Here is a 144,179-nt window from a genome sequence, read left to right as displayed (position 1 = left end):
GCTGTTTATGTACAGCGGAGCACTGCGGCATTGCCTTTTAGGCGAAATGAGCACCGCCCGCTAAGTCATTTACAGAATGTCAGATTTTTTGCTGTTATACCATGACTCGGTAAGAGCCTTCTCACAACCAATTATGAATCATGTTATTGCCTCAAATGTAGTGATGAATGTGTAAAAATTGCTACTGTTTTTTCACAACTATTGGTGTACAATTAGCAGTTAGCATTTTGCAGGCGCTCTGGTGCCACCAAGCACAGAATTCAGTACCTTTTTCCAAATCCAAAAATAGCATTAAATGCTCTAAAAACCACCTTGCACACAATTCGCCGATTTTTTTTTTACAGCTTCCCATATACTGTAAATGATTCCAAAGAAGTGCGTCCACAAATGATAAAATACAACAGATATCAGTGCAGGTCTAGGATAAATATTTTGTAATAATGGCCTATCTGTGCAAGTTAAATGTCGCTTATTAGGTCTGGTTTGACAGCACAGCTGTCTGGATGACATTTATCTAATTTTTTTTTAAAACTGCATTAAATGGGTTTTGGCTTGGCTCCACCCAGGGGAGTATTACCCTCCGACCTCATGCTATCAGCTGGCGATGTATCAATGCGCCTTCCAGGAAGTGAGTCCACATAACGGCCAAAAACGGAAAAATACATTTAACTAAGCCGTTTGTCACATTCGGTTATTATGCATTTGTTCTACACAGAAGTCAGTATTTACAGCTACTTTCCCCCCATCACTGGCATAGCAAGTAGGGCAGCCTTTGATGTGATAAACAACATTTGTTCATATAATGCATCCATTTGTGACTCTCTGTGTTTACGTTTGCTGGGAAAATTAAAGCCTGATCTATGGGCTTTGCCAGTGCTTGTTTCTCTTTTTATCCCTGCTTTCTTTTCTCACCCCCACTTCCCCCTCTGTCCTTCGGCAACCTCTCTCCCCTCTCCCTCTATTCATCCTCTCTCTCCGTCCAGCTCTGCTCCCCCATCTTTTCTGTTTCTTCTGTCTCTCTCAGTCACTCGCTCTCTCCTCTCTCCCTCTTTTCATCCTCTCTCTCCGTCCAACTCTGCTCCCCCATCTTTTCTGTTTCTTCTGTCTCTCTCAGTCACTCGCCCTCTCCTCTCCCCTTTCTTCTCTGCACTCTCCTCTTCTGTTAATCCGTCTTTGCGCCTCTGTTTGCTCAGAGCTCAAATCTCCCTGTCACTCACGCGAAAGTCTTCATTAGTCATTTCATGCTCCTGATTAATTAGAGTCAGCGGGAAGGCGATGTTCCCCCCACCCACATACAAGCCGCTTCCACAAACAGCAGGGCGGGGGGGGCACTGCCTGTCTCCGATTTATTAATGAGACCCGACTTGGGAGACATTTCCTTTGATAGACGTGAAGCTGAGACATTCCGGCCGCAGAGAGTGCAGGTCAGAGCAAGGAACCATAGTGGAGATTCTAACGAGGTGCGTCAAGAGGGCAGCATGACGTCATCTGCCAAAGAGACCGAGGCAGCTTAGCCAGGAGTAGGATGAGTCCACAGGAGGAGCACTGGAGAAAAATACCAGAAACAACTTGTCCCTGAGAAAGTAAGGGTACTCTTCTCGAGACACCCCTCTTCTAGAAGGCAGAGACGCATCCAGGCCAGAGGGAGGGAAGGTAGGGGTAGAGAAATAGAACTGAGATTCAGAGAGCTGTCTCCGTCATATGAGTGGAATCAGTCGTGAGAAACAATACAAACACATCTGTGAGGACTGGTCTGGGGGCGGGGTCAGGGGTATCCATTAGTTACTGGGACTCAATCCAACTGGAAGCTGGAATGTACCAAGAGTGGTTGGGTGGGGGGGGTGTTGGCGGGCAGGACGCAAAAAAATTAAATAAAACACACGTACCTTGAGACGCGACACAACGTCCTCCTCCATCAGTCGTCTCTCTTCCGCGGGACCCAGCCAACTCCCCTAACGAATCCTGACGTTGCTCTCACCAGCATGAGAGCAGCACTAGGATTGGTTGGAGCCACCTTACTCGGCGCTTTCAAGAACACTGGAGGCCTGCGCTTTCTCTAACCCAGTTAGAGAAGTTTTAAGTGCACATGTCTGGCTGGCCGTCGCAAGATGTCAAGCCAAAGATACATGCACATTTTAAAGCGCGCAGCTCCCTGCTGCCACTCGGCGGCACTGGCCCGCCCCGTCCTGTCAAGTTAGGACAGGTCAGTTGCTGTAAAATAAAATGGTAAGAAATAAGCTTTATTACCATTTTATTTTTCAGCTGTGCCTGGGGCTTTTCCATGTGGGGTGACGGTCATCCGGTCAAACAGAGGAGCCGCCACTGCTCAATCATGTCGATTGAAGATGTTTACCACTGTCGTCCTGGCGTCCGGGTACTATTGTTGCCCTAAATTGAAAACCAAAGTCACCCCTTCAGCACTTGAGTTTCAAGGTAGCAATGGCAGTGCAGCCCAAGGCTCCTTCTGGGAGGTAAAGTAGGCTGGAAACTCAAAACTCAGTAACACACATAATAACATTTAATAGATCGTTGTCCAGTCAGTTCTTTTACTTTAACACCTTCAGCGCGGCGCGAATTTTCGCGCTGTGCTGAAGATTCTAATGAGCCAACGGGCTCATGACGGAACGGTTCCGTCATGAGCACAGCTCAACCGACGCTCATGACGGAACCGTTCCGTCATGAGCATCGAAGGGGTTAAAAAAGGAACATTTACTTTATAGCACTCACAAGGAATATCCCAAGTCTACAGGCTTAGTCAATGACTTTCTGCAAATTGTAGAGTCATTAACAGAACATTTCTCAGCTCAGAGACAATTAATTAATCAAATTTAAAAATACTTGTGTGCATCAGCAATATCACTCTCTCCCAAGAACAAAGCTTCTAGCCAGACACAATTTGGTCCTAGTAGGAAAGTGCCTCTTTTTGAGTGGTTAGCCCCCACTTTTTGCCTGAAGCCTAATGGGATTTCGAACTGTAAGTGCACTGGGTCTCTGCTAACCAGGTTCCCAGTGCCAGATCTATTTCCCCAAAACTATACCACGATTGGCACAACTTCAGTTACCCTGTAAGTCCTTAGTAAATAGTACCCCTGGTACCTAGGACACGTGTACTCAGGAGGGTTCTCAGGGGCTGCAGCACTGAGTGTGCCAACCCAGTGCCCCCTTGACTTCAGATTCCATTGACCAAAAGAAGACAAAGGAAGAAGATATGCTGCTCAACCAGGAACTGAGCCCTGTTGCAGAAGAAACCACACCAAACCCTGCCAACAGGGAAAGGGCTCGACAGCTGTGGTTCCTACCTGAAACCTGTGCAGCCTCCAAAAAACCCCTGAGCCCTGCCAGCCTTTGTCAATTGCCTAGGACCTTCCTTTGAATAGTTTTATGGAAACAACAGTGGTCCCATGCTTATGTAATACAACACACCAAATAAATATAGACGAAATCGCTTCTATATTTTCAGAAGGACATGTCCAGCCGGACAGAGGTCTTCCAGGTTTACTTAATAAACACAATTCTTCAAAGAATAAAATGTCAGGAATACCTTCCACAATGCCCCTGTGTGGTGCACAAGCCTGTGCCCGACACTAACGGGGTGAACACAGGTGAAGATAATAGGAAAGGTTCAAGGCAAAACAAACGTTTTTCTGTTTTCATATAAATTTGTACAGAAAATATCAAGCTGCACCATTACATAAAATCAAACAATCAGATTTGTATCGGGTGCATGAGCAAGTCGACGGCGTTTCGGTTTCATCAAGAAATCATAGAAACCATCATCAGGACAATTAAATACTTTGCCTTTACATTAAACCTCAATTTTGCCTACGAGAAGAAGATAAAAATACTTTAGAAACAGAATACACACAAGAATAAGTGAAGTGACTCTTTGTGCGCAGTGCACATGCTGATTCGTCAGGGAGTGATATTATTCGTAACCTGGTTGTTGAAGCAGTGACATAAATCAAAAGTTCATGGCATGCGTCCTAGGTTGCTATAATGTGCCTATGGGCCATCAGTGATTGAAAAGGAAAATTGATCGTAGTGCCAGTGGACTAAAATCGTGGTAAAATTGTGTAACTAGCACTTGCCGACAAGTGGGGCTATCTCAGAATGATGGGCGCTTCGCACTCCTTACCGAGGCAGAGCGCGTGTGGGCTCAGAAACTAATTAATGTCAAGATGCCCGGACCAGTCACCCTGCAAAACGAAAGACGTATATTAAAGCAGGCCAGTGGTTTGGGACTGCCCGGCGGGCGGAAAAAGAAAAATAACAGCAATCTTACCAAAATGGAGCGTCTGGTAATGCCGGTTTACACGATCGTAAACGGGCGACGCCAGGACAAGCCTGAGAGAAAATAAGGTCTATTACAACCGGAACAAAGGACTATAGCCAGAATAACATCCAGGTCGCGGAGTTACACTTACCGATAGCTTCGGTCAAGAATTGTATCCCTGGCGTGCTCGTGCCTTGAGAACCAGGAAGTAAAGAAGGGGGTAGGAAGCGCTGTGATTGGAGCAGTGCGTCGGAGTGGAGGACATAAAAATAAAAGAAGGACTAAGTTCCAGGCGCCATATTGAAGTGAAACCTTATGTGAATACCATGCAGAGTGACATTGAAGTGTCGAGTCATTTCAGGAGTTATGGATTCATTACAGGAGAAAATTGTAATTAAACATCCATTTCTGAATAACATGAAAAGGGAAACATATCAAGAAATTACGGATTTCATGAAACAATAATAATTGAACACTCGTTTTTGAGCAGCATGAAGAGGGGATAGAGTCAGTTCAGATTAGTGACGTCCAGTCCTCTTGCAGGTTTAGCCCGGAATTCAGGCTATCGGTCTTCAGTATCCACTTTAATTCCTCCTTGTTGAGCAACCGGCTCAGGTCGCCACCTCTGGGTGGAACAATAATCTGTGCGATGACAGTCCAGCGGATATCATTCTCAGTGTGTCCCTTGTCCACAAAGTGTTCAACCAAGGGAGCGTTAGGGGTTCTGCACCGAATGCGGCTGCGGTGCTGGGAAATCCGTAGTTTGATCTTTTGTTTAGTCTGACCAACATAGATACAATCACAAGGGCATAAAATCGCATATACAAGATTACAGCTGTTACAATTAGTAAAAGTGCATAAATCATTTTTTACATCCCTATACAAAAACTCTTTTCCTTCTATTGTATATTCACAGACTACGCAAGAGCCACATTTAAAGTGACCCCTTACGGGTGGTAATGACCAATGGTCATGCAGTGTGACATTCTTCACAGGTGTAGCAGGTAACGCTGCCCTCACTAACTGGTCCTTCAAGCTTTTATTCTTCTTGAAGGCAAAGAGAGGGATTTCCCAGTCAAGGGGGCCCGAATTCAAAATGTGCCAGTTTTTCCTGATGCACTGCGTTACCCGATGAGAAATGGTAGAGAAAGTGGTTACACAAACTGTTTTCACATCAGTAGTTCTCTGTTTAGGTTCTAAAAGGGTGTCTCGAGGACAATACCAGGCCCTTTTCATAGAGTTTTTAACCAGGCGTTTAGGATACCCTCTAAACCTGAGTTTCTCCGATAAAGTGTTTGCCTCTAGAAAATGGTCCTCTTTCTTGTAACAGTTCCTTCTGAGCCTTAGGAACTGTGAGTAGGGAAGGCTGTCCCTAAGAGCTCTAGGATGACAGCTCCTGTAGCTGAGCAGAGTATTCCTCTCTGTGGGTTTACGAAATAGGGATGTGTATAAAGCCCCTTCCTGATGTTGGATGTTCAAATCCAGGAAAGGGATACAGTTTTTATCAGAGGTTAAGTTAAATGTGAGCCCATTGCAATTATTGTTGAGCCAGTGCGTTAGTCCTGAAAGATCTTCAACGGACCCACCCCAGATTAACAAAATGTCATCTATATAACGTTTCCAGAGTAGTAACCCCTGATGGAATGGGTTACTACTCGGGAGGATAATGTGAGTTTCCAACCAATCCATATATAGAATTGCCAGAGTCGGTGCAAAGATGGCTCCCATGGAGCAGCCCCGTACCTGCTGGTAATAATCTGAGTCATAGAGAAAAAAGTTCTGAGTCAAACAAATTTCAAGAAGCTGGATAATGAATAAGGTGGGGACCCTATGAGGACGTGCCCTGTTATCCAGAATACTTTTCATTACAAATAATGAGTCTTTTTGGGGGATATTTGTATACAGAGACTCTACGTCCAATGTACATAGAGTCTCGTGTATAGGATCAAAGGGGTAGTTCTCAATCAAGCTGATTACATGCATACTATCCCTAACATAGCAAACAGTAGTGGGCACAAAATCCTTCAAAAAATAGTTCACATAATGGCCCAGTGGTTCCAGGACCGACCCGCATCCAGAGAGAATTGGCCTCCCTGGAGGGTTGTCAACCCTTTTGTGGATCTTGGGTAGTGTGTACAGGACAGGGGTTCTGGGATTAGAGATGTTGAGGAAATCGTACTCATGCTTACTTATAATACCATTCTCCAGTCCCTCCATGGTGATGGTTTTAATAAGCTTTTGAATATCCTTAGTGGGGTTACAGGGCAGTCTAGCATAATGATCAGTGTTGGAAATCTGCCTGTGAAGCTCATTCCTGTAGTTACCAATATCTTGGAGGACTATTCCACCCCCTTTGTCCGCAGATTTAATAATCAGGTTTTCATTATTCTTGAGAGAATTGATCGCTCCTCTCTCTTCAAGGGAAATATTGTATGGAATGAAGATATGGGATTTTTCTATCTTGCATATTTCCTTCAGAATAACCTTTTCAAAAGTTACAATCTCTTTCGGGATCATGTTTGCAGTAGGAGAGAATGTAGAGGGGGGTCGGAATGGTGTAGTAACACTCTTAGTTTCAGACGGGTTAAGCTCAAAATATGAGCGTAGTCTTAACTTTCTGAAAAAACCAAATAATTCAGACTGGAGGTTCAAGAAATTAGGATAGATAGTGGGAACGAAAGACAGCCCCTTACTAAGAATGGATAGTTCAGGTGGGGTAAGAGTATGATTGGAAATGTTAAAAATGGGTACAGTATCTAAATTCGTATTATTTATTACCACTGGTAAAATTTCTGTCTGGTCTGGCGTTCTCCTGGTGGATTCTGCCATCGTTTCTGCTGCTTGACTCTCCCTCTCTTCTGGGGTTCTGGATTGCCCCGGGATAAAAAAGGAATTTGATGGCGTGTTGGTCCGCTGCCCCCCTCACCCGGATCCGAACTGTCGGATGAGTCAGCTGAGGAGTCAGTGAAACCAACTACAGTGTTTCTGTTATTGAAACGTCCCCAGGGTCTGGGTGTTGGTTGATTATGTTGAAAATTACGGTTTGTATAAAAATCTTTGTTCAGATAAGGGTATGCTCGTTCAGGGGTGAAGAATTTGATGTCTTTTTTTACTTTATTAGTTTTTTTATTTTGCTCTATACGATGGAATTCAGAGACCGTCTTATCAATTTTCTCTAGCAAGGCCTTAGTGTCTTTGATTTCTTTATCATCAACTATTTGTTTCTCCAAATCCTTGATGATAATCTCGAGCTTCTTGAGCTCCTCGCCTGCAATTTCTATGCCCAAGACCAACCAGTGCTTAGAGCAGGTGGTACCTATACTGCTAAAGCCTGTTATATATTTAGGGTTGTCAGTAAAAACTCCCGGGATATTTCTGACTTGAAGGCCAAGCGGTATAGTATTAGATTTGAGATATTGAGTTAGCATCAAAGTCATCAACTCCAACCTGACATGTTTCTTTCTTTGCTTCTCTAGCTCAGCAGAGACATTAGTACTATTTGTAGTGGTGTTTTCTTCCTGATCGGAAAACAAGGAGGGACCTGCACAGATTTTGTTAATATATTCCAATGAATATAGAGGGGCTGTGTCAGACATCACAAGGAAATTTAGAAAGGAGAAGTGAAAAACAGTCTAATCCGTTTGTGTACAGGTAAGAAAGCTAATGACCACTTAGGAGAAGTGGGAGGAAGGGAAAAAGCCCTTGCAATCAATCGATTGCGCACAATACAATTTTAAACAACAAGGGACCCCAATCAAGTCAAACAGGGACCTCGGGGAACAGTTTTATGGAAACAACAGTGGTCCCATGCTTATGTAATACAACACACCAAATAAATATAGACGAAATCGCTTCTATATTTTCAGAAGGACATGTCCAGCCGGACAGAGGTCTTCCAGGTTTACTTAATAAACACAATTCTTCAAAGAATAAAATGTCAGGAATACCTTCCACAATGCCCCTGTGTGGTGCACAAGCCTGTGCCCGACACTAACGGGGTGAACACAGGTGAAGATAATAGGAAAGGTTCAAGGCAAAACAAACGTTTTTCTGTTTTCATATAAATTTGTACAGAAAATATCAAGCTGCACCATTACATAAAATCAAACAATCAGATTTGTATCGGGTGCATGAGCAAGTCGACGGCGTTTCGGTTTCATCAAGAAATCATAGAAACCATCATCAGGACAATTAAATACTTTGCCTTTACATTAAACCTCAATTTTGCCTACGAGAAGAAGATAAAAATACTTTAGAAACAGAATACACACAAGAATAAGTGAAGTGACTCTTTGTGCGCAGTGCACATGCTGATTCGTCAGGGAGTGATATTATTCGTAACCTGGTTGTTGAAGCAGTGACATAAATCAAAAGTTCATGGCATGCGTCCTAGGTTGCTATAATGTGCCTATGGGCCATCAGTGATTGAAAAGGAAAATTGATCGTAGTGCCAGTGGACTAAAATCGTGGTAAAATTGTGTAACTAGCACTTGCCGACAAGTGGGGCTATCTCAGAATGATGGGCGCCTCGCACTCCTTACCGAGGCAGAGCGCGTGTGGGCTCAGAAACTAATTAATGTCAAGATGCCCGGACCAGTCACCCTGCAAAACGAAAGACGTATATTAAAGCAGGCCAGTGGTTTGGGACTGCCCGGCGGGCGGAAAAAGAAAAATAACAGCAATCTTACCAAAATGGAGCGTCTGGTAATGCCGGTTTACACGATCGTAAACGGGCGACGCCAGGACAAGCCTGAGAGAAAATAAGGTCTATTACAACCGGAACAAAGGACTATAGCCAGAATAACATCCAGGTCGCGGAGTTACACTTACCGATAGCTTCGGTCAAGAATTGTATCCCTGGCGTGCTCGTGCCTTGAGAACCAGGAAGTAAAGAAGGGGGTAGGAAGCGCTGTGATTGGAGCAGTGCGTCGGAGTGGAGGACATAAAAATAAAAGAAGGACTAAGTTCCAGGCGCCATATTGAAGTGAAACCTTATGTGAATACCATGCAGAGTGACATTGAAGTGTCGAGTCATTTCAGGAGTTATGGATTCATTACAGGAGAAAATTGTAATTAAACATCCATTTCTGAATAACATGAAAAGGGAAACATATCAAGAAATTACGGATTTCATGAAACAATAATAATTGAACACTCGTTTTTGAGCAGCATGAAGAGGGGATAGAGTCAGTTCAGATTAGTGACGTCCAGTCCTCTTGCAGGTTTAGCCCGGAATTCAGGCTATCGGTCTTCAGTATCCACTTTAATTCCTCCTTGTTGAGCAACCGGCTCAGGTCGCCACCTCTGGGTGGAACAATAATCTGTGCGATGACAGTCCAGCGGATATCATTCTCAGTGTGTCCCTTGTCCACAAAGTGTTCAACCAAGGGAGCGTTAGGGGTTCTGCACCGAATGCGGCTGCGGTGCTGGGAAATCCGTAGTTTGATCTTTTGTTTAGTCTGACCAACATAGATACAATCACAAGGGCATAAAATCGCATATACAAGATTACAGCTGTTACAATTAGTAAAAGTGCATAAATCATTTTTTACATCCCTATACAAAAACTCTTTTCCTTCTATTGTATATTCACAGACTACGCAAGAGCCACATTTAAAGTGACCCCTTACGGGTGGTAATGACCAATGGTCATGCAGTGTGACATTCTTCACAGGTGTAGCAGGTAACGCTGCCCTCACTAACTGGTCCTTCAAGCTTTTATTCTTCTTGAAGGCAAAGAGAGGGATTTCCCAGTCAAGGGGGCCCGAATTCAAAATGTGCCAGTTTTTCCTGATGCACTGCGTTACCCGATGAGAAATGGTAGAGAAAGTGGTTACACAAACTGTTTTCACATCAGTAGTTCTCTGTTTAGGTTCTAAAAGGGTGTCTCGAGGACAATACCAGGCCCTTTTCATAGAGTTTTTAACCAGGCGTTTAGGATACCCTCTAAACCTGAGTTTCTCCGATAAAGTGTTTGCCTCTAGAAAATAGTCCTCTTTCTTGTAACAGTTCCTTCTGAGCCTTAGGAACTGTGAGTAGGGAAGGCTGTCCCTAAGAGCTCTAGGATGACAGCTCCTGTAGCTGAGCAGAGTATTCCTCTCTGTGGGTTTACGAAATAGGGATGTGTATAAAGCCCCTTCCTGATGTTGGATGTTCAAATCCAGGAAAGGGATACAGTTTTTATCAGAGGTTAAGGTAAATGTGAGCCCATTGCAATTATTGTTGAGCCAGTGCGTTAGTCCTGAAAGATCTTCAACGGACCCACCCCAGATTAACAAAATGTCATCTATATAACGTTTCCAGAGTAGTAACCCCTGATGGAATGGGTTACTACTCGGGAGGATAATGTGAGTTTCCAACCAATCCATATATAGAATTGCCAGAGTCGGTGCAAAGATGGCTCCCATGGAGCAGCCCCGTACCTGCTGGTAATAATCTGAGTCATAGAGAAAAAAGTTCTGAGTCAAACAAATTTCAAGAAGCTGGATAATGAATAAGGTGGGGACCCTATGAGGACGTGCCCTGTTATCCAGAATACTTTTCATTACAAATAATGAGTCTTTTTGGGGGATATTTGTATACAGAGACTCTACGTCCAATGTACATAGAGTCTCGTGTATAGGATCAAAGGGGTAGTTCTCAATCAAGCTGATTACATGCATACTATCCCTAACATAGCAAACAGTAGTGGGCACAAAATCCTTCAAAAAATAGTTCACATAATGGCCCAGTGGTTCCAGGACCGACCCGCATCCAGAGAGAATTGGCCTCCCTGGAGGGTTGTCAACCCTTTTGTGGATCTTGGGTAGTGTGTACAGGACAGGGGTTCTGGGATTAGAGATGTTGAGGAAATCGTACTCATGCTTACTTATAATACCATTCTCCAGTCCCTCCATGGTGATGGTTTTAATAAGCTTTTGAATATCCTTAGTGGGGTTACAGGGCAGTCTAGCATAATGATCAGTGTTGGAAATCTGCCTGTGAAGCTCATTCCTGTAGTTACCAATATCTTGGAGGACTATTCCACCCCCTTTGTCCGCAGATTTAATAATCAGGTTTTCATTATTCTTGAGAGAATTTATCGCTCCTCTCTCTTCAAGGGAAATATTGTATGGAATGAAGATATGGGATTTTTCTATCTTGCATATTTCCTTCAGAATAACCTTTTCAAAAGTTACAATCTCTTTCGGGATCATGTTTGCAGTAGGAGAGAATGTAGAGGGGGGTCGGAATGGTGTAGTAACACTCTTAGTTTCAGACGGGTTAAGCTCAAAATATGAGCGTAGTCTTAACTTCTGGGGTTCTGGAAAGAAAGAAACATGTCAGGTTGGAGTTGATGACTTTGATGCTAACTCAATATCTCAAATCTAATACTATACCGCTTGGCCTTCAAGTCAGAAATATCCCGGGAGTTTTTACTGACAACCCTAAATATATAACAGGCTTTAGCAGTATAGGTACCACCTGCTCTAAGCACTGGTTGGTCTTGGGCATAGAAATTGCAGGCGAGGAGCTCAAGAAGCTCGAGATTATCATCAAGGATTTGGAGAAACAAATAGTTGATGATAAAGAAATCAAAGACACTAAGGCCTTGCTAGAGAAAATTGATAAGACGGTCTCTGAATTCCATCGTATAGAGCAAAATAAAAAAACTAATAAAGTAAAAAAAGACATCAAATTCTTCACCCCTGAACGAGCATACCCTTATCTGAACAAAGATTTTTATACAAACCGTAATTTTCAACATAATCAACCAACACCCAGACCCTGGGGACGTTTCAATAACAGAAACACTGTAGTTGGTTTCACTGACTCCTCAGCTGACTCATCCGACAGTTCGGATCCGGGTGAGGGGGGCAGCGGACCAACACGCCATCAAATTCCTTTTTTATCCCGGGGCAATCCAGAACCCCAGAAGAGAGGGAGAGTCAAGCAGCAGAAACAATGGCAGAATCCACCAGGAGAACGCCAGACCAGACAGAAATTTTACCAGTGGTAATAAATAATACGAATTTAGATACTGTACCCATTTGAAACATTTCCAATCATACTCTTACCCCACCTGAACTATCCATTCTTAGTAAGGGGCTGTCTTTCGTTCCCACTATCTATCCTAATTTCTTGAACCTTCAGTCTGAATTATTTGGTTTTTTCAGAAAGTTAAGACTACGCTCATATTTTGAGCTTAACCCGTCTGAAACTAAGAGTGTTACTACACCATTCCGACCCCCCTCTACATTCTCTCCTACTGCAAACATGATCCCGAAAGAGATTGTAACTTTTGAAAAGGTTATTCTGAAGGAAATATGCAAGATAGAAAAATCCCATATCTTCATTCCATACAATATTTCCCTTGAAGAGAGAGGAGCGATCAATTCTCTCAAGAATAATGAAAACCTGATTATTAAATCTGCGGACAAAGGGGGTGGAATAGTCCTCCAAGATATTGGTAACTACAGGAATGAGCTTCACAGGCAGATTTCCAACACTGATCATTATGCTAGACTGCCCTGTAACCCCACTAAGGATATTCAAAAGCTTATTAAAACCATCACCATGGAGGGACTGGAGAATGGTATTATAAGTAAGCATGAGTACGATTTCCTCAACATCTCTAATCCCAGAACCCCTGTCCTGTACACACTACCCAAGATCCACAAAAGGGTTGACAACCCTCCAGGGAGGCCAATTCTCTCTGGATGCGGGTCGGTCCTGGAACCACTGGGCCATTATGTGAACTATTTTTTGAAGGATTTTGTGCCGACTACTGTTTGCTATGTTAGGGATAGTATGCATGTAATCAGCTTGATTGAGAACTACCCCTTTGATCCTATACACGAGACTCTATGTACATTGGACGTAGAGTCTCTGTATACAAATATCCCCCAAAAAGACTCATTATTTGTAATGAAAAGTATTCTGGATAACAGGGCACGTCCTCATAGGGTCCCCACCTTATTCATTATCCAGCTTCTTGAAATTTGTTTGACTCAGAACTTTTTTCTCTATGACTCAGATTATTACCAGCAGGTACGGGGCTGCTCCATGGGAGCCATCTTTGCACCGACTCTGGCAATTCTATATATGGATTGGTTGGAAACTCACATTATCCTCCCGAGTAGTAACCCATTCCATCAGGGGTTACTACTCTGGAAACGTTATATAGATGACATTTTGTTAATCTGGGGTGGGTCCGTTGAAGATCTTTCAGGACTAAAGCACTGGCTCAACAATAATTGCAATGGGCTCACATTTACCTTAACCTCTGATAAAAACTGTATCCCTTTCCTGGATTTGAACATCCAACATCAGGAAGGGGCTTTATACACATCCCTATTTCGTAAACCCACAGAGAGGAATACTCTGCTCAGCTACAGGAGCTGTCATCCTAGAGCTCTTAGGGACAGCCTTCCCTACTCACAGTTCCTAAGGCTCAGAAGGAACTGTTACAAGAAAGAGGACTATTTTCTAGAGGCAAACACTTTATCGGAGAAACTCAGGTTTAGAGGGTATCCTAAACGCCTGGTTAAAAACTCTATGAAAAGGGCCTGGTATTGTCCTCGAGACACCCTTTTAGAACCTAAACAGAGAACTACTGATGTGAAAACAGTTTGTGTAACCACTTTCTCTACCATTTCTCATCGGGTAACGCAGTGCATCAGGAAAAACTGGCACATTTTGAATTCGGGCCCCCTTGACTGGGAAATCCCTCTCTTTGCCTTCAAGAAGAATAAAAGCTTGAAGGACCAGTTAGTGAGGGCAGCGTTACCTGCTACACCTGTGAAGAATGTCACACTGCATGACCATTGGTCATTACCACCCGTAAGGGGTCACTTTAAATGTGGCTCTTGCGTAGTCTGTGAATATACAATAGAAGGAAAAGAGTTTTTGTATAGGGATGTAAAAAATGATTTATGCACTTTTACTAATTGTAACAGCTGTAATCTTGTATATGCGATTTTATGCCCTTGTGATTGTATCTATGTTGGTCAGACTAAACAAAAGATCAAACTACGGATTTCCCAGCACCGCAGCCGCATTCGGTGCAGAACCCCTAACGCTCCCTTGGTTGAACACTTTGTGGACAAGGGACACACTGAGAATGATATCCGCTGGACTGTCATCGCACAGATTATTGTTCCACCCAGAGGTGGCGACCTGAGCCGGTTGCTCAACAAGGAGGAATTAAAGTGGATACTGAAGACCGATAGCCTGAATTCCGGGCTAAACCTGCAAGAGGACTGGACGTCACTAATCTGAACTGACTCTATCCCCTCTTCATGCTGCTCAAAAACGAGTGTTCAATTATTATTGTTTCATGAAATCCGTAATTTCTTGATATGTTTCCCTTTTCATGTTATTCAGAAATGGATGTTTAATTACAATTTTCTCCTGTAATGAATCCATAACTCCTGAAATGACTCGACACTTCAATGTCACTCTGCATGGTATTCACATAAGGTTTCACTTCAATATGGCGCCTGGAACTTAGTCCTTCTTTTATTTTTATGTCCTCCACTCCGACGCACTGCTCCAATCACAGCGCTTCCTACCCCCTTCTTTACTTCCTGGTTCTCAAGGCACGAGCACGCCAGGGATACAATTCTTGACCGAAGCTATCGGTAAGTGTAACTCCGCGACCTGGATGTTATTCTGGCTATAGTCCTTTGTTCCGGTTGTAATAGACCTTATTTTCTCTCAGGCTTGTCCTGGCGTCGCCCGTTTACGATCGTGTAAACCGGCATTACCAGACGCTCCATTTTGGTAAGATTGCTGTTATTTTTCTTTTTCCGCCCGCCGGGCAGTCCCAAACCACTGGCCTGCTTTAATATACGTCTTTCGTTTTGCAGGGTGACTGGTCCGGGCATCTTGACATTAATTAGTTTCTGAGCCCACACGCGCTCTGCCTCGGTAAGGAGTGCGAGGCGCCCATCATTCTGAGATAGCCCCACTTGTCGGCAAGTGCTAGTTACACAATTTTACCACGATTTTAGTCCACTGGCACTACGATCAATTTTCCTTTTCAATCACTGATGGCCCATAGGCACATTATAGCAACCTAGGACGCATGCCATGAACTTTTGATTTATGTCACTGCTTCAACAACCAGGTTACGAATAATATCACTCCCTGACGAATCAGCATGTGCACTGCGCACAAAGAGTCACTTCACTTATTCTTGTGTGTATTCTGTTTCTAAAGTATTTTTATCTTCTTCTCGTAGGCAAAATTGAGGTTTAATGTAAAGGCAAAGTATTTAATTGTCCTGATGATGGTTTCTATGATTTCTTGATGAAACCGAAACGCCGTCGACTTGCTCATGCACCCGATACAAATCTGATTGTTTGATTTTATGTAATGGTGCAGCTTGATATTTTCTGTACAAATTTATATGAAAACAGAAAAACGTTTGTTTTGCCTTGAACCTTTCCTATTATCTTCACCTGTGTTCACCCCGTTAGTGTCGGGCACAGGCTTGTGCACCACACAGGGGCATTGTGGAAGGTATTCCTGACATTTTATTCTTTGAAGAATTGTGTTTATTAAGTAAACCTGGAAGACCTCTGTCCGGCTGGACATGTCCTTCTGAAAATATAGAAGCGATTTCGTCTATATTTATTTGGTGTGTTGTATTACATAAGCATGGGACCACTGTTGTTTCCATAAAACTGTTCCCCGAGGTCCCTGTTTGACTTGATTGGGGTCCCTTGTTGTTTAAAATTCTTCCTTTGAATAGTGGCACCAGTCCCTGGCACGTCACAGGTAAAAAAACGCCAAGAGGTGAAGACCGGCACGGACTGCGTTGACGCAATTCAACTTGTCAACCAAATGTTGCAGCTGTCAAGGCTTGTTGGTCACTAGTCCGGTAACCAACCCTTTCCACACATCCACCATCCAGAGGGATCCTAAGTTCCTGCAACCGATGCTGGAAACAGCCCCGCTCCTGTGAGCTTGTACCGGCTTACTTGGGAGTCAACTGCGTGAAAGCAGGAACTTGGGCTCGACCGCCCGACCACAATGGACTGCCCTCACTGCACCTGTAGCTGAACGCCGCTGGTGAAGAACAAATTCTGCATCCACTGACCTCCGACACCTCTTATCCAGGTAACGCAGAACTGCCTGCTGTGCCCGAGCCCTGGAGCTTCCAAAACTCTGACTCCCGTGGAGTAGACCTTGCCATGAACTATGGGTGACCGTTGTCCCCAAAAACTCTGTGGCGGAGTGTTGCTTCCATCGACCGTGACGGTAACTATGTTGGCAGTACTCCAGTATCTAACCCTATGTTTTTCTACCCCTTGACCACGATGGTCGCTGCCTGACGGTAGCAACTGCTGTTGCTTAAAACCCATAAGCATTTGTGTCTGGAACTGCATTTGGTTAAAAATCCACATATAAAAGCAGTTATTAACAGTTGAATGAAGTAGATATATGGATACAACTTTATTTTTTGCAAATTAGTCTCAGATTTATTCTTAAGTGTGTGTCTCATTTGTTGCCTTTGTGTGTGACAACAAATGCTTAGCACAACCCTCTGACAAGCCTAACTGCTCACAAAAAATCAAAAGAGGGAAGCGTAGAGGTTGAGATAGAATCACCCTCCTGGACAGTTCATCAAAACATATGGATTCTATCAATGTGTGGAGGTGCAATATATTTATAAGGATTTTTACGGAAATTTTTAATTAAAGTGAAGTGATAGGCTCTCTCTTAAAGATGAAAAGATGAGAGCACATGTGCTTGTTTAAAATACCCCTCACACACTAAAAAAATCCGTTAGTGTCATGCTTCATCATAGGGGTCTTCCCGTCCCTATAACGGGGCGGGGCGTGCTACGACCAGACGGACTACGCGGGAGCACTATAAATGTGACAGAGCTATGTGTAGGTGTACGGACGGGAGGAATGACAGGCTATTCGCTCAAGCCGGTAACTAGACCGCGCTAACCACCCTCCTCCTACCAGCTCATGGGGCACTGAGAAAACTACCGAAAAAGACCAATGGTCATCGTTTTTTGGCATTTATTTTTTGATGCCTTGCCTCACCTGGGCCAGCTCATGCCCTGAGGCACAAATATCCAGCTTATTTTTGCCGGTATATTTGTAGGACAGTAGGCCTATTATTTTAGAACTGAGCTATTTACAGTAGGGATCACGATTTGGTCCTGATGAGTAGGCAGTAGGGGACTGCCTATGAAACATGTCGACTTGGTAGTCAGTAGTTGCTCTACCTACATCCCCTGTTTTAACATTCCCAGCCAGAGACTCCAATAAAGTGTATTTGTTCTACTAGCCAGGGAATTTTTAATTTTTGTATTTTTTGCACTCACTAGTTAGATCCCTACACTCCACTTTTCATCACTACACCTACACATAGCTCTGTCACATTTATAGTGCTCCCGCGTAGTCCGTCTGGTCGTAGCACGCCCCGCCCCGTTATAGGGACGGGAAGACCCCTATGATGAAGCATGACACTAACGGATTTTTTTAGTGTGTGAGGGGTATTTTAAACAAGCACATGTGCTCTCATCTTTTCATCTTTAAGAGAGAGCCTATCACTTCACTTTAATTAAAAATTTCCGTAAAAATCCTTATAAATATATTGCACCTCCACACATTGATAGAATCCATATGTTTTGATAAGCCTAACTGCTCGCCCACACTGCCACAAAAAGAGCATTAGAAGTGTCGGCTTTTACCTCCGCACACCTATTCGGGATCCACTGGATTCTCTGCACAGTATACTTCATTTTAGTACACTATATAGAGAGCAAGCTTCCTACAGTCCTGCTTAAAATGGATTGCCTAGCAACATGCGATCTGCCACGCTGGAGGAGCCTCCAGCATCTTAGGCCGCCCAGGCAACTTTATCAAGCTGTCATCAAACTCTTCGGGCACCTGTATTGTCTTTGTGGAGAGATTTAGGGTTTAGAAAATATTTCAGTCTATGACGGAGACTTGTGTAAGATGCTATAGTTCTTTCTGTGTTTGCCCTGGTACCTTGCGGGTGTACCTGATGCCTTGGGGACCTCTGGGGTGTCTTAGTGAGTGCAGGATACGGCCCAAAGGGGCGCGTGAAGGCCACTAACACTTCAGAGGGCCTTACTTGGTAGTGCATACTGTGCTAGAGATTTTGTAAGGCTGTCCACTTCAGACCGCTACAATTTTAAAAAATGCTGTCAATTATAGGATTTTATGACAGTGCCGGGCAGGTACTGGGCTGGTACAGCTCCTGTGCTCTGCCATGAAGATGTAAATGCCACATATCCAAAGCTTAATGAAAACATGATATCTCCGTTCCAAGGGACTACTTTTGTACTGAGAGTTCAGCATAATGTTACTGTTGGTGGACTTCAGGCATCAACACTAACTTCCAGGGGCTTTCTGACCCCCACACTTAGTTGATCTTTATTCTTTGCCCTTTCTGCACAACTAGGCTTTCATTTTATAGACAGATTCTTCCAGCATATTTTTCCACAACAAGGTTAGACTTTTCCCTCAAGACAGAAATGTTGTTTCCCATACTGTCTGTAAACAGACAGTATGGGAAACATTTAAGGCCTCCACTAGAGGCCTGTTGAGTGCCCTGCTGATAAGGAGGAATAAACTGATGAAGGAGAAGAGGGAAGAACGCCTCCTGAAACTTAAATTAAAGGAACAGGAGCTTCAGAGAGCGTCAATAGATCAGTCAGAGACTAGACTCATTCTACAAAAAGAATTAGACACCCTACGGGCAGAGTATCAAGCAGCGCTCGATAAAGTTTTAAAAGACAGATGGGACGCTAGCAAGCTCCAGAATTTTTCGTATGGGGAGAAATGTGGTCGTCTTTTGGCGTGGAAAGCTCGAACAGATAAATCCAGGAACCAGATCGACAGCCTATCCCGGGCTAGCACAGGGGAAATCACATATGATGATGATCTCATTAGAGAAGAAGCCAAAACCTACCATGCAATCCCTATATAGAACTAATTCATCCCAGAGTAGACAGCAGGCGGAAAACTGGTTAGGTAAGGTACAGCTTCCTGAACTGTCAGAGGCAGATAGATCATCCCTCAGCTCTGAGATTAGGGAAGGAGAGGTGAGGGCTCAAATCTCGAAGATGGTCAAAGGTAAAGCGGCAGGCCCCGATGGGGTTCCTGTGGAGCTATATAGGATAGTTATAGACCAAATAGCTTCAGATTTAACGTTACTATTTAATGGAATCTTAATACGGGTGGAGCAGGCTCCAAAGTCATGGGCAGAGGCCACAGTCACCTTAATATTGAAGCAAAATAAAGATCCAGTTAAGATACAGTGCTACAGACCGATTTCCTTATGAAATGTGGACTACAAGATCTTTGCGGGGGTACTAGCGATGAGATTAGCTAAGGTAGTCAAATCTATCGTTCATTGCGATCAGAGGGGCTTTATCCCGGATAGGCAACTTAACAAACTAACTTTTCAAGTTATTGCTGCAATAGACGTTGCTATAGAGAAAAAGCTGCCCCTGACTATTGTAGCAGTCGATGCCGCCAAGGCATTCGACCAGGTAGAATGGGAATATCTATGGACGGCCTTGGCTAACTTTGGCCTCCCAAACAATTTTATAACAGCTATTAAATCCCTATATTGTGCACCGTTAGTTAAAATCTTAGTAAATGGATCCCTTACAGATCAGATATCTATTGCCCGTGGAACGCGGCAGGGCTGCCCCCTATCGCCCCTTCTGTTTAATTTATATATCGAACCTTTTGTGTGCTTGCTCGGGTCGGACTCTCTAATTAAACCATTCAAGATTGCCGATTTAGAATTAAAATTTGCGCTATATGCGGATGACTTGTTGATGTATACCTCGAATCCCGAAGAAGCTCTGCCTAAGCTAATACACTCAGCAGAAAGCTTTGGAGAGATTTCTGGGTATACAATCAACAAGGACAAAACAGAGATTATGGAATGGAACCAGGAGGCAGGGACGGCGGGATGTAAGACAAGAATGAGGTATCTGGGATCTCATTTAGTCAAAAAGATCGTGGATATTCCAAAAATCAATCTGGACAGAGTTACTAAAGATATCAGTGCCCTACTCCACCGATGGTCATCTCTTCCTCTAAATATTTCCGGGAGGGTAAACTTACTTAAGATGATCATCCTTCCAAAGATCACATTTTTATTTAATTCTATACCCTTATCCTTTCCCTTACCAATAATTAGAAAGTTACAAGGGAAACTGGGATCCTTCATCTGGAACTCAAGAGCTTCACGGATTACCTGGAAAAAGCTCAAAAGAAGCCTAAAAACAGGAGGGCTGGCTCTCCCTGACTTATCTGTATATTGCCATGCGTTCCATTTTAAACACTTTAGATTAATGGCTGGTAAAACTGACCAATCATCTTTGGGGGTATTATTTTTAACGCTATTGCAGGACATACCACAGGGACAAGACTCTTTTCTCTTCAAGTTTGGAGACCCAAAAAAAAAAAAAAAAAGTTAGGCTCAAGATTGTGGGGACAGCTCTAAGAAACTGGGCATTTGTTAGGAAAAAGCTTAATATCCCTTACTACGCAGCACAGGCCCGATATGGGACTCTCCAGGGATACCAGCTTGTCTTGATGACCAACTGTCCCGACCATTAAAGTTAGCAGGTTTGGAATGTTGGGGGGACCTACAGGAAGGTGCACAGCTCTTAAGCTGGGATGTGCTCTCTAACTTGACTGAGGGGGACACTCACCAGGTTTAAATACTACCAGTTATCTGGATGGTGGTCAACTAGAACTGTGGGCAATAAAATTCCAAACCCCAAATTTGACGCAGTGATAAGAAGTGGAAGGCGGAAGAGTCAAGTTGCATATGGTATTCAGCTATGCTCGAAGGTGAGGATGTGACGGAACCTGAGCTACGAAAACTTTGGAATAATGTCTTAATTATGGCCAGTGGAAATTTTAGAGACTTGTGGTTTGACTCCTTTACCATCCTACAATCAGTAGTCAAACCTGCGACGCTAAAAAGAAATCACTTGTATACCATGTACAGGGTTTATATAACTCCAAAGAAACTGGCGAAATTCACCAACCTAGAGTACTAGTGCCCGAGATGTAGTTACCCCGAAGCGGATGATGTCCACAAGTTCGCTGATTGTCCTGAACTAAAAGACTATTGGAGAAAGATTAGCGATTTTCTGGAAGAGGTCCTTTCAGTGCCCTTGGCGATAACCACAACTACTATAATGTCGGGGCTATGTGTGGGTTACAATGTACATGATCCCCCTACAGAATTTGTCTTTTATGTTATCCTCCTTGCAAGGCGCGAAATCTGTACAGCTTGGAAGGACTCAACCCCCCACTTTCCCGAACTGTTTACGGCAGATTATTTTTACCAGTAAATCTGACATGGCATGTGATTCTACAAGTTTGGTTAAAGTTTGGGCGGCCCTAGAGGCATGGCAACTCGGATGATTGGTTTTCCAATGATTTATCTGGGGCCTTGCTGGTTCCCTTGACTCCAAAGTAGCACGGGGCGCTTAAAAGACTGTGAAATGGAGTATTGATGGGAAAGCAGTGGCTACTTGAGGGATCAGGCTTACCACCTCGCTATTGGCTGATTATAACAAGGGCCGGATCAGGACGACCTATTTGCGTTGAGGTTTCCAGTCTCCCATCAAGACTTCCAATAATGGTATATGAGGATTACCAAAAAAATAAAAATAAATAAAAGACAGAAATGTTAAGTTAGGCTAGGCAGGGGTTAATTTGTAAAAATATAAAAGTGCCAGGTCCCTACTCAGGAGGCAGCTTGCGCCAGCCCATTTCTCCTGTTAGCGACATCTAAAACAAAACCAACTACTAACCATTAAAGTGGGAAGAGGATGTGGTGTAAGGGGCAGAGCTGACGACTTCGGAGCTGGGGAATCAGGTTCTAGTCTCAGCGTTGGCTCAACATGCTGTGATTCTGGGCAAATCACTTAATCTTTCCGTGTCTTCCATAAAATAATGTGTCCTTAACTGGTGCTCATGAAAAGTGCTGGTGTTGATGATTAAGTGCCAGTGCTCATCAACGGAAACCACTGGCTTAAAGTAAGCACTGAGGTTGGGTGGGGCTGGGTTAGGCAAAGTTAAGGGTTTAATAAAACGCAAAACATTCACCCAAGCTGGATATCTTTGCGCTGCCGCAGCAAAGGCAAACAAAGCTCCTAAATCCCCTTCCAGATAGAGAAATGACTATGCTCCAAGGAGAGGAAGAGATGCACCTTCTCTAGGAATGGTTAAGATCCGAGGGCCATGTCATCAAGGACGGCGATAACATTATCGCCACTTTGGCGGCAGGAAACTGCCGCTAAAGCGGCTATAAGGGGCTTGATAATATGGCCTTGTGAATTCCCATAGAAGCCCAGGTTCCTGGGCTTCTATGGGAATTTATAAGGGCATGTTATCAAGCCCCTTATCGCCGCTTTAGCGGCAAGCAGCGATAATGTTATCGCTGTTCTTGATAATATGGCCCCAAGTCTGTTGCACAGCTGCTTCATTGCCAGTCATCTGGGCTGATGACCATAAGTCAGGGTGTCTTCTGGGGATGCAATCCAGCAGCCCCTCCCTCCAGCAAGAAGTTCCTCCTCTCTCCAGGCGATCTACAGTACTCCTAGCCGGGGTCTTGACATGGTTGTATCTTCTGAGAAGGACGTCAGCCATTGAAGATGCTAGCTCTGGATTTCAGGTAATTCCCGCCCTCATTGCAATGCAGGTGCTCGCAGCGACAATACTGGCTCATCAACCTGGCTTCCTATCAGTTCCAGAGAACCAGCTTTAGAACTGGTTTCAGCAGTTCCTGGTGTGTCTATTAGCCCCACATTGGCCAGGCTAAAAGTTTTGTCACTCAGAGTCCTGTAGCAAGAAGGGGTGAAGAGGCACGGAAGAAGGAGGGGCCTTCCCATTCATCTAACACATGAAGCTGACTTGAGTAACACCTCTGGGAAAGAATGAAACAGAAAGAGGGCAGGGAATGTCCTTACAACACAAGGGGGCGCCTGTCCAGCTGTGACTGCTGCAGGTAAGAGCGGTGGGGTGGTGGGGGTAGTTGGTGGGGGGATTTTGAGGTGACGACCACGAGGGAAAATTAATTATTTATTTAATTTTCCCTGTGGAAACCCCCCCAGACGGCCCCACCTCCCCTACCTGCAGAGGCCGCAGCTGCGCCTGTCTCTTTCCTTTCACTGGAGCATGGACCACTTCAAAGGCCCGTGAGATGTATAAGAGGGAGAGGTGTGGCGCCGCGGCCAGGGCGACTGACTCCGGAATCTGGGGATCACGGTTCGATCCCCGGCTCCGGCGGCAGGTTAGCCCAGCACCATGTGACTCTGGGCAATAGCTTGCTTAATCTTCCCGACGGCCCCCAGCGCCTAGAGACCCTAACGGGTGATTGTGCGCTTTACAAATGCGGATTATTATTATTATTATTATTATTATATTATAACATATATAAAACACACCCACTGAACTAGCCTACCAAAGGTGCACCAAGCTCCACCATACACGGTTCTGGACGTTATTACTTGCTATCTGACCAGTAGCAAATGATTTGACCCCAGCGCCCCTCTCCAGCCAAGAGGGGCGCTGCAATCTGCAAGACTCTGCTGTTTGTCAGACAATGGTTGACACAGATAATGTCTGACATGAATATCATGCCTCAAACTTAGCTTCAAAAACTTCATCTGATTGGAGATTTTCTATTACTAACTACAATGGGTCAATATTTTCGGAAATTATGTTACAGCACAATGTTTATGTCAATCCACAATATTCTAATGTCATCCCAAGAGACGGCCTATATCTGTGTTATCAGTGACAGTTCAGTTGTGGCCCAACATATTGATGTTACCTTAGTGCCAAGAAGCTAACTGTGTGCTTTAAAAATAACATACCTTAGACCCTGTGATTTATAAGTCCAAAAAGACCACAAAGTTGAACATTTCTGGAGGCCAACGGTCTATGCGGAATGTATAATCACTCCTCCTGGAACTCCGGCAATATGAAAACAGGGCTCTCATTCCCAGTGTATTTACAGTTTTTACAAAGTTTGGAATCTACTCCATCCTGCTCTTTACATCACTATAAGCCTGATTACGGGATACATTATTTATCGTGTGTTGTAAATAACACCTATTGCATGTCTATGGGCAATATAATTCGGATTTTAGTGTTTAATGCAATAAAATCCATATGATACAGTAAATACCGTATGTTTTCCCCTATTTTATATCAGCAGGTTTGACATGCCAAAATGTAACAAAGGTTTAGTTTTTTAACGTATCCAATAATGATCAGATGCGTTAAATACCCTCAACTCGTAATTCAGACCCATGCGAAAACAGAAGTTTTTTGCAATATTACGACAAACTCGTAATCAGGCCCTATATCTCATTTTCCATGCAAGAAAAATGGTAAACTTCTTCTTTCGTAATTTGGGTCTAGCTAATTGCCCCTTGAGCACAGCCTTCTTTTTTCTACCTTTGTTGTATGTTTTGTGGCCTGCTTTTACTTCATATTTTACTCATCTACTACCTGATTCCTCCTCTCAGTGCTACTTGCCTCTCTTACAGTACTCCTTTCCCCTTTTCTATCCACCTCCTTTCCCCCTCCTGCCTCTATCTTCCACTATATATCTCTTCATTTATCACCTTATCTGAATATAGCTCTTCTTTAGCAGGATCGACCTCCACAGTTATCTGCTTTTACATCACCCCCACTCACGTATATACTATCCCTTTTTATTAGCGTTCTTGCTGTTTTTTATTGTGTTTTTGTAAAAGCTATATTTTTGTCTGCATGTTCCCCTGTGTACTTCTATTTTTTTTTTTTTTTTTACTTTTCACTTGCAACATAGTTTTTTTTTATCTGTACAGCTCTCTGACGCCCTTGGGCTATGTTCGTGCTGTAGAAAGCTGCAACAATAAATAAATAACACTAAACATCAGTGAGAGAGGTATTCTTCATTGATAGGAAAGTGGTGAAAAAAAGTCACCTTGAAAGTTTCCAGCTGCAAAAATGATGTTCACGTTTTATGTCTGGGATGTATCCTCAGTTAATCCCTGTTACTGTAAAAGCCAATTCAGATTTAAAGTGGAGTCCACCCACTGACAGTGTAAATAAAAGAGCTAGGCATACCACAATATCAGCTTTTTTAAGCCATCTATATAGTGGGGTTTCCCATCCAATCCAGCTTGTGAGGAGGTGACCAATTGATGCCCAGTATCCAAGTCAGAAGCAATTATATGCAGTTTCATCTTTGGCTTCTAGCTGAGTCACAGAACTTCTAGAAAAAAAGAAAAAGCCTTTCCACATCCAACTATCTTTTGGAAAAATATTGAAGACATTTTGCGATTTCTTCTTCGGACTCCCTTCTGGCTTTAATCCTTCCATTGTAACTTCTTTATGTTATACAAATGTATAGCCAGAAGTCCATTTTTTTCAACATTTGACTCAGCAAATTCCAGTAAATGTATTGCACGTCCTGGTTTTTACATCCAGTCGACCAAGCACATCCGGAGATGGGTCTTCATGCATACTGGACAGGATTAGTTAGTAGCATTCACAGAAAGCAATTTAAGTAACATGGATGTCCTGTCTCAAAGTTGCATTTACAATTTCCCGCTCAAATAGCAATCTTGGTACCCAAGTGCCACATTGTCATCAATCGTCTATGTTGATGAGTGCTGTCAATAAAGTCATTCTGTGAACCACTTTTCCAACAAAATTGTAGTCCTACTTCTTTGTCTGTTGTATGTCCCCATACCTCTGGGTAATATTCTGCACCATATATAAATGCAATTACAATACAATACAATACAATATAAATAAGAAAATAGAGTTTAGTCTTTTTCCTCATTTATTTTACAAAATTCCAATCCACTGTGAGTGGAAACTAGTGGAGGCTCCTCTGCTAAGGCGGAGGAGCGTCGCCCCACTGCTTTGAAGCAGTGAAAGAAAGGAAAAATAAAATGATAATAACGTAAATTTATTATCATTTTATTTTGTCCTGCTGCAGCAGCTTTGCGTGACGTGGGAGCACCCTCCTAAGTGAGCAATGACTGTCGGGCCGGTCAAACAGTCATGGGCAGTTCGCATTACAGCTTGCGTGGAGAACATGCCCAGGCCTCAAGTTCCTTGCTGATGGCCGAACCACGGCGCTCAGACCAATCACAACGCTGATTTGCAGCAGTGGGATTGGTATTGGGAGCCTGGGTGCTTACCAATCACAAGGCTGCATTGCAGCATTGTGATTGGTCAGGGGAGCCTGGCTGCCTGCTTCTTGTTCAATTCTCAGCGTGAGGAGAGAAGACGGAGAGACACGGCAGTAAGGTATGTTTTTTTCTTTTTTTTAATAACCCCTTACCCTGCCAACCCCCGACCTAAAACCCTACACCTCCTAATAAACAGTGCTTTGGAAAGTTTCTTTTTTGTTTATTGTAGTCACGAACGCCCAGGATCTGGCAATCATTGAGCCTCCTCCTCCAATTAATGTAATTGGTTACTAGAACCGACCCGGTCATCGAGGAGAAGTTGTGGATTCCTGGTTGGATTGCAATGTCTAATGCCTCATTGACTCCACCCTTTTACAAGGCTTTTTTTTAGGTGTCACCTACAGCACACATGCGCTGTCAACAAGAGGTATTGTTCTGAAAAAAATAATCTTGAGAGAGGCTTAAAGCCCTCCCATTACTTACCATTGGTTGAGTCCCACATCACTCTTGTTTCTTTACTCACCATTGGCTGGCCACTCCTCCTCCCCTCCGGCTTCCTCCTTGCTTTGCCGGTGCCGTGGAGCAGAAACGAAGCTTCCTGTGGCCAATGTCCTTCCACTGGACACAAGCTCCTGCAGGTACTCTCGTCTTATTGCGAACACATAGGGAGTTCAATTGTTCGCTGAGTATTTGTAGCCCTCCCTCTTTGTGTGAAGAGTCCTCAGGGTGCACCCCATAATTCCAGTAAAGCAGCCTTTCTGTCCAGGGCCATCTGGTAGACATGCATGTCCTACCCATCCAGGAGTGCACCTTCCCCCTGGACTGCTGTGTGCAACATCTACGTTTGCAGTGTGCTCTTTCGAGGCATTCCTTTGCCTGCTATGTGCTTGTTGCTACCCTCAGCATCGCATTCCCTCCCAAAACGATTCCTACACTTCCCCCACTCTGCCCGTAGCGTTTCATCCATTTCTTTCTCTCCCTTGGTGCTTCACTATTCTGTCTGAGAGTTCTCTCTCACTTGTGTTGCTTGTCTCCGCCTCTGTCAAATCTACCCCATTTCTTATTCCCTCCTTCTTTCCTTCACTGTTATTTCTATTTCCCTGACCACTCTATTTTCTCTCTTATTAAGGCACGTAAAAATAAAGTGATGCTCTATCTTCAGCCCTTCTGTTTCTCCATTTTCTCTATCTTCTCCACTCTCATCGCCCTTCCTCACCCCCCTAATCTGTCATTCCATTATCACTGCCTGTGTTTTTTCAATCTGTTTCTCCGGTTCTTCTGTGCTCCACTTTTAAAGATCACGTGCACAATGCTGTACAGACAAGGCACTAGGTTGCAAGAGAGGGGGTTCCAACAAGAGAAGGGCAGTTGTATAGGGCTTAGGAGTGGAATACTTCTTGTCCCTCCGTCTTTCCTCTATAATATCTTGTTTTCTTGTCCCTCTCCTTTACCCCTGTCCTACTCCCCAGCTCCCCGTGGTGTCACCAACACCCCCTCCCACCTTCCAATGTCTTCCCCACCCGCTTCTCCCTCATGTTGCTTCCTCCCCCTCAATCCCCCACGCTGTTTTTAAAAAATGTTTATCACCTTGTCAGTGATTTAACCACGCCTTCCACCCGCTCCCCATGGTTTCACCCAATCCCCTCACCCTATGATGACTTACCCACTCTCCTCCCTCGTGTTGCTTCAATCCCTTCCCAACCGCCCCACACCATTTTTTATATGTCGACCAGCAGTGGAGGCTGCAGCGCAATATGCTTTAAGTATGATAAAAAAAATTGCTATGACGCGGTCAATGCTGGTTGCTTCATTGACCTTTTAAAAAAAATTACTTTAAGCCATATTGCACAGCGGCTCGCGCTGCTGTGCAATATGTAAAAAAAAAAAAAAAACATTGGAAAAGCCAATAGATTATGCATAGGTGGGACATATTGGCTTTTCCAATGCTTGTTTTCCTTAACGCCAAGACGCAGTTGCATTTGTGCACTTTATAAATGTGTATCCTATCCTATCCTATCCTAATGCATACAAACAATAGGGTTGGCTTTTTGTTAGGCCTGAAAGGGATTGACGCAAGATCTTAATAATATAGAGAAAGGCCCCTCTTCCCTTCTTGGTGTCAAAAAATTGTAGAATAGACAAAAGAACTTCAATGAACTAAGACAAATTAATTGACTTTGAAATCACATATTTTTTTAATTCATCAGAAAGTTAAACTCAGATAACGACAGATACGATCATTCTGTTAGGCATCATTTGGACTATGACGGATATTGAAACTTAAAATGGAAATCAATGAAACATTCTTGCGATTAGAGACAAATCTCAGACACTTTGGGCAAAGAAAATCTGCTTATGCATGAAAATGAAATCAAAGTTGTCTCTCAGCCTGAACATTAATTATTTTGATAAAGACACATCTGACAATGTAGTGTCAATCCACTAAAATTAAAAGGAGGGCAAGTGATAGCTCTATTGGAGATGGTTTTACACTCCGAATGGAAAATTGTGGAGGAGCTATGTATGAAGAGGGAGACTCAGGACTTTCTTTGCCTTTCAGTGTTCTACAAGGTAATATCAGTTCATTGTGTGCACAGTCATGCAATCTCATGTTTAAATGTTGGCGCATTTCGACCTATTTGTTTTTAATCGGTCTTCTTGTCAGGAAGCCTCCCAGTCACTGGCAAATATTTGTGTCCCCCTCTCCCTTTTTCAGCAAACTCAGCAGGCAGAAGCGCAATCATTTGAAAAGTTACTTATTTTCAAGAAAGCGTATGGTGTAGCATATTCACCAAGATTTTGAAAAGCATAACAGTACAAGAACACCACACAAATACACGGTGTGGCGGCCATTTTGAATAAAGCTTGAAATCTCACGAGAAGATGAAAACTCATGAGAAGTTGAACATTCAGCTGCCATCTTGGGTCAATTTAGTGTAAATATTAACAGCACTCAAACTGCCTTTGCAGTGTATTTTAGAGTGTTTTAATAAGCAGTTGGGCAGCAGTTATCTGAACCTTGCAGGATCCTGCTTGCAGTAGAAACGCAAAGCAGGTGAAAGATTCCTGAGCCTAGCCGGTAAGACTTTTTCAAATTCCTGTATGAGACTTGAGGAGTTGAGTTTGGGAACTTTGATTTGGATATTTTGCACCTACTAGCTAGTATTTGATATATTCACAAAACTAGCAGTATTTGGCAAATGTTTTTACAATTTCGGATTGAATTTTAAATTTTGATTTACAAATGCATTTCTTTTGGAACCTTTTGATACAGATCTAATAATGCAAAAGATTTCATAAGGGTTTCATTGAACTCACGAATAGACGGATTCAATTTCCTGATGAAAGAAATAGACATTCCTTTATTTGAAGAGAAAAATTCTTATCTCTAGGGAAATGTAATATAAAGATCCGTTTAAAGATAATAGACTAATTAAAAGACATCTTAGAGGAAGATCCTTCCCGTTGTTGGTAGCAACTTAACTAAGCAGGTAAAAATGTGATTTCTGACAATAAAACTAAGAACATGTTTGTAAATACCAATTGAATGCTAATTGCTGATGTGTTTTATTTCCAGTAGAATGTAAATTTTAGGAGCTACAAGAGAACACGTTGTACTAATATAGGTCATAATAATCATCTGTAAAATCTGAATGCTACTGTTTTGAATTGGCATTCTATAGCTATCTGGAACTCCAGGGGGGGCCCTCAGCAAAAACCCTAGCCTGAATGCTCCTGATTAAGTTTGGAGGGGTGCCCCTCTATGTACTTTGCAGAGGGTTCCCCCCAAGTTTCGTTATGCCATTGGACTCCCAGGTTATTCCAACTATTCATTTCAGATTTCCGTACCCACCTCACAGTCACAACCCTTCCCCACTTTTGGCCACTCAACATCTCTGGTGATTACATTTGCAGAGTTGGTGCTTCTAAAAGGTGGACCCTCCCCGCAGTCTCCCCCGAGGTGAGATTTCCTAAGAAAGTAGTATCTGACACAGGAACAACTGTATTCTCCTATGTAAGGATGAGGTGGGAGCAAGTTGGTGTACCCTACCACTTCTCCACCACATACCACCTGCAAACCATGGGTTGGTGGAAAGGGTAATCAAGACTTTAAAAGCATGATAGGAACTCTGACACAGAACCTCCTGCTATGTCCTCTGCTCTCTCAAGACAAATCAAGCAAAAGGGGGTAACCTCTTTGAGCTCCTGTGCAGAGTCAACTTTGGGCAGAGAGGGCCAGTCAGTGGGAGTACTCCCAGGAGTTGGCAGACCACATTTTATGCCTCTGGAAGCTGATGGCTAAACTCAAGAAAAAGCTAAAAAAAAAGACACATCAGGATAGATAAGAGCTGCTGAATGGGTGATATTACTTGAAAGTAACTCTGTCTTGGTACCAAAAGAGTCTGGAGGTTTTGGTGCTCAAGCCAATTTGCCCTCAAGATTTGGAAAACAAATAGGGTTGTAGTGATGGAAAAGATTTCTGATTTCACCTACCTAGATAATATCGGTGCCAATTGAAAACCCACAAGGGTGTTGCATATGGACTGGCTGCTAGAAGAGGCCGAGGAGTGTGAGTCACCTCTCTGATCTGTCGCACAGTGATGGAAAAGATGGCTTGCTTAGTAGTTGGTATTAAGTTTGCTCCTGACCTGGCTCCTGGACAACAGATGGTGTTCAGAGAGGTGTTGGGATGGTTTGCCCACCTCTTGTCACTCATACTAAGTTGACTCCAGTAAGTGTTCCTGACATTTACACTTCGGATAGTTTGCTCATGGAAAACAAATTATACAGAATGTCAGAGCAGGCTCAAGGGTGCATCAAGGCAGAGGTGGCTAAGATACTGGTCCTGGTAGAGATTGAGTGCTACCCTTGTGCATGGTCTGGTCCAGCAGAACTAATTCAGAAACATTGGTCAATGGAACCTGTGCTTTTGTGTGGAGTGCTGGGCATTCCACAAGATCATGAAGATGGCTGCCCATCCAATCCATGCACTCTCAAGCCGGTGTATCAATTGAGAGCATTCAAGCACCTCCGTACGTTTGAACTGACTAGTGGCTACTGAGAGCTCTTGCTGCCACTTGGTGTAAAGGAGTAGACTGCATTTTCTAACCTAGTGGCACTGTCCGTTCAGGTTTATGCCCTTTGGGTTGAAGAATAATACTCCGACTTTTCAGCACCACGTCAGCTGTGTTCTATCATGCCTGGACAAGCTATGCGTGAAATATTCGGATGAAATCGACTAACTTCAGCAGGTCATATGAAGACCTTTTGAAGTGGATCTTGGTGATGACGAGGCATGTATCCACAATGGCCATTAAAGCTACATATTGCAAGGTAGGTTAGTCCTCAGTGGTCTGTCTCGGACATCAGGTAGACAATGGGACATTTCACCCTTTGGAAGCAAAAGTACAAGTCGTACTTGGAGGTTCCAACTGCTCAAACTCAGGTGAGAGCTTTTCAACACCTCATTGGCTATCACAGTAACTTTGTGGGCCACAGTGGAACTGCAGTTGCTCCTCTAGCAGCACTAGCATTCAAGATGAAACCCAGGAAGATGACCTGGACTGAGGAGAGTCAGAAGAGCTTCGATAACCTGAAGACACAGTTATGAAATGCACCAATTTTGAAGAACCTGACTAGAATAAACCTTTAATTTTTCAGACTGTTATTTCTGAAAAGGGAGTTGGGACAGTCATACCCAGCTCAATGAGAATTGCAGGGGAACTGTGGATGCCTTAATCAGCTGCTGGTTGATGCCTAGCAACTGAACTGTGCTACCACTGGAAAAGAGTGCCTTGCCATAGAGTGGGCGGACTGCCATAGTTTCAGGACTTACTTGTTTGGTAGCAAGATTCTTGGTTCAGATGGATCAAAAACTGCTCAATTGATTGATAGCTATCAAGGGTAAGACCCGGAGTTGCTCCTGTCATCAATTTCTAGCTGTATTTGACTTCACTATGAAGCACAAGGCAGTGTAAACACAGCAATGTAGATAGGTTTTCCCAGCAGTTTTCTCAATAGTGGGGTAAGTCTCAAGACATTTGAATCTGTCTGGGCCAGCTATTGGGATGGAAAAAAGACCCTCCATAAGGCAAGGAATAGCGTACACCCCTGCCTTGAGTTCACCATAGCAAAATGTAGATGTTTGAATCACACCTCGGAACACATGACAGTCAAGAATGTGTGCTAGAGGCCATTGTAATATGGATTGAGACCCCAAGCAGACCTGTGTGCTTTGGAGTGGCATGAGAAGTCAGAGCAAGGCTGTGTGGTCTGTAGTCTAATACACAAATAGAGTAAACCAATAGTCCCCAAGGAACTGGGTATAATCAATGAAATAAGACAAGTGTGCCTTGACGAATCATTCATCTATAACTTGATTTTTCGTACTATCACATGTGTGAACAAAATATTCATCAATCAGTGAATTTCTCAGGAATTTATATTTTTTTATATATGTTTGATTCAATCAGTTTTATGAAAACACAGTGAAATAAACACATTCATTATATCATGTACGGCAACAATTTTACTACTAACTCAGTATATGTAATACACAGTAGTAGCAAACACCTTTTGTTTGGAAACTAGAGTATGGGCAGTGCATAAAATCAACCATGCATTGAATTTAATTAGTTATTAACAATAATTTCATTGTGTATCAACAGACATAAATGAAAACAAAAAGGTGTAATTGCGTCGACGTTTCGGTCTCTTTAACAGCCTACAAGATCCACGAGACCATCTTCAGGATGGTAACGTTGCACCATGAATCTAATGCAATAAAAACAATCATAATAAACATTTAGAAAATCCCTGAGTTCAACAGTATCATCTGCTCATAACTCAATTTGATAATTGAGTTAAATTCACCCTATGTGCACAACACATGCAACAAATGTGCCTAACTCAAAACCACACCAAACTGCAAATATTAATGTGCGTGGACATACACAACCATGCCACTAATCATAACAAATCCGCCAGTAACGAATAGTGACCAAAACCATACCACCATATAGCAGTGGATCTTACTTGATGGAAAATCACTAAGATATATCTTGATAGTCTGGAACCTTTTTCCAAAAATCTATAATCGACAACAAGCCTGTAAGACTACCAGACTAATAATCAGAATACATGCAAATGCTCTAGCACAAATGGGGACCTTCTTTTACCTTTTACATAAATTTCTTCCAAATCTAGAAACCAAAAACATGTAATTATACACTATGACACACTTATTGAGTCACACATGCTTCAATATCACTTCGTCTTTGATGACATGGTACTTACTGTTAAGCCGAATGGGTTATTCAAAAGTTTTGGCCTAAAAACGAAATACCAAAAATACCGTTTACACACTACTACAACAAATTTAGGAATAGACTCAAAATAGACTTTCTCAAGCGCCGACTCTCTTGCAAAAGAACTGGAATCAATCCGTTCTCCACTCGACTAACAGAACGAGTGCGGGCGCTACATACATGTTGACCTATAACTTCCGCTACGTATTACGTCAAGAACCGTGTCGGCCATCTTGGGTATACTGTTCTCATTCAACCTCTTCATCAGGTGAAAAGCTACGTATTACGTTAAAAACGTGTCGGCCATCTTCGGTGTATTGATCTCAATTAACCTCTCCATCAGGTAAACACGAAACGCAAATGAATCAAAGGACCCTGCGTATCCAATGATACACACTTAACGCAGGAGCAATGCCCATTCATCAAACCCAGAAGTTGTTAAACAAGGGAACAAATAGGATATATATTAAATATATATTCCTAGCAGATGTCAATAACTATGTTATGCATTATGAATGCGATACAAATCGTAGTCATAAAACCGGTGTATAAGTTCAGTGGAACAAACCACGGCATGTGTATACATATAGCATCCTATATATGAAACTGAAGATGGTATATGAGGGTTATATTACTAGATGCAGATCCTCAAATTCAATTCTACAAAGTTGCCAACGTGTGCAATTCAACAAACACATGTAATCCATTTTCCATAGTTTTAGCTGACTAAATCCATCTGTTCTTCTTGAGTGTGAGCAGACGATCGACATTCTGCTGTCTCTTTGAACTCTTGATTCCAAGGACAAACCATTTCATATCTGAGGGAGTATGTGAGTTCTTTAAATAATGCTCAACCAGTGGTACAGTTGAAAGTTTACAGCAAATACGTGATTGATGCTGCATAATTCGTTTCTTCACCTCTTGTTTGGTTTTCCCAATGTAAAATAAGGAACACAGGCATTGTATACAATAAATGACATTTTTGGACAAACAATTAGAATGATGTCGCAGAATCCATTCTTTTTCATTTAGAGTACATGATTTTACCACTGTTGTGGTTGCACAAGCTGCACAATGTCCACATGGATAATGCTAAGGTATATCAAAGCGCACAACCCTGTTAAAACAACGTTCAGAGCAATGAAACGATTCTAAGGTATATCAAAGCGCACAACCCTGTTAAAACAACGTCTAAGGTATATCAAAGCACACAACCCTGTTAAAACAACGTCTAAGGTATATCAAAGCGCACAACCCTGTTAAAACAATGGATAATGCCCCACTACAGGTATTAAGCCCCACATATTTTGTAAAGTAACCGGAGCAGGTTCATTGTAGGCTCTTACCAAATGATCTCTCACATTTCAGACCCTTTTAAAAGCAAACCGAGGTTGCTTTAATTGTGGTTCCATTTTTGTATAAGGTGCCAATTTTTTAACACAATCTTTTTGATAGTATTGGACTCAGTTCCAAATGTTTCATTACAGGTGATCAAATTACATTACTTTTCCTGCTGATTTTTCACTTGTAATAAAGCCTGGCGATCATAATACCAGGCCCATTTCATCGAGCGTTTCACCAATCTATAAGGGTAGTTTTTCATCACCAACTTAGATTGTAAAACTTTAGCCTCTTTGAAATAATTCTCTTTTCTTGTGCAGTTGGATGGTGGCTTGTGTATTTCAACATCGTATTCCTCGCTGTAGGTTTTGTGTAAAGGCTCACAGATAATTGACCATCATCATTCCAAATTGTTAAATCAAGGAAACTGATTGACTGTTTATTGCATTCAATCGTAAATTGCAGATGTGTATCCTGCTCATTTATCTAAGAGTGAAACTCATGTAGTTTAGTTAGAGTGCCTTCCCATATTAAACATACATCGTTGATGTATCTCAGATATTTCTTTATATGGGAATGAAAGGGATTATTGTTGTAAATCACTTTCTCTTCAATAGAAGCAACAAACAGATTCACTATGTCAGGTGCAAACATTTCCTCTGTAGGGGCACACCTTGTGCACCCTCCTTACCGAGTGTGATTATAATCAGCTCACTGAGCTGTAGTATGCTGAAAGTGGTAGATACAAGTTATAGTTGCTAAGCAGACAGTTATACCTTACTGTGCCAGAGAGACTCACCTACTTGCCCCTAAACAGGTTTGCTATTTTCAAGCAAATGGGACCTTTATCCATCGATGTGAGACATAGATATTGTAGATGTGCACCTTTTTGCACATGTAAAGGATGTGGGTATGGAGCAAATGTAATGCATGTGGCCATAGTCACACTGAAGTCATTTTATATTGGCTACATCTACGTGGTAGCAAGGACTGGCGGTTGAAGAGAGCCCAGGCATTATATGTCAATTGCAGAGTGCTCTTCTGGGACATTCTAGGAATACTTTGTTGTGGATCAGACTTTTGGGTATGGAAGAGAGGAGGTAGGAGGGTCCTTCGAAGACTGGTTGTTAACCCCAGCCCTCACCTGCCCTGTTATTTATGAGAATGGCTACCCATACCAGGTTCACAGGCAGTTAACTGGGATAATATCCCTTCTTTTGGTATCATTTTTGGGGGGTTTCCATTCTTGAAGATTCCCAGCTCCACCCCACATATTTCCTAACACCTTGTGACAAAGGCCTTGATTGGACCCACCACAATGGAATAAGCAAAAGGTCCAGAACTGCCCAGAACCATTTTCAGAGCTTACTGTTGGAAAACAAAACTACTGTTTGCAACTTTAGAATAAAGATGAGAAAGAAACTTCCAACCAGTATGTGAAGATTTGTTTAGCAGAATCTAGAGTCTCCACTAGGCCTGGGCGGAGCTCACGGAGTTTAACTCCACGGAGATCTCTGGGGTTACTGAAAAACCCGACCAAATTCCGTGGAGTTCCGTGAGCGGGCAGTGTTTTGCTTGGCTACCCCTAACGGGATCCCCTTGGATGCTGAAGGTCGTTGGGGCCGAGAACACATTTTGTTGCCACTAGTAAGTCCCCCACAGCAGAAATGCTGAGATCTCATCGGAGGCCCCACCCCTTTCTCAACCACTCTGAAAACGCCCCTCCTGAGGCACTATTGTTTGGGGTATAATGTCCCCCTGGTTGCTGAGGGTTGTTTGGGGCCAAGAACCCCCTATAGGACCACCTCCTTACTCCATCACTCTGCAAACACACCTCCTGGCACACTACTGGTTGTGGGATGAAGTCTAGGGGTAAATGTGCCATAAAGTCTGCTCTCCTGGTGGTTGGGAGTAGTTTGGCCGAACTCCAGATTCTAAGTAGAGTCCAGTGTGGTAAAACTCTGCAAACTCCTCCAGCAGAGCATAGTTTACCTTTAACCCCTAGTCTCCACATCAATGGCAACAAGAAACATTCTGTGTTCTAGGGTTGGCGTATTCCCCAGCAAATCACTTAGCAAAGTTCAGAACTGGGAACTTGTGACCTATGAGCAAAACTACTTGACCCACCCTCAAGGGAGAGAGTTGACCAACTGCTCAGGAAAGCTATTGAATGTAACTTTGCAAAAGGAGGATGCTGCTCCGAATAAGAAGGGCAGTGAATGGATATAACATGGAAGGAGCCAAAGAAACCTTTTGTACACTGGGTAGGACCTGCACCACCCTGTAATTGTGAGTACTAAGAGTCCCCAAAGTTACTCTGCAGACTCTGTACTCCAATGGAGAAATACTACTGAGGAACTCAGGTCCATATAAGCTTTACAACAGCACCTGAGCATCACGAAGTAACAAGGCACTAAGGTCAATCTCAACCCAGCCTACAAAATATACATCTGAGTGCCAGAGAAGAACCTCATTGACATAGAGGCCTGCATCAGGATCTCACTACTCGCAAGGCTTGGACACCTAGCCTGTTTTGATAGTAAGCTTTGTTTATGGGCCAGAGGACAATCCCCAAGTTACAAGATCCAATAAAGTATGAGCACTGAGACTACTCTGCAGGCTCCTCGAGTGGTGCACTGTGCAAGAGCTGTAGATGCCAATCTCTGTGGTGAGGTCCCTGCTTCCTGTGCCAAAACAAAGTGGGAGCAACTACAATCAAACTGATATATACAGGCAAGGAAAGATGGCCATGACTGATCTATGAACTAACCAGCTACCATTAAAGATCTTCCCAAATTGTCACATTCCACTTGATGAGAACCCCAGAAAGTAATTGGGAGTTTTCGTCACAAGGAGTGTCATACAAGGTTATTCCATGACAGTGACCTCGGCAATGACCCATATTATCGTCAAAGGATGTTAGTAAATCCCTTTCAATTATTGCTTCTGAAACCATTAAATGCAGTATTATGTTTTGTGTGAAGTACATTTCCAAAAGGTTAGCATTGACTGAACAATGAGTTGTTGATCTTGTATTGGTTTGCCTTTGCTGAGTTTTTATTACCCAAAACCACACCACCTTCCTGAGTAACCATAGACTACTTGACTTCACAGCTCTGAAGGTCAAATGCTAAAGGGTGTACTTGGTGCTCTGTTTTTGTCCTAATATGATGATTAAGCTCCGGGTCACCAGGAGTGATAGTGTACGATTGGCAAAATATGAGCCCTGTGACCTCTGTCTATCCCGGTACTCTTGGTAAAGCTCCCACAGCACTACACACATCATCCACGCAGAATGTCATTTCAATGACCTACATCGGCTTATCTTGTAGTTCGCCAGTCAGAATGCACCACCATGAAGGTGTCAAAATCACAAGTTTTCTGTGATGTAATCACAGATGAATTCATCACAAAAAATAAAGAAGCCTATCTTTGGAATAAAACAACAAACGTTCAGCCTACAAAGACCGGTAATAGCAGCTAGCAGTCACTAATCTCCTTTAACAGCTATCTGTAACTGATTTCAGTGAACTGGTTAAGCAAGCAACCCATCTAGATCTCCAATAAAACCTGCACTGGCAAAAAATGTTCACGATTCCTCCTAACCTCATGTGCTGGACAAATACGAAGGAACATACTGGACAGGACCCTTTCCCTCATTACAAGATCTCCTACATTTTACCAGCCATGAAAAACCTAGATCCATCTAATCCTGACAATTGCTACCAATCTCAAATGGTCCCTTCTTAGGAAAATGTATCACCAACTTTGTTGAGTAAAACAATTTACTCTTAGACCAACAATCTGGATACATCCCAGGAAGCGGCACACAATCAGAACTGATATCTAGGTGGGAAGACCTGAAAATAATAGTGGAAAATGATGGCGGGCATCTCTACCACTGGAGTCTTTCACACCGTTGACCATCATACACTTTTATTAAGACTAGAAAACCGTGGCATATGGGAAAACCTCATAAATTGCATTCCCTACTACCACAAATACAAAGCCTGGTATGAATACCACAATTTAGGTCAGCTCCTTCTACCCTGCATTGTGTCATCCCACAAAGGTAAATCATCACTCCTCTCCATTTAAACCTTTACCAGATCTGAGCTGCTTACTCAACTTCACATGCTAAAATAATGCACATGGTACACAGATTATCTTTAAAAAAGTGAAATTCGCATGATTTAGACACACCTAGACTACCTCTATGTGCACTAGATATAAGAATGATGACCAATCATTTTTAACTCATCTGTGCCAAAACTGAGATCATGAATTTTGAAAAATATACTCACTACGAATCTACAGCTGTTCCAGTGACTTCAAGAAAGGTAAAAAAAATCCTGAGAGGGACCATGGCTGTTGATCTATCACAGATCCTACATGTTAATTAAGTCATAAGAGTAGCATTCTAAATTATGCAAAAACTGCAACGCATCTTCCCCAGAGTACTTGTCATACTTCACAGATTTTCGTTATTGGTCTGCAGGTGTGCCATGAAGCTAATCCTATTCATCGCCAGAGAAAGACATTGATTTCTAACAAAAATTTAAAAAGTCCATACAAAGGGGGAAAGGGAAATAGGAAGAGTGAAAAAATACTGATGCAACCCTTGTCGCATTTCCTTTGGAATGTGCTCATGATAATATGCAATTAAACCATACCAGATCAGACAAAGTAGGAGTGGGCAGAACTCGCGGAGTTTCATTCTGGGGAATTCCGTGGAGTTATATGAAAACTCTGTGAGATTCCGTGGAGTTCCTCGAATGGGCTGAATTAGGCTTGCAGCGCTGCTTACACTGATTTTTAGCACCTGGAGCTCATTCCATGCTGAAATATCAACAGCAATGACACCCCACACAGTGCCAGATTTTCTACTCGAACTGCAGCTTTCTGACCACAAACCGTGACTGCCTGTGACTGGCTGCTTTGGAAAAATCTCACTGGGTACCCTCCTAGTAACTGAAAATCGTGCTAGGGGACACCAAATCTCGCACTGTCCAATTTACGATTGGCGAGCCGTGACCAAGAAAAAACCCTGTCACAAGGCAATTGGCAGAATTTGGCTGGAACTCAACGTTACATGCGTAACGAGGCGGGAACAAGGAGTGGCCAAAAATCTGCCAAATCCACCAGCAGAACGGAATGTATTGCCTACCGCAACAACGAACCTTGTAACATTCAACTCATAAGCAATCCTTTGATCAAAAAACCTCAAGTAGCAAGTAGCAACCTAACGTAGCCCATTCTCCTCTGAAACTAAGTGAAATGTTCTCACTGGAAATATAAGAAAACAATGGTTATTATTTGTTCTCTTGCAAATCCCTGCGTTGTTGTATTTGCATATGATTGTTATGAACATACTACAAAGTTCAATGCACATAAGTTCATCATGAGTTCCAGTCCAGAAAAAAAATGATGGTATGTACAATGTCAACGACCAAACAGGAGAGACACAAAATCCAAAGTCAGATTTTGGGGAAAAAACAATAAACATGATAGAAAATAGAGTGCACACAAAATAGGTTCTAATATACAAGGCCTTGAAAATGCTAATAATCGTGAAAATGATCTGGGTACCAAGATTGTGCAACAAAAAAAAGGAAATCAAAAGTTCCAATGGACACTCCCGCAGCAAGACTCTGGCTCCACAATGATCTCCGAACCGTCAAACACGGACTGCTTTGGACAGCGCTGAGACTCTGACTTCACTCTCCTTAATTCAAGCTGACCGCCCTATCAGAAATCCCACCTCCCGCAAGATTCAAGTTGGTATGGCTTTGCTAACAGCGTTCACTGCTGCGCACACCAACTTTCATCCAGACCTTAATATTCTTATCTCTAGCTCTCCAATTGTGGTAAGCATTTCAAAAACACAATATGGACTTGTTTTTACTGGTAATTCAACAATTATTAATATCACTATATCGTGTAATCATTACAGTACTTTTAGAAACCACAGGGCATTCTACCACTTGAGATGTCTCAGTAAATTGGGGAAATTGGCCCGTAACCAGAACCCCCATTTTCTTACTACAAACACTACAATGGTCCTAAATTGTAGCAAGATTGCTACCAAACATCTATTCAGGGGAACCCATACCACCTGTGCTCCATGAATTACACTGGTTACCACAGCAGGTGGTGACTCACTATTAAACAGCTGTTGCATCATCAAATGATGAAGCCAACAGCAAACAGTCACCGGTGGCAAGAAAGCACCCATAAAAACAATGGAGTGACTACATAGGTGTATGACATAAAAGAGTTTCGACCAGCTCAAGTGGAAGGTGATTGTCATTGTTGCACATCATCAAGGAGAAACCAGGACAACTGGGAAAGGTCCAACACTTCCTCAAGCCAAAGAAGGAGAAGGTGCTCACCACCTCAGATTTCTTGTGGACTGGGAATAGCAAAATGCAAAGTTTGAAGACTAGAGTAGTGAATGTGGAGGAGGTGATGTGCATGATGTGATGCTCTGAAGTGACGGTCATTTTGTGGGCTGTAAAGGGAAATACATTAGGCATATACGTCACCGGTTGGCACAGATACACACTGTAAAAGGTGCCATGAGATATCATTGGGCATGAGTTTAATGTAAACACAAACCACTAATAGAGGGTCCTAGGGCATCTTTTACGACCACATGGACACAGCCCCCAACAGAATACTTAGCAAGCAACAAATGCCCATGGGTCTAAAATGAAAAAAACTTTGTGCTTTAGTATGACATGAGCCTACAAGATAAACCTAGCGTGAAAATCTATAAAGTGTGAATACTACAGCAAGATATCCCTTGGTACTAAAGGATACCCATTAGTAGCTGTCAGGTACCGCCCTATTCATCATTTGGGCTTCCTCATACCATGTGACTTGTAAGTTCACCTATAAGGACTAGATGTATTTGTCCCATATCTTAGTGTGAACAAGATTGGATGAGAACCAGGTATGAATTAATTTGTAGCTACTGATTTGCAGTGCCAGAAAAATGAGTGTGGTTAAAATTGGAGAAAATGAGAGGAATTGACAAGTTTAATGATGTCCCTCATTTGTCCAAAATGTAAAAACAGTGCAAGAAATAGCAGTTTTAACAAATATCTGCTACTAGAAGTTATGTGGTCAACATGTTTTAGCAAACTAGTGGACACTAATGTCCTCTGCCTTCGTCAGGACCTTGAGAAATATTTCTGCTACTGCAAAAGGTGAACAAATAATAAAGACAATTAATCAAGAACCATATCACCTGGACTCCTAGGTGTTGCTGGTTTCACCTCCTGTCAGTGAATCACTTGTAGGAGATGATGTAGATTACATGTCATGAAAAAGAAAAAAAGACAAAAATACTGTTGGTATCATTGTAAAGTAACATATGGACATAGCTTAAATGTTACCAAGTCAGTGTCATTCACACAACAGTGGACAACCCCATGTACTCACAACAGGGTACATCGTCTTGCTTACCTATTGAGCAGGAAGGTTTAGCCTCACCTCACCTGGCTGTGGCTCAGGCAAATGGAGCACCGCTCTAGAAAACAGAAAGGATGCATGGACTTCACAAATATCTATACACCTGCTTCCTGTGCCTAGTATGTGCATATCAACAGATTCAACCATGTCCGATTTCCACCATATAGTATCCCAACCAACTAGTAATCTAGACCACTGGTTGGTTGACGCTCCTATATAAAATCCTTGTTAGTAAAAATTGGCTGTAAGAAAGTGATATTAAAGGCTATAGCTCAACTCTTTTAGTCAGTGTTGCTGCACTCTCTAGCCAGCTGTATCAGACCACTGTTACTATCTACAGAGTAACCCCCAATCTTATTTTGACGGAAAGTATTAGTGTAGCCTCCTTTATGAAATGACGGTATTCAGATCACGCGGAATATAGAATTTGTATGATTCAATACTATATGCCGCCATTATAGTGCAACATGGAAAGTCCACTAGTCAACTACCTGTGTAAATGTAAATGTATTGCGACTTATATAGCGCACGTATCACCCGAAGGTATCAAGGCGCTTGCTTAGGGAACCCGTCCTGGTATTCCCCTGTGAGATATCCCGGCAGGGTATCCACAAGGTGAAAGCCAGGCATCCCGCCACGAGGGGCCGTAGTGGAGATTAAGCAAGCTATTGCCCAGAGTCGCAGAGTGTGACCCCGTGAGTTGAGTAGGCACCAGAGCGAGAATTGTCGAGTCTGTGGAATTTTTGAGCCCGAGACCCACCGAGGCGGGGAATCGAACCCTGGTCCACGGCCGATCTCAGCTTCCGGGTCTGCCGCCTCTAACCACTGAGCCACGCTTCTCCACCTGTGCAGTAAATTAGTCAAAGATTACTAGTTAGTTGGGATACTTTATGGTGGAAATCAGACATGGTTGAATCTGAGCCGCAGCCAGGTGAGGTGAGGCTAAACTTTCCTGCTCAATAGGTAAGCAGGACGATGTACCCTGTTGTGAGTACATGGGGACGTCCACTGTTGTGTGAATGACACTGATTTGGTAACATTTAAGCTATGTCCATATGTTACTTTACAATGATACCGACAGTATTTTTGTCTTTTTGTTTTTTTTCATGACATGTAATCCACATCATCTCCTACAAGTGATTCACTGACAGGAGGTGAAACCAGCAACACCTAGGAGTCCAGGTGATATGGTTCTTGATCAATTGTCTTGGGAAACATCCTTTACCACGCAACTTTTACCACGCAGTGCCTTTACAACACAGGTTTTACAATGAAAACCATTACAACGCATTGCACTGGGGGGTGCTCTAGGATAGGGAATAGTTTTAATTTACTATCCAACACCTTCCCTACTATCCACGGGGACTGGAGTTGGAATAGTAAATTAAACTATTCACTATCTAGCACCCCCCCAAAGCAATGCGTTGTAATGGCTTGCGTTGTAAAACTTGCGTTGTAACAGCATGCGTGGTAAAAGCATGCGTTGTAACAACGTACATCCATTGTCTTTAATATTTGTTCACCTTTTGCAGTAGCAGAAATATTTCTCATGGTCCTCACGAAGGCAGAGGACACTAGTGTCCACTAGTTTGCTGAAACATGTTGACCACATAACTTCTAGTAGCAGATATTTGTTTAAACTGCTATTTGTTGCACTGTTTTTAAATTTTGGACAAATGAGGGACATCATTAAACTTGTCAATTCCTCTCATTTTCTCCAATTTTAACCACACACATTTTTCTTATTTTTTCTTGCACTGCAAATCAGTAGCTACAAATTAATTCATACCCGGTTCTCATCCAATCTTGTTCACGCTAAGATATGGGACATATACATCTAGTCCTTATAGGTGAACTTACAAGTCACATGGTATGAGGAAGCCCAAATGATGAATAGGGCGGTACCGGACATCTACTGATGGGTATCCTTTAGTACCAAGGGGTATCTTGCTGTAGCATTCACACTTTATAGATTTTCACGCTAGGTTTATCTTGTAGGCACATGTCATACTAAAGCACAAAGTGTTTTCATTTTAGACCCATGGGCATTTGTCATGAGTTTAATGGCCAATGCATGTAGACCAACAGCAACCCACCTTGGTTGATGACACTTCTGGAAGGACAGGGTTGAAGGATACACAGGAAGTACATTGTTGGATTGAGGGGTTATGTCAGTCCACTGGCATCCAAGCATCCATGTGACTGGGAATAATTAAAAACAACATGCATGCACTTTATTACGCAGATTTTGCAATGCGCAACTGCAACAGACACGTGAGCATGAGCTGGGAGCTGCAGAACAAAGTGTCGCAAGGTAGTGCTGATATATGAATAATAACAGTGTATAGGGAACAGCAGTGTCATTTCACATTGACATGGACACAATATCCCACAATGACATGTCATCAAGTGCTTTCAGCCCACATGCTTCTTACAAATTGTCATGCCCTGTTCAAGAAAGCGTATCCCATGGGTGTGATCAGAGTAGGATGTGAATTTGAATGTACAATAATGAAATGTTGGCATATCTACAATACAGACGCGCATCACCACCAGCAGATGAATCGCCCTAGGAGGAGCCATACAAAGCTGAAGCCTCCTCAACCTTAGGCAGGTCTGCGTCAGCCACCGCTGCGTCTGCGCAGTCGACCACACCACTTATCTTCATTGCAGAAGAATGTGTTGCTATGATTCACCTTGCACTGTTAGCCTTTTCGCCAAAGTCATATTCTTTTTCAATTAACCCCTGCAGGGATGATTCTGCCTTTCATCTTCCCAAGGCCTATTAAATCAGAACTGTTGCATTTGCTTAGAAAAAAAAAACCCTATTTTTTAAGGACTATGGGACAATTCATTTTGAGGTGTGCGCCCTATCAAATGTTGCTTCCAAGAAGCCCATTTTGGCAGTCAAAACCTTGACAACATTGTTTCCAATGTCGGTTAGAGCATCCTGCAGAGTTAATCCCAGTGTGTTCTGCAGAGACTACTGGCTCCCAGGCCCTCAGGGGGATCTGACCCTCTGGGGTCAGTGCAAGAAACTGTGAGGCCTATGAAATGATACAAGTAGTAGAGGCAGCTGGAAGGACAGACTTCCAAATGGAGAGAGCAGGTGAATGACATGTAGAGAGTGGCAGCCATCAACGGTGGCACAGAAATAATAGTGTGTTGTGGTGTGTTTGCTAACATGATGGATGGGGTGGCAGAACGTATGAGTGACAGATCACGCTACAGTTTATTTGACATTGTGATTGATGGAAAGACATGTAGGCATGCAGACAGGGAGATCATTATATGGCTGGGAGTATATTAATCCAATTATAAAGTAGTGATTTGAGAGACTACCGACCACCCCCCTCAGAGTGCCCATAATGTAAAGAGGGAAACAGAAAAAAGCTGAAATCATGCGGAGAAAGGAGGGCGGTGTACATTAAATAAACAGAGCATCCAAACCAAATATCGTTAAAACAAGTCATCTCTCAAGACTGGTCATCCACAGGTCTGCTGGCTTTGGAATAGGCAGAAAAGGCTCAAAAAATGGGGAGGGACAAGATATTCTATTAATTGCCAAACTTTAGATAAGTTCCCAATTTTCCTCTTCTAGAAGTTTGCAGTTTCTCAGTTTCCTTCCCCCTTCGCGCATGTGAAGCTTTTCTCCACCTGGTGAGATAATTTTCAAAACATTAAGAGTTCGTGTTCGCTCTAATTAAACTCAGCCAAGCTGCAAAATCCATGTCATTTTTTTTCTCTGCAAGTTTACCGTCTCCGGAGCTTTTCAGTGCACATCGGGCAGGATGTCGCTCCATGAAATCCGGAGAGACAGATATTGTGGAAAAGGTGGCTTTAATGAGACAGGTGCAACTTTAACCTGTACAAACCCTGGTGTTTAGCCGTACACAGTATACAAAATCGGCCTCACTATACATTGTGAAAATGATCTGCCCACCTCCTGTAAATAAACCCTTAAATGCCCATGCCTCTCATACCTCTCCAATCTGTGCTCACTCAAAACTTCATCCGTCCAAAATGTTCAGTGTCACCCAAACACTTGTCTTCCTGCAAACTTTCTGCTTGCCCCCTCCCCTTCTCCTCTGCATCTCTCCAACCCTGTCTTGACCAGACCAGACCACTCTTCTGTGATATAATTTACATACTGTTGAAACTACCCGCCTCACTCCATTTTGACCTGCTCATCAGCTACAAAAATCGTATCCACCATTACCACACGACCAAACTCACCTTACCTGCCTCATGAAAGACGGGGAAAGGAAACAAAGGGGACCCCCAAATACCAGTCTCAAAAAGGGGCCATATAGCCCCTTGAGCCCAGGGCGGGCGGAAGGGAAAATATCCCTAACCCCTGACCAAAGTGCTATCCTTTCTCCAACTACGCTAAAAGTCCTTAAACTTCTACACTAATCTAATAGGCCCCACCCCCTGCTACCTCAAACAATCCTTGTCTCCCCGGCTGCCAGGCCGCTCCACCCACCCGAAAAACCCATGAGAGCAAGCTAACGCCCACCCCCAAGGGCCCATTGGGCAGGACAACGCTCACGAAATCCTGAGAGACACATGTAAGTGTGGAAAAGGCAGCTTTAATGAGGCAGGTGCAACTTTAACTTGTACAAACCCTGGCCTATAGCCCTACAGACTGTACAAAATGGGCCTCAGTATACATTGTAACAACTATCTGTTCACCTGCCCCTCCTCTAAATAAACCTTAAAATGACCATACCACTCATACCACTCCAATCTCTGCTCACTCAAAACTTCACCCTTCCAAAATGTTGTGTCACCCAAACACTTGTCTTCTTGCAAACTTTCTGCTTGCCCCCCTCCTCCTTCTCTGCATCTCTCCACCCCTGCCTTGACCAGACCACTCTTGTGTGAAATCATTTACATACGGTTGAAACTACCAGCCTAACTCCATTTTGACCTGCTCATCAGCTACAAAAATCGTATCCACCATTACCACACGACCAAACCCACCTTACAGAACAACCTGCCTCATGAAAGACGGGGAAAGGAAACAAAGAGGACCCCCAGATGCCAATCTCAAAAAGGGGCCATATAGCCCCTTGAGCCCAGGGAGGGCGGGCGGGAAAATCTCCCTAGCCACTGACCAACGTGGTATCTTTCCTCCGTCTACACTAACAGTCCTTAGACTTCTACACTAATCTAATAGGCCCCACCCCCTGCTATCTCAACCAATACTTGTCTCCCTGGCTGCTGGGCCACACCACCGACCCGAAAATCCCACGGGAGCAAGCTACTCCCCCACCCCCGCCTCCCAAGGCCCTATCGGGCAGGACGGTACTCAATAAAATCCCAAAAAACAGATATACGTGTGGAAAAGGCTGCTTTAATGAGACAGGTGCAACTTTAATTTGTTAATTTGTACAAACCCTGGCATCTAGCCATACACACTATACAAAATCGGCCTCACTATATGTTGTAACAACTATCCATCCAGCTGCCCTAATCCCTAAATAAACCTTTAAATGCCCATGCCACTAATACCTCTCCAATCTCTGCTCACTCTAAACTTCACAGGTCCAAAATGTTCAGTGTCAACCAAACATTCAAACACTTCTCTTCCTGTGGTCTTTCAGCTTGCCCCTCCACGGCATCTCTCCAACGGTGTGTTAACCTGACCAATCTCCCGTGAAATAACTTACAAGCTATTGAATTAACCCACCATCAGAAAAACCTCTTGAGTGTTTTTCTGCCTCCCCGCCCCCTTAGCAACTTAGTCTGGGTCCTTCAGCAAATTAGACAAAACCATCCTCAACTGAAGTAAATACAAATCCATGCCAAAAGCTGACAAATGTACCCCATCATATCTGAAAAATTGCACTTCCTCAAACCTGATACCATCATGCTCGACTACATACACCCCTTCCCCTCTGCAGAATCTCTTTAAGTCTCAGTTTCATTTTTTTCTGGCCCTGTCAATTTCCTCAGGCTTCCTAGTGCCCCTCCAACTTCTCGGCATGAAAGCCGTCCACAGCAATGTCATCCCTTCCCACATCCTCTTAATCTCACGCAGGTCCTCCATAACACATTGAGTAAGGGCTAAGACCTTCGTCTACACCAAATCATTTTCGCCCATGGGCAAGACTACTACATCCGGGCAATGAAAGATCTTCCTTCACATCATTGAAACCCAATTTTTTGCCACAAAGAATCAGCGTGATGTTCTGCCCACTTCACAAAGGAATGCCCACAAATCCAAGCCTCAATATGTTCCCGGTATGGCCTAGCAATGCAACCTATTAGAAACAGAGAATACACATTATGTAGAATCCCTACAATGCAAGACCCCATTTCATATAATGTTTGTAAAATTCTGATTTTCACCTCCCCGCACTTTGAATCTCATGTCCCTACCATCCTCGCGTCTTAGCCTTGAGTGCCATTCAAAATTTAAAGGATTGAGTGCCAAAGTCTCCTTCTGGTAGCCCCATGTTAGGTAGTACCTTCCTCAACACTCCCAAAACCTGTGACAGCAGCGCTCTATCCCCTGATTATGCTGGAAAACTGCACCCACCGGTGAACCCCTTCCTGTGTATGTTTGCCACCACTGCAAAGGGCAAACAAATTGGTCCGGGTAGTGCTTAAGACTCACCCATTTCCCTCTACCTTTTTTGATCTGTGTTTGACTGAGGCATCCACACCCTATTTCATCCTGCAGCACACATAAACGCTCCCCTTGTACACCCTCATTCTTCTTTGTCCTGATCACTTCTTCTCGAAAGGACCTAAAAACAGCCAAACCATTGCCACAGAAAACAACCTGCTCTCCCTTTCCCCATGACAAACCTGTGGAAACACCCCCAACAACTGCTTGAGTAACCGCAATGCCACTGGCCTTCACACCTTTTCTCACAGACCCCGTTCCCTAGACCAGCCTTTAAATAATCTCTTTCCCAATCTCTCCCTCCGGGGGCTCATACCACCAGTACAGGTTGCCTAAAAAAAGCCAATCCTGCCAGCTTACACGCAATTTACACTGACAACAAACCTTTCTTCATGAGAATCATAATGAACTTCATCCCATCTGCTCTGTGCAACTTATCTCCATCATCCCGTCTCCTCCTATAAAAGTCCACATTTGTAAAGCGCACAATCACCCGTAAGGGTCTCTAGGCGCTGGGGAGCCGTCGGGAAGATTAAGCGAGCTATTGCCCAGAGTCACATGGTGCTGGGCTGACCTGCCGCCGGAGCCGGGGATCGAACCGTGGTCCCCAGATTCCAGCGTCAGTCGCCCTGGCCGCGGCGCCACACCTCTTCCACTATGAGCACCCGCCTCTCTGAATTCTCTCCAGGCCTGACTGTACGTGTGCCATGTTGATTCTGACAAGGAAACCGAGGAACACTTGAACTCCACCCTCCTCCAAGACCCCCCCAATGCCATGACCGACTCCGCAGCCAGGGAATTCCACCGCTGGGTTTCCCGCTGCGCCGTCAAGCTGGCACCTCTCTGCCGCACTGCCAAAGAACGCCCGCTTAAGGCCACCTGGTTCACCACTGAACTCCAAGAAGCCAGACGCACCTGCAGACGTTTGGAGAAAACCTGGCAGGAGCAGAAGACCACAGGAGCATGGAAAAACCACAAAAGCACCCTGAAGGACTACCACCAGTGTATAAGGGACACCGAAAAAACCTTCATCAAATACAAAGTCAAGACCAACGCATCCAACATCAAGGAACTGTTCAATGTCATTCAGCAGTTCGGAAAACCCACCTGCGAAGCCACGGACATCACACCCTCCCAGGAACTCTGCGACAAACTCAGTTCCGACTTCCACCTGAAGATTAAGGCCCTCTACGACAACTTCAGCGAGCCAGCAGAAGACAGCACCACACCTCCCACCACCGCCGAGAAGCCGACCATAACCTCCTGGGCCCCCGCATCCGTCAAGCTCATCTCCTCAACTATGAAGATAAACCACTCAGGAGTTCCCACAGACCCCCCCACATCCTCCACAGGGCCGCCGCTGTCTTTGCACCAGAACTAGGACGGACTATCAACTCCTCCCTCATATTCGGCATCTGCCCAAACGACTGGAAGTGTGCGGAGGTGAAACCCCTCCTCAAGAAACCAACGGCCGACCCAACTGACCTGAAGAACTACCGGCCCATCTCCCTCCTCCCCTTCACAGCCAAAGTCACCAACAGACTCGTGAACGCCCAGCTGACCACCTTCATTGAAGAAAACTCCATCCTAGGCGCATCCCAGTCTGGCTTCTAGAGTAACCACAGCACCGAGACCGCCCTCCTTGCCGCCACTGATGATATCCGCATGCTGCTAGACCAGAGACACATCGCATCCCTCATCCTCCTAGACATCTTTGCAGCATTCAACACGGTCTCACATCGCACGCTAGCCGCCAGACTCCTCAGCTCAGGGATCCACCCTCAACTGGATCCAATCCTTCCTCTCCGGCAGAACCCAAAGAATCAGACTCCCCCCGTCCTCTTTGATCCCACTGACATCATCTTCGGAGTACCCAAAGGATCTTCACTAAGCCCGACGCTCTTCAACATGTATATGGCCCCCATCACCGCCATCGTCTGACAGCACAGGCTTAACATTGTATCCTATGCCGACTACACCTAGCTCATCCTCTCCCTCACCAAGAACCCAGAAGACACCAGGCTCTGCTTCCAGGAAGGAATGAGAAATGTAGCAGCCTGGAGGAAGGACAGCTACCTAAAACTCAACTCTGAGAAGACCGAAGTCCTCATCCTCAGAGCCTGCTACTCCGCCAGGGACAGCACCTAGTGGCCCTCAGCCCTTGGGAGCCCACCCACCCTGACAGACCACGCTCAGAACCTCGGCATAATCCTCGACTCCTCCCTCTCCTTGAACCGCCAGATCAACACCCGTCGCATCCACTAGTTTCAACTGCCTCCGCATCCTCTGTAGGACCTTCGAATGGATCCCCCCCACTGCAGAAAGACCGTCATCCACGCACTAATAACCAGCAGACTAGACTACGGCAATGCCCTCTACGCCGGAATCAACAAAACTCTTCTACACAAACTCCAAACCATCCAGAATGCCACAGCCAGGCTCGTCCTAGGGACACAGCATCACAAACATATGACCCAACAGCTACGAAGCCTCTACTGGCTCCCCGTCGAGAAGAGGGTCACCTTCAAACTCCTTACCCACATCTACAAATCCCTCAACAACATCGGACCCAAATACCTCAACAACAGAGTATGTTGCCACATACCCAAGAGGAACCTCCGCTTCGCCGACATCACCCTGGCAGAGGTCCTCCGCATCCGCAGAAACGGAACCGGTGGGGGAGCTATCTCCTACATCGCAGCCAGGACCTGGGCAAGCTCCCGGTCAACATCAAATGCTCCACAACCCTTCACACGTTCAGGAAGGACCTCAATACCTGGCTTTTCGACTGACCCGGATCTGCTCTCCCCACCCCCCCACCCCAGTGCCTTGAGACCCTCACGGGTGAGTAGCGCGCTCTATAAATCACTGATTGATTGATTGATTGATTGAGCCTTAACCAAATCCATCACCCTCTCTCTCCAACGGTCCACAGGGGGGAACATCCTTTACAACGCAACTTTTACAACGCACTACCATTACGACGCAACTTTTACAACGCAAGTTATTACAACGCATTGCGCTGGGGGCGCTCTAGGATAGGGAATAGTTTAATTACTATCCAACACCTTCCCTACTATCCACGGGGACTGGAGTTGGAATAGTAAATTAAACTATTCACTATCCAGCGCCCCCCCACGCAAGTCGTTGTAACGACTTGCGTTGTAAAACCTGCGTCGACCTGCGTCGTAATGGCCTTGCGTTCTAAAAGCATGCGTTTAAACGTCATACATCCGTCCACAGGTGCCCTGGCATCTATGTCTTCTCCACATCGGTACCAAGTGGAATCCCATGGAATCTCTGCCACTTAGAATGAGGGAGAGCATCGACAATGCTGTTGTCAGGCCCTCCTATGTGGCATGTCCTCAAAACAATATTCAGGCACAGACATTCCAAGACAAAAACTCTTGAGAACTTGCAAATCTCTTGCCAACTGCCTGTTAACATTCTGCACCACCAGAAAATTATCCACGGAAAATAACTTTTTTGTTGAAAAACGTGTGACCCCATACATAAACAGTGACCACCAAAGGAAAGCATTCTAGAGAGGCCCCCATTCTTCCAATGCTCCGGCCATGCCTCTGTGCACCAGTGCCCTTGCCCGAACACACCCAAACCAGAGATGCCTGTGGCATCAGAAAACATCTTCAATGATCACTCTGCTTCCTCTCCCATCCCCTCCATTGAGACACCATTGATTTCCATCAAAAAGGTTTGCCATACCCTCAAATTGTTCTTCACTCCTGCCCTCATCTGGATTCTATGATGGGGGAGCGAAGTCCCTGACAATGCCAAACCCAATCTGCAACGGAAAGTCCGCCCTGCTTTGACCACGGTACAAGCAAAACTATGGTGACCTAACAACACCTGAATATCTCTTACCTTTGCCTTGGCCTAGGTTGGCATCCCAATCAACAAGCCCAACAATGTCTCCTTTTTGCCCTCAGGCAATCTCACTTCCATTCTCAAGGAATCCAACTCGACACCCAAAAAAGTCACACCACCCACTCAAAAAACCCAGGGAAGCAGGCTAACACCCACCCCACCAAACCCCCCAATGACAACTTCATGAAAGGTTTCTCTGTGCAAGTTTACCTTTTGAAGAGCTTTTTCATGGTCACTGGCTTTTACAGAAGAAAAGTTATTACCTGTTTTCTGTGAAGCATATCTTATGCAGAACCATTTTTGTTGGGAATAATCAATAAACAGCTTTAAACACTATTTGTATGTTTGGTAGTATGTAAAAAGAGCATTTAGCTGTTAGGATGAGAACTCTCACTCAACTGGAGGTGACGTGTTACAGCCCCTTAACGACTATCTAAAGTTCATGTGCCTTCATCAGGACTTGAGATAAACTGTCACTCTGCTTTCATAACAAAATCAGATACTAGCCATACAATCAACTCAATGATTTACGGGGTAAATTATTCTTGTCCTCAGTTTTTCCCTATGGCACCGATGTATATAGGCATATTCCATTCTCAAAGCATCAGTCCCAATCATTGTTTACAGAGCTGATATGTTCTGAAAACCATCTCCAGAGATGTGTTGGCGAGAGGCGTATTCGGGAGTCGTAGCCCACACAAGGTACCTTGTGGTCCTTGTGTGAGGAGGGTGCCCTAGGATGGAGCACCGCACCTTCGGGTGAGTGAGGGTTCTCGTCCTAACAGCTAACTGCTCTTTTTACATGCTACCAAACGTACAAATAGTGTGTAAGACTGTCCTTTTGGGTGCAGTACGTTTTTGGTAGGATAAAATGCTCCTTTAGAGACCCTATGTGTAGCAAGATAATAATCAATAGACCACATTCAGCACCGGCTGAACTGCCTAACACACACATATATCCTCTGGGCATGCGCACTATTTGAGAAAACACACAAGCAAGCGCCTTGAGGCCAGGGGAGTAGCCTTCATTGGTGCAGCAGGTGCAGTGGCACCAAGGTCCAGAGGAGTCAAGAGCCAACTGAAACCTGACTAATGTATTTTCTAATTCAAACAGACTGTGGACACCTTCTGAAGCACATGGAAAGCCATCTGTGGACTACCCAATGCACTGCGATACCACCAAAATGGTTGGATGGCACTACATATTAAACAAAAAATTCAATGACCATAAATGCAGCTAAAGTGCGAATGAGCCATAGGGAAAAACTTCACAGATTTTGCAAAGTTAGCATTTTCCATGAACCTTTCTGAAGTTGCAAAATATCTTAGCACACATCTCCCAAAAAGTTCACTGTGCTCCTTTCGTTTGTGCCAGATATCCGTAAAGTCTGTACCCACGGCACAGTTTTGTGCAAAAGGATGGGGAATGATGCAGGCCTATAGAAGTCAGCCAGTGAAATACCTTGGGGCAGATTTACAAGAAACTGATGCATCTGTAGAGATGCGTCATTATCCCTCCGCCAGTCTGCGATACCCTTGCGTCACCATGAATGGACCACATTAACAATGCAGCGCACTACGGCGCAAGGATTGACAGATGTTTCAGAAAAACGTATGCATCCGTTGGCCCAGAAGTCACACATTGCTGGAGTCGTGTCGCAAGCATGACGCAAGTCTAGCAATCCATGTTGAGGCCTATACTTATTGTACTGCGTCACTCTTTACGCCTGATTCAAGCAGGCGTAAGGGTTTGACGCAGTGGCACCCTAGAATTGGCGTAGTGAAATCTTGTTGATTTCACTGCGTCACTTTTATGAGGCTTTCTTGCAAGGGAACGCTCACCTTGCATACATTATACCTGACACAGGTATAATGTGACGCAGGGCTTTACAACTCCCTAGATGCGTCACGCTGTAAATTGGCTGCATTTTTTACCTGGCGGCTGCATTACAAAAGTGACACAAGGGTGGCGCTCAAGTGACGCATGGGGCTTGTAAATCTGCCTCTTTATTTCCTCCTGGACTGCATCTAACTGTGCAGGTAAGAGCGCTGGGGCAATGGTGCCGGGTTGGGTGGGGCATACGACAGGCGACCACTAGGGAAAATTAAATAAATAATTAATTTTCCCTCATCGTCACCTGTCAAAATTCTACCCCCATTCCCAAACCGGCCCCACCGCTCTTACTCGCCTGGGCCGCAACTGCTTATGATAAAAAAAATGAGGATTGCGAAATTACAAACAGTAAAGGAAAACGAAATGGAAAAGAAATATAAAATAAAAATAGTAAAAGAGTCTCATCTAATCATATTAATGGGTCCTAAAAACAGAAACTAAATGTTTATTAGTTACCACTAGTAATCCTCTGTGAATAGCATAAATTAATTTTACCACCCAATATACACATCCTGCCGAACAATATTAAACTTGCAAATATTCTGCTCTAAATTGAATGCAGTCTTGCTTGATTCCTTTAAGCACTGGTTTAAGACAACGCACAATTAATAACATACTCTGCTCGGTATGCCCAAATTTAAACGTGATTGTTGCTTCGGTTTTTCTAATATTTTGAGTCAGAATCATAGTTTTGAAGTGCCAATGTCTTAGATGTAATATTTGCAGGCAAATATACTCGCTACTCAGGCTACACACTCTACATATGGTTTAATCATCACTTTATGATCGGAACGATTTAGTAAATTCAATCATTCCAATAAGCTGAAGTCTGAATTTCATAAAGCCTAGGTGAACATGTGGGTCTCAGTGCCTCAGTGAACAAATACTATTTATCTCACCCTATAAATAGCCTGGGCAGGGCCGTTTCTAGGATTTTTGGGCCCCAGGCCGAGAGGGAATGTGGGAGGCCCCTCTAATTTGGAAAGTGATACATTCAGGGCTCCAGAAGCTGCATTGTGCAGACCCCTCCTGGGCCGCAGCTCCTCCTCTCAGCCACCTACAAGCACCTCTTTTAGAGCTAACTTTGAGCTGAAGGTGTGAGAATTGTGGGGCATATTACCAAGGGTGGCGATAGGCAATTATCGCCGGTTTGGCGGCTGTTTTCGGCCGCTAAGCGGCGATAATTCTATCGCTATATTAGCAAGCTGTTGCTAACTGATGTTAGCGACAGCTTTTAGGCGATAGCGAGCGGTTTGGGGCCCGCTTTGCATGTCAGCGATATTTATCGCTAATGACATGCAAAGTGGGCATACCCAACCTGTTAGCGACTGAAAGCAGTCGCTAACGTCGCTATCGCCTATTAGCAAGAAAGGCGTAGCGATGGAAATATTCCCGCTATCGCTAAAATCCAACGCCTGCTCAGACCAGTTTTTAGCCATGTTATCCAATGGGAGGTGGATAACATGGCTAAGAGCATGTTGTCGCTAATGTGTGAATATCGCTGTATTCTCAGCGATATTCACGCATTTCGCCTGATTTTTATCGCTTTTGAGATAAACCTTGCTAATAGCAAGTTATCTCAGCGATAAAAACGGGTGATGCGCGGCGATAAAAATATTGCCGCTAACCCTACTTAGCGATAAATATCGCTATTTGTTGGTAATATGCCCCTGTGTGTCCACGTGTAACGTAACTGGTGCTCATGTAATACCTTCATTTCGAGTTTGCGACATATAAATCTACAAAATAAAAAAAAATTGCTTGGGGGCTGAGAGTTAAAACTGTGGGGATGCTAAAGTGCTGACAATGGGCCTCCAGCAGTGTCTTTGAATGGGCAGCGTGCAGGAGGCCTAATTGCAGGACAAACCTGCAATAAGCGTCTCCTTGCAACTGGTACAAGAGGAAGTGCCTCCCTCCCCTATTCCTCCCCCTACCATCCATGAGAGTCCAAGGGAGGGGGGCCCTGCTGTAAGCTCAATTTCAAAGAGACGCCTTTCTTTCAATTGGATCGGCAGGGGCACAAGAGGATCTGTGGTGTGTTGCACTGGTGCAAGGCCCCATGCTGGTGGGCTGAGTGCAAGGCCCTGGGCAGATGTTCACTCTGCCCATGTCTAGCGCCTGCCCTGAGCCTGGGGTTCAGAATTTACCAGGTGCAACAAAAGTTATGTTACATTACGTTGCGTTACTTTACGTTATGTTATTTGTCAAAAGGTAGTCGGGATCCAAACATGGCGGCAGCCGCAATCTTTCCTGGATTCTCGTTCAGCAATAGCACCACTTTGCAAATCACTTTCAATGTTAAGTGAATGAAGAAATCACCTAGGAAATTTGAGTGGAGAGTGGCAGATCATTGTTGATCTCGACTCCTAGACTTTTCACTGTTTTGACGGGGAATGGGATTGCATTCATGTCTGAGAGCCAATAGGAGTCAAGTCAGAACAGCCGTTTATGACATTAATTTAATTGTTTTCTACATTTAAATTTAAGAATGGATACTTAATGTCCATACATTCCCATATGAATTTTGTCTATTGCTGAAATGTTGGCAAGATGTTCCACAAGTAACAGCTGCTAAAGGGGAGAAGTGGTGAGGCGGGTTGAGGGAGTGGGGGGAGGGGGGATTAAAAAAAATAAAAGGGAAAAAACATCCGTTTAGGACAATAATTTCATTGTTTTCTAAATTCAAATTTAAGAATGGGTACTTAATGTCCATACATTCCCATATGAATTTTGTCTATTGCTGAAATGTTGGCAAGATGTTCCACAAGTAACGGCTGCTGAAGGGGAGAAGTGGTGAGGCGGGTTGAGGGAGTGGGGGATTAAAAAAAAATAAAAGGGAAAAAACAACCGTTTAGGACAATAATTTCATTGTTTTCTAAATTAAAATTTAAGAATGGATACTTAATGTCCATACATTCCCATATGAATTTTGTCTATTGCTGAAATTTTGGCAAGATGTTCCACAAGTAACGGCTGCTACCGGGCAGAAGTGGTGAGGCGGGTTGAAGGAGTGGGTGGGGGGGGGGCAGGGGTGAGGGGGGATTTAAAAAGAATAAAAGGGAAAAAAAATCACTTACCTTTCCGGTGACTGATTTTCCTCCATACTAGTCCTCTTCAGTTGACAAAACAGGAAGCACCCAGGCTCCTGACTACCCTGACCAATCGCAATGCGATCCTACACCAGCATTGTGATTGGTATGAGCGCCGTGGTTTGACACTCAGAGATGGTCTGAGAGGCTGGATAAGTTCTCCACCAGGCTGCACAACACAGCCTGGTGCAGAATAGAGCAAGTGCACATGATGGATATATTTTTTATTTTTTTTATTTATGGTTTGGCCGGCCAAACCGTCACTTGCCTTTAGGAGAGTGCCACCACTCCTCCCCCTGCTCTGCGGAAAGCGCAGTCCCGCCCCGCTCGCACCTTTACATTGGCAATAGTGAAAAATAAAAGGATAATAACATTGTTATTATCATTTTATTTTTCCTGTGGGGCGATGCTCCTCCCCCTTGGCGGAGGAGCCTCCCCTGTGTCCCACAACATTTAGGTGGATCAATATATTTGTGTCATCTGCATACATGTATAAGTTTATTCCTTAATTTTGGAGGAGTGTAGGTAAAGGCACATGTAGATGTTAAATAGGTGATGTCGTAAAGTTGAAACTTACGGAATCCCAAATTTAAGACGGACTTCTGTGGTGCTAAAAGAAGTCAGGCTGACATGTTGAAAGTAACTAAACCAAGTCAATGCAGTACCAGAAATTCCCACAGCCCTTAATTGGCCGTGACATATAGAGTGGTCAACCGTGTCAAAAGCTGCAGACAGGTCCAGGAAGATTAGAGCATTTATGCTGCCTTCATCAGTCTCCATTCCTAAGTCGTCAACTGTGGCTACAAGTACCAATTCCACGCTGTGGGCATGGTTGAATGAAGCCAGTTTGGATGTGCCCTAACAAATTTGTTGGGAAACGTGATTACTTAGCTGACTCCTTACATGATTTTCCAAAACTTTCTGAGCAGCTGTCAGTAAAGATATGAGTAAAACATTTTTCACCTCTGTACAATCCAGGTCAGATTTTTAAAAATGGGTTGAACATATACATTTTGAACTAAGAAGGTACAATGCCTTGAGCTTGTAGAGAGAGAAGGGTATCATTCTTAAATAAGTTTAGAATGGCAATTGGACACGGGTCAGAATAGGAGCCAGATTTAATTTTATTTAAAAATTTACGGAGGCCATACATGATTATATGATTATAGATTGAAGTGGTGGCATACTTAAAATGATGCCCTAAATCTGGTCATACAACCCTGCTGTATGAGGATTCAAACTTTCGTCCGGAAAAGGCTAGTGGATCGCATTGCTCAGCAAATCAACAGAATGCTCCGGGCAGCCTTTTATGTATGCCCCCTCAACTAAGACCACAATGACACACAGCCAGGGATCGGCTTTAGCGCTGGAGGCACCCAGTGCAACAAACTTTTTTGATGCCCCCCCCCACCCCACCATGACCTCCTTCTCCACAAATTTCCTCACTACCTCTCTCCAACAGTACTCCTCAACTCTTCATAACCCCTCTGTGACATAAATTCTATTTTTTATAGCGCTACTCATAGTTCACTCACCCTCAGTTCTGTGATCTACATGGTATACTTTCTATGCAGCAGAAACATTAACACTCTGCACTACTTTATGATGAGTAAAAACTGCCACTAGACAAAACTGGATACCTCTTCTGCAGGAATATTATCACCAGAGTTATCTTGACATTTTTATTATTGCCTGAAAAGTGCTGGATACTCAAGGAACTCTGCAGCAAGTGCTTTTTAACCCAGAAGTTATTTTTAAACACAGCGCCCACCTGAGGTTAGTGCTGGATGCGGCTGCTTTGATTGCACTACCCAAAATCTGGCCCTGCACAAAGCTTTCACTTCACCCTGGGGCAACCTCACAGTAACTCTCATATGAAAGAAATATTTCATAGACACACCATGGGCTAATTGAACTCATCGAAATAGAAGCAATTTGTTGTTTAGAGTGTAGTAGTGCTCTGCTCCCAGGATTACAGACACATATACCAGTAGCGGCTTGCACAAGTACGATTGGTGAGCGTGTTGGGGGGTTTGGAAGTTGACAGACGACTGGATAGTTAATATTAAATAAATAAATAAAAGCACTTACTTTGCGCTCAACACGTCAGAGATGTGGCTAGTTCAAAGTAAGCAACACAACTAAACAACTGCCAATACTGCTAAACCACTTGTATTCTCATTAGTAGGTGAACATATTGAGAGTCCAACAACATGTGCCTTAGACTTCCTATTCTGTCTAGAATGAATCTTCTTCTTTTTCTTTTATTTTTTACATACCAAAAATTAAACAATATACCACACATTGCATTTAAATATACATTATACTTCAAAACATCATCTTATTTTTTACAAAATCTTCATTTTTCAAAATTATAACATTCTTCATAACCATCATCACTTCATACTTTCATTTTCTTTCATTCCACACTCAAAAATAAAAGAAAAAGATTAATTCTAGACAGAATAAGAAGTCTAAGGTACATGTAGTTGTATTCTCAATATGTTCACCTACTAATGAGAATGGGGAACGTCGTTTACAACGCGGTGTTTACACCGCACAACCATTACCACGCTGCCATTACAACGCAAGTCGTTACTACGACTTGCGCTGGATGGCGCTGTTGGTTAAGGAATATTGTAATTTTATATTCCAACACCTTCCCTACTGTTACGTGGGCTGGTGTTGGAATAGAAAATTATAATAATCCTCAATCCGCGCCCTCCAACGCAAGTCGTTGTAACAACTTGCGTTGTAAAATCCGCGATGTAAAGTACCGCAATCAAAATGATCGCGTTGTACTATCATACATCCAATGAGAATACAAGTGGGTTAGAAGTATTGGCAGTTGTTTAGTTTTGTTGCTTAAGAGAGGCTTGGCCTTGCTGCTGAGAGTCCGAAACCAGTGGTGTTATTTAGTTCAAAGTAAGAGCAGGTCGCTTTAAAAATGATGCCAAAATCCCTGATTGATTACTCACTATGATAGAAAATGACCATTAAAAAACACAATTGGCCTAAATACCTTGCTTTTTTCATGAAAGGCCTCAAGGTCTAATAATGACACTTCAAATATGTGCTTACTCTCCAATTAATGTTTATATTGGCTGTGTATCACATTATGCGCTTTAAAATTATTTGTGTCTTTGTATATATTGCTAAAATGAATGTGTTAGAATGCACTTTAGAATAATCCCTTGTGATTCATGAAAATCTTACTGCATATTGAGGTATATACTGATTGCAAAATGAGTTCCTACACTCATAACCTATTGGTGCTATTTACCAAACACTGAATAGGGGATTATCCAAAGATTATCGTGCATTGACCAATAATGACGCAATCGTTTTTGTGAAGCACAAGTGCTGTATGTCATAATTGATCTCTTAGGCAACTTTCTATATAAAACATATGCATCTGAGCCCCGGTTCCGGAGGTTTCCAGTGGCGGCTGGTATGTAACGGTATACACCTGTTACAACGCATTTTTTACTCCGCACTACCACTACAACGCGACCATTACTCCGCATACTATTACAACGCATTGCGCTGGGGGGCGCTCTAGGATAGGGAATAAGTTTAATTTTCTATCCAACACCTTCCCTAGTGTCCACGGGGACTGGAGTTGGAATAGAAAATTATACTTACCACTATCCAGCACCTCTAAGCGCTATGCGTTGTAACGGTATTCGTTGTAAATACCGCGTTGTAATGGTATGCGGAGTAAAAGTATGCGTTGTAACGTCATACATCCGTATGTAACAGGGCGGGCGGGTAGTGAGGGGGGAGTTGGAGGGATTGAAAAAAAAGAAACACTTACCTGTGTGCCGCCTCTGCCTCTCGGTCCTCTTCGCCTGCTTCTGGGACTCCGGCGCAGGATGCAGGAAGCACCCGGCTCCCAGGACCCCCATACCCAATCACAACGATGCAATGCAGCATAGTGATTGGTCTGAGCGCTGTGGATCGGCGCTCAGCCAGGGAATGGCAGCATGGGCATGTTCTCCATTCAGGCTGTAATGCAGCCTGGGTGGAGAACATGCAAAGTACGCATAACGGTTTGGCAGGCCCAAGAGGGCATGATCACTTGGAGTGGGCAAACTATTCCTCCCCTGCCCTGCTCTGTGAGCAGAGCAGCCCCGCCCCTACCCAGCTGAACAAGGACTGAAAAATACAATGATAATGACAATTAGTTATTATCATTTTACTTTTTGACCTGCTCAAAGTGGTGACGCTACTCCGCCGTAGCGAAGGAGCCGCCCCATGAGGCTTCCCCTTACAACCCCAGCTGTTCAAGTGTCATTAGTGAGCTCCCTTATTATCTTGAAAATTGTTTCTGGGGGTTATTGATATTGGTAATATATCAGCTTGGCTATTTTAAATGAATATTCTATCAAATGTTTTTTTAAATAGGGTTTTTTCTTTTTCTCATATTTACATCTCCATTTGTGTTCAACGTCTCTTAATTTTGATTTGGCAAGTTTGAGCTCATTTTTGATCCATGAGACTGTGTGTATTCATTACTTTGTGCCTACATAGGAGCTCTCTTGTCTATACTTTGAGAGATTCATACATTATAAGAAGAGCAGTGCTTTATTAAATTAAAGAGAGGTATATTTAGTTTCTGCACTCTTGGAAGTCGAGTACTATCTACAGTGTCTTCTCCCCTGCCAAGGTGAAGGAGCGTCGCCCCACTGCTCACGGAGCAGTGTAAACAAAAAAATAAAATGATAATACTAAAGTTATTATCATTTTTTTCTTCATATGGTCAGGCTTTAGAAGCACTCAGTCCCCCTGAGCCAATCACAATGCTGCAATGCAGCATTGTGATTGGTCTGAGCGCTGTGGGAGCTCCCATTCCCTGGCAGTGTGCCGCACCACAGCGCTCAGACCAATCACAATGCTGCATTGCAGCATTGTGATTGGCTCAGGGGGACTGAGTGCTTCTAAATCACAACACTGCATTGCAGTGTTATGTTGTTTTAAAATAATTTATAGAGTGCACATACACCAATTGGTTTCTTCACGTTGTGTCTAGGACGGGTCAGAGTCCTTCTAAGTTATTCGTAAGCCTGAGTGAACAGCTATATCTTAAGGAGTCTCCTGAATTTCGGGAGGATGGTACAGGATCTAATTTCAAGGGGAAGGGTGTTTTAGAGTCGAGCAGCCAGCACCGCTAATCTGCAGCCTCCTAGTCGCTTCAGTTTGTAGGATGGTGTGACCAAAGGTTCATGTGGGCTGAGCACTGGTTATGGGTTTGTATATGTCTCGGAATGAGACTGGAGACAAATGTTGGGCTGGTGCCATGCAAGGATTTAACAAGCATTTACAATGCAATGGTTTCGCCTTTGGAAAAGTTAGAGTTATTGGCATTGTATATGCCAAAATTTGTATTTATGTTTTTGTTTCGAAAACAGATAAGTAAATGGCATTGTCATTTACATTGCCATTACCTTTTTTTGCAGTCACTTGGCACTCTCTAGCACTCCCTAGTACTCTTTATGCACTCTGCATTTCATATGCACTCCCTGTGCACTCTGCACTCCCTATGCAGCACTCTGTATGCACTCTGTACTCTATATGCACCCTGCACGCTCCACTTCCTATGCACTCCCTATGCACTCTGCACTTTTTATGCAGCACTCTGTATGCACTGTGCACTTTTTATGCACTCCACACTTCCTATGCACTCTGCACTCCCTATGCACTCTGCACTTATCATGCACTCCCTATGCACTCCCTATGCACTCTGCACTCCCTATGCAGCACTTTGCATAGAGAGTGCAGAGTGCCTAAAGAGTGCAGAGTGCACTCCCTATGCACTCTGCACTGTCTATGCACTCTGCACTCCCTATGCACTCCCTATGCACTCAGCACTCCCTATGCACTCTGCACTCCCTATGCACTCTGTATGCATTCTGCATTACCTATGCACTGTGCACTGTCTATGCACTGTGCACTCTGCACTTCTTATGCACTCTGCACTTCTTATGCACTCTGCACTCCCTATGCACTCTCTGCATTCCTTATGCACTCTGCACTTCCTATGCACTCTGCACTCTCTATACACTCTGCACTCCCTATGTACTCTCTCTGCACTTTGCACTGTCTATGCACTCTCTATGCACTTTGCACTCCTTATGCACTCTGCACTCTCTCTGCACTCTTTATACATTCTGCACTTTTTATGCACTCTCTCTGCACTCTCTATGCACTCTGCACTCCTTATGCACTCTGCACTGTGTATGCACTCCCTATGCACTCTGCATTCCCTATGCACTCTGCACTTTGTATACATTCCCTATGCACTTTGTATGCACTCTTTATGCACTCTCTCTGGACTCTGCATTCCCTATGTACTCTGCACTGCCTATGCACTTTGCACCCTCTATGCACTCTGCACGCACTCTGCACGCACTCTGCACTCTATGCACTCTGCACTCCCCCTGCTCTATGCACTCCCTACTCTGCACTCCCTTTGTTAAAGTTTGAGCTTTTGATAAATGGTGTTTTGTATCTTCATTGAATTATGTGTAAAACGTTGATGTGTTTTACTTTACACAGAAATCTGGAGTGCATTTATAATGCAATTATTTGCAGAGAGAGGGAAGGGATGAAAGAGGCCAGGAGTAAGAAAGCTCAAAAGGAAGCGAGTGCAGGATAGAGAGGGAGGGCAGGAGGGAAGGAATAGACGCAGGAGAGAGGGAGGGCATAAAGGAGTGTGAGGGCATGAGGGAAGGTAGGAAAGTGTGAGAAAGGCAGAAAGGAGAGGGCGGCAGGTAAGAGAGGGAGGGCGGAAAGGAGAAGGAGGGCTAGAGGAGGAGAGAGAGGGAGAGTGGGCAGGAGAGGGTAAAGAAAGCACACGGGCAACAGAGGGTGGGCAGAAGAGGGTAGGGAGAGCACGTGGACAACGGAGGGTGGGCAGGAGATGGAGGGGAGAGCACATGGACAACGAAGGGTGGGCAGGAGAGGGTAAAGAAAGCACACTGGCAACAGGGTGGGCAGAAGAGGGCAGGGAGAGCACAAGGACAACGGAGGGTGGGCAGGGGAGGGTAAAGAAAGCACACTGGCAACAGAGGGTAAGGAGAGCACATGGACAACGGAGGGTGGGCAGGAGATGGAGGGGAGAGCACATGGGCAACGAAGGGTGGGCAGGAGAGGGTAAAGAAAGCACACTGGCAACAGGGTGGGCAGAAGAGGGCAGGGAGAGCACAAGGACAACGGAGGGTGGGCAGGGGAGGGTAAAGAAAGCACACTGGCAACAGAGGGTGGGCAGGAGAGGGTAAGGAGAGCACATCGACAACGAAGGGTGGGCAGGAGAGGGTGAGGAGAGCACATGGAAAATGAAGAGTGGGCAGGAGAGGGTAAAGAAAGCACACTGGCAACAGGGTGGGCAGAAGAGGGCAGGGAGAGCACAAGGACAACGGGGGGTGGGCAGGGGAGGGTAAAGAAAGCACACTGGCAACAGAGGGTGGGCAGGAGAGGGTAAGGAGAGCACATGGACAACGAAGGGTGGGCAGGAGAGGGTAAAGAAAGCACACTGGCAACAGAGGGTTGGCATGAGAGGGTAGGGAGAGCACATGGACAACGGAGGGTGGGCAGGAGAGGGTAAAGAAAGCACACAGGCAACAGAGGGTTGGCATGAGAGGGCGGGGAGAGCACACGGAAAATGGAGGGTGGGCAGGAGAGGGTAGGGAGAGCACAGGTCAACAGAGGGTGGGCAGGAGAGGGTATGGAGAGCACATGGACAATGGAGGGTGGGCAGGAGAGGGTAAAGAAAGCACACGGGCAATAGAGGGTGGTCAGGAGAGAGTGGGGAGAGCACACGGACATCGGAGGGTGGGCAGGAGAGGGTAAAAAAAGCACACGTCAACAGAGGGTGGGCAGGAGAGGGTGGGGAGAGCACACGGACATCGGAGGGTGGGCAGGAGAGGGTAAAGAAAGCACACGGGCAATAGAGGGTGGGCAGGAGAGGGTGGGGAGAGCACACGGACATCGGAGGGTGGGCAGGAGAGGGTAAAGAAAGCACACGGGCAATAGAGGGTGGGCAGAGCACACGTCAACAAAGGGTAGGCAGGAGAGGGTATGGAGAGCACATGGACAATGGAGGGTGGGCAGGAGAGGGTAGGGAGAGCACACTGACAACGAAGGATGGGTAGGAGATGCTGGGTCAAGCAAAATGACAAAGGATGAAAGGCAGGAACAGAATGAGTGAGAAACACAGAGGGGGAGAAGTACACAAGGGAGCCAGCTGGAGGAAACACGCACTCGCATAAAGTGGTGCTTAAATTAAAAGAAAAAAGTACCACCTGAAATAGTGAGCCGTGGATGGACAGCAGTGCGTCCATAACGCTAAAGAAGAAAAAAAAAAAAGAAATAAAGTAGAGGGAGGAAAACCTACCGAAGCTAAGAATTCCAAGCAAGCAAAGGAGAGTGACAATGAACCGAAGTAGAAATGGGCGGGCGCTAAGTCCACTGTAAAGTACCAAAACGTCTGGCAACAGACAGAGGTGAGACATAATAAAAATAAAATGATGTACACAGTGGGCTTTGGATCCAGTCAGAGGAGTATTGGTCACTCACCTCCTGGTACAGGACAGCGAGGGGGGGGGAGGGCGGGAACGGGGCACAGGACAGCGAGGGGGGAGGGCGGGAACGGGGCACAGGACAGCGAGGGGGGGAGGGCGGGAACGGGGCACAGGACAGCGAGGGGGGGGGGCGGGAACAGCACACGGTGTTCAATTATTCTCCTGGCAATGTGATTACTGCCAAAAGAGTCCACTTCAACATAAGAAATTCAAGGCATAGTGCATTTAATCAAAAGTTTGCTAATCCTCCTAATAGCACCATGCCCTGCTCCCAATTAGATAAAAGCCATACAGAAGAAACCATTTAAACCTTTGCGTTTTCAGTGGCAATGTAAACCGAGTGCATTCCAGATGATTTCTTGTTAACTGCAGTCAAATAGTAAGCCTAAACTTGCTCTAAATAGTATGGCAACCACGTGCTTGGGCGATACAAGTCTGAATGCAACCCCCTGGGCACCAAAAACAAACAAGCAACGGAGAGTGAAAGGGGAGGGGGGGCGGAACGGACAGCGGGAGGGGGCGGGAACGGGGCACAGGACAGCGAGGGGGGGGAGGGCGGGAACGGGGCACAGGACAGCGAGGGGGGGGGGGGGGGCCACGTCAACCGTGCTGAAGGCCAACGTTCACAACCAGAAAAACACACCCTAGTAAAACCATATGTTGAAAACCAGTCCGGTCTCAGAGTCCATTTCCGTTTAATGAGGTATGAAAGGAACCCGGTCCTCTCCAGATGTTTTCCGGCAGTACATCAATAACAACCTGGCCAGGGGAGGATGTAAAGCAACACACAAAAAACCCATGACAAGGGAAGCACAAACCACGTCACAGGAACATTTGACCCGGCTTTGGTGACGAAAGAAACGATTATTTTCTAAACTGGTTACAAAGCGGACACGCTCACACCTTCCTGTGCCTAAAACACATATTTAAGGAGGCTAGCAGCCCTTTTAGCAAGTTTAAATCACTTTGCAACAGTGATGGGCAGAATTGTGGGAGACAGCACAGAAAACATCACAACCTCAGTGCCCACAATTATACATAATCCTACAAGTAACTGGTGCTGACCGTCAAGAAATGTGGTGAGACGACTCGAGCTGGCATAGGGAGTCCAACTTGTGAGGAGTTCTGCTCTGGACACCGTCTGCGGCCGCTCGGAGAACACAGGCGTCCGGGGGCCCTGGCTGGCGAAACCGAAACTGTAGCCGCGGGCGGTGGTGAGCGCTGCTGCCGTGACGCAAGTCACGCAAGGTGGAGGAAAGTAGCGGTTCGGGCCGGTGGGCTCCCCCTATGGTGCCGAAGAAACGCATGCAATTCAGGGCAGATGCTGGTCCCGGCTGAGGAGGCTGCGGCTCGGTGTGTGGGCGCAGAGAGACTCGCATGGAGCCGGTGGGAACCCTGAGCGCGACTACACAGTAAGCGGTAAGGTCGTGTGTGCAACAAGGAGTCCGTAGGCCCCCCATCAAGTTTTTGAACTGCCGGTTGCGTGGGGCATCGGACGCGGCAGGAGTGAGAGCGGTCAGGGTGTCGGGAGCGGCAGGGGTGAGGAGACTTCTGGCGCGTACACCAGTGAACAGCAGGGCTGAGCGGCGCTTACCGGAGTGCGGCACAAGCAGTGCTGGGGGGGCCGCTCTCTTATCCCGGGACCGCCTATGGGCATTGAGATGCGCTGCAGGGCTGAGCGGCGCTTACCGGAGTGCGGCACAAGCAGTGCTGGGGGGGCCGCTCTCTTATCCCGGGACCGCCTATGGGCATTGAGATGCGCTGCCGTTTTTGAATCTCCTCGAGAAGAGGCGTGATTGCGGCGGTATTCAGAGGAGCGTCTTTCCGGGTCCGATTTCGTTTGTCAATATACACTTTACAGACAGAGAAAGACAGGCTCACGGAGAGCGGGAGGGGGACAGCGGGAGGAGGGACACAGAGTAAGGCAGGACAGCAGCAAGCACGGCCCGGCCGGACCAGATTCGGGGGAGTTCCCGGCTTTCGGCTGACGTCGCGTGACGTCGGCAAAAGCCAAAGAATCTCGGGAACGCCCCCGAATCTGGTCCGGCATTGACGGACAGGCCCCTCGTCCAATGGCTAGGCTCCATTTATGGAGCCAGCCAATAAATGACGAGGGCCGACCCAAACCCCACTACAGTTCTCATCAGGTTTTCGCCTGCGCGAAAAAGCTGCGCAGAGCGCAGCTTTCGCCAGGCAAAACCTAAAAAGGAGGCAACCGAATTTGAAGGCACAGCGTTATAGTATTGGTAACCAGTGTAGCTTCCTCATAAGAGGGGAGACATGTTGCTATCTGGACTGATGGAAGATCAGTCTGGCAGCCTGGTTCTGCACAAGTTGCAGTCTTTTAATTAGATATGACGGTAGGCCAAAGTTCAAGGAGGTGGCATAGTCTATGTGGGACATGACCATGGCTAGAACAGCCTGCAATAGCTCTTCCCTAGTGAGAAGTCTGCTGATTTTCCTTATCTTCCACAACTGAAAGAAACAGGTAGAGACTACCGATCCAATCTGGGATTTCATAGCAAGGTCACAATGGATTGTGACCCCGAGACTCTTAGCTGAGGGGGATGGGGTTGGGGGCAGAGCCCAACTTAGCTGGCCAGAAGTGTGAGCTCCACGGATTCTGAACGCCCTGTGTCAGAGCTGTGATTGACTGTGGGAGCCTGGGTCCTTCCCGGTACCCGTAAGAGACTTACTCAACGTGGGAGAGACGCAGCGATGGAGAGACACGGCGAGATCAGGTAAGGGATTTTTTGTTTTTCATTCAAACCACCGTTCCCCTGTTCCCCCACCCTGTAGCTTACCAGCCTCCACTGACTATCTAAGATTTTCCAATAGTGCATCAGTTGTTCCTCTGCTGTACTGTTATTAACTTCTTTCATAGAAATGATGAATGTAATAATGCAATGATCAGTCCACAAGTTAAGCTCATTTGTAAGGTTAACAATAGCATCTGGCAGGAAATTGGGCTTTAAGTTGTGAAGGATGTGAGTACTTCACAAGTATTAGGTCCACAATTGTCTCATTACGGGGGACCAAGTTCCCCTTTGTACAACTTGACCCTCTCAGAGTAGCAAAGCAGAACAGCTCAAGGCCTACTCAGGGGAGGTGGTGTGCGCTAGAAATCCCAATTCGAAGGCATACAACAAAGGCACTCAATAAATTGTTAATTCAGTGCCTTTTCTTAAAAAAGGAAAGGTACTTTTATAACACACACATACTGCTAAGTACTATACATTAAATTACAAATATGTACATCTAATATCACATTTCACCCTTAGTGTTTCCCGAACCCCATAATCACAACACTCCCTTCCGACATACACCAGATGCAACATCAACTTATAAGAGGTGCCCTTATATATATATATATATATATATATATATATATATATATATATATATATATATATATCAACCCTACTGACTTTCTCGGTGTCTTGCCACAGTAATAAATGACCATGGGCCAGAAGTAGGTAGGCCAATACCGGTCGGTAACGGCCGAATTTACCGATTTTCAGCCGTTACCGACCGCTATTGGGCATTCAGGATGTAGGGGACCCGAAAACATCCGAATCGGTAAATTTACTGAATCGGTAAAGATACCGAATCGGAAACCTTACCGAATCAGAAAAATACGGAATCGGAAAAAATACCGATTCTGTAAAGTTTCCGAATCGGTAAATTTACCGATTCGGAAAAAATACCGAATCGGAAAATATACCAATTCGGACACATTACCGAATCGGTAAATTTACTGAATCGGAAAATAAGAAATGGTAAAATGAGTTTATGAGATGTAGGAAACCTCTTAAATACCGATTTTGCATGAAATTCGGTATTTAAGAGTCAGTATTTACCATGGATTCAAATCAGGTGGTAAACAGGTGCATGGTATAAAAAAGGCCCCAAAATGCAACATTTTCACCAGAATGGCGGCATTCTATGTCATTGCGAGGCGGATACGGCTACAGGCAGAAGGAGAGAGGGTCTGGAGGAGGGAGGAGCAGGTGTACAGGCAGAGGATCACTCTATTCCAGCTTACTGAGCCTGAGATCCTCCAAAGGTGCAGGCTGGCTCCCCAAACTATCCTGGACCTAATCAGGGACCTTCACCCACTATTGGAACATCCAACCACAAGGGCACATGCCATCCCACCCCATGTGCAGGTGCTGTGCAGCCTACACCTGCTTGCTTCTGGGAGTTACCAGAGTGTGGTTGCTGTGGGCGGTGGGGTGTCCCAGAGCTGCCTGTCACGTTTCTTTAAAAAATTCCTTGATGCCATGTTGCAGAGAATGCATTCGTACATCAGCTTCCCTGCAACGCATGCAGAACTGCTAAGGACAAAGACAGACTTTTATCAGATGGCGCATTTCCCAAACATAATTGGATGTATTGATGGTACCCACATACCAATATGCCCACCTGCTGCCACAGAGTACATTTATCGGAACCGGAAGTCCACCCACACCATAAATGTACAGGTGATCGGTGATTCCAAGTACATGATCACTGACCAAGTAGCCAAATTCCCCGGGAGTACCCACGACTCCTACATCTTCCAAAACAGTGGGATCTACACACGCCTGACAGCGGGGGAATTTGGAGAAGGATACTTGCTAGGTAACACACTGTGTGAAACTCCCTTGGGGAGACTCTGACAACCTACCTGCTGATGCCGCAACGCTGCCATAGCGAGGAGCATTTCCTTGGGGTCGCGGGGACACCTGGTGAGAAGCCGCCACCGCCGAGAGTCATCTGCATACAATCCACACGCGCCGCCGCTCCGGGACTTCAATTCCTGGCAGCCTACGCGGCGGCGCGCTTTCCACCGACGCGAGGGCGCCAGGAGGCGCACAAAAGCGCCGGAGACACCGGCGGAGCGGGGGAGACTCTGACAACCTACCTGCTGACGCCGCAACGCTGCCATAGCGAGGAGCATTTCCTTGGGGTCGCGGGGACACCTGGTGAGAAGCCGCCACCGCCGAGAGTCATCTGCATACAATCCACACGCGCCGCCGCTCCTGGACTTCAATTCCCGGCAGCCTACGCGGCGGCGCGCTTTCCACCGACGCGAGGGCGCCAGGAGGCGCACAAAAGCGCCGGAGACACCGGCGGAGCGGGGGAGACTCTTGTTGTATAGCTCCTATATATCATTATATCGTGTTAAGTTAGCATAGGTACATTTGAGATTTAAACGCCATTTTTCCTTTCTTGCAACTTCTGCACACGACCCTTAATTGTTGACTTAGCTTTCAACCTAGTGGTTTGCCGTGGTGTATGTGAGAATAATATGTTATTGCTCTGATATCAGTTTTGTTTGTTAAACCATGTCTGCACGGAGAGTGCTGAAGTTTCAGGAGCAACACGATATGGAATTGTTATGAGGTCTGATCTCCACGCCTTCATAGTCATAACACAAGTGCAGCCTTTGCCAACTTGGGCTTGAGGCGGGATTGATATTGCTTTGCACGAGAATTGTTAACACACTTGATGCGGTGCACATGCAGAGAGAGCTGGTGTATGCTGATGTGATTCCTTCATGCTAGGACACTAAGGTATGGGCCCGCCCTAAAACAACCCAAAGAGACCTTCTTAGCTAATAATATAATATATGTGTTAGGGAGGGTGAGATATAAGTGTTGTTAACTCTTATTCATTACAGCATGTTAACATGCTGTCACCATTCGCTTTTTATGTCTTAGTAACTATGCTGATAATTTTGATACTGATAATAAGTATACTTGTATTATCTAAGATACTGCGCCTGAGAAGACGGCATTAGTAAATAAATATTTCAAATGCACATGTGTCTTCTTTACTCCATGTTCTGGTTTGTAATGATAATATAACGAAAGAGTGTTCATGAGTCCCACGTACCCTGAGGTACTGTAAGTTCATGTTCTGGTTTGTCTAAACATTGGGAGTTTGATATGTCCAATGAGACACTGTAGCTAGCTCGGTAAGGGGTGAGTTGGTTGCTAAGGTAAGTTTTGGGACACCCTAATTTGCCGAGGTTCCACTCCTCTGTGCACAGTTCTGTGTGAGTACAGAAACCCTGCAACATGGCGCCCAACGGTTTCGGTGGTCTTATATCATGACACTCGAGTAGTTTATCGTTCATGCCTTAACCCCTTCACATCCGTTTCCGGAAAACGGGGTGTCGGTGAAACCTACCTATTTTTTGAAATAGGTCTTTATTCAAGCTTGATTCTTTCTTAAACGGTTTCTTTGAATTACTACCCAGTTGTGCTACAAAGTATTCTTTGTGTTTTCTTGTTTCCAGTGTTGTCATGGCGGCGGTGGCTATTGCGCAGCATAGTCGCGTAGCGGTACGCAATCATCTTCAGACGTACCAAGTCCCAGTAGATGGGATGGCTGTCATTTTCGTGGTATGTGCAGATCCGGCGTTTCCTTACGAGTTGTTTTACTCTTGGGTTACGTTTCCGGCTGTGGACGCTAATTCTGGTTTGTTCCACTCCTACACCGCCTCGGATGTCCCGGCTGAATATACGCCGTACAGGGCATTGGAAATACCTATTGATCATTGGCAGCATCGTGTTTGGTTTGATGGCGCCCTCCCCCACTCTTTGTCCGCTGCGAGGTTAGGTCCACTCTCAATTCCAGGTACAAATTGGCCTGCGTTGGGTGGCTTTACCCCGCACCCGAATCACGGGGCTTGTACCCTAGCAGAAATACGCAGGCTACATGTTGTTTCCATTTCCGTGATTCGTGCCTTAGTGCAATACATCGGTCGACATCTTCCTGGTGGTCCCCAGGGGGGTGCGGCCGCTCCCATGGAACGAGGCGGAATGCGTCTCAATCCAGTGATGGTTAATTCGGTTTTTGGTGCGCGTCCAGTTGACAACGATGACTTCCCATTCTGGCTAGCAGAGAAGTTTGATCAACTGGAGGCGGTTTTTCCGAATTCTACTCCTGCTGATAAACATAGAATGTTAACGATTACTCTACCGAAGGATATAACTCCTGAACTTGCTGACTGTGAAAGCTGGGGAAAAACGTTTGCGGCAGTTTATACGAGGTGCTTCGGCACCCCGTCTATGAATGCCCTGCCTGAAATCATTAGACGTGTTCAGAATGATCACGGTCCAGAGGCAGCGGTTGAATTGGGTATGCGCCTGTGTGGTTCATTTGAGATTGTAAGTGATCTCATTCTCTCCAATGTTAAAGGAGATGCAGTTAACTTTCAGGTGTCGAATGCTTTGGCTGCTCTGCCCGATGCCGACAAACCCCGCCAGTTAGCAAAGATTGTGGTGGCCGCTTATAAGACAATTGGCCGCACAAGTAGAGGTCTGAAATATTTTCCAGTAAAGGATAAAAAACAACCTCAGGGACAATCTGCAGTGACAGATGTCCAGCCCAAGTCCAAAAAACAGAATTGGCCTAAGAAACAGACACAGGGGAAGCAGACTAGGCAAACTCAGGATTCTGTTCCTGCAATACAAGCTCCTGCGCCGGCAGAAAGAGTTTATGATTTGCGCGATCGCGCGATGATTAAATCACCTGATCGTTTTCAGGGTTCTGATCAACGCTCTCCTCGTTCCTTTCAGGAAACATCGGCCCAGAAGACCGGTGGTGGAGGAGGGGGTGGACGTGGACGTAGTGGCCAGCAAGGACGTGGTCAGTCCCGCCAGACAGACGGCGCAGTGAAGCAGGAGGATTCTACGCCTAAGCGTCCGCAGTTTGCGAAGAAGAAAGTCGCGGCCTTAACAGCGCATAGATATGCCACAGATAGTGAGAACGCGGCTTCGGAATCTGACGTGGGCTCTGACCTTGCTGGACAGCGCGGCGGAGATTACCATAGTCAGAGAGGCGCTCCGTCCACTACTGAGGGTGACAGCGACTGAAGTTTTTGTTGTTATAGAAACAGCCGATACGAGATTGGCTCCCCCTGAAAGACTTTTTGAAATTGTCCTGTTAATTGAAGGTGACATACAGCGTACTGTCAGAGGGGTATTTTGGGAGAACCTTTCGTCTACGTACGACATTTTGCTTTCCGAGGCTGACTGGCCCCCACCTTTTGTGCTCGCAGCGCCGCGAGGGGAGGAGGTAATCCTTCCCAGTTTCGCGCACACTGTCTCAACTGAGCATGCGCAGCATTTTGCAGAAGAGTGGGCTCGGGCTCTCGCGCCGGCTCTGTACCGTAACCAATGTGGTTGGGACAAATTGTCCCCATGCCACGAAATTCCTTTGCGGTCTGAGCCGCAGCCTCAGCCTCAATATCCCATACGGCGTGAAGCTAAAGCGGCCGTCGCAGAAATCCTTGAACAATTGGAATATCAAGGAGTTATTGAAACGTGTGTGTCACCAATGAATAATCCCCTTTTTACTGTGACCAAACCTGACGGATCATATCGTTTGGTATTGGATTACCGGCATTTGAACTCGCATTGCCGTAACTGTGCAGTACAGAATACTCACGGCTCTGCCCTAGTGGATAGTCTAGTGCGTAAGCGTTTCAAGACAACGCTTGACATTTCCAATGGTTTTTATGCCCACAGACTGGATGGCTTTAGCTCCCAATGGACAAGTTTTACGTCCGCTGGGGTGCAAAAATGCTTCAGGCGACTCCCAATGGGCTACAAAAATAGTCCTGGGGTCTTCACCTCCAGAATAGTCAAACTATTGGAGGGAATCGATCCGGATGCATGTTCTTATGTGGATGATATTTATCTCACAGACGACGAAATTTGGATGCATCTGTGTCGAGTGAATTCCATAATTTGTACCTTTGCAGACATGGGATACAAATTTAATTTTGCAAAATCGCACATTGCAGAACACACAGTGTTGTTTTTGGGCTATGAGCTCAACAATGAAGGTAGAGGTTTGGCTCCTCACTTCTTGGAGAAGTGCGCACAATTACGCGCTCCAACAACTCTGAAAAAATTACAGTCTTTACTGGGCTTTTTGAATTTCGGCAGAACTTACATTCCGGATTATGCCCAGCGTATCAAGCCTCTGTATGCTTTGATACAACCAACTTTCTCAAAATCATGCTGGCTGCCTGAGCATTCAGCCATTTTGCAATCCTTGCAGGCTGATCTGCTCGCTTCTAAATATTTACTGACTCGTGATAACCACACCAACCTGGTAATAAGAATAATTCCTGGGACGGTGGGTTTCACATACCTCACTTTTAATGAAGGTGACACAGTACCTATTGCTTACAAGTCACACTTGTACACTTCGGCTGAGATGCGGTTTCCCACAGTAGAAAAGGTTTTAACTGCTGTACAGATGGCTATTCTAAAGGAACGAGCACTGTCTCAGGGGAAACGCATGCTGGTGGTAACACCCTGTCCTCACTTGGAGGCAGTCACGAAAGCCAGTGTACCGAATTCGAAAGCTTTGCACCCTCGGTGGATTCAGTGGGCTGCGTCATTGTCATCCACGGATGTCATGTTTATTTTTGACGCTTCCTTACGGTCGCAGGAGTACTTGCAGTATGAATTTGTTCATCCCGCTCCTCTGGCTATGCGACCTTTGGAGGACTTCCATTGCATCATTTACACTGATGGGTCGGCGCAGGTTGCGCATGGCTCTAAACATGCCTACGTTTCCGCATGCGCCATTGTGGTCGGTGCTATGTTGAATGATGAGTTCGTTTCCAGGGAAGTGCACACGTTGCCCCTGGGCGATTGCACCGCACAATTGGCAGAGCTTCGTGCTCTCTTACTAGCTTTGGAGTACGCAGATCCAAGTGTTACTACTCTAATTGTAAGTGATTCTTACTACTGTGTCCAGTCTTACAATGAAAACTTGTTCTTTTGGATTCAAAATGATTTTCATGATTCCAAGGGTAGCACAATAAAACATAAAATGATCTGGGTTCGAGTGGCAGAGCTTAAGGCTATGTTGCCACTCCTTTATGTGATTCATACTCTCGGTCATCAGCGCGTAGGAGTTCACGCTGTTGGCAACTCGCTTGCTGATGAAGCAGCGAAATCGGCAGTATCTACATACTTAGTTGCAGCAGTTACTAGGTCTAAAACCAAGATTGATAGCGACATCTTGGCAGCGATTGCTGCCTCTGAGAAGGGAAGTAAACATCCTGCGGGATTCCCTTCGAAGTATAAATACCACTTAAGTCCCGAAAAGGTTCCTTTTGTGACAATTCCTGATGTTGGGGAACGGCTGATTCCCAACTCGGATCGCAGAACAGACTTGATTACAGCGGCTCATGAAGGTGTGGCGTCTGCGCATGCGGGCGTCTCAGCCACTGTAACGCAACTACAACAACGTTTCTGGTGGCGGGGACTGTACAAACAGACGCGTGATTATGTCCTTCTTTGTGACATATGCCAGCAGATTAAACCTTCAACTGCTACGCGTCCGCCACAGACTCAGTTGTACATTTCTAATAAACCACTAGGCTGTGTTTATTTAGATCACTGCGGTCCTTTTTCATCTGATACTGCGTATAAGTACATCTTAGTAGCAGTTGACTCATGCACACGCTTTGTGTGGGTATGGCCACATCGCAGCGCTGATTCACGGACTGTCATTAGAGATTTGCGTATCTTTATAGGGATTTTTGCCTGTGGTACCTTCCATTCGGATCAGGGTCCGGCTTTCGCCTCTAAGGCGTATAAGGATGCCATGACTTCGATGGGGGTCCAAGTCAAGTTTTCGTCACCCTACAGACCTGAGGGTAATAGTGTAGTTGAACGAATGAACCGTGATTTAAAGCAATCTTTGACAGCCCGAGTTATAGGCACTGGCAGAAACTGGCTGGCTCACCTCTATGGCGTGCAGCGTGCTCTTAATAATCTCCCTAGAAGGTCTCTGGGTGGGCGGACCCCATACGAAATGCTCTTTGGCATCAAGATGTACGTCCCTGACCTTGACGGTCTAGACTCTGTGGTTCGCGCCACTTCCTTTGACGCAGATGAACATTGCAATGTTTTACAGAATCTACAAAAGACCAGAGACAGTCTTGCAAAGGAACATTTGCCCTCCACATCGGATGATGCGTTGCAGATCCCGGTAGTTGGCTGGCTACCCCAAGTTGGAGAACTGGTTCGAGAGAAGATCGACAACAAGAAAGAGTTTGGTCCCTCCTATCGAGCTCCAGTCCCAGTGCTTGGAGTGAAGGGCACAAGAACAGTCATTTTACCACCACTTCCAGGTCGTAAGGAAAACAGGTTTATTTCTATTGACAATTTCAAGATACACAGAGTGGCCGATTCTTCTTAGCATGACACCAGCTGTTTCCTGTCCTTCCATTGTGAGAAATTCAATTATGCCCACTGCTTCTAATAATGAACCTGAGGTGGCCATCGAATTACCTGCTGTTTCCAGTCCATTATTAAATAATCTACCCGGAACTAACATTGATGAGACAGACTATACATACCCCACTGATTTGTCCATGCCTGACCTGCAAGCTCGTTTAGCCACGGAATCCAGATTTTCATTTGACTCTGCTTCCCTTGCCTCGAAAAAACCCTCTCAAATTGCGGTATATGCTAGCCTGTTTAAAAAAATTTTTTTGATTCCTCCTTGGATATACATTTGGCTGGTCCTTTTTTCGGTTTACCTTTTTATGTCAATTGGTTTTGTGTTTTATTTTTTTCGGATTATGAATGGTCACTATGTCGAGGAGAGAACTTGCATTACTCATTTAAATGGAACATTGGCCCCACTTTCCTCTTCACATTCTACACACAGATTAAAAAGAGACTTGACTTTGGTTAACATCACAGCATGGCCTGTTCTGGATGGAATCGCGTGGGATGCAGTTCGTTTTCAGATTCATGGCCCAACGGAAGTCGTTAATGTTCCTAATGTACTAAGAGTTAATATGGGGGATGTGGTGAAACAAAACATTCGTTCTGATGATTGGGATGTTAATGCTGTGGAAAGTTTGTTTTCTGATTTGAAGTACTATGCTGCTTTTGATGCTGAGGATTTATATTTAGAATCTGCTAATTATGGTGAATTGTTCTGTTACCAACATTATGGCAATCACTTCTTACACAAAACATCTTCCCGAAGGGATGCTGTTAATTTTACTCAGTGGGAACATTGCCCAGCTCCTACACAAGGGAGTTCAGAAACGTTTCTTAAAAAGTATACTTATTTCACTGACTTTAACCAGTCCAATCCCGAGTCCTTTTATTTTAAATTTCACAAACAGCCACTGTCCAAGGTTAGACTTACCGATACAAAATTGTTGTACTCGAAGGCCTTCCTAGATCAATTAGTTACTGGGGGCTATGAGTTATGGAAGGAAACAATAGACCTTAAATCGGTTTGGGGTTCAAGGGCCTGGCAGGTACGAGGCACTGAGGCTTTGCACCGTGCATGTCTCATCCCGAATCATATGTTGTTTTTAAATGAAACCATTTCCCAGACCACATGCTTTGGATTGGCTACATCTAAAAGGTTAAACACCCCGTCTTTCCCGGAGTTGGAGGAATATGAGGATTGGAGTAATTTTACTCGATTGTCCATTAAAGATATACAGGCTCTGCTTCTTAATTCCTCCTTTAACATTTCCAGTATGAATCCCAAAGGTTGGCTGCTTTGGCACCGTAGTGCTGATTCTTGCCAAAAAAGATTTTTAAATATAACTGACGGTTTTAAGACTGTTAGATCTGATCCCCGGTTTGATTTGAGTCATACTGTCACCTCTTACTCTGTGGGCAAGTTGTGTCAAGCTTGGCTGAAACATTCAACTTTACCTGCGGTTAAGTATCACCTTTCCAAACTGAATGCAGAAGTGGATTTGAATGATTTCATTAAGGGCCCAGCTAGTGGCAGGTCGAAACGGTGGTTATATGGGGTTTACAATGAAATATGGAAACTCTCACAGATTGAGGCTGCTTCACGCCTTAGGGCTATTGATCAGGCGAATCTTGAGAAAGTGCTTGCAGTTGTTGACAATAGCATTAACGTGCTTTCCTCTAGAATTTACACATTAGATAATATTGTGTCGTCTATTGTTGATATTGTGCATGATGAAGTGTCAGTATTATACCATGGTCAAAATCAATTACGGTCAATCATGCAGTTTGCATGGACACTTCAGACTCTGAAAATGGGTAAAGTTCCCTGGGGATACATGAACGTTTCCTCTTTATTTTCACCGTTTAATTTGACAGACAAACAACGCTTGCTTTCAATGCGTGATGCTTCCTTTTCTATGCTCCATATTGAAAGATTGGAGTCTTTACCTTTTTCTGTGGCAGAAGCCACTACTGCTACGTGGCTTATCCACGGTTTAATAACACTGCCTTTTGCTTTATATAAGTTTTCAAATTGTATGAAATATGTGCCAATAGGTCGTTTTGAACCATTAGGTAGCGGTTTTCTTCATGAGGTCTGGTCACTCCCATACACATACAGATGTTTCAAGGATGAACAAGAAGTTTATCTAACAGGGGATGAGTGTACTGAGACGCCAGATCATTCTTTAATGTGCAGACACATACAGTTACACGGTTCATGTAACAAGGACCGTCCGAATATGGCTTGCGTTTTACAGGGCACGCCAGTTCCTGCTATCATCCCCACGTTTAAATTGTTAGAAAATGGTAGTTATTTAATGCTCAATAATGAAAACTGTTGTGGTTTAATTAAAGGTATAGCTTTCATAGTGACGGTTAGTGAGCGAGTTATTTGCTGCAGAAATGTTCTTTATCCTCCCACACGTGAACATAGGGAGTCTTCCATTTGGCCACAGATACCGACCTTGGGAGCAGAATTCAGCGGCATGGCTAGAATAAGAGCTCTATTGTCCCAGAAAGAGGTGGCCTTGAGCTCGGCCCGTGAAACTTTCGTGCTTCACATTGCTAACACCCGTACGGAGGTTCAGGCTCTTTTAAACACTGATTTGCCTTTGCATTTCGGAGCCATGGTCCGTTCTATCTTTAACGCATCCTCCACAACGGGCCTAGCGCATTTTTTTAAAGTTGTTAGCGGTGGTCTCGTGACTTCCTTTGAGAAGATTTTTGGAGTCATCCCTGCCTTCTTCCATTCTATTTTTTCGTCCTTATTTGGAGGGTTCCCGTTTTTACTTGCATTAGCGGCTGGCGCATTGGTGGTTTTCTGCCTTTTTAAATATGGATGCCCTTCCTGTGCAAGACCACGCACAGCTGCTACTGACGCGGTTTCGCAACCGCATGCTTGATTATTATGGCACACTGCCGTTGGCGACTCTAAGCACGGCGTTTGGATTATCTTTTCGGTTCTCCTATTTCACCTGTGTCCAGCCTGTATTTCGCTGCCTGACCTGTGATTTCCTTTGGGCCATTGATTTGTGTCTCTGCGGACCAATATCTTCTGACGTCGATTTTGATCAACTGATGAGTCCTATCATTGCTCACGAGTTGGTTTGTTCTGACGAAAGGATTATGGCCTTGGCGGTGGCACATGGACTATTGGGTCCCTGGGATGTGTTGTCGGCAGCGCAAAATTTCTTGGAACAAAGTTTTCTTGAAAACCCACCGAGTTGTCCTCTGATGGTTATAGAGGATCCGGTGCTGGAAGATCACGTATGTTCCTTTCATCTTTTAAATTGGATGGCTGAACTGTTTTCGGATGAGGACAGTGACTTCCTCCTGGAGGCTGTTGCAGCTTACTTTTCATATACAGTCTTATCATAGACACTGCCTCAATTTGACATGCTGATTGATAGCATTTCCTTGATTTTATTGACTTTTAGTCAAGACATTTTTTTTTTTTTCTCTTGCCTATTGGCTTGAGCCACATTATACTTGTGGGCTATTTTTTAGCATTAGTTTTTATAATTGAATTTTTATTCATGCTCGTTTATAATTGGATTCTGCTCTCATGTGATGGCACTTCTGTTATCTTATTTAGTCCGTTCTCGGATCATGGGGGGGTGTTGTATAGCTCCTATATATCATTATATCGTGTTAAGTTAGCATAGGTACATTTGAGATTTAAACGCCATTTTTCCTTTCTTGCAACTTCTGCACACGACCCTTAATTGTTGACTTAGCTTTCAACCTAGTGGTTTGCCGTGGTGTATGTGAGAATAATATGTTATTGCTCTGATATCAGTTTTGTTTGTTAAACCATGTCTGCACGGAGAGTGCTGAAGTTTCAGGAGCAACACGATATGGAATTGTTATGAGGTCTGATCTCCACGCCTTCATAGTCATAACACAAGTGCAGCCTTTGCCAACTTGGGCTTGAGGCGGGATTGATATTGCTTTGCACGAGAATTGTTAACACACTTGATGCGGTGCACATGCAGAGAGAGCTGGTGTATGCTGATGTGATTCCTTCATGCTAGGACACTAAGGTATGGGCCCGCCCTAAAACAACCCAAAGAGACCTTCTTAGCTAATAATATAATATATGTGTTAGGGAGGGTGAGATATAAGTGTTGTTAACTCTTATTCATTACAGCATGTTAACATGCTGTCACCATTCACTTTTTATGTCTTAGTAACTATGCTGATAATTTTGATACTGATAATAAGTATACTTGTATTATCTAAGATACTGCGCCTGAGAAGACGGCATTAGTAAATAAATATTTCAAATGCACATGTGTCTTCTTTACTCCATGTTCTGGTTTGTAATGATAATATAACGAAAGAGTGTTCATGAGTCCCACGTACCCTGAGGTACTGTAAGTTCATGTTCTGGTTTGTCTAAACATTGGGAGTTTGATATGTCCAATGAGACACTGTAGCTAGCTCGGTAAGGGGTGAGTTGGTTGCTAAGGTAAGTTTTGGGACACCCTAATTTGCCGAGGTTCCACTCCTCTGTGCACAGTTCTGTGTGAGTACAGAAACCCTGCAACACTCTGACAACCTACCTGCTGACGCCGCAACGCTGCCATAGCGAGGAGCATTTCCTTGGGGTCGCGGGGACACCTGGTGAGAAGCCGCCACCGCCGAGAGTCATCTGCATACAATCCACACGCGCCGCCGCTCCGGGACTTCAATTCCCGGCAGCCTACGCGGCGGCGCGCTTTCCACCGACGCGAGGGCGCCAGGAGGCGCACAAAAGCGCCGGAGACACCCGCTTCGCGGGACGCGAGCGGGACGCCCGGACGAAGCCCGGACAAAGGGCGGGCCGTCTGAGGCCGTCCGAGGTTGGCCACGGTTGGGTTGGGCCAGGGACTTTGCCTCTAGCTTCTACTCGTCTTCATTGCATAAGGCAGACTAGGCTTACCAAGCATCAGGTAATCATTAACCCCATTACTTGTGTCTACATATTTTTGTCTCAAGTGCATTTCTGCTGCCAAATGCCTGCAAAAAAGCAACCCACAGTCCCTAATACAATGGAGAACTATCTTGTACAAGTTGTGACAAAAATTAATACCGACAGAAGGACCTCACTGGGATTAGAATCACCTTTACAATCACCATTGGTAGATATTGAGAATGAGGACTCATTCGCCTTGCTAAATAATAGCCTCCTGGGTGGGGCACATGCCTCTCTCCAGGATTCAAATTGCATTCAGCCTAGTGGCATGGTAGCTAATATTGAAGAAAATAGTGACACTGACGCACCGACTGTGCTTTCCGTAAACAGCGAGTCTACCATTTCTACCGCTCCCCCCATCCCCGCACCTAGGGTTTCTGGGGGCAAAAGGAAAGCCATTCAAAAGAGAGGAGGCCTAAGGTCATCTAAAAACAAAGCTGCGTCGCCACCAAGGAAATCTACCGATGATGAGGAGGAGGACTTGACTGGGGAAACTTACGTGACTCTTTCCGACGATTTATTACAAAAACTTTGCTGTCTGATGGATACAAAAATCAAAGGGATGGTAAAACCCCTGATTAGTAAAATCGATAAACTAACTGCTGAGGTAAGCAAACTGGAAGGTCTATTGGGAAAAACTCTGGGGGAGGTGAGAAAACTACCAGAAGTCATTACAACATGTGTCCAGCCTTTGATGAGTGAAATTCAATCTAACCACTCCAATGGACCGACTCCTGTTGTTGCACCAAATCCCCGTTGCCTTTAATGGCAAATCTATCTGATAGGCCCCCCGGAGATGTATCATCTGCCTTACCTCATGGGGAACCAAATACCATGAAAGGATCATCAGAGCTCGTCGTTGAAGCCTCACCATTAGTTCTTGTTCTTGCTAATGTACCTAAATTAGCCCCCGGTGATGCTGAGTCAACTGCGTCATTATTAAATAAATCGTTATCATGGCTAACCAATAACATGGCCATAACACCCTGGGGCAAGGAGCAACTAGCGGAAGAACTGGTGAATGCAAGAAGGGTCGAGTGGATTGGGAACAGGGCAAAAAAATTCAAGGGGGATTGTGTTGTACTTAACTTCTCTGACCCCGAGGTCCTGCCAAGTATTTTGCCCAATCTCCACCCGCCTCAGAAAAGATTTACCCCTATTGTCCCTTTGACTTTAGATTTCTTTTATCCCAGGAAAGGTAGAGGTCCTAATTGCAGCACTCTTAGAACAAAATGGAACGTTGTAACCAAGAGGGGCAGCAAGAACTCTGATCTTGCTGAGTGGGGTCTAGGAGTGGAAAATAGATTTGCTGCACTTTCCAACCTAGACGCTTGTGATTGACTACCATCCACTTCTACCACCTTGTTGCAAGTTCCCACGGCTGCAAGCCTTACAGTGGTTTCGAGTTGTCCTATACTTTTACAAGATGTGACAGATACTATTGTACCTAGAGCTGGTGTAGCTATTGTAAATACTAATGGAACTGGTAATGTTGATCTACTGTTAACAGGGTCGGCTCATTGCACTTGTTCTACAATATCAAACGCCACTGGGAATTTATTGTCTTGGAACATTGCGGGGCTTTGTTCCAAAATGGATTGCAGTGTATGGTCTGGTTTTGTCAGCCAATACGATGTCTGCATTTTCCAAGAAACTTGGGCTGTAGACCCTGTATTCGCGCTTGGTTACTTGAATTTTTACCTTCCGGCCACCAAGGGTCCAAAAGGGCGACCGATGGGGGGACTCACTATATGGGTGCGCCAGGCTCTCATGGTTGATGTGAGAAACATTGAGCTTTACCAAAAAGATATTCAGCTCATTCGATTAAAGGGTAACTCATCTACCTCCATGGACATCTATAATATATATGCCAGAGGGGGAAATGTAAGAAAATCTGAGGTCCTTTTGTCTTTGTACAATTTATTAGAAACTCACTCATCAGGGAATAATATATTAATAGCTGGCGACCTAAATCGCACTTTTGAACCTCTAGATATTGGTGATGTACAACTGGGCATGGAAGAAGACACGCTATGGGATATTCCCGCTCTCAGTACAGTTCCAATAACACGCTGGACTGAGGATATTCTTGGCCTTAACGCTATGTGTCTTGAACATGGGTTAAGGGCCTTGAACGGTCGGACAAAGTCTGACAGAGTACCAGCTATGACTTTTAACAATGGAAGAAATAAGAGCCGTATTGACTACGTTATATGTAGTATGTCCTTATGGCCAAAGGTCATTGATATGGTTGTGTTGGAAAGGTTAGAGAGCGATCATAACCCCTTATGTGTCCTTCATAATTGGTGGATGTCTGATGCCATTTTAAGTACCTGTGCTGAACCCCTTCCGCCATTGACTATACCCACAAATGATATGCGCAGGCTGAGGTGGACCAGTGTTAAAACTGACCCGCTGGCTTTGGAAAAAATAAATATGGCAACTGATAAGGCCACAGTGGCCCATGAGGGTGTGGTTGGGTTACCCGCTACCCAAAATATGATTACTCAGGTCCACAATGACCTTTTCAAAGAAATAAAATGCCATTTTTTAAAACCGACTAATAATAAAAAGCCTGGGAACCATAGGCCAGCCAAATGGTATAACCAAGATTGCAAGGGGGCCAGGGCCCGCTTATGGGCCGCGATTAAGAATAAAAATAAGGAGGCCATCAGGACAGCTAGGATACAATATAAATCTTCCATAGCTAAGGCAAAAAAAGATTGGGACGAAGCCCACTGGAATCTGTTACAGAGTGCCAGTGATCAAAACCATTCCAGGTTATTTTGGCACATAGTCAAATGGGGTCATGACAGGATTGAAGACGCCACCACAAATAATGTCCCCCAGGACGCCTGGGTTAAATTTTTTAGCGAACAATATGCTTCGAGTGACCTGTCTACGGATAGCGTATGTCAACCCTTTTCCATGACAGAAGCTGACACCTTTACTCAGCACGAAATATTGATGGCACTTAAAACTGTCCATCATGGTCGTGCCCCTGGCATTGACGGTGTACCCGCAGACGTTTTTTTAAACGATACTGCAAGGTGGTCTAAATATATTCATCTGTTAATCAATCACATTGCCAGAGGTGCAGATATTCCTGTAACATGGAGGGGTGCTGTTATCATCCCGATATACAAGAAAGGTGATCGTGCTCTGCCTAGTAATTACCGCCCAATTAGTTTGATCGACACTGTTCAAAAAATAGTGGGGCGAGTAATTGTTAATAGGCTGCTTGATTGGGTTGAGGATAATAACATCCTATCCCCCTTTCAGGCTGGCTTTCGCAGGGCAACCAGCACTGTGGACCAAGTCTTCCATCTTCAGCTGATTCAGTGGAGGACCGTGGTGCTAGGTGGAGGCAGCCTGTATGCAGCATTTGTTGACTTGCGGGCTGCCTTCGACCTGGTACCGAGGTCAAAACTGTGGGAAGTTCTTGTGACACTTGGGGTCCCCGGGGAATTGTTGTCCTTAATCATGCGGTTGCATGAGGGCAATTATGCCAAAATTCGCTGGGGCGGGTATGGTAATGACACCGCTGAATTCCCAGTTGAGCGTGGGGTTAGACAGGGTTGTTCAATGGCGCCCACTTTGTTCACCCTTTTTATTAATGGTGTGGTTTCTTCTATGCAGTCTCAGGCAGTGGATGCTCCCTTCCTTGCAGGTGAAAAAGTTCCAATTTTAATGTTCGCCGATGATACCTTAATTTTATCAAAAACACCAGATGGGTTGCAAAAAGCATTGGCAATATTTGATGATTTCTGTGTAGCCCATGGATTGGAGGTAAACGGGTCCAAGACAAAACTCATGGCCTTCAATCCTCACAGAAATTTTAAGCCTAATATCTCGTTGAGTGGTCGCACCCTGGAGGTTGTAAAATCCTTTACCTATCTAGGGATCCACATTTCCAACGATAATAGGTGGCGGTCACACCTTAACATTGCTACACTAAGGCACAAGCAATTAGCTGGCACAATCATCAAAGAGCAAAGGAAATCGCTCACTAAGCCCATCAAACCACCTCTGATAATCTATGAGGCAAAAGCAATAGGGTCTGCCTTGTATGGTGCGGAATTATGGGGGTACGAAAACCTTCAGGAGCTCCAAACCTCTGAAAACAAATTCTATAGGAATTTGATAGGCGTCCCTCAGAGCAGTCCACAATTGCCTCTACGAAATGAATTAGGTAGGAGAGCAATTTCTGATAAGGCCAAACTACGCCCGATTTTATACTGGCGTAGGCTTTGGACCACGCCAGAGCTCTCCCACTATGCGAATGGGTTTAAAGATGTTGTCACAAGTGACTGCTACAACAAAATTAAATGGTTTAAATCATTGAAGATTGCCTTGTTTGACATAGGACTTAATGCTCTATGGGCTGACCCAGCTGGGGCCTCATTCCCTTCCAAGTCCACCATAAAAAGCATTTACTGGGAACATGTTGTTAATAAGAGTATGCTTAGTTTAAATAGTGGGTCTATGACCACTAGCTACTTAGAGACCAAGTTATACCCAATTTATGAAATGTATTGGGATTACATATTAAAGCCCATGGACAGGAAACTGCTTTTCCAACTAAGGGTAGGCTCTCTTCCTCTATCTAACCTAACATCTAAATGGAAAGCAGGAGGTGTGTCAATTTGCCCTGTTTGTGGGGTAGGTAATGAGACTCTTGGTCATTTTCTGTTCTCCTGCTCAAGGTACTCCACTCCTAGGCGAGTTTGGTTGGCTCCAATGTGCAGGAACCTAGGTACAAAAAATAGCATGGTAGCATTGCGGATTTTAAGAACTACATCTGCTAACTGGATTATAATTGCTACTGCAAAGTACCTGGGGTGGGCTTGGATTATAAGACAGAGAACGATTAGAGGATAATAACATATTGTGTCGTTCATAGGAACTGTTAGATACATGTCTATTCTCTGTAATAATTCATGATAAATTCAGAGACTGCTAGGCTATAGTCTATTCTCTGAAAAAATTGATTATTTGGTCAGTGACTGCTAGACTTGTATCTATTTTTTATTCCATTGTAATATATTTAATTTTAACGCATCATCGGTCTGAAACTCTATGATATATTTTTACAAATTGTTATTTGTGATTACTATTCTGGCACTTTTTTATATCAAACCTGCTTGTGACATTTTTTTTTTATCATGTACTGCGTTTTTAAATACTAATCTGTGTGCTTAAGTCTAATATGACGTTGTAAATTTAATTGTTTTTTAATATATGTATGTTTGTCTGCTTTTATGAGTAATACTCGAAATAAAGCACTTTTGAATTGAATTGAATTGAATTGAAACTCCCTTGAAACGTATTACAGGTGGATGTGTGTGTGTGCATGTGAGTAATGTTTTTTTCTCTTGCCATTAGGGGACAGTGCATATGCCCTCCGGTCCTTCATCCTCACTCCCTACCTCAACCCTACAACACCAAGTCAGAGGAGCTATAACAGGGCACACAAGACAACCCGTAACATTGTGGAGCGCACCTTTGGCATGTGGAAGAGCAGGTTTCGCTGCCTCCGCAAGAGTGGAGGTGCCCGCCAGTACACACCAATCATCTGCTGCAAGATGATTGCAGCCTGTGCTATGCTGCACAACCTTGCGGTCAAGAAGGGCACAGCAGTGGAACTCTCAGATTACGAGGACCATGATGATGAGGAAGCAGTGCCTGAACAACACGCATCTGGAGTTGCAACACCTACTGATGGCAGACACAGGCGGGATGAGATCACACGCAACTACTTTTAAGTGAGTTAAGATACACAGACAGGTGGAGTATGCACCAAATGTAGTTTAATTTGGTAAAGAGGTAGATTTTCAAAGCACAACTGTGCAACAAAAAGTATTTAACAGCAATGATGTAAGTCCTGGTTCACGTCACCATGAACTTTAAAAAGTAATTTCCTTCCTCGCTTCCCTGTAACACCTGTAGGTTGCTCACCCTGCTCACGGTCTTGCTGGCCTGTGGCCTCAGCGTGGCACCTGCTCCTTCTTGTTTCAGGGCCAAGGGTGCTTCCTATGCTGCTCCTGCTGGTGCTCTCCTCACTGACAGGCACATCCAGAGCAGCTGTATGTGCAGTTTGGGCATTTAACAGCGCCTCAAGAGCACTGGTCATCCTGCCCATGCCCCTAGTGACCTCATTGGTGTTTTGGGTCATGGCCTCCTGCAGGTTACTGCTTCTCCTGCATGACAGTGATGTGGCAGTGGCTAGCCGGTTGTTGGCTTTAGTTAGTCCATGACCACGTTGCCTTTCTCTGCGCGTGCCTCGAAATCAGTGTCTAGTTTGGTGCATAGCAGCTGCACCGAGTTGCCAATAACGCGCATCCCTGCTGCCATCTCTTTGTTGACTTGTACCAGCTCACTGATGCCCTTTCCTATTTCCCCAATGTTGCTGTTCAGGGACCTCATTTGCCGTTGGCATGCCTGGATGGCTCTTCGCTGCATTCTCTGTATCCTCACCATGCTCCCCTCAAGACCACGGAACACACTTGGACCCTCAACTGGTGCATCTGCTGGCCTCTCTTGGACTCTGCGGCGTCTTGCACCACTATGGACCACCCCTGCACTGGAGTGCCTTGTACCAGTGCTGACATCTGCAGGCAAGTTGTGTGTGTCGTCGCCCTCACTGTCAGCTGCTGCAGACTCCATTCCTATGAGTGGGGCCACTACATGCCTCCTGCTGGGTTGTGATGCAGGTGTGGACTCATGCTGTGATGCTGGCATTTCTGGGGATGACAGCAACAGAGGGGATTGTGATCTGACAGGGGACGCCAGGAAGTCTTGAGGCATCTCTGTGTCTTGTGCAGGAGGATGGCTACTTGATGCACCTGTGTCCTGTGGTACGGTGTGGGTAGTTGGACCTGCTTCCTGACTGTCCTCCCTTTCAGGTGGTGTGTCTTCAGTCTCCTGCGAGTGCCTGCGAGACGTTTCACCTGTGGACATATGAGCATACATTAGCTAAGCGCTACTATCTCACAGTCACTACAATTAAATGTGTATCACATTGGCTATATTCTCAATGCAGTCATTTACTTAACTAGTTGGTTGTTGTGCTGTATGACATGTTATTACATCTCTTGACTACATATCGCATCATGAATTGGCCCTGAATAGTGCTAGCAGTACTGGACTGGGGTTCACTGGGCCACAGGGGGTACAGGAAAGGATGATGGTATGGGGGGGTATGCTGTGCATGTCTCTTACCTTTTTTTGTTGCAGCTCTGGCTGAGCTATCTACTTCTCCCAGTCCGCAGATGCTGTCCGGTTCGATGGTTGAGGCCACCATCTCCTCCAGGTCAGTAAGGGGGGGTGCTGGGTTCTTGCCTCCACCAGTTTTGGATGCCTGCTTGTGATGTTCAGCCATTTTCTTGTTGGTTTGGCTCCTGAGGTCATAAAATCTTTTTTTCAGGTCCTCTGTGTCTCTGGTGGTTACCCCAACTGCATTTACTTTGTCCAAAATGTCCAGCCAGATTTTTCTTTTGGCAGATTCTGCCACAGTGAGGGACTGCCTGCCAAACAGTTTGTGGTGCACCTTCACCACCTCCTCCACAAGGACCTGCAACTCCATGCTGCTGAATTTGAGTTTCCTCTTCCTCTCAGGCTGCTCTTTTTCCTTGCTGCTTGCCATTTTACACTTTTAAAAGTGCACCAAACCCTTTCTGCTGCTCAGTGACTCGGCTCTGCTCCAACTGCCTTTCCAGGAGCTTCTAATTAGTTGCAGCTGCCTGTGTAGCCACTTCCTGGGAGGGAGGGGGAGGGTGGTAGCACCTGATTGGCTGCCTGCCTAAGTTTCACTTTTGTTTGCTTTCCGATTCTGTATTTACCGAATCGGTAAAATCGGTTTACCTACATCTGGGCCCATATGTTATATTTCACCATCATAACACAATTAAAATCAATAGGGACAATAATCATATTCAAAAGCAATCATAGGTTTTGCAGTGCTCATAATTAAAACTGTAAATGAAGCATGTTCATGTAAAACAACCATCACCGTGTGTGTAAGATCAGCTGCGGCCCGTACAGGTAAGAGCGGTGGAGCCAGGGGAAGGGGTATTTTAACAGACTACGACGAGGGAAAAATATGTATTTATTTACCTTTCACTCGTCGACTCACCCCACAACCCGGACCCTCTGCCCCAATGCTCTTACCTGCACGGGCCGCAGCTGTGTAAGAATCTTTCTTTACCGTCAGCAGGCCACAATATACGGCCATAGGACGAGCCACCAAGGGCTACTAGGAAGGCCTCAGCTCGTCCTCTAGCTGGCATCATTGCCTGATCCCTTTGAACCAAAATTTCAAAGTCGAGCACCTCCTGTGTTGGCTACAGAGGTCTGGCCCTCCTCCTTTATAATAGTGGACCTGGGCTGCCCCAGCCCATGTGTAGTTTGAAAAGCTTGTTATCAGATTCAGAATCCCCCCACCCCCTCTACTCCGTCCTCTCCCAAGAAGAGTCAATCACTAATCTTTTCTCATTTTGTGTATGAATGGCTTTGTGTCCTCTGCTGGGGAGAAGAGTATTTAAGCTGGCCTAGTACTGGGATAGGGTCAAAGGCCTGGAATCTGTTTATGAGCTGAATCTGTATAATGTTATAAATTCTGAAGTCCCATAAGATATGAATCTATGGTATTTAGAACTGCAAATTCAAATTTGCGTGCATGTTTTTCCCCAGTTTGATACCTTGTTAGACCCTTTAGGGCAAAGTAGAGCAAAACTTTACTTTACAGCAGATTTCACTTATAGGTATAATACATTGAAAGCACCACTGATTTTCCTGTAAGCACTACAGGCCTACACTATGAACGGCCACTCCCATTATAAGGCCTACCCCAGGTCATCAACAATCCTTACAGAGTTTTCAAATGCAGAGCCCGCACAAGTGCACTCATGTGTGTGCATACCTGGTCACGTGTAGCCAGCCCAGTGCCTATTACCCTAGCTGCACAGTAATGTCTTCGGGCCAGATGTAGGTATCCAAATACCGGTCAGTAACGGCCGAAAATACAGATTTTCGGCCGTTAACAACCGGTATTTGGATACTGAGATTTAGGGCATCTCAAAATACAGATTCGGTAATTTTACCGAATCGGTATAATTACCGAATCTGTATTTTGAGATGTAGGTGGCACTGTAAACAGTGCCACAGGGCTTTAAGGAGTTGTTATTTACCACCAACTATTAGTTGGTGGTAAATAACGAATACCTGTGTTTATGCAAATCTGTGCATGTACACCTGTGCCATGTGGCACACATACATGCCCTTAGGGCATTTATGTGTGCCACATGGCACACAAGCACTAATCAGGGGTGCAACAGGGTGTCAAAGTGACACCCTGACACCCTTGAATTGTTCGGTATTTACCAAATTGGTAATTACCGATTCGGTGAAAAATACCGAATTATTACCTACATCAGATTTACCGATTCTAAAATGCAGAATCGGTAAAATTCGGTATTTTAGAATCTGTAAAAAAGATTTACCTACATCTAGCCCTTTATCTTGAAAGGCAGACATTGGCGATTAACATGCGCATTCGATTACTGCGACCTTACTGTGAGTGAGCTTCAGGAAGTGAGACTCGCTCACAGTAGATGTCATAAAAATGGTTACATTTGAGAAATGTTAAGGGGAAGTAAATGGGCGGACCAATTTGCTACACACCTAAATAGCAACCAACTAGCAACTGTTAAATTCTGAGGAGTCGACTGTCTTGGAAGAAAAATGCACATTTTTCTTCCTTTGATTGAACTGAAGCTTCAAGAGAGACTCTTAGCAAACACAAGATCTGTATAAAGTAAAACCAAATAAACCTTTGAAAATAACACATCGATCAAAGGTTTAGCTATAAGACCACAATGCCATTTACTGAAGATTTACAAACCGTTGCCATTTGCAAAGGTTTTGTTAATTATAAACGGTATGTGTGGATGTCAGACGGCTAAGTAAAGTTAGAATTAAGCATAACTCCTAGGTAGAAGAAATTGTTTTAAACTTGTAGTTTCCTGCTCCTCATAAACCAGTAAATCTAAACACTTATACATTTTGTTAACAAATGAAATACTTGTTCTTTTGTTCAAACTGCCAGTTAAGTAGTTTTCCTTGCTATAGGATGACAAACTATTCAGCTGACCTTGCAAGCCAAATGAAGTCAAACCCATCCAAATTTGCCAAATCATCAGCAAACATTAAATTTGTCAAATTAAAATCACCTAATTTAGTCAGAAAAGAGTTTACTTTGCTCAAATGTGAGGTAGGTCTGCAAAAGATAATTACAATTAATTAGGAGCACGAACTACTGCTGTCAGCACTAATTATCTAACTGTGCTGACCATCTTGTCTCTTGCAGATACTAACTCAAGTATTTGTATGCGCTCTTCGTAGTACCTTGAGCAACGGTGCACCCGTTCCCATCATGTTAATTTGTATCTAGAGTGACTTAAGGTTAGATCTAGTCAATTAGTTGAGGGACATGTAGATATATCACAACAAATTTGTTTCCAGAAGTTTTCAATACTAAGAAACAAACTTGAAATTACATTTCCAATACATTTGTATTAATATTATTGACATATTTCTGTGCATATCTGAAAATGTATTCATTACTCGTCGATCACGTTGTTCATGATTCTTAGCACACCTCATGAGTGATGTAATATGTGAGGTCATAAGCAGTGCATTGCAAGGGCGCAAGTTATATTTAACTCAGCTAACTGTAACAGCTGAATTCTTCTGGTTTTGTACCCCTAACTATAACATCCCTTTAACCTATTTGCTAATGATAACGTCCCTGTAACCTTTGGTTCTTTCAGTGAATTTCTAAGGTCTTTTAAATGCTAATTCCTAACTATAATGTCCTTGTAACCTTTGTCTTGTTCAGTGAATTTCTGTGTTGTCCTAAATAGTAATCGTGCTTGTGGAGTGGTGGACAAAGGGGGCTGGGCTCAGCTCGCAGGAATCATGCTGTGTAGGACTTACAGGTGGTACCAGAAGGGCTTCTTGGCATCCAAAGTCCATCAGGAGTAAAGTGGACTTCATGCCCCAACCAGTAGTGCACCACGAGCTGCGTTTGCAGACGGGTGGGGAAGGGGGCGTGGTCTCAAACGACCCCCTGGCAATCCCACTGTGTGGAACTTACTGGAATTAACAGGGGCGGTAGTTGGTCTCCAAAGAAGCCCTTGGGGGCCACCTACCCCTCCTATTAGCTCCAGTAAGTCCCACACAGTGGGATTGCTGGGAACTGGTAGGAGGTGATGCCTCTTTTCTCCAACACTCTGCAAGCGCGCCTCCTGGTGCACTACTAGTAGGGAGAAGGAGTCCACTTGGCTATTGAGGGTTCTTTGGGGCCAACTATCCCTCTTCTTAACTCTAGTAAGAACCCATCCAGATAGACTGCTGAGAGGTCATCAAAGGCCCGCCACCTTTCTTCACCACTCTGCTCGTTGGGGGAAGAAGTCCAATTTAGTCTGGAGGCCCTCAGGAGTTAAGGGGGCGTCATCCCCCCACTAGCAGTGCACTGAAAAGACCCTTTGCAGAGTGGTGGAGAAAGGGGGAATGGCCTTGGACCACCTCTCAGCAATCTCACAGTGTGGGGCTTACTGGAGGTAACAGGAGGTCTTGTTGGCCCCTAGGAACCCTTAGCAGACAAGGGGACTTCATCCCCCAAACATGAGCGTGCCAGGAGGCACATTTGCAGAGTAGTAAAGAAAAGGGGCAGGGCCTCCAAAGAGTTACCAGCTTTTTAAAATTATTCTTTTTTAGGAAGGGGGGTCGCCAGTAGGATATACATACGTATATATATATATATATAACATTCACAAGATCCCTCGTCCGCTCACAGCACTTGTTTTCCACTGCTTCAGCGACGAAATGAACCACAAACCACTGGAAATGCAGGCAAATTCAATTCTTCATTCTTGTTTCCTAGTTACGCGTTTGGGGCACCACTTGCCCTTGGTCACACAAACAGAAAGCTAAAACGCAATTTTTTTTATGTGAAATACAAACACCACGTGATTGGTCACCATACATAGACATGGAAAAAATACCAAAGAATACATATACTATTGCAATTGTGTATCCACTGTGGAAAAAGAGTCTTTCTTTCTTTTTAATATATATATACACAACAGCAAAAAGTTAATTTTTATCAGCTGATGATTTTGTTTTTTTCTTTAATTCTCTCTCTTTTCCCATCCTGGTCCTTTTTACTTTTCATTTATTGCCATGACCAAATGTGGATGCATGTTGTGGTCCATAGTTGTTTCTAGATTAGTTGAACGGTGATAGATCCATAATATATTGCAGTCTTCCCGTATAAATACATTGGGTGAAAATTCATTTATTCTTACAAGATATCTGGAGATCTAAATATAATACAAATATGTCAGTAAAAACATATAAATATATTTAAATTATGTATTCAAGTAATTTCAAACTGTGCAAAATAATGCTTTTGCCCCATTGATTCAGAGCTCCCTTGTAATTTTTACTACCTGCTTAAATGCATGATATTCACTATTCTGTCCATAAATCTCTACTCCACCGTTTCATTCAATTTGTTATGTAATGGCCCCGCAACATCCTGCTTAGTAAATTCCACTTATTTACATGATCACACCTCAGTGTCTATTAAAGTGCGATAATTATTAAAGTGCTAGTGCAAATGTGTTATATTTTTACCTTAATTAAAAACTTATTATCTAGTTTAAAAAAAGATGTTTACATTATACAGGTCATAAGTAATAAAGCACACCCGGTTGCGAATCAAATCCACACCTGTCTGTACCCTCTTACTGAGAGACGACTGGTTCACAAAAGTTTCATAATTCTTATATACCCAGGTGCGTAAATTGATTAAATTAAAGATTCATCATCGTTATCTCATAAAGAACACAGAAGAGATGGATCAACTACAGGAAGTTATATAGATTCTCAGTATTATTTAAGCCATGAGGGTACTTGGTATCAAGTTCCAAATTCATTTTTGATTCCAATTGCCTGAGGGTTTTCTCACTGTCACCTCCACGTCTAAGTTTCGGTACGGCATCTGCTACAAAATAACTTAAACAATTAAAGTCATTATTGTGCGTATGTTTAAAGTGGCGAGCTCCCGGATATGAGGGGTCACTGTTTACAATGGCACGTAAATGCTGCAATATCCTGATGTGCACCTGCAACTTAGTGCTGCCCACATATTGGAGTCCACAGGTGCACGTCAGGATGTAGACAGCATATTCTGTTCTACATGAGAAATGTCCTTTAATGTCTATTTCTTCAGGGCACAATAGTGAAATATAATGTGTGGTATTTTTACCAAACTTACAGGACCTGCAGCTGTTGCATTTTGTAAAGCCATTCTTAGGTTGCAACCACGTTCTGGCTGCTGCTAATTCAGGACAAGTTTTCCCTATCTGAGTGCGCATGGAAATTCCCTTTCTGTAGGTGACCGTGGGCTGGGGTGGTAATCTTGTGGATAAAACACCATCGGTTAAAATAATTGGCCACTGACGCTTTATGATAGCTCGCACTTTTCTCTCTTGTTTGCTGAAGGCAGTGATCAATCTCGGGGCAGACTCATCACTACTAATCTTTTCTGAGTTGTTACAAAGTAGTGATTCCCTACTTCTTTCATTGGTTTTTCTTAAAGCAGCCTTAAGCATCTTTTCAATGTACCCCCTTAGTCTGAATCTATGATATGCCTCCTTCGTGTATTTGTTCAGATCTTCATTAGTGTTACATATCCTTTTTAGACATAAAAATTCCCCATATGGAATGTTGTCAATCATATGTTTAGGATGGGCACCGCTAGCGTGCAAAGTTAGATTGCCAGCAGTGTCCTTTCTGCATAGGGTAGTACATAATTTGTCTTCCTTTCTGTACACCCTAACATCCAAAAAGTCAATACTGCTATCGCTAATGTTGGAGGTGAATTTAAGATTGGCAGTATTTGTGTTGATCTGTTTGATAAAATCAGTTGCACTGGATAGATTGCCATGCCATACAATAAAAACATCATCAATATATCTGAGCCAATGTAAAACATGTTCATTAAAAGCGGTAGCATGTGTCACCTTGAGGACCCGCTCCTCCCACCAGCCAACATGCAAGCATGCTTAGCTGGGGGAGAAGCAAGCCCCCATAGCAACACCACGTTTTTGCAAATAAATATCATTGCCAAATAAAAAATAATTATTGTGCAAGCACCATGAAATCAGACCTAAAAGCATCTTATTATGCTGGTAAAATTCAATAGGTATAAAAAACCAAGAAGTACTGTATGGCCTTCAGACCCATGGAATACTCAATGCTAGTGTAAAGGGATTCGATGTCGAGAGAAATAAACAATAGATCATCTGACCAGTTAATCCCTTCGACTTTCTTTAAAAAGTCACCTGTATCCTTCACATAACTAGGCAACTCCTTAACAAAATCTTGAAGAAAGAAGTCCACATATTGTGTGATGGTTTCCCCTACCCTGTTAATGGCCGATCTAATGGGCCTGCCAGGGACGGGTGTGGTCTTTTTATGTATTTTAGGGATGAAATATCATTTTGCAATATCTGGATGTTCTATATTCATACATTTGAATTCTTCCATTGAAATCACCCTTTTCTCTTCCAAGCCATCAACTCCTTTTTTAGATTTTGTCTGGCCATATCATATCTAGTGTGTGTTGTTTTTTCATAGCATTCCACATCTTGTAAATGTCTGTTAGCTTCCACAATATAATCCTTTTGGGGCCAGATAGCCATATTTCCTCCTTTGTCTAATTTTGTTACAATAATTTCATATTTGGTGCTCAATTTTTTAATCAACTTGGGATATTCAATCTCTTTCTTGCTTTTATACTGCTTTTTATGTTTAGTACGATGGTACAATTTATTAATATCCTCAGTAACAACCTCATGGTAAATGTCTAGTGCGTCCTTTGGCATGATGGGTATAAATTTGGACTTAGATTTAAAAGGACTGATACCCGCTCCCAGCTGCGTGATATTTTAAGCCCGAAGTCCTTCCTGTGTAGAACATAGCTCTATTGCCTCATTAGTATTCATGTCACTTTCCTTATTCATGTGTTGGATGTCACGCAACAGTATTGCATCTGAGGCGTCCAATCTTTTAGTTGTCCCACTTCCCCTCGTTACACTTTCCTCATTAGTATTTCCCATCTCTTTCAGCCCCTCTTTGATAGCAAAAAACTTTTTTAACTTAAGTTTTCTGATAAAATAAAAAACATTCACTCTGGTTTGGGAGTAGTTAAAATCGATTACCGGGCAAAAAGAAAGTCCCAAGCTGAGTAATTGCTCCTCCGCCTGCGACAATGTAAAGTTGGAGAGGTTAATGATGGTGTTATCCATGTTCTTTATTTTTTCCGCCAATATGGTTTTTTCACTGGTCCTCTTTCTTTTTTTGCGCCGTTCCCTTCTCCTGATGTTTTTCCTTGCTCTGCTCTGTTTTGCTGATTCCGAGGCCTCAAGGTTTGTCGTCGGTCGAATGCTAAAAAATCCACCTCCTCTCCCAAACTTAAGGCTTTCTTTTTCTGCCCGGTAATTTCAATACTGGCTATGCTGTCGCTCTCCGATGACATCCCACTTGTTACAGAGTCACTGTCCACTTCCAGGTTTCCTGCCATCACTTCTCTTGATGGTTGTGGCAGATTTGCGCCATTGGCGCCATGAGTGCTCCTTTCCAGTCTGGCTTTTTTCGCAGTTTCGTATTTGCGGGCAATAGTAAAGATGCAACCTTCTTCGTAGTCGCACTTATCCCTTACGAATTTCTGCGCCTTGCGAAGCTTAATTTTTTGTTCCTGTTTCGCCAGTCTGTCCTCGATGTCTTGTTTGGTTTTGGTGATGAAATCACTTGGTTCTAGTTTACTTAAGGATTCATTAATATGCGCAATCTCTTCAAGCAGGGCTTGCCGGTCTATCTCTGCATATTTCACCAGAATATGCACTAGATTCATCGACGCAGCCAAATTGCTTTCACCCCATTATCGTAACATACTAGGATTAGGCCTCTCAAAACTTGGGGCTAATAGAATTCTTAAGCCCCTTGGAATGCGGCCAACCTCCATATATTTTAACAGCGATTTGTGCTCCCACCACTTTGTGGTTTCCGATTTCATGCATTTCTCTAATCTTTTTAATACGTTTTTGCATCCCTTTCATTGTTAGGCTCTGTACTTCTCGCACCTTCATATATATATATATATATATATATATGTATATATCCTACTTGCGGCTGTCAGTGGGTAGTTATAGTGTATATAGATATATATATATATATATATATATATATAGCACACCCTAAACACCCCACAGACATAACAGTGTTCCTACGCTCCTATCCCATATAAAAAATGTGACGCTTATATCAGCTGCTGTCTGGAAAGTCTCGGGGTGATCCATCAAGCGGGGGCCGAGAAAAAGGGTGGGTCCTAAAACGCATTTTACCCCATAATAATTCCCATAGAGATTTTGAACACAACTGCATTTCGAATGTTGAACGGAATTACACCTAATTTGGCAGAAAGCTAGCTCTTGGTCCAGAATGCGTGCTTTTTGTGATTTGGTGTAAATCTGTTCAGTAGTTTTTGAGACATTAAAAGAAAAAAAAATGTTTATTTAGGGACACGGACTTTACGCGGATCCATCTGCTGTGGGTCAGCGGGTCCACGCGCCAAAGCAGGGTTCTGATTGGGTGGCCGCACCATCACAGAAAAGTTGTGACAACCATTTATATGTCTGCCAATGCTCTTGGGGGCTGGAAAGATGGTTGAATATTAAGTGAAGTGGTCAGGTGAACGCTTTCCTGACATCCTGTATAGGTTAAAAATGAGGGGCAAGCATGTGTGCTGGGTTGTAAATATGAAAACAACTTTTTTTGCCACTTGCGAGATCTGCGAACCCATCACAATGTTCCGTGCGGCCTCCCTGTGTAAATCTGCGAAGCTTACTGTGAAATTACATGGGGTCGCCGCATTGGGTGTCGTAGAGGATTCGCAGCATCCCAGAAAAACCCAACCACATTAGGCTTCTTTGAAGGAAGCATGAACAGAGTTAAAGAAATATTGACCATTTAGAAGTAGTATAACAAAAAAGAAAGATGAAAGGAATCCTTTGATAAAGCAGCATAAGTAACAGCACATGGTGAGGGGTAGCTGTTTTACCTGCTTGTTCACTTGTCCACTGAGGGAGGAGGGGTTTGCAGGAGTTGTGACTGGAGATTTGGAATGAAAACAGATGTTGCCAGAGATCAAAATATAACTGGAAGAACAGCAAAGAGCTTTTACAGCTATATTAAATAGGTTGTAGTATATTTAGATAAAACATTGTGATTGTATGTAAGCTGAAAGAAAGTGTGTACCTTATAGAGAATATACTAGAAGGGGCCATATAAGGGAGCTTAGATGAGAACATTAACTAAAATACAGTGAGCAGGAAAGGAGAAAGAGAAATTGGTATACTAAAAATATAGTAATTTAATAAGCCAGTATGAATGAATGTGTTTGAAATAGTTTTTTGTGTTTGCTTACAACATGTCATTTAATAGCATGTAATTTGTACATGCTCACACAGTGAGGCAGGCACTTACATATCCAGTTACACTTCCACAAAAGCACTTATGAACCCACCAATCATATTGCCAGACAGTGACTGCAACACCCAGTCCCACAAGCATAAATCCATTCAGACACCCAATTACTCACCTATGTGCCCAAGTGTGAATACTAGTTTGCCATTACAGCCTGGTAAGACATGCGCAGAATGCAATCTGCACCACAAGAAGATTTTGATAAGGACTACTTCAGCACTCTTGAATAGGGAGAACTCTGATTGTAGTTCACCTCAGAAAAAAGGCCTCAAAGGATAGTGGGTTTCAGAAGGAGGGAGAGGGGTGGAGAAATTAGTGGGTAAAGTCTCCAGAGGAGAGAGGGGTCACCCATAGACAGACCTCTCTATTGGATATGCTACATAAAGTATTGTCTCCTCTCAAACCCAGCCCCCTGAGGACCTCAAGGACAGACAGGCTGGGTGGGACCTGAGGCCACTGCTGGGTAACATGGGTGCAGATGAGAGAAAAGGTGATGTTAAGAGTGCCTTGGAGGAGAAAAAGGTCTTGCTAGCTGGTGTTTTAAGGAGGCGCACTTGAAGGCCAAATAGCTGTTAGAGTCTAGCAAAAAAGGTGTGAGCACCACTACTGTGTCCAGTGCAGAAAGGTTCATAGATTCAAAGACTTGGTGTCTCACCTTAAGGAGGAATTTGATATAAACAGGTTATATCTGGCATAAGAAGTACTGTAGTAGTACAGCAGATCTCTTAGGAGGATTGTAAAGCTGCCTTTGAAGTCATATTTGTGGTGATGGAATAGACAACATACTGGATTTATAGAAGGGGAAGAGGTTGAGGTATCCTACTATATAGGAGGTCCTTGTCAGTAAGTATGAATTAACACCAGAGGAGTGCAGGCTCAAATTCAGTGTTAGCCAGAAACTTTGTGACTACTACTGGGAGGATTTTGTACGGTAGTTTTGAAATGTTTGTTAAAAGTACTGTTGTTGTTTTGTAGGAAGAAGGTTCTAACGGTTTTATACCTTTTCTGGTTTTTTTCAAACAGGACTGAGAAGAAACAACTTGACGAACCTTTTCTCCTGACACTTATTAGAGCTATTTTATTTTGTTTTATCTGATACAGATCAAGGGCCTCCCCATAATCTCTTTTGATTGTAGCAGACGGATACTGAAACGCTCATATATTTCTTCAGATCTACTTCTAACCACTTTTGCAAACTGTCCACTTGTAGGCAACTTTTCTTCCATCATGCAACTTCCATGTGAAAGAACATCTACATCATTATAGTACACATTATTGTGTTTATGATATAATGTAGCTTTCTTCACCTTATTTACATCCACTAGTGCTTGCCAGATTTTGTTGTTTTTTTGTGGGTACACCATTCACTAGAATAAAATGTGGTTCTTCCAAATCTGTCTCTACACCCACAGTTTCAATATAGTGTTTCACATCTAAAGGAAAATACACAACTGTACCTTTAAGTCCTTTCAGAATCCCAGTGGATGATGCCTTTAAATGTTAGAGTGTGCTGGCTTGACTGATACTGGCCAGCCAGTATTGGTCAGGGGATATAATACTAAAGTATTAGCATATGCCAATGACATAGCATTTGTAACTCCTGACCCACAGGGGGCAATTACACAGGTAGAAGTACTGGCTAAGGAATTCGACAGACAGTCAGGATACCTCCTAAATACTGATAAAAACCAAGATTGTCTGCACTAAGAATATTATGCCTTAGGATCCTCTCAGAACCAAAGTGGCCACATATCTTGGGATTGATATAACTGATAATGTGGGCACTATTTGCGTAATGAACATCGTTCTTCTGATAGATAAAATCAATACAGATTTAAAAAGAGTTGATAAGCTGAACCTTTCAATAATTGGCAGGTGTAATGCACTCAAAATGACAATGTTCCCAAAAGTACTCTATTTATTCCGTTGTATCCCATTTGAGCTACAACCTGTCTTTTTTTAAAAACTTGATGGACTATTTTAAAATGTTATATGGCAGTTCCAGAAAATTAGACGGTCACTCAAATTCCTAACCCTCCCCCAGGAGCGAGGGGATTGCGCGGTTCCAAATCTGCTCTATGACTATTGGGTTACAATGTTACAGCAGATGGCCATCTTGTTTATGCCAGACAAGGGGGATGAGAGACACATAGGAATACAAGAACCAGAAGCCCCACCTACTACATATGAACTAATTATTACAAGAACAGCACTGGCATATTGTTATGGCAGTTGGAGGCCAGCTACTACAAGAAGACACAATTTAAGCCCCTCAGAGCAGCATGGAATGTATGGCATAAAACTGGTAGGCTGTTGAAGATACCTAGGCTTCACAAATACATACCCCTTAGGTGCTCACCAATCTTTTCGGCACCTCTTTATGATGGGATAGGGAAACATTGGGAGAAATCTGGTATAAATAAAAAAGGGGATTTTGGCTGTACAGAGGGTATGATCTCTTTTGCTGAGGTACAAGAGCGTTATGATATTGATGCTCGGTCCCATTTTAAGTATGTCCAAATTAAAGAAACCATCAGACAGGTCATACCAGAAATAATATCTATAGATAAGATTCCTCTGCTAGAAGCCATCCTTTATGAACACTCCCGGATAAAGTATATATATAATATATTCATAAAAGCTGCTCCTGACGACTTAGCAAAGACACAATCTAACTGGGCTAGTAAGTTAGGCGATAATGACGCAGATTTATGTATGTAAATTGCTCTATCCAAAAAGATACTTCTATTGGCCAATTTGAAGGCTCAACACTATAAAATGGTTTCCAATCTGTATTTCTCGCCGGCTAAGTTATTCGGTTGGGGGAAAAGAGAAAATTACCATTGTCCGAGATGTGGGAAAGGCCCAGCAGATTTGACCATATGTTCTATGATTGTGGTAAACTAGATCCCTTAAAGAAGGGGATCGAAAAATTTCTGAAAAAAGTACTAGGACAAGGAGTGATGATTGCGCCAACTATGATGATAATAGGTTATGATGAGAAAGCTCATCTAGAACAGGCACATGTATATTTTAGTTTCATCTCGGTGGCAGTAGCCCGATTTTTGATTGCTACAAAGTGGAAGGACTCAGACCCTCTTTTATATTGTGCCTGGTTTGCCCGTATGCATCATATTTGCAATCTGGAGATGGTACTATACAACTGTAAGGGGCGGAGATCTAAGAAATGAGGCAGAAAGATCTGGGCCGCTATGCTTAACTAGCCCCTCTAACAAGAAGCTAGGCCCACCATGTTGTTTTTCACTGCTCTTTGGTGTAGCTAGCAGCATAAAAGTAGTCAATGTCTATAATATGGCAGGAAATCTGCACATCTTGTAATAACCTGTACATTTGCTGACTCTATTTAGTATGAGATATGTATATATCTGAAATAACTTTAGGTGATGTGATTGTTTCCTCTTTAGACGGACCCGGCACACTATATAATGTCATTTACAGATCAATGCTCTTTTTTCCCTTTTAAAGTATATGTTATGGCTCTATCTGTTAGGTCTGTTAGAAATACCATGTTATATATATTTCACTTTGTACATTACTATTTATACCTTTTCTTTTTTTTTTCTTTTTCAACTTTTTACGATTTTAGTTACACTGTGCTTACTGAGATGTACTGTAAACCACTGTTTTATCTGGGATAAATAAGAAGTATTTATTTTTTAAATGTTAGAGTGTGCTTCTCTCAGAAAGTAAAGTAAGTAATTCCATGGATATTCTGCACAGCTCAGGCTTAGAAAACCAAGCTAGTGTTCCTAAAGTTCACAATATGTACTTAAGCTCAACATGACTACGATACCAGTACTCATTCGTCCCAATATTTGCAGAGGTAAAGTAAATAGGCAGCAGCACTGCAAGTACATGGTGGGGTCCTACTGTATAGATTTATTCCTGGCAAATAATACAAATACTACTACACTCCCATTTATTTATAATTAGGTGCATGTCTACACCTTCCTTGTACCTCTTCACCTATTTTCCCTCTACATTTCTAGGAATCATCTCTTCATCAAATCTCCTGTAAATATTTTGCAATATCATATGGATGAATAGGACTATGTGTTGCAGACTTAAATGACACTAATTGCCAATTTGTGTAAAATAAAGTAAGGATTGAGTGCCATATGACAAAAAGATATGGGGTAGACTTATCTACCATGCAAATTTGGATTACAAGGATAAAGTGGTTCCATATTATATCACATGTGCTATGAACTGTTAAATGTTAAAATTATGATGAAAATTATTTGTAAATAAAATCAAAAGTGAGAATGTTGTAACACAACTGATTTAGTAGATTTGCCTATTCAAATATGGCCACCGTTTTCAATGCCTTGTGTAAAGACAAAAGTAGTATTGTCTCCATTGTTGATTTCTGTTTACACTGAGCACTGAGTTCAAAGGTATAAAAACATAGAAATACAATATGGCATTAGATTGTGAACAAGGTTGCTGTGAAACCGAAGCACGTTGATTGTTTCCTTGCACGCTGAAATAATTTAGAATTACTAACGCTGCTGGTATACAGGGGACATGTGTGATAATTTGCGTGAAGGAGTTGAACAGGCTGGTGTGACGGCACCCCTGATGCTCTGGATGCACGCCTGAATTCGCCATTGATGGAAGGATATTACCTACTGGTGGTGCCAGTAGATAGTTATAGGTAGGACCAAGTTTCCATAGGAAGAACATTTTTTTTTTTGCTCATAACTTTGGCGTTGTTTGATGAATCTTCATGAAATTTTACAAACAAATTCTTTGTTCATATCAGCTCCTATGTTGAAAGTTTGGGGGTGATTCGTCAAGGGGGGGGCTGAGAAAAAAGGGGGGTCCCAAAACGTGTTTTCTCCATGTTAATTTCCATAGGAAACTTTAGACAAGGCTAGAGGTCGAACGGGTGAACGGAATTACCCCATTTTGGCAGGGAGAAGGGTCTTGGTATAGAAAGCACGCTTTTGTTTATTTGGTGAAAATCCGTTCAGTAGTTTTGGAGAAATATCGAAATTTACAGATATCGATATTCTCAAAATTCTGCCATCTGATTGGCTGAGGCGTTACGAGCACAAGCTTGCTGCTTATTGGCTGTGAGCTTTGCGAGCGGTTGCAACTAGGAAGTGTTGGCAGCCAGTTTGTGATTCCGTTGAAGCGAGTAAGGGGGAAAAAGGGTGAAAAAGTAGGAAAGAAGAGGGTAGGAACACTGTAATGTCTGTGGGGTGTTTAGGGTGTGCTATACAGGGAGTGTGAAGTAAAGTATTTACCCCTACAAGTGTGAAAGAACTGTTTTGCCCAGAGTGAGATGGTGCTGAGGTGAGGTGCCGGTACACTTAGGGATGAAAGCGTGCACCTAAACTGTGAGCTGAGTGCTGTATACTGATGTGCTGAAGTATTTACCCCTAGTGGTGTAAAAGTGCTGTTTTGCCCAGAGTGAGATGGTGCTGAGGTGAGGTGCCGGTACACTTAGGGATGAAAGGGTGCGCCTAAACCGTGAACTGAGTGCAGTAAACTGATGTGCTCTGGGCGCTGTAGCATACTGGCCGCTGTAAGATAGCTGTGCAGGAGGTGTTAGTATGCGTTTAGACTATAGTGGGAGTGGGAAGCAAACTACTCACTGGTACCGGTCTGAAGACTCGGGATAAAACCATCAGCCTAAGCCGTGAGATGATTGCTGTAAAGTGATGTGCTGTGGGCGCTGTAAGATACTGGCCACTGTAGCATACCTGTGTAAGTAGTGTTAGTATGCGTTTATACTATACAGGGAGTGGGAAGCGAACTACTCACCTCTACTTTCTGAAGATTCAAATGCAGTGTTTTAGCAAGCAGGAATAAAGAAATAATCGTGAAGAATATAATGCAGAATGTTGCAATGCCACAGAAGAGAAATGGTGACATCAGGTGTGTCTAAGAAAGTGGCTGTGTGTAATAAAGCAATGGAGTCTGCAGGTTAAATAAAAAGTGTCTTTATTTAAGAGCCATAAATGGATCCCCTGGTGCAAGAACTAAGGCATTCAACTGAGGCAAACTCCAACAGCTTCTGCTGTATTCAAATGTATGCTCCTGCATCAGTGAATTCAACATTACATGTTACAGTTCCATGTGACATAAACATGTGACATAAACAATACCTATTAGACTTGAATGACTCAAAATTCTATCATGAAACTAAAGGTAGGATACGATTACCACATTTATCCTTTAGGAAAACAAACAGAAAAATGTGCAAAATGTACTCATCAAACGTCTTAGGTACCCTGGTACTCCTTTTTTGTAACACAAAATTATTAACAGTAGAACAGTCAGCAAACTCTTGTACAGTAGATTCAATCTGGTGCGTGTCAGAATTGGTAATAGTTCTACCCACATCGGAAATTTGAGGAAGAACACAAAATTGCGCCTCTGAGAAGTACATTTCGTAGCCTTCTCGTCAAACCATACATTATTGTCTTCAGCTCTTTAAAAAAAAACTTTGTGTGCAGAGAGCTAAGGCACCGAACTCCAACCTCTTCTATTGTATTCAAACTGAAGCTCCTGCATCAGTGAATTCCACATTACATGTTACAGTTCCATGTGACATAAACAGTAGCTATTAGACATGCATGACTAAATTCTATAATGAAAATAAAGGTAGGATACGATTACCACGCTGTGCCAACCAGTTCCTAGACAATGTTGTGTTTTTTTATCTTGATCGCCAGCTCTTGAGCAGAGGCTGAGGATTAGTAAATTTGTGCGAAAGGGCTTTGTGGATAACAGGCAGGCAGAAAGACGTGTGCACAAAGAATAGACATGGTTTCAAAATGGATGTCGGGTTTAGGCTAATTTAGCAAGTAAATAGCGTATTTGCATAGGCCATACATCACCCATCCCTGGTTAGACTGGAGACGTAAGGGGCAATAATGAAAACAGAGTTCAAATGCCTGAGCATACTTAGAAAGTTATTATATGAAAATAGTTCAATTGAAGTGTATTAAGAAATTTAAAGGAAAAAGTAAAAAAAAATGGAAAAAATCAATCCAAGAATAACGTGAATTTCTTACAAGTCTTGGAGATTGCAGTCCGGAAGTTCTTCAGCGGCTTGAGATGCGTAATGTTCCAAGAGGTCATTGTTGCCATCGTATGAGAAAAGCGAAGCGATCCAATTCATCTCCTCAAAGGGACAGTAATGTTGGAGCGGCAATTTGAATTGGCAGGCAATCTGCGATGTTGTCAAAGGTCGCATGTTGCAGGAGATCTTTCGCGGCTGCGCCGAAATCCCATTCCTCCACAATACCTTTTTGCGTTGCATCCGCCATATCTCCACTGCCTGAACAATCAAGTTAATGGTTTTCAAGATACTCCATTACCTGCTGGATATCAGGAGGGATTGTTGGGATGTTGGCAAGGCATAGATCCATTCGCCAGTCGAATGGGCAAGTTTTGCAATAAAAAGATGGTTGCACGCAGATTGCATATGTGTAAATAAATGTCATTTTGTAGCTGGCTCCGATAATAGAGGTAGGCAGCCGAAAAGTTGTTAAATTTTTTGCCAGTATTGATGTAGCTTCGCGCAGAGGCGTATTTTGTCGGACATGGTTGTTGCCACAGGGAGCGCAGCCATTTTGTACAAGCAATAATAGTAGTAGGATGGCCGCAAAGAGAGCGAGGATTATGGGCACTGTTCCTGGTATTTCGTAGATCATCGCATAAATTACGTCTGGTATTATACCAAAAACACTTTGAAAGACTGTGAGAAGGCCGGAGGAGACCGTGTTAAGAAAGTGTACCAGACCTTAAGTGTGAGATGTGTTGCAAATTGTGTAACAATTCACAAAATGTAATGGGAGGTTTGTATTTAAAAGGGACTGTATTTTACTTGAAGTTTGTGATATCTGAAATCAATAACTTTCTTTTGCAGAAGTGAGGGACACTTCTGTTCTGAACAAAAGCACTTTCAGTTTGGTTAGTGTAATGAAATCTGTTTTCAAAGTAGGTATTGAAGGTCAAGTGAAGGTTTGGGAGTTGTTTTGTGTGGGTGGGAATAGGCATTGACACAGAAAGTTCCTCGATTTGAAACAGTAAGGACATACGGTATGTCAGCTCACATTCTGTAGGAGTGCATGTTATTGAGAAGCAGATAACTGCCTTTAGAAAGCTGTGTGAATGTTGGTCTGATTTTGGGAGTTGGCATGCTTTTAAGAAAGCACACAAGATTGGTGGCTGTAAGCTTAGAAGCGTCATGCAGTTGAACATTCTTGGATAGTAATGAATGACTGCCATTGTGGTCTCACTTTTCACCTGTGAGAAAAAGTTCTTTATCCTCTTTAAGACAGCAATATGTAAATGGGACAAACCATTGCTCGTGAATAAACGTGCTACCTTGTGTACAACATGACAAACAACATGTACATCTAGCAGACACAACAACACTACATACTGTGGGAACCGTGGCTAGCCATGTACACAAACCAAACATGGCATGGCACCTCTTCCACACAATGTAGAATGCGGGAAGAGATGGGAGCAAAGTATGTGCAAAGGTGGCAAGTGATTCTCAATTATAAAAGTATACAATGCAAATTGTTGAGGGGATGTGCCGGACAGACTTGAGTATGCAGAGCACAGACATGTACATGTGAACATACACTGATGGTCTATTGAGTGAAATAGACATTGGACGCAACCATGATAGTACAGTCAGTAGGGAAGATTACGAAAGCATAGCGCGTACGTGCCCCCTCACCCTCAAATCTTTAGTGTAGTGGGCTGTCTCGGCGTATGCAAGGCTAGCGTAGGGGTATGAATAAAAGGCACATTTCCGTGGGTGTGGTTTTTTTCATGAATGGCGAACGTGTCTGCCAGGTATGTGCAGCTTACACCACCACAAGGTTGACCCCGTGAGCGAAGGTGGCTGCGTGAATGATGCTCTCAGCCAGCTGGTACTCAGAAACCGTCATGGCCGCTGCAACGCACATATGCCCCACAGTTCATCTTTCGCTAACGCATTATGTGAAAGAGGGCCCACCACGTGCCTGCGGAAGCTCCGGGGCCGAGGTCTGCGAGCTCGGGAGGCTCCTGAGATCAACACTGGCTACCGCGACACAGGCACACAGCGCCCAGCCTGAGGCCCAGCACCGTGGAGTGCTCTGTATACTACTAACACAGTAGTCCAACAGGTACCATCAGTGGAACAGTGTCTCGATCCCACAATGGATATTAGAACTGCATCTGAGAGTGGAGATGAAGGTACTCCCTTCGACCAGGTGCAACCAACTCTAGGTCCCAACAGTGGAACGGTGTCTTGATCTCACAATGGACGATGTCCGATATTACCTGATGCTTGGTTTTCATAGAACTCCCTCTGTTGAGGTGCATCAGACTCTGTGCTTCCGTAGCTAACTGTTGCACATGATTATTGGGCTTGATTGACTGTAGTCGCTGGACTACACCGTGGTACAGCAGGTCCGAACAGTGAAACGGGGTCTTTATTCTATGATTGAGGATGTCAGAAGTTGAAGTCTGTGATAATTTCTGTGTACCCCTTTTGACCAGGTGCAACCAACTGTAGGTCCCAACAGTGGAACGGTGTCTTGATCCCACAATGGACGATGTCGGATATCACCTGCTGCTTGCTTTTCACAGAACTCCCTCCGTTGAGGTGCATCAGACTCTGTGCTTCTGTAGCTAACTGCTGAACATGATTATTGTGCTTGGTTGACACCAGTCGGTGCATTACACCGCAGTACAGCAGATCAGAACAGTGAAACGGGGTCTTGATTCTATGATTGAGGATGTCAGAAGTTAAAGGGCATGATCATTTCTGTGTACCCCCTCCCATCAGGTGCAAACAACTCCCTGATTCCAAATCCAATGGCACGTGTCTGTGAGGCGTTAATGACCACTGACTCTGGCCTACACTGCGGTCAGCAGGGCTCACAATTCAGATTGAGTTGTGATTGTTTAATTAGAGAATCCAGTACACAAGTAACTACAACGTCTATTGAAATATACACAATATCCTTTTAGTATACTTGGTTGAAGATTCTTTTTTTTTTTTATTATAGGTTTAGTACAATGACCACATTCTCCTTGGCAGTGGAAAAGTACACTGAATAACAATCTACACTGTGGATAGCAGAGATCGTAATTTGAATTGTTTTGATTTATTTATTGCAGATTTTTCTGTAATTTATGTTGTTGTATTTTGTGAAGAGGAAGTGAGAAAAAGTATTCATGGATTTCTGTGTGACTACTGCCTTCAATTTACACTGCAGACAGCAGTGTTTACAATTCAGATCGAGTCGCTATTGTAGATGACGCAGTCCTACAGGCAAAAGACATTGCTCCAGTGCGCTCTGTCCGCACCACGTATAAATATTATTGCAGGCTCCGCACACGCTTTTTGTTGCTTCTTGTATGACAAATTGGGCAGCTCAAGTCCACGTTAGGTGGCTGTGGGCCCTTGCTGACCGCTCTCTCTGGCCTTCACTGTAGACAGCAGTGTTCACAATTCAGATCGAGTCGCTATTGCAGATGATGCAGTGTTGATGGCAACAGACATTACTCCTAGTACGGTCCGCCCGCAGCATGCATCATCGCTGGCTGTGCACATGCTGAATGCTTTTGATGTGGCTATCTGAGTGCACTACAACTGATGGACCCTTTATGATACAATATTTTTGTGTATTATTTCAGATCTGTTGCCTGTGTCTCAGTATACCACAAGTTGTGGTACTTTTACGATATAATTTTTTCTGTATTATTTCACATCTACTGTGCGTACCTTACTGCAGCATAAACTATTGACCCTTTTATTATTGAATCTCTGTGTGTGATCCAATGATTACTATTGTAGTTGATGCTAGCAGCAATTATTCCCTGAGGGCTGGTTTACACTTACCCCGCATGCATCCAGAACAGACGTCACTGGATATTTATTTATTTATTTATTTATTTTTTGCATTTGTAATGCGCACAGATACCCACAAAGGGTTTCCCGGCGCCGTGGCTAAGAGAGCAAAAAACAGAAAGCAACTGCTGTCAACAGATCAACAACCATTTATTAAACAATTATTTATTAAACAGCCAGGTTTTAACTTGTTTCTTAAAACTGACGAAGTTCACCTCTTTGCGCAAGGCTAAAGGGAGGGAGTTCCAAAGAACTGGTCCCAGGTGGGAAAAGGATTTACCTCCCATTCGGGCCAGTTTGAATCTGGGAACCATGAAAGTTGCTCCATTTGAGGAACGGAGATTCCGTACAGGAACATGGGGCCTAACCAATTTCTGCAGATACCGTGGTGCGGTTCCTGCTCTGATCTTGAACATGTAGGTCAAGGCCTTGAACCGGACCCGGCTCTCAACTTTCAACCAGTGTAGGTCTCTAAGGTGTTTCGAGATCCTTGCTGTCCTAGGAATCTTACACAACAGCCTGGCTGCGGAGTTCTGGACCAGTTGTAGCCGCCTGGTTACGGCTAAATTGGAGCCCAGATATAGAATGTTACCGTAGTCAAGCCTAGATGTTATTAGCGCATTGACTACGGTCTTCTGGGTATCCACAGGCAGCATCCAGATAATCTTCCGCAGCCATTTAATGATCGTGAAACAAGTACCAGCCACTTTATTAGCCTGCTGTTTCATCGATAAAGAATCATCGATACACACCCCATAGTTTCTAACCTGAGTAGCCGGGCTAGGGAAAGCGCCCAAAGATGGCGGCCAATGCCTATCCTGCCACAGATCACGATTTTTTCCCAGGAGAAGAATCTCCGTCTTCTCCCCGTTAAGCTTCAGCTGGTTTGTTGACATCCAGCTGAAGACCTCCTGAAGACCAAGTTTCAGAACTGAGGGGGATGAAGACTCTGAGTTGGTAAGGGAAAAAATAATCTGCGAGTCGTCCGCGTAGGTCATAAGTTCAAGACCTACCCGCTCTGCTAGATCAGCGAGGGGGCGGAGATATAGGTTGAAAAATAACAGACTTAAAATTGAGCCCTGGGGGACGCCATGGGGTGACAGAAAGATGTACGACTGGGTGTATGAGGACGAGATCTGAAACGTCCGGTTGCTCAAATAGGATCTAATCCAGTCCAATGCGGTCCCTCCGACACCATCCCCACTCAGCCTGACAAGCAGTCTGTTGTGCGAGATGGTGTCGAAAGCCGCGCTCAGATCAAGCAGGACGAGAGCCACCGTATGTCCGTCGTCCAAAAGTCCCCTGATTTTCTCCGTGACTCCCAGGAGGGCAGATTCGGTGGAATGGCCTGCCCTGAACCCCGACTGGGAATAATGGAGCAAGTTGTTGTTCTCCGTGTACGATGAAAGCACGCCATGGATGTGCTTCTCCAAGATTTTTGAGAAGGCCGGCAGCAAAGATATTGGGCGATAGTTTGCAAGGACCTCTGGATCAGCAGATGGCTTCTTCAACAGAGGGCTGACCATAGCGTGCTTCCAGGATGCCGGGACAGTTGCCAGACGGATGGAAGCATTAAGTGTCTCGGCAATAGTTCCTAAAGCACCGTCATCCAGTTGGCACAGAATGTTAATAGGGAGGGGATCACACGGAGAGCCTGATTTAATAGAGGTAGCCAAGGATTTTAAGGTGCCCACGGAAATATATGGCCAGGAATCCAGCCGATTTCCTAATGAGCTTTCTAAAGGAAGAACTTCCCTATCCTCCCTCACCGGGGGGTTAATATTTGCAAGAATGGTGTCGATCTTTTCCACAAAGTACGTGGCAAGATCTTGGCATTTTTGAGGGGTAAGGGGGTGAGCAACCGCCGTAGAGTTTGCTCCGGCTAAGTCTTTCACTGTATTGAAGAGGGTCCGTGCTTTATTGGCAGCCATATTAATGGTCTCAGTTACGTAAAAGGCCTTAGCTCTGGAACAGGCCGTATGATAGAGGTTTCTGGCCTTACGGTACAGTTCCTTTGATTGAGGATCATAGTACTTGCGCCACTTCCTCTCAAGTCCCTTACACTTGGTTTTTTCTAGTTTCAGTTCTTCCGTATACCAGGGAGCCGGGGGCCGATGGACATTCCCTCGACACCTGGTAACGGGCAGGCAGGTGTCCACTGCTCTCTCTAGCCAAGTGTGGGCTTCCAGCGCATTTCTCTCCATATCATCACCCAAAACTGGGGGAGATACCTGTAGTGCATTCTGCAATTCGGTCAAATCTATCTTTTTCCAGTTTCTCATGAAAATTGCGGGCCGGGGCGGAACCTAGCATCTCAGGTTGTGTAAGCGTAATGCTAAAGAGCGTTAGGAAATGGTCCGACCAACAGATAGGGTCGGTTTTTAACCATTTCAGCTCCTGTGTATTGGAGATAATGGGGTCCAACAGGTGTCCAGCTTTATGCGTAGGGTCCTCATTTCTCAGGGACATATTCAAGGTATTAAAATCCTCCAAAAGGTTGGAAGCGATACAATTGGATTTATCCTCAAAATGGAGATTTAAGTCTCCCAATATGGTCAAGTTTTGGGCATTCAAGAAATAAGGTGAAATAAAGTTAACCAAATTTGCAGCCCATACACTGCCGTTACCCGGGGGGCGGTAAATTAAGAAGCCAGAAAACATAAAATTGGGATTCAAAGATATTTTAAAAAATGCGGCTTCGCATCCAGGGATATTAACCATTTCAAAGTCACAGTTAAAATCCCTGTCAAAGATCACAGCGATACCCCCACCAACCTGTCTTTCTCTGTCTACTCTAACAATAGCATAGTTAGAGGGCAGGGCGGCGGCTACATCAGGACCTGAACCGTCGTGCAACCAGGTCTCTGTTAAAAATACCGCACAAGGTTTTTCTTCCATTAGGAGGTGGTGGATGTCTGCTTTGTGTTGGGGCAGTGATCTGCAATTCACAGTATAAAAAGTGAAGGTGCGGGAGTTTAAAACAGAGGTTAGAGTAGGTGACCTAGGCTTATATGGGACCGTGGTAATAAAAAGGAGTCAAGTGCACGTGCCCGTACCCACTTCCACTATCTATCTGTGTCCGTGTGTTCATTATCTATGCATGATACTGCCTCTGGGCCATACCACATTACATTGTGCTGTAGACAGCGTATGCAACCATTTTACCTCTGGCAGTGGGGAAAACTTTGGTTATGTAACTTTTAGGTGCATGGCTATCACAGGTGGAAGGCTACTTTACAGACAATGATTATTGATGAAGATGATGGTTGCAAGTTGTGTGTAGTGTAAGATATGTGTACATAGCAAAACGTTTTCAAAAACGCTCTATATGCAGAAGAGGTGTGTCTCATCAAATGCTGTAGAGAGAATGACTAAAATGGGTGGCATTTTCCAAGTGCTACAATGTGATATGTTATGAAGTAATCAAATGCTTTTTTTAAGGTCACATGGAAATTGTGCACCCAGCGCACAAGGAGACCGCACCCGACGCGATTTTGAGAAAATATATTTACTATAATATAAGTTTATTACAGGTAGAAATATATAAATGTTTAATATATTTTAGATTATCGCTAGCTCTCATATACACTTTAAAGTTATTTAGATACAGTTTTGAGGCATAAAGAAATATGAGGGAATGGCGTACGCGGCACACCACAATATACGTCTATGATGTAACACAGGGCCTGGCAGCGTGTACTCGTCGCATACGCAACGTGCAGCTGGCGCGACCCTATACGTACATGACGTGACACACGGCTTGGTACTGCATACCCGTCACATACCAAAGTAGCAGCTGGCGTGAACTCATACGTACATGTTGTTACGTGGGATGCGGTGCCACAAACCCGTTGAATACGAAATGCACATCATTTATGAGTTTAGCAATATGGCGGATAGGATTCACTGAAAAAAACCATAGGTTTTACAGACGTTATAGTTACGAATTAGCATTTAAAAAACCTTTGAAATTCACTAGAAAGCATAGGTTTCAGGGATGTTGTAGTTAGTTGGACATTTGACTCATATAAAACCAGAGAAATTAGCCTGTTAAAGTTAGTTGAGCTAACTATAACTCGCGCGCCCGCAATGCACTGTTAATGACATCACATATTACATCACTCATGACATGGTCAGTGACATCACTGATGACATCACTGATGACATCTCAAATTACATCACTGAGGACATCATCCACATGAAAATCTGATGCACATACTGATGCTCCAATATAAACTTTGATAAACCCACTCTAAAATACAGACTACTATTTTTGAAACCATACATACAATAATGCCAGATACTACATACCACCGACTATTTCCTAGGTCTATACACACATCCAGTTACTTATACATACAGTTACTCATCAATACAGCACTATAATATGCACTCATACACCTATAGATGCAGTCACACTCAACCACTCATCCATAAAGTTACTCACACACCTAGTCAGTCATGCAAAGAATGAATCACATACCCATTTACTCATGTGTACAGTTATACACACCAACTCAGTTATTTATACACACACCACATCACTTATTTATGCAGATGCTAACAAATACTTACTGTCTTATACAATCACTGATACAAGCAGACACTCATTTATACACCCACTCTTCAAATAACTTACTCTCACGTATAGTCATTTATGTACAACACTCACATATACTGCCTTATAACATATGTAGATACTCACACATATACCATTGACACATTCATTCATTCACCAACACACCCATACACACACTAACTCACCCATACAGCCCTTCCCAGATACACTTTTGAATCCATAAAACCAGTGAATTACCCACTCAGACATCTATGCACAGAGTCACACACCCCTCCAACCACCCACACACACACTCAGGACCCATACAGATACTCAGACAACAAATCAATAACCCGTATAGACATTCATGTAGCTACTCACCAACCCATGCAGCCGCTTACACACCAACTGAGACACTAATACAGACTTTCACAGAGTTTAGTCGCTAACCCATGCATTCAGAAAAACACGTTCAATTACTCAATTATACAGTCAGTCATGCACCTACTAAATAACCCATTCAGGCACTTGTAAATCCACTAATTCAATACACCTTGGCATAGATATATATGAAAAATATTTAAACTTTAAAGAAACACACATTCACTGGATAATGTCATCAGTGATGTCCTTTGAGATGTCATCTGTGATGTCATCAGTGATGCCACTGACCATGTCATGAGTGATGTAATATGTTACTTCATCAGCAGTGCATTGCGGGAGCGCGAGTTATAGTTAGCTCAACTAACTATAAGAGGCAAATTTCTCTGGTTTTTTATGAGTCAAATGTCCAACTTAGTGAATTTCAAAGGTTTTTTAAATGCTAATTCCTAACTATAACGTCTGTAAAACCTATGTTTTTTCAGTGAATATATATATTACCTACTGGCGGTCGCCAGTAGGTAGTTATAGTTAGGACCTAGTTTCCATAGGAAATCTGCAACATTCTATTGGGAATAACTTTGGCGCCGAATTTCTCAAATTAGATGGCCCGCTCCGCTCTGCTCCTTCCCTGAAAGTTTGGGGGGTATTCGTCAAGCGGGGGCCGAGATAAAAGGGGGGTCCCAAAACGTGTTTTCCCCATGTTAATTTCCATAGGGAGGTTGGACTCACTTTTAGCCCGAACGGCTGAATGGATTCCCACCAAACTTGGCAAAATTGTAGGGACTGGTAGGCCGATGTGCCTTTGCTATGTCTCAAGATATGTGCTCCAGTGGATTTTGAGTAATTTAGGTTAAAAAAAATATATATATCTATAAGCGCGCCCCGGTACGCGCACCGGGGAGCGCACCGGGCGCGCTACGTGAGTACGCGAGCGGAAAGCTGATTGGCTCTCGGGTGTCTGTCAACATTCCAAACAGTCCGGAGCGGCCGCCATCTTGTGTCTTGGTAGGATCGAGACACAAGAGGTGGCAAAAACAAAGGGGGAAATGACTAAAAGGGGGCAGGGTAGACCCCCCCTGACCCCATAGGTTTGATGTGGGGGCCATAAAAAGGCTTCGCGGGGCAAAAGAAAATAATATTTTTTTTCGATTTTCGCGGGGGGAGCGCCCGGTACGCGCAACGGGGAGCTTACCGGGGAGCGTACCATGGGGAAAACCCATTGAAACAGTAAAATAATAATTTAAAATGCTTAGAGGTAGGGTAGCTGTGAATAGAGTTGTTGTGTTGTGTGGGTGATTTAAGTACCAACATGTAGGTACCAATGCAGAGTCTTAAATTGAATGTACACCGTCTCCTCTGTAGATATCTTGCATGTTGTTACAGAAGTTATTGTGGTATATGGAATCCATACCATAGTCTGTCAGGGAAGCAGAAACAGATCCTTTAAGCGCTCCTTGAGAAAGCCTATGGGATCATGGGTAGTTTACCCTGCTCCCTTATGATGTTTTCAAGTATTACATTTTACTCTCTTCTAAATCTACACAAAATTGGTGGTGATATGGTGCCAGACAGTGAGAGAAAGGAGGCTGGAGATCAAAAAGAGATGTCAAATACACATTCGAGATAATATAGTGGGAGAAAGGAAGTAACTATGAGCAAACTTACGATGTAACACAAAAAAGTTGCACAGTATACTGTAAGTCTCACTTTATATTATAATCATTTTGGTACTACTTCATGAATTACATATAAAAATGAATAATGTCTCAAACAATTTTTAATTATTAAATATAAATTTATTGTTGTGAATTTTCATAATTTAATAACACTTGCAACATTTCATTATCCGGAATCTCCTCCAAATTTGTATTGCATGATTCCATATTATCTAAACAGTCAATGAATTGTTGGTCAAGAGACTCATCCAGGAAGTCAAGAAAATCTTCTTGAACAATCTCCTCATCGGTAATTTCGAAAAGAATCTCCTCATCAGTAATTGTGAACGAAATATTGATGGTCTGTGGTGTATCTTCCATTTTCTTGCTGTAAATTGTATAAAAAATAACTATATCAGTAGAGTTAGGGCACTGTTGGGTTTAAGTTCAGAGAGGTACTTCTGAGTTTTTAACAGTGAAGTTATCTTTGGGCAGTGTGTGGTATCAGGCAGGAAGTAGAAATATAAAAAAGTGCATGTGAAGAAGCCTAAGTAAATTCATAATTATACCAAACAAGCCTAACTCAATCTATAAATATAACAGAGAAGCCTATCTCAATCTATAACTATAACAGAGGGACAGTAAATAACTATCAGAAAACGCTTTTACAATTTAACTTAAAGTGCCCCTTACAAATTAACAACTTACCTTACAGAAAGGTGATGAAGATAAATGAGAAAATCCTTTAAAGATGTACCTCCGGTAGTTGAAGTCATAATGGCCGTGTTTCCCTTTCATTTTTCATTTATATTCATGTACATAACCAATCAAATGTCAGGAAATAAAAGTAGAAAATGAAAGTAACATTTTAATTGGTTGTAAATGCTAACTCTTCATATGTGTTTTTGTCATGTAATTTACCTCAGGATATTTAGACAGGGCTACTGCCCAAATGGCTCAATGGAATTCCACCAAATTTGGGAAAATGGTAGGGACTGGTATGTAGTAGGGCCTATTCTATATTTGGTGAAAGTCTCCCCAGTGGTTTTTATGTGAATCAACTTTAAAAAAATGTTGGGAGCGCTTACCGGTGCGCGCCCCGGTACGCGCACCGGCAGCGCTACGGGAGTCCTCCATCTTGTATTTCGGAAGAATTGAGACACAATATGGAGGATATGGGTAAAAGGGGGCACGGTAGACACTCCCTGACCTCCTAGGTTTTCGGAGGGGGGCTTAGGAGGCCCATATAGGCCCAAAAAATATATTTTATTTTTGATTTTCGCTGGGGGAGCGTACCGGGGAGCGTACTTTAGTGAAAAACAGTGAAAAAAGTTAGAGTAAAGTAATCATTTTGAGTGATCAGAGGTAGGGTAGCCCTGAAAAGAGCTTTTGGGTTCTGTGGCTGATTTAGGTACCTACAAGTAGGTTCCAATGCACAGTCTTAAATTCAGGAGGAATATTCTATTCCCCTCATCTGAGAAGTGCACACCATCTCCTCTGTAGATATCTTGCAGTTTGTAACGCAAGTTATTGTTGTATATTGAACCCATTCCATAGTCTCTCATGTAAGCAGAAACAGATTTATTCACATGTTTCCGTGCTTTCTCAAATTGTGGACAAAATTGGTTGGACCACTTCCATTTCTGTCTTTGGCATATATTGGAATATACCAAGGCAGTTTGTGGAAAAAGTGTCATCAATTGCCCAAAGGTGTCCTTTAAAAGCATTTCCAGACCTACCCCAGTCAAAGTGCCTAGGTCATTTCCACCACAGTGCAAAATTATGAGGTCAGGGTGTGGCAGATGGTGAAAGGTTTTCACCAATGGTATCAATTGATGACATCTCAATCCTCTCTGGCCAATCGACTTGATGTCCACATTTGGTAAATCAAGGTTGTGAAAATTTCTGATAGCTGCATACCTTTGAGCCCAGTGGATGTAGCTATGTCCAATAATCCAGACAGAATACATGGTGAGAGGAGGTTCTGGTGCAGTCAGATGAAGTGTAGGAATGAAATGGCAGTTGGAACAGTAGGAGTTTGCAAAAAAAAAAAAACTGTGGAGTTTCAGTGCTCTTGAATCACAAGCAATGATTGGTGGATTTAGATAGTTGAAAACTGAAAGTGAGGGTGCATGGTTCTGTTCTGTGAAAGAAGTCATTTGAATGGTTAAGAAAAAGTCATTTAAAGAAACATTGCACTGGATAAGCTGGTGTATTGAGAGGTCAAACATCCTTGCTGAGTTCAATTGCAACATTGTAGAATAAACTTTTAAACCTGAGAGCTCAGTGAGGAGGGAGTTGCTATGGTAACAGGTAGAAAGGGCTGAGGGGGGAAGGGTGTTGGTTTGAAAATAGAGAGGGAAGAGTTTTAATTGGTTAACATGAGGGATATGTGTGTAGAAATAGAGGTTTTCTGTGCCATTCATGGTTGCAGTGCCTGGAGTACATACCTTTTGCTCTGCTAAAGAAATATTGGTGTGTGTTTCTGACACTGTTCTCAATCTCCCAAAGCATTTGTAAAGGTGACTAATGATTCATTTAATATAGATAGAGACTTGTATACTCTATAGAGAAGATTTGGAAGCAAATTGTGTTTTTTTAATGTTGCTTTGTGTCATGTTTTTTGAAAATGCTTGCTAAAAAGTTGTTGCTGCAAAGAGGAAATGTATTTTGTAAAATTGTGAAGTTTCAGTAGTGACCTGGAATGCTTGTACATAGGAAGCACATTGAGCTTCTTTGCTGTTGGCTTGTGTCATGTTTTTTGATAATGCTTGGTATCAACATTTGCAAGATAGAGGATTTGTATTTTGTGAAATAGTGAGGTTTCAGTAGTGAAATTGAATGCTTGTACATAGAACCTGCGCTCTGTATCTAAAATGTTATTTAAAAAATGATTTTGGGGCAAATCAATGGCTTTTATATTTTTGAGAAGGAATAAATAGTGTCTGCATGATTAAATAAATATATTTGAACCTTTCACAATGATGTCACCTGTGTTACCTCAGATTAGGAAGCACATTGAGCTTCTTTGCTGTTGGTTTGTGTCATGTTTTTTTATAATGCTTGGTATCAACATTTGCAAGATAGAGGATTTGTATTTTGTGAAATAGTGAGGTTTCAGTAGTGAAATTGAATGCTTGTACATAGGACCTGCGCTCTGTTTCTAAAATATTATTTAAAAAACGATTTTGGGGCAAATCAATGGCTTTTATATTTTTGAGAAGGAATAAATAGTGTCTGCATGATTAAATAAATATATTTGAACCTTTCACAATGATGTCACCTGTGTTACCTCAGATTAGGAAGCACATTGAGCTTCTTTGCTGTTGGTTTGTGTCATGTTTTTTGATAATGCTTGGTATCAACATTTGCAAGATAGAGGATTTGTATTTTGTGGAATAGTGAGGTTTCAGTAGTGAAATTGAATGCTTGTACATAGGACCTGCGCTCTGTTTCTAAAATGTTATTTAAAAACCGATTTTGGGGCAAATCAATGGCTTTTACATTTTTGAGAAGGAATACATAGTCTCTGCATGATTAAATAAATATATTTGAACCTTTCACAATGATGTCACCTGTGTTACCTCAGATTAGGAAGCACATTGAGCTTCTTTGCTGTTGGTTTGTGTCATGTTTTTTGATAATACTTGGTATCAACATTTGCAAGATAGAGGATTTGTATTTTGTGAAATAGTGAGGTTTCAGTAGTGAAATTGAATGCTTGTACATAGAACCTGCGCTCTGTTTCTAAAATGTTATTTAAAAAATGATTTTGGAGGGAGGAGCTTGGCGGGCATCCGAGATGGCCGCTTGAGCACAGCGCTCTCCGGACCCTCGCCGCTCCCGACATTTTATCCTGGCTGAATCCTGATTTCTTGCAAGAATTCGTGTAGGGGACGCTTGGCTGATTACCCTGGCACTTTTCAGGAATCGATTTGGATCTCGTATTCCTGAGTTATGGTGCTCTGAACTTTTGGGCTCCGCCCTTGAGGTGCGCCCGGGACGGGGTGCGGTACTGTAGCCGTCCTGCAATTGAACAACAACGGCAGGAGATCTGGCCTTGTGGGTCCCCCCTTCCTAGGTTTCGGTTTCGATTCTGTTCCGACTTGGGCCACGGCTGTGGATGTCGTGTTGCGACTGAGACTTGGAGGCAGATCGGCTGTTGGGCTTTCATGTGACCTATTTGCTGGTTTGGCGACCTCTACCCGAGTTGTGCCCCCTTTTTATGTACTTTTGATCCTGTACTTTGGGTGTCGGGCCCGTCGAACCTGGTGGCTCGTCCTGTGACGCATCTTCAAAATGGCGGGCAGAGGGGACAGAGAGACGCGCAAGACGAAAACACCTCTGCGCGGAGCTCCAGTTCAGTCGAATGTCATGGACCGTTATACCCATTCTAAGGGGTCCCCCGGAGCTGCCCTGCCTGGTTCTAGTATTGCGTCCGAACGAATTTTGGAAGAATCGGCGGAGCCCTCCTTACAGGATATCATGGGCGCCATCTCGGGTGTGAGAGAATCCATCGGCCTACAGTACGAGGCCTTGGCCCACAAACTTGACACCGTGGCTATTGAGGTGAATCTGATTCGTGCTGATCTCGGCAAGACGAATGAGAGGGTACAATCACTGGATATTAAATCCTCTAGCCTTACGAATGACGTCTCGGAGCTCCAAACTGAGATTGGAAATCTCCGTAGGGGGAACGACTTCATGACCCGTCGCCTGGAGGACTTTGAAAATAGGGCGCGTCGCTGCAATGTTCGCCTGGTTGGTGTACCGGAAAACCCTGAACCCCACTCGGTGGATCTCCTGGTTGAGGATCTGGTCTTGAACCATTTGGCCCCTTCTGGTCTCACAAAATTTTTCACGGTGGAACGTGCACATCGTGTTCCAGGGGGCAAAGTCAAGCCGGGAGCCCCGCCGAGACCCATTGTAGCGAAGCTTTTTCATTATAGAGACCGGGACGCTATCCTGCAGGCCTCGCGGGTGAAGGGCCCGGTGGCCTTTGAGAACGCTACGGTGAACTTTTACCCGGACTTTTCCCAACAGGTTCAGAGACAACGTATGGAGTTTCGTGGTGCCAAGAAACGTCTCCGGGATCGGGGCCTACGTTACGCCATGCTCTTTCCCACTAGACTCCGGGTTGAATACAATGAACGTACCCTTTTCTTTGATCGACCAGATGCTGTTAATGACTGGCTGGACTCATTGCCTGACCGTCCTCCTGAGACAGACTCCGCCGCTCACCCTGGCGGTGCCGAAGGTGGTGTGGAGATCTAACTGTTCGGCTCTTATGTCTTATTTTGAATACATTCTCAGGAGTGTTGGCCGGCGTCCCTCTACATTGTGATCATTCTGTCTTTTCGTTTGTTATTTTTGTTCTTGCTGAGGTCGGGGGGTGGATGGAACGGAGACCTTTCCTCCTCCGGGGTCTTTGTGTAGAATAGGGGTTCTTGGGCGACTGGCACACTGCAGGTTGGGGTGGCTCTTTAGCTTTTTGCAGGGGTGCAGGGTGGGGGGTGTTTCTCTTCAGTTTGGGGGAGGGGGGTTGGGAAGTTTTTTCTTTTCTGTGTGTTGTTTTCAAGGCGATTTGCTCCTGTGTTTGCTGCTGTTTCTGATGTCTAGCTCATGGACGAGGGGTCTTGGCTCGGGTGGTTGGGATGGGGGGTAGAGGGTTGAAATTTCTTTCCTGGAACGTTAATGGCCTGGGAGATCGTATTAAGCGCAGTGTGGTCTTAAAATGTATTCGACGTCTGTCACCGGACATTGTTTTCATGCAAGAAACCCATTTGATTGGTAATGTTTGTTATGCGATGAATAGATGGGGCTACCGCCTTGTGGCGCACTCAGGGTTTACCTCCGGATCTAGGGGTGTGGGTATTCTTGTTCGAACCTCCCTCCCCTTGGCTATTGATGAGGTGATTCATGATGACCGTGGGAGATATACTGTCCTGGTGGGTAGATATGAAGGCCGCACCCTATCTCTCTTCAATGTTTATGTTCCCCCGGGTTTGCAGGCCTCTACTTTTACTGACTTGGGCCGTGTTCTGTTGGATCTCCCTGATAGCACTCTCTTTCTTGCCGGTGATTTTAATTCGGTGCTTTCCGGCCTTCACGATCGCCATCCCCCTAGAGATACCCCGCAGGCTCAGCAGTGGTTGGGTGGGTTTTTAGATACCTTTGGCCTTGTGGACTGCTGGCGACTGTTGCATCCTACTCAACTCCAATACACCTTCCATTCTGGGGCCCATGGCAGTCTGTCCCGGCTGGATTATTTCCTGATGCCCGCAGCCCAATCATCGGCGGTTCGTGAGATTTTACACTTGCCGAGGGGTATTTCTGATCACTCGCCGCTCTGGCTTCGTTTCGAGGTTGGGGTGGAGGCGGCGGGCCGAGTGGCTCCCATTAACCCTTGGTATCTTTCCTCCCCTGAGACTCGTACCCTCTTGCTCAAGTCCATGGATTCCTATTTCCTGGAAAATGAGGGGTCGGTCTCTTCGGCTGTGTCCCTGTGGGAGGCTTTTAAAACTGTGATTCGTGGACAGGCCCTTTCCTTGATTGTTGAAGCTAAGAGGGCAGGGAGGAAGGAGGTGGTGGAACTTGAGGGGGAGATCTCTGCTTTGGAGGACGAGTTGGAATCTGGTGTCACGCCTGACAAACTCCATGCCCTGGGTCTCAAACAGTTTGCATATAAATCTCTGGTCACTGACGCTGCAAAGGTGATGTTTCGTGAGCAGCAGGGCAGATTGTATGATGTGGGTGACAAAGCGGGAAAACTCCTAGCGTGGTTGGACAAGAAAGAAAGGGTTAGTCGTGTGGTGCCCGTGATTCAGTCTGCGAGTGGTGAGAAAGTGATAGATCCGACCGCCATTGTTGATCGTTTTGCGGAATATTTCCGTGTGGTATATGCTCCCGTGTCTGTGAGGGATGTTGCCGACTCCCGCCTTCTTCTGCGTGATATCGCTTTGCCCTGTGTCACCGACTTGGACCGTATTGCTTTGGACTCCCCTTTTACGAATGATGAGATAGCCAATGCAGTTCGATCGCTCCGTTCGGGCAAAGCACTGGGCCCGAACGGTTTGCCTATTGAGTTGTACAAATTATGCCCCGATAAGGTGGCGCCGTATCTCCGCGCCATGTTTCTAGAATCTCGTGAGCGGAACATGCTTCCCTATGATCAGCGTCTGGCGACAATCGTCGTCATTCCCAAAGAGGGTAAACCACGTGACCTCTGTTCCTCGTATAGGCCCATATCCCTATTAAACGTTGAACCTAAGGTGTTGGCTAAACTTTTGGCGACTCGTCTCCTTTCGGTTCTTGGAGAGTTGGTCCATCCGGATCAGTCTGGCTTTATCCCGCATCGCAACACTGCTCTGAATTTACGTCGCCTTCACGGCGCGCTGGCGAGGGCGGGGCTTTTGACTGAACCGGCCATTTTGGCGTCCCTGGATGCCTCCATGGCCTTTGATACTGTGGAGTGGCCCTATTTATGGGCGACACTTGAGAAATTCGGATTCGGGTGCGAGTTTATTAGCTGGATTAGGCTGTTGTACGCGGAACCTCTGGCGCAAGTTGTAGTGAACGGTAGAGTGTCGGCCCCCTTTTCCTTGGGCAGGGGTACCCGTCAGGGCTGCCCCTTGTCCCCTCTGTTGTTCGCGCTCGCTCTTGAACCGTTGGCGGCCTGGCTCCGTTGGGAGCCGTCCCTTAAAGGTATTCGTTGGGCCCCGGACTTCGAAGACCGCGTCTCGCTTTATGCGGACGACATCCTCTTGTATCTTACTTCCCCTCGCAAGTCTTTATCTGTTTTATTTGACGTTCTTGCGTCCTTTGGCGCTAACTCAGGCCTCGTCATCAACTGGTCTAAATCCTGTGTATACGTTTTGTCTGGTATCTTGCCTCCGTTGCCGAGTAGACTTCCTCTTCAGGTGGTCCGGGATGGTTTCAAATACTTGGGGGTGTTCGTTACCTTGGATCCGTCCCTTCGTTTTGATCGTAATCTCCTTCCCCCGTTGCTTAGGCTCCGTTTGGACGTTGCCCGCTGGCGCAAACTTCCCCTGTCTCCATTGGGTCGGGCGGCCCTGTTTAAGATGATGTCACTACCGCGGTTTCTCTACGCTCTCCAGAATTATTATGATCCTATCCCCAAGACCTATTTTCGGGAGATTGAGAGCCTTCAGAGGCGACTTATTTGGGATGGGCGACCGCGCATTGCTCTCGCTAAACTTTCCATCCCGTGGTACGATGGGGGCATGGCGCTCCCCGATATTAAGAGATACTACTGGGCTTCCCATCTGTCCGCTATTAATCACGCTATGTTCTCTCCGGGTCGTAATCCGGCGTTTGAGATGGATAAACTTCAGCTTCCGGGAGGTGACTTTAATAGAGTGCTCTATTCTCGCTCCGCTGGGCGCCATCTTGTGGGACCTACTTTGACTGCTTTGACTGTGTGGCGTGCTGCGAATGTGAGCCTGGGCTGGGAGGATCGCTTGACGTTGGCGACGCCGCTTTATGCTTCAGAACGTCTGGGCGGTCTTTGGTCTTCCAAGGGTTTTGACCGTTGGGACTTGATTGGGATCTCTAAAGTGGGGGATGTATATTCTAAGGGTTCGGTGCGCCCGTTTCAGGCCCTCCAGGCTGACTACGGCCTGAGTAGTCGGGAATTTTTTCGTTATTTACAGATCAAGCACGCTTTGGTTTCGGTGTTTGCTCCTGGTGAGATTCCGCCTGACTCTTCCCCACTTGAAGACCGTATCCTTGACGAACATCTTCCTGATAGCACTATCTCCCTGATTTATAAAAAGTTGATTAACAATCGGACTGACTTATTGGCCCGGCTTCGGGAACAGTGGATGGGAGATGGGTTGGAACTTGATGATGAGGATTGGCAATCGGCCCTCTCCTCTCCGAAGGAGGTGGCTATACCGGCTCGACTCCGTTTGGTCCAATTGAAGATCCTTCATCGGGTGTACGTGACGGGGCCGCGACTGATGGTGATGGGCTTTTCCTCCGATGGACTGTGTAAGCGTGGATGTGGTTTGCGTGCTACTTTCCTGCATATTCTTTGGGAGTGCCCGATGGTGGCTGCTTATTGGGTGGCCGTGCTTGATCTGATGACTGTGGTGACGGGGATATCCTTGCGACCGGAACCTCGTCGCTGTCTTTTGAATGTTTGGGAGCCCACGGACTATTCGGTGGCACAGACTAGATGGGCCACCCTGGGCTATATGATCGCGAAGCGAGATATTGCGCAACTCTGGGGGGCCTCCAGGCCCCCTGCCCTCTCGCAATGGGAGGATAATATGGATTGGTCCATGTTCCGTGAGAAAACTGTTTATGTGGCCAGGGGTAGACCCAGGGCATGGGTGAAGGTGTGGGGTCAATGGAACGAATACCGTGGCGACATTTGTACTCCTCCCCTTGTGGACACTGTCGAGATTACTCTATCTCCCTAGGCTGGCGTTCCCGGAATCTTCATATAGGGACTGAGCTGGTGTCACCGGCTCTTCCCCCCTTCTTCTTCCTGGTCTCTGCCCCCCTCCCCCCTCCCCCCCCCCGCTCCATACTCCTTAGTGCTTAGGATATTATTATTGCACCTCCGCTGCTGTCCCCCCCTTGCGTCCCTTGGGCTGACCTTCAGTGATACACTCTCGCCTTTTTGTATGTTTGTTCTTTCATATATATAAAACCTGTTTTGGTCCTGTATATAATGTGGAGTATTGCATTGTTGATTGACGGTTACCTCTGCGGGCTTATGTGATATGTCTCTCCTCCTTTTTAGCGGCTGGCCCGTGTGGTTGTAGGCCCATCCTTGTACATTTCTGCTTGCTCGAATAAAGGTTTTAAAAAAAAAAAAAAAAAAAAAAATGATTTTGGGGCAAATCAATGGCTTTTATATTTTTGAGAAGGAATAAATAGTGTCTGCATGATTAAATAAATATATTTGAACCTTGCACAATGATGTCACCTGTGTTACCTCAGATTAGGAAGCACATTGAGCTTCTTTGCTGTTGGTTTGTGTCATGTTTTTTGATAATGCTTGGTATCAACATTTGCAAGATAGAGGATTTGTATTTTGTGAAATAGTGAGGTTTCAGTAGTGAAATTGAATGCTTGTACATAGGACCTGTGCTCTGTTTCTAAAATATTATTTAAAAAACGATTTTGGGGCAAATCAATGGCTTTTATATTTTTGAGAAGGAATAAATAGTGTCTGCATGATTAAATAAATATATTTGAACCTTTCACAATGATGTCACCTGTGTTACCTCAGATTAGGAAGCACATTGAGCTTCTTTGCTGTTGGTTTGTGTCATGTTTTTTGATAATGCTTGGTATCAACATTTGCAAGATAGAGGATTTGTATTTTGTGAAATAGTGAGGTTTCAGTAGTGAAATTGAATGCTTGTACATAGGACCTGCGCTCTGTTTCTAAAATGTTATTTAAAAAACGATTTTGGGGCAAATCAATGGCTTTTACATTTTTGAGAAGGAATACATAGTCTCTGCATGATTAAATAAATATATTTGAACCTTTCACAATGATGTCACCTGTGTTACCTCAGATTAGGAAGCACATTGTGCTTCTTTGCTGTTGGTTTGTGTCATGTTTTTTGATAATGCTTGGTATCAACATTTGCAAGATAGAGGATTTGTATTTTGTAAAATAGTGAGGTTTCAGTAGTGAAATTGAATGCTTGTACATAGGACCTGCGCTCTGTTTCTAAAATGTTATTTAAAAAATGATTTTGGGGCAAATCAATGGCTTTTACATTTTTGAGAAGGAATAAATAGTGTCTGAATGATTAAATTAATATATTTGAACCTTTCACAATGATGTCACCTGTGTTACCTCAGATTAGGAAGCACATTGAGCTTCTTTGCTGTTGGTTTGTGTCATGTTTTTTGATAATGCTTGGTATCAACATTTGCAAGATAGAGGATTTGTATTTTGTGAAATAGTGAGGTTTCAGTAGTGAAATTGAATGCTTGTACATAGGACCTGCGCTCTGTTTCTAAAATGTTATTTAAAAAACGATTTTGGGGCAAATCAATGGCTTTTATATTTTTGAGAAGGAATAAATGGTGTCTGCATGATTAAATAAATATATTTGAACCTTTTACAATCATGTCACCTGGGTTTTCCCAGATTAGGAAGTAGATTGTGCAGATGAGGTGAGGCATGTCCAGAGGTACAGAGGAGGTGAGGCCTGTGTTCAAGACTGTAGTGGGAGAGAGGCCTTTCCTGGGGAGCATAGGTGGTGAGGCCTGTGTCTAAGAGTGCAGTGGACTAGACTTCATGAAGCATATCCCCCACTGCACTCTTAGACACAGGCCTCACCTCCTTTGCACCCCTGGGCAGACCTCTCTTCCACTACACTCTTCAACACAGGCCTCACTTCCTCTGCACCCCTGGACAATCCTCACCTCTTCTGCAACCCTGAATAGACCTCAACTCATCTGCACCCCTAGACAGGCCTCAGCTTATCTACATCCCTGGACACGCCTCACCTCATCTGCACCCAGTTACCATCAATTATATCCAATACATTGAGGCCTGTCCAGAGGACACAGATGAGGTAAGGCTTGTCCAAGGGTCAGAGGAGGTCAGTCCTCTCCAGTGCACTCATGGACACAGGCCTCACCTGCTTTGCACCCCTGGACAGGCCTCACCTCATCTGCACAATCTGCTTACTAATCTGAGGAAACACAGGTGACATGATTGTGAAATGTGCTAATATATTTTTTTAATCATGCAGATACTATCTAATCCTTGTCAATAATGTAAAACCAATTCATGTGCCCAAAATCTTTTTTTAAATAACATTTACCAAACAGAGCATAGGTCATATGTATAAGCATTTGATTACACTACTGAAACCTCACTCATTTCGAAAATACAATTCCTTTATGCACTTACATTTCTTTACCAAGGATTATCAACAATGTATTAGTCTCTATTATATTCTCTTCCTGACGTACTCTATTTTCCCACCTGTCCCCTTCTAACACCCTCTCTCTGACTTATTCCTTTTTACATCCTGACTCTGTGTTACACCCTGTTACACTCTTTCTTTGACTTACTTTCTCTTACACCCTGTCTCTAATTTATTCCCTCTCTCTCTTTTTTACAGCAATTTGTAAGTCATACTTTCTCTTACATCCTCTTCCTGATTTACTCCGTCTTACAACCTTTCTCTTTGTAACATTCTCTCCCAGTGTTACTCCCTATTTCATCATTTGTCTGTTTTACACCCTCTCTCCCTCTTTCTGACTTTTTTATTCTCTTTCTCTGTTCGTGTTACACCCTCTGTCTGACTTACTCCTTGTTACATCCTCTCTCTGATTTACTTCCTCTCACACCCTCTCTCAAACTTACTCTCTCTCTCTCCCTTTTACAGCCTCTCTCTGTTTTAGTCTCTTTTACATCCTCTCACCTTCTAACACCCTCTCTCTGTCTTACATCCTCTTACACCCTCTCTCTGTCTTCCACCCTGTTACACCCTTTTTCTGACTTATTCCCTTTATCCCTTTCTTTGACTTACTCCCTCTCCCTATTACATTCTTTCTCTGTCTTACAACATATTATACACTCTCTCCGTCTTACTCCTTCTCTATGTTTTACTCCCTCAACCTGTTTCTTTGTCTGACTCTCTCTGACTTTTTGTGTTAGTTCCTCTAGCTCTTTTTCTCTGTCTTACTCCTAGTTACATAGTTGCTGTGATATAAACTTAGATATGTTGTAAACTAGTGTTTATATTGTTTGCTTATTGTCATTGGTTTGTTGTTTGGTAATAGTGGTCTATAATGTGTTATTTTTTTCTTTAACACAGATTGAAATCAAGATTTCAATAGTAAGGAAATATGCCCTCAAGGCAGAGGAGAAGAAAAGATGCTAAGCGGAAAAAATCAAAAACAGCAACGGAATTAAAGCACTCCTCTACAACAAATACTTCAAAAAACAGGAAAAAAGCTCATGGTAAGACAACTAAGTATTTCTTTGTAGATGGTGGAATTACTGAATTGGTTGTTGTAACTGGTATGGGTATCTCCATTTTTTTGTACATTTTAGTTTCTATTTTTGAATATGTGTTTCAAGGGTACCATTACACTGAAAGGAGGTCTGTTACTCTGTCACAAGGATGGTGTCATCAGTGATGTCATGAGTGATGTCACTGACCATGTCATGAGTGATGTAATATGTGACGTCATCAGCAGTGCATTGCACGCGCAAGTTATAGTGAGTCCAACTAACTATAACGTGGGAATTTCAATGGTTTTATGCAAGTAAAATTTCCTGGTAACTATAACTGGTGTGAAACCTATGTTTTTTTCAGTGAATATATATATATATATATATATATATATATATGCACACATATATATATATATATATGTGTATATATATATATATTCCCTGAAAAAAACATAGGTTTCAGGGGCAGTATAGTTAGTTGGACAGTTCACTCATACAAAACCATTGAAATTCCCCCGTTATAGTTAGCTGAGCTAGCTATAACTCGCGCGCCCGCAATGAACTGCTGATGACGCCACATATTACATCACAAATGACATGGTCAGTGACATCACTCATGACATCTCAAATGACATCACTGATGACATCATCCAGTGAATGTGTCTTTTTCTGAAAATTAAATATGTTTTATATATGTATATCTCAAGGTCGATGGAAGAATAAATGGGTATATAAGTGTCTAAATGGATGATTTATTTTTTTAAATTGATTGTATAACTGACTGATTAAGTGTATCTTAGTGAATACATGGGTTAGTGAGTAATGTTTAAATATATAAATATCTGTATCAGTCTCTCACTTTTTGTATAAGTGGCTGCATGGGTTGGTGAGTAGCTACATGAGTGTCTATATAGGTTATTAGTTGGTTTTTTGAGTATCAGAATGAGTGTCTGTATGGTTCAGTGAGGGGTATTACGTAGTGCATAGATGCATGAATGAGTGACTTACTGTTTGTATGTGTTGAAGACAGCATGTGTGCAGGACTGTATGGGTGGATGAGTGTGTGTATGGGTGTGTTAGTGAATGAATGACTGTCTCAATAGTGTCTTTATGAATAACAACATATGTTTAAAACTAGTATATGTGAGTATTGGTGTATATAAGTGAGTATATGTGAGAGTGAGAGATTGGAAGAGTACCTATATAAATTAGTATGTGTTTCTAGAAGTGATTGCTTAAGAGAGTAAGTATGTGTAAGTTTCTGTAGCAGTAAGTGTGGTGGTGTGTGTATAACTGTATATGCAATTTAATGGATGTTTGATACTTTGTTTGCATGTGTGACTATGTGTGTGAGTAACTCTATGGATGAGTGTCAGTGTGTAACAGGATGTGTAGGTGTATGAGTAGATATGATGAGTGAGTACATGTATGAGTGATTGTATAGGACTGTTGGTGAATGAGTGGATGTGTATGTAGATCTTGGAATTATTAAATAGGTGTGTTGTAAGTAGTATTGGTATGTCCATTGTTTTGAAAATGTTAGTTTCTATTTTTGAGTGTGTGTATCAAAGGTTATATTAGGGTGAGAGGAGGTCTGCCACTCTATCACAAGGATGCTGTCATCAGTGATGCCATTTGAGATGTCATCAGTGATGGCGTGAGTGATGTCACTGACCATGTCATGAGTGATGTAATATGCGACGTCATCAGCGGTGCATTGCGGGCGCGCAAGTTATAGTTAGCTGAACTAACTATAGCGGGGGAATTTCAATAGTTTTGTACAAGTGAAATGTCCAACTAACTATAACGCCCCTGAAACTTATGGTTTTTTCTGTGAATTTCTAAGATTTTTTAAATGCTAATTTGTAACTATAACGTGCCTGAAACCTATGTTTTTTTCAGTGAATTTCAAAGGTTTTTTAAATGCTAATTTGTAACTATAACGCGCCTGAAACCTATGGTTTTTTCAGTTAATTTCAAAGGTTTTTTAAATGCTAGTTTCTAACAATGCCTACAGAGGTAGGGCATGTGAAGAAAGAAGAAAAAATACACCGAAAGAAGAAACAGAAATGCAGAAAGAAGCAACAGAAGTCCTCAAAGATCAAGAAAAGTACAGGAAGAAGGAAGACGTGCAGAAAGAACAAACAGAGGAGCAGAAAAAGGCCTTGGTGCAAAATCACCCTGCACCCTCAACTTTTTCGGATGGGTACTGGTGGTAACTGACTCTGACTAACCATTCCTAGCACCAGTGCTATGCTAAAAGACACTTAAAATACAGTTAAAACACCTGCATACACTAGGGAACACTATGCATTGGTGTACCCCTGTGATTAGCATGGCCTCCTCTATAAGACCCTAGTACATAATAGGGCAGGGTGATTAAAACTGCCTCTTAAAAAATCACCACAGTGCGCATTTACACACTGGTGACGGAAGGGGGGGCTGAGCTGACGTGTGCAAACACACCCTGTGGCCGTTTTAATTTGAGGGGTAAAGTCCCCTTGAATCCTGAATGTCCCTTGGGTCCAACTAGCCCACCAGGTATCTCCAGTTAGCGCCAAAGAGCTGCGTTGCAAAGAGGTGTGAAAAGGGGCACGGCCTGCACCACCTCTCTGCAACGCAGTGCAGTGGCGCTTACTGGACTTCCCCAACTTAAAACGTGCCACAGGGCGTGTTGTCACATGTCACCTCAGGCCCCATCCCCTGCCTTCAACACTGTGTAAACGCGCCCTGTGGCTGTTTTAATTTGTGAGATTCAGTCCCCTTGAATCCTGAGGGCCCCTAGGGTCCAACTAGCCCACTAGGTACCTCCAATAAGTGCCACAGAGCTGCGTTTCCGAGAGGTGTAAAAAGGGGGACGGCCTGGACCATCTCTCTGCAAAGCAGCGCAGTGGTACTTACTGGAAGCACCAGGTGGGCTAGTTAGCCCCCAGGGGCCCTCAGGATTGAAGTGGAATTATTTCCCCAACTTAAAATGTGCCACAGGGCATGTTTGCACACGTCACCTCAGGCACCGCACCCTCCCTTCCCTACTGTGTAAACACGCCCTGTGGCCGTTTTAAGTTGGGAGATTAAGTCCTCTTGAATCCTGAGGGTCCCTAGGGTCACACTAGCCCACTAGGTACCTCCAGTATGCACCACAAAGCTGTGTTGCAGAGAGGTGTAAAAAGGGGCATGGCCTGCACCACCTCTCTGCAATGCAGCGCAGTGGTGCTTACTGGAAGCACCTGGTGGGCCAGTTAGCCCCCCGGGGTCCTCAGGATTCAAGGGGAATAATTTCCCCAACTTAAAACGCACCACAGGGCGTGTTTGCACAGGTCATCTCAGGCCCAGCCCCCTCCCTTCACCACTGTGTAAACACGCCCTGTGGCCATTTTAAGTTGGGAGATTAAGTCCCCTTCAATCCTGAGGGTCCCTAGGGTCCAACTAGCCCACTAGGTACCTCCAGTAACCGCCACAGAGCTGCGTTGCAGAGAGGTGTAGAAAGGGGCGTGACCTTTGAACACATCTCTGAAACACAGCTCCCTGGTGCATACTGGAGGTACCTGGTGTGCTAGTTGGCGCCCAGGGGCACTCACTATTGAAGGGGAATTAATTCCCCACCTTACAACTCGCCAGGGGGTGTGTTTGCAAAGTGGTGAACGAAGGGGGGGACCTGAGGTGACATGTGTGCAAACATGCCCTGTGGCGTGTTTTGATTTGGGGAATTAATTTCTCTTCAGTCCCAAGAGTCCCTGGGGGCCAACTAGCCCACTAGGTACCTCCAGTGTACGCCAGGGAGCTGGGTTGCAGAGAGGTGTTCAGAGGCCACAGCCCTTTTTACAACACTCTGTAATGCAGCTCTGTGGTGCTTATTGGAGGTACCTGGTGGGCTAGTTGGCCCCCAGGGGGCCTCAGTATTGAAGAGGAATTAATTCCCCAACCTAAAACATGCCACAGCGCGTGTTTGCACACATGTCACCTCAGGCCCTGCCCCCTCCCTTCAATACTGTGCAAATGCACCCAGTGGCGCGTTTTAAGTTTGGGGATTAAGTCCCCTTGAATCCCCAGGGTTCCTGACGTGCAAATAGCCCACCAGGTACCTCCATTAAGCACCACAGAGCTGCATTGCAGAGAGGTGTAAAAAGGGGCCTGGCCTCTGAACACCTCTCTGCAATGCAGCTCCCTGGCACATACTGGAGGTTCCTGGTGGGCTAGTTCGCCCCCAGGGACCCCCAGTATTCAAGGGAAATAAGTTCCCCATCTGCAAACGCACCAGGGGGCACGTTTACAGAGTGCTGCAGGGAGAGGGCAGGGTCTCCGGCACGATGCCGGTCTTTTTAAATTTTTTATTTGTAAGAAGGGGGCTTTGCGGCCCCCTTCTTGTCCTTTTTTATCGGCCCTGGGGACCTCATCTCCCAGGGCCTGCCCCTTTTTTCTTATTATAAAATTGGAAGGGGGCCGCATAGCCCCCTCCCTAGGCCATAATCGGCACGGGGAACCCATCCCCTGGGGCATGGCCACTTTTTTTTACTTTCTTAAATTTTTTAGAGGGGGGCTGCGTGGCCCCCCTCCTCAGCTCTTAAGACCAATTCATGGCCCGTGGACCCCATCCCACGGGGCCGGCCTTTCCGTTTAAAAAAACCAAAATATAATTTGAGAGGGGGGGCGCATATGACCCCCCTCCTGGGCCACTTATTGCCCCAGGGACCCCATCCCCCGGGGCCTGCTCTATCCATTGGGGACCGTAGGGGATCCCCAATCCCCCAACGGTTCTGCTGGCTCCCCGCGTCCTGCGGGAGCCGGCATTGCTTTTCCACATGGGGAGCTGCTAAGATGCAGCTCCCCGTGTGGAAAAGCAATCTGCTTTGGTATTTGGAAAGAAACCTGTTCTCTCTTCCAAATACCAAAGCAGAGTTGCAGAGTTTGCTATGGCAGGGTTGGAGCGGCGAGGCTCCCGCCCTGCCATAGCAAACTGCAGTGTCCCGGGGTGGGCACCCTGGGACACTGCAGGAGCCGGCCCTGGGGGGTGGCAGTCCCCAGGGCCATGACTGGGCTCCAGGAGGGGGGGCGTGTGGCCCCCCTCTCAACATTATCAAAGCCCCGGGGAGGTGGTGGTCCCCAGGGTAAGGGGGTCCGCCATGGACCCCCAATTCTAATATTTAAAGCCCCAGGGAGGTGGCGGTCCCCGGGTCGTGTGGGGGGCTCGAGCCCCCCCCACAGGTAATTTTTTTTAAATAAAACACAATCCCCGTGGGGTGGCGGCCCCCGGGGCTTGGGGGGCCTTTCAGCCCCCCACCCATTTCTTTTAAAAGCCCCGGGGGGTGGCGGTCCCCGGAGCTTGGGGGGCTGTGAGCCCCTGCACATATTTTTGAAAAGCCCCCGGGTGTGGCGGTCTTCGGGGCCCCCTCCGGGCCCCCCATCACAATAAAAATATTGCCCCAGGGACTTGGCCCACCCGGGGGCCAAATAGGAACGAAGCGCGGGTGTGCTTTGTTTTTATTTTTTTTGGGCCAGATTCGCGGATTCTCCACGGATTTTGATGATTTTTGGGGGGCCCTGGGGGTCCTTGTGGGACCCCCTAAGCAGGCCTAGGGGGTCGGGGTGTTTCTACCCTGCCCCTTTTTCTCTTTTTTCGTGTTTGTTTGACTGATCGTAGAACCGAGGCACAAGATGGCTGCCAACACTTCCTGCTTTGGAGTGTTGACAGCCAATTAGCATGCAGCGCATGATTGGGAGGGTGCGCGGATCTTTCGCGGCCATAGTTATCAAAACTTATTTAATTTTGATTTTCTCAGCAACTACTGAACGGATTCACACCATTTAACCAAGGGCTACCTTTTTGCCAAATTTGGTGTAATTCCGTTCAGCAGTTCAGGCTGTAGCCGTGTCTAAAGTTTCCTATGGGAAATTGCATGGGGAAAACGCATTTTGGGATCCCCCTTTTTTCTCGGTCCCCCCTTGATGAATCACCCCGAAACTTTCAAGATAGGAGCGTACCGGAGCGGGCCATGAGTTTTCAAAATTTCGCAAAGATTCGTCAATTGCGCCAAAGTTATTGGGAATAAAATGTTGCGATTTTCCTATGGAAACTAGGTCCTAACTATAACTACTTACTGGTAACCGCCAGTAGGTAATATATATAAACATCAAAAACAGTGTGGGAATTAAAGCCTGTGAATATTTCTTGAAAAAACAGAACATCAAGTACACAAAGCACAACGAAATGATCTTGAAAATGATCGAATTCTGCCTGAACCATAACGTATTTCTTTTTGGAGAAGAAATATATAATCAAACCAATGGAACTGCTATGGGTTTTTCCTCAAGTCCCAGTTACGCGTGCCTAGCGATGGGCTGGTGGGAGCAGCACTTCGCATGGCACCCAAACAATGACAAATGCACAGAGAAAACCATCATGTGGTTAAGATTTATAGATGATTTATTCATCATCTGGGACGGAGAAGAACAAGATTTTAAAGACTATTTTCTTTATCTGAACTCAACTAAAGCAGGTTTTGAATTTACATATACTTTGAGCAAAGAACGTGCAATCTTCCTAGACACGGAGATCTACATCAATGAAGGAAAAATCCAGACAACCTTACATCGAAAAATCACTGCCACCAACTCAATATTACATGCAAACAGCTTCCATCAGAATTCATTAATACGCAGTATCCCCTATGGGGAATTCCTCAGAATTCGCAGAATTTGTTCAGAAGATCAGGAATGGCACAAACACAGCCTACGCACAGCAAATAACTTTGAACGGAGAGGATACCAACGACCAGTAATTGCTAGAGGCCTGGAAAAAGTACAAGAGAAAACAAGGGATGAAATCCTGAAAGAAAAGACACCAATTCCGGAAGATGGAAAGATAAGATTTATAACAACTTACTCGGAAAAGTCCAAAGAAATAACAAAAATCTTAAGAAGAAATTGGAAATTCCTAAAAATGGACCAAACTGTGGCAGAAATAGTAGGAAATCACCCAGAAATAACATATAAAAGAACAGGCAATTTAAAAGACAAATTAGTACAAAGTCATTACTGGAAGAATCAAAGTAAGAAAAAGGATTGGTTAAGAACAACTGGTTTTGTAAAATGTTCAAGCTGTAAAGTGTGCCAGATTGCAAAAAAACACAAAAACATTTACAGGGTTCAACAATAGAAAATGGAACATCCGACAATATATAAACTGTGAAACATCTTATGTAGTGTACATTATTGAATGTCCATGTCCCCTAAAATATGTGGGGAGCACGAAAAAAGAAACAAAACTCCGAATTCTGGAACATGTGAGAGCGACCGCAAAAAAGACAGAAGCAATGCGGTTGCAAAGCACATGGAGGACAAACATAACAGCAATTGGCAAGATCTGAAATTCTATGGCATAGAAAGCGTGAATAAACATGTGAGAGGTGGGGACAGAGAAAAAAGACTGCGACAATGTGAGTCACGCTGGATTCTTTCATTGAGAACATTCACCCCCTTCGGACTGAATCAGGATGAGGAGATGTATGTACACCTCCAATAACCAGCCGGTTGACGGAGGGAGTCCCGATGTTGAATCCCTGCAGGTCCGTCAACCGGCGGATTTGCGAAAGGCACAGGTGCTGAAAGAATTCAAGCTGTTTCATCGAACATTTACCAAGTGCCCGATCCACTGTGATGTTATGAACTTTATTTTAAGTGCTAACAGCAGGCAACTCACTGAAGTAGCACGGACCGCACCACAAGTACCAGCAGGCCATGTTGTTTGGCCACGCCCACGGCGGCAAGGTGTCTTGAACTATTAAGGTGCCGCCCAAACTGCTCTGCTGTCCATTCAAATCCAACGCCCCTGAGGAAGTAGTAATGAAACGCGTCGGGAATGGACTATGCATTTTAAGGACCTGGGATGTTCATGCTGCGGCTGCTCTCAATAAACAGATTTGGCGAATACTTACCTGTGGAGTGACTCTCTCTACAACAGGCAAACTTGTGGAGTTTGTAAGTAGCGGCTTGCCTGAGCCGCGGAGGGAGTCCCGATGTTGAATCCCTGCAGGTCCGTCAACCGGCGGATTTGCGAAAGGCACAGGTGCCGTTGTTGAAAGAATTCAAGCTGTTTCATCGAACATTTACCAAGTGCCCGATCCACTGTGATGTTATGAACTTTATTTTGAGTGCTAACAGCAGGCAACTCACTAAAGTAGCACGGACCGCACCACAAATACCAGCAGGCCATGTTGTTTGGCCACGCCCACTGCGACAAGGTGTCTTGAACTATTAAGGAGCCGCCCAAACTGCTCTGCTGTCCCATTCAAGTCCAACGCCCCTGAGGAAGTAGTAATGAAACGCGTCGGGAATGGACTATGCATTTTAAGGACCTGGGATGTTCATGCTGCGGCTGCTCTCAATAAACAGATTTGGCGAATACTTACCTGTGGAGTGACTCTCTCTACAACAGGCAAACTTGTGGAGTTTGTAAGTAGCGGCTTGCCTGAGCCGCGGAGGGAGTCCCGATGTTGAATCCCTGCAGGTCCGTCAACCGGCGGATTTGCGAAAGGCACAGGTGCCGTTGTTGAAAGAATTCAAGCTGTTTCATCGAACATTTACCAAGTGCCCGATCCACTGTGATGTTATGAACTTTATTTTGAGTGCTAACAGCAGGCAACTCACTAAAGTAGCACGGACCGCACCACAAGTACCAGCAGGCCATGTTGTTTGGCCACGCCCACTGCGACAAGGTGTCTTGAACTATTAAGGTGCCGCCCAAACTGCTCTGCTGTCCCATTCAAGTCCAACGCCCCTGAGGAAGTAGTAATGAAACGCGTCGGGAATGGACTATGCATTTTAAGGACCTGGGATGTTCATGCTGCGGCTGCTCTCAATAAACAGATTTGGCGAATACTTACCTGTGGAGTGACTCTCTCTACAACAGGCAAACTTGTGGAGTTTATATATATATAAATATATCCAACAGAATACTTCACTCCAGATAAAAGGCGAAGAACGAGCCACACCGATCCAGTAAGCTTAAATTTTAGTTTTAATCGGGCACAACAAACGACGCGTTTCGAGCAATCCTGCTCTTGGTCACATGACCACTTTTTCGGTCCCGGAAGTTTAAATGCATTTTTTTCTTTCACATAGCCATGTGTAATCAAACATAAAATGAAAAACAGACTCATCTTTCAATACATGTTGAGTCATAGTGCATTAAACGATAATTGTGGAATTAAAATTAACCGTAACACGTTATAAATGTTACAAGTCAGTGAAAATGTGATTTTGGACCCACAACATAATTATGCAACATTTGTAACAAATTCAGGTATACTACCATTAATCAGTTCATGGCTACACTTGTTGAAAGCTAGTTCAAGTAAATTAGATATAAAGTTTGAAACTGAATATTCAACCATGACAAATCAGAATAGAAAAAGATATATAGAAAAAATATAAAGAAAAAATATATATAGAAAAGATATGTATGTCATGGGTGTAGTACTCCTTACTATATAGTGTCTCTTATTGACAGACTTTTGATCCATACATTATAATTTTAAGATATAGAAAAAGGAGCTGTGATGAACAGGAAATAAGTAATGGTTATCTTATAAACAAAAGGAGGTGTGGTCATTGCTGACATAAGTCTCTGTGCGCATAGGTTCTTATCCACATTTCGTGACTCAATCATTCACAACTCGTATCATCTAGTTGGAAAAAAGAAAGAGACAGAAAGGATGATGATTAATAATTATCATTCTAGAAGTCATGGTCAATTCTCAAAAAGCAAGATTTCAGAATAATATACAATTTGCAACATTTGTAAACATGTAGCCCATGAATATACAAATGTTGTTCTGAAAAATGAAGTTGGGTAATAAGGAAAAAAAGACAAGGGAAAAAAAGGGGGGAGGGAAAAGAGTGGTACAATAAGATAGTTTGATAAAAAAGCAAATAGTTAGAGAAACTATCTTGCTTCTGGGTAGTGAGAGGCCTTAGATATTATACCGATCACAAGTGAACATACATTTCCTCATCTATATTCATTCCTAATGGTGCGCACTGCCTGCCTGGATAATGAACTTGGATTCAAGTCTGCGTAGGGATAAGACTCTATTACCCCCTCTGGGATTTTTGGAAATTGTGTCAAGACCAAAGAACCTGGCTGTCGTCCAATCACTGTCATGGTGTGTACTGAAATGTTTAGCTGTACTATATGAGAAATTCTTATTAGTAATGGCCCTCCAGTGCTCCAGTATTCTTTTTTTCACTGGTAAACTTGTGGACCCTATGTACCACTTGCCACAAGGGCAAGTGATGACATAAACAACAAATTCAGTACTGCATTGTATGTTTTTGTTTATACACCATTTCCTTTGTGTTCTTTGCAGTGTGACTTCCCTCACATTATCACTGTGGCTACATGCTTTGCATTTCCCACATTTGTGGAATCCTCCTCTTTTGTCTAGCCAAGTACCTTTCTTACTCTCCATGTAACTCCTCACAATCTGATCTTTAATCGATCGCCCTTTTCTATAGGTTATCGATGGGTGGGTGACTAGTTTTTCCTTCAAAACTTTATCTTGAAGTAGTGTGTCCCACCTCCTTTTGATTATTTGACAGAGTTGTGGTGACTGGGAGTTATAGGTGGTGATAAGTCTAATCACAGAATCAGATTTGAGGGGTTTGGTTTTCGCAGGTTTGTACAAAGTTTCATCCCTTTTGATTCCATCAACTCTCTGTACTCCTTTGTTCAGCATTTTGGTTGGGTAACCTCTGGCCTGGAATCTCTTGAACATCTCTTTTTTATTTTTTTCAAAAGTGATGTCTGTGCTACAATTTCTTTTTGAACGGAGGAATTCACTATAGGGAATGCTCCATCTAAAGCTCGGAGGATGACAGCTCTCAGAATGTAGAATGCAGTATTGAGTTGCCTGCAGTTTTTTTTACGGAATACCTCAGTTTCAATTTTGTTGCCATATGTGGTAAGTTTAATGTCAAGAAAACCGACACTGTCTTTGCTATGCTGCATGGAGAATTTGAGGTTGACAGAATTTTGATTGAGCATGTTAAGAAAGACAAGGAGATCTTTTTCATTGCCTTCCCAGATGAAAAAAACATCATCTATATACCTGAGCCAGATATGCACATTCCTATTCCATACTTCCATGTCTTCACCCCAGAGCACCTGCTCCTCCCACCAGCCTACCAATAGTTTCCGTAGGAAGAGCATTTGTTGCTTCGCCAATAACTTTTACGCCACTTGACTAATCTCCATGACATTTTTAAAATGTATACTTTAGTCAGTGCATCTGCTAGGTTGCAAGTTTTGGGGTGATCCGTCATGCAGGCACTGGGAAAAAGGGGGGTCCTAAAATGCGTTTTCCCATAGGGATTTTGAACATGACTGCAACCCAAATTGCTTACACCAAATTTGGCAGAAACCTAGCTGTTCGTCCAGAAAGCAAGCTTTTGGTGATTTCGGTGTAAATCTGTTCAATATTTTCTGAGATATTAGAGGTTAAAAAATATACATATCTAGGGATGCAGAGGATACGCCCTGATTGGCTGGCTGTAGAGAGAAAGAAAACTTGCGCCCGCCATTTTGCCTATTGGATTGGCTGGGTGCGGTGAAAATAGTCTGTGAAACACAAACCTATTGGTCACATAGAGGGAGCCCAAAATTGTGTATTTTATTTTTTCTCATGGAAATTTTAAATCCGTGGATGAATCGCGAGTCTGCCCACCAGTGGAAAAAAAAGAAAAACAATGAAAATTCACAGAGAAACCCAAAGGTTACAGGTATGTTATAGTTAGCTTGATGTTTTACCCCCATAAAACCATAGAAAATCAGCAGTTATAGTTATACTTATAGTTATGCTTATCTGAAGAAACTATACCCCATGCCATTAAGTAACTTAAGGCAGCAAGTCATAGTTTCTTAACATAAGTATTACTATAAGTATAACTATAACTGCTGAATTTCTATGGTTTTGTGGGGTAAAACGTCAAGCTAACTAGAACGTCCCTATAACCTTTGGTAGCCATGTTGTTTTATTCAGCTCTTTTACTGTGTTTTGGAATAAATATTAAAAATACATTGTTTAGCATTGTAATAGTAATTGTACAGAGGCTGATATAGTTGTCATATTACAGTTAAAAGTTTGGAGACGTATTAATGTATTCTTTAAAATGTACAGAGTGCCCCAGTACTGCTGGGTCCATCCCTAGAGAGTACTGTGGTACCGTAAAAGGGTTTTTAATAAAAGAGCCCATACTTATTGTTATGTATTGAAGCTCCTGTTGGGTTTGTTCTTAAAAGAGCCTTTTATTATAACGGAGTATTTGTAATTTAGATATGTTGTAGAAGAAGCTGGCATATTTTATTAATGAAGGTGTAATTGCCAGTTGTAGTGAAATGGACACTATCAGCACAATACACAGTGCTATTTGAAAACATAATGTGAAGATGATACATGGAGACATGTTGTGAAATTTTAGAAATATAGACACCATTTTGTTGATATGCCTGTGCATTTTTACAAACTTTGTAGCATTTTTCACACAGTATTTCTTTTGTATCCTTAGGTACATATTCAAATTTATGTGAGGAAATAAAACCATTAAAGATTCAACAGTTGCTTTCATCTCATCTTTGATTTTAACACTTGTGAGGAGACCAATTTAATTGTCTCCACGATAAATAATCATAACATGAGGATGCTCACAATTATTAAGCAATGAAATTAGAAGTAGAATATTATTCCACCTTAAACCTTTTTTCCCTGCCCATGTGATTTCAACATTTGGTGCACCTAAATTATGCTCTATTCGTCTACTCTCTAGCCCCAAAAATGTAACTGTGATCAATTATCCACACACAAACCATTTTCTTTTACCACAAGCAAATACCTTCAAGAAGCAGTTAGTCTATGTAGTAAAGTGAAATCTCTATGTAACAGCATACACCAGTGCCTAAGGTTCTTATTTGCAACATAATATACATCTCAAAGAAGCATGCTGATTGGTTCGATAGAACACTGGGATGCACACATAGCCCAAACAGTACAATTGAAGTTCTATTCATTCCTATAAAGGCTAGAATGTTAATTTGTAACATACTACAGAGCATACACAGCTATTTCAGTAGAAATGAAGGTCATATGACCACATTCACCAATAGACTACAGTAGTACAAATTTACCACAATTATTATTTGTGGTTGGCTC

This window comes from Lissotriton helveticus, chromosome 7 (assembly GCF_964261635.1).
Source record: "Lissotriton helveticus chromosome 7, aLisHel1.1, whole genome shotgun sequence".
Taxonomy (NCBI): domain Eukaryota; kingdom Metazoa; phylum Chordata; class Amphibia; order Caudata; family Salamandridae; genus Lissotriton; species Lissotriton helveticus.
Note: the sequence above shows the minus strand (reverse complement) of the source record.